General features: G+C 39.0%; 1 protein-coding gene and 1 long non-coding RNA gene across 7 annotated transcripts; one reads left to right on the forward strand and one right to left on the reverse strand.

The window, feature by feature from the left end:
- Window positions 1–10,056: 10,056 nt before the first annotated feature.
- On the reverse strand, window positions 10,057–69,363 carry LOC145823790 (uncharacterized). The gene is made up of 5 exons (XM_082923312.1): window positions 68,808–69,363; window positions 68,624–68,722; window positions 68,174–68,381; window positions 10,613–10,743; window positions 10,057–10,260 (listed from the first exon to the last, which is right to left on the reverse strand). Exons 1-5 carry the CDS (start codon window positions 69,333–69,335, stop codon window positions 10,057–10,059), a joined length of 1,170 nt encoding a protein of 389 aa, XP_082779438.1. The 5' UTR covers window positions 69,336–69,363.
- Window positions 69,364–120,780: 51,417 nt separating this feature from the next.
- LOC114259310 (uncharacterized) lies at window positions 120,781–124,831 on the forward strand. Of its 6 annotated transcripts, none has more exons than XR_014366609.1 (7): window positions 120,786–121,382; window positions 121,594–121,692; window positions 122,515–122,824; window positions 123,086–123,208; window positions 124,124–124,289; window positions 124,421–124,484; window positions 124,574–124,831. It is a non-coding gene; the product is annotated as an uncharacterized LOC114259310 (long non-coding RNA). The 6 variants fall into 6 exon arrangements; XR_014366606.1 differs by having other exon boundaries at window positions 120,788–121,382; window positions 124,148–124,289; XR_014366607.1 differs by having other exon boundaries at window positions 120,781–121,382; window positions 122,385–122,824; window positions 123,086–124,289.
- The last annotated feature ends 9,565 nt before the right edge of the window (window positions 124,832–134,396 follow it).

The raw sequence follows: 134,396 nt of genomic DNA on the forward strand, positions 1-134,396 counted from the left end.
TAATGTTAGAAAAAGTAAGGGTAGTTTCTGTAATTATTGAAACTACAAAAGAGGTCCCCTATAATTGTCAGAAACTGTAATGCTCCGAATAAATAACACAATAAATACTCATTAACTTCCAATTACATTAACTTGATTCCAAATCAACCCTTCCAATGTTATATATGTATATATATATATATATATATATATAAGGAATAAAGTCTCAACATGTACATTGTCATCAAATCTCCAACATGGATATTCATTAAAATCCAGTGATTTACAAAAGAATGTTCCACATGCAGTTATACATTCAACATTCCTAGAATATGAATTTATAGCATGTGACACAATACATCAAGTACAATTTAACGCCCTCAAGGGCTACAATTTTCCAAGGTTTAAACTCGGTTATACAAAAGTAGTTTTCAAACTTATACATATAAAGCTCTTGGATTGTCAAAAATAATTACAACAAAAGAAGAGAGTCTTGTGCTCTCAAAATATATTCCACGCCTCTAACTCGGCGGGCACACCACATCTTTTCCCGTACAAAATCCCATAGGGTGAGCACAAAGTCCAGTTGGAAAATCTTAACAAAGTATATACATTTTATACAATCTCCTGAGATGAATGTATATGCCATGCCATGTTCAAATATATATATATATATATATATATATCTTTTGAAACCTTTGTGCACAATGCAATTTGAGAATTTAACAATTCAATGATTTCAATGTAGTTCAAAAGGGGCGGTAAATACGATTCAGGTAATCCCTAAGTTGGTGTCTGCAAGTAGGAATTACAAGCACTATTAATCCCTACTTTACCGGTTGCTAACCGGAAGGCACGTGGTACCTCCTCCGTGCGTGTTTTCGGTCTTTCACAATGGACACTCAGCCCAACTTAACCAATACCAACTACACCCTCTATCTAGACTTATCAACGTATTTACCCAAAAATCATCCAAAAAGATCTTGTTTCACAAACAATTTCCTTTCTCAAACAATACTTTTCCAATGCAAGATTCAAAATTAATTGCAACAATAATAAAATAGAGTGGCAATGCATTAATATAGTCCATTTTCAATTCCATCACAGAATCCTCCATTGTGATCAAATTTTCACATTTCTTATCAATATAACATCATAATATATTTCCAAGAGATAATGTAACAATATCAACATACATGCATTCTCCACATGTTAAACATCATTTTCTAAACATTGGTTTTCAAAGACAAATCAACAACAAGCTTCAAAGTCAACAATTTTCTTTTTTCTCCATGAATTTCCTCCTTTAATACAACCATCAAAATTTCTCCATCATTTCTTCACATAACAATTTATTAAGCATAAATTTTGCAATATCTTAACATTTTCCTAAAATCCCCAAATTCTAAGTTTTCCACCAAAACAAGGCTTTTGTTCCATTTTTGAAAAGATTTTTTCAAAACAACACCCACACCTTAGAACATAGTTCATATTCTCAAAAGTTTTGGGAAAAATAGAAAAAAAAAAATCATTTTCTAACATCATCTAGGGTTTATCAAGCCAAACCATAACTCAAACATGTAAGAAATACTTCAAACAAACATAATCTTGCAAAAATATATATATATAACTCAATGATTATCCCTACCTCAAGCTTGGGAGATGAAGAAGAAGAAAACCCTAGAACTCAAAGTTGGTCAAAACTCGATCCAATTAGTTATAAATGTAGCTCTCGTCGCCCTCTTAGATTTGGTGTAAAAAGCCCCCTTAAACTCTTAAAGATTTGAGCTAAATCTTAGAGAGAAGTTTGGATTTGAGTGTGTTTGTAGAGAGAAGGGAGAGAAAAGATGAGTATAGAGAGAGACGAATGAAAAGTGCCCAAAACACGTTTTTGGGCATCACTTTTGATGAAAAGTGCACAAAATTCGAGACAGACGCACCAAAATTTGCACGAGCAGATTTTTTTGCCTCTACAGGCGGTTTGCTCCAGAGAGCTGCCTAGAAAATCCACCCAAATCTGCTTGAGCAGTTTTCTGCCCAGAAAACTCTAAAAAACTTGAAAAACTCTGTCAGGATCCATTAGAGCGGTTTCCAAATTTGCATGAGCGGTTTTGCCCAGAAACTTAGAATTTCATTTTGCAACCCAAGACAAGTTTCAATGTCCAAAACTCAAAAATTTCAACCAGGAAAAGTTACGAGAGGTTAAGTAAGACTAGGAAAGAAATTTCAACAACCCAACACGATAAACATAACGCTGAAAGTAATGCACACAAACTTACTACTCAATACTAATCAAGTCCAAGACCCGGGACATCACAGAAACCTCAGGGGAGGTGAGTGTAATTTACTTCCCCCCCCCCTTTTTTTTTGGCCATTTCCCAGAGAGTTGTGCATCTCTCATTTTTTCCAATTTCCACCATTGTTACTCAAGTTTTGAGCTCAGAGTGGGAGTCCTTATAGTGAGATTTTGCATAATCTTTGTAAAGGGACGTTGGAGAGCTTGTCGTACTTTTCACAATGATAGTCTCTGATTCTTGATTTGGCAAGATTTGCATTTTCAGATTTGCTTTTCTTCATATTTTGAGGTAAGAATTTTTTCATTTTTTTTCAATATATCACTATAGATGGATATGTGGTACTTTCTATTGCATTAAAAAAAAAAAAAGAGTTTATAAGTGATTTTCGAAATACATGTAGATGAGATTTTGTGTCTTGAATCAAATAGTTTAATCTTATATTTTGTGGTTGATTATGAAAATTTTAAGCTAAGAGAACATGTTTATTATGGTTGAAATAAAAAGTCCTAATTTTTAATTTAATGTTTATGAGAATGAAAAGAGAAGATGATTTTTTTCTTATATAAATATTGAGTCATGTTGATTATTTTGTGAATAAGAATTGTGAAATGGGAAGAGAAGGAAATTTCAGTGGTTGATCTTGTGATGTTAATATATGATGAATTGATGCTATTAAAAGTTAGTTGTGAAGTTTAAAATGAAAAACCTTAATTTTTATTTGATGGTTATGTAGCACGAAAAAGAGTTAATGTTTATGAATGGTTGAGCTAGGTATTGTTATTGGTAAATTGAAAAATGTGGTAGTTAAAAAGTAATTAATTGATTATTGTAATAACCATTGTGAACTAGAAATGAAAAGTAGAGAGAGAATGAAGTAAATGATTATCATGAAATTGGCCTGCATTGTAAATATTGGTGATTGAAAATAGTGGAATCAATTGTGGACATTAAAAAATGATATAATTGTTAATCTAACTCTAGACAATATTAGTAATATTGAGGTATGGAAATGTTATGAGAATCACACTAACTTGTTTATAATAATTTATATTACTAGTATTAAATGCTTAGAGGTTTTGTCCTTGACCATTGGTGGAGAATGATATTATTTGTTGTGGAATGGATGTGAAATAGGTTGATATGAAACCTCATGTGTTGTTGATTAACTACATAATTACATAATTATATGAGAATGAATGGAAGGAAATTGAGATGCACGTGTTATGGAATGTGATTGTGCTATATAGACGTAACGCGATCCTTTCGGCTAACAACCAATAAAGCGTGCTGATGTGCTATATAGAGGTAATGCGTTCTTTCCAGTTTGCACCCGGTAAAGCAAGTTGTGCTATAGAGAGGTAATGCGTTCCTTCCGGTTAGTAACCGGTAAAGTAGGCAGACGTGGGTCTTGGCGAGACCACGATGGTAACGTGGAGCTTGGTGAAATCACAAGTTGTTTATTTTATTACGAGGTTTTATTGCTAATGTGTGTATATTTGAAGAGATTATTGTTGACGAAAATATGCATTGAGAATATAGTTGAAGTTGTGTTATGAGATGGATATTGAATTCGGTAATAATGTGAGTGTTGTTTGATGTAAATGAATAGCACGAGATTACAAAGGATTAATTGTGGATTGATTTTGAAAATAAACAAAGTGATGAAATCATTTGGATTATAAAAGATTAGTTGTAGAGTTGCTGAAATGGTTAATGTGTGTATCATATTCGAGATGTGATTTAGGTTTGAAAATCTTTTTGAATTAAAAATGATGAGTTACAAAGGTCTGAAAATGGATTTTTTTTGAAATGATAAAAAAGGATTCTTTTGATAAAAAGTATACGTATGTATGTATATATATTTTGGACATGAAAAACAACACTATATATATATATTTATTTATTTATTGAGATGGAGCATTCATGATCATATATATCTATAATATACTGTTGTTTAGAATAATTAGGATTGCTACTGGATATTAGTGTTCATCCCACATTATTAACCATTTTTCAAGTGAGAAGTTTGGAATATTGTTCAAGACCATGGAGTCACCTTATTTGTTGGCCATGGGGTCTATTACTTGTAAGCGGAATGCCATCTTATTGTAATAAGGGTTGATCCCTTTTTATTTATTTGTTTTGTTTTATTTTCTTCTGTGTAAGCCTAAGGGCACATGTTATAAATTATTGTAGTTGAACAGTTCATCACCGTACATACGAGAGAAAACATTTATTGCTTAACTATTTATTCTTGCTTCCACTTTTATTATTATTATGGAAATGGACTATAATTAGAGATTAAATAATAATATTCGAGTAATTAAATTTGGGGCATTACAATAGTGATGTTTTTAAAACTTTAGTGTTCTTTTTTTTGCTGCTTTTGGCTGGTGCTTCGAAGTCTTCTCTATTTTCAGTTTCTGGCTACTTCGAATTACTATTTGGGTGCTTATTTGGCTACTTCAGTGGAGCCTAATTTGGATCTATTATCTTGGTTTTTCAATAGCTTGTTTGAATATAATTTGTTGGTCTATTTGGTGAGATCTCTTCTCTTAATTATTTAGAATTTATTTACGGGTAGTTGTGAAAATTTTGTATTTTGTTTGTAATCATTTGAAAACTCTTGGTTGATAGTAAAATCGGACTACGGTTCTGTGGACGTACCTTACATTGAGGGAATCACGTAAAAATTCTTTTGTCGTTGTTGATTTGTTTTTTAGCATTATTTTTTTTTCCTTCAATTGATTTACATTTGTCGAAAATCATTTATTTCTCTAACAGTTTCTATCAAATTTTTAATAATGAGTGAGGAAAAAATTACATAAAGACAAGATTTGAAGTTTGAGAACTTATTTGTTACAATTAAAAAGTACAGGACCAAAGGGAAATAAATTCGAATGAAAATTACGAAGTGAATATATATACATGTATATAAGCTTTTTAAAGTGCAGTTGGCAGTACATGTGTGGTTTGGGTAGAAAAGGATTGTGAATTTATGTTTTTATATACCCTTTCAATAATATCACCTGACAGTCACGCCGGGATTTTTCGTTTGTTTCTCTAAAATGGGTTAATCATTGGACTTAGATTGGAACTTGATGAAAAGTTTGAACGGTTTAGTGTCACAATTAAAAGGTTAAGAGATAAAGTGAGACAGAGTATAAAGTAGGTTACTAAGGCTTTATTTGTTTTGACATAAAATATTTTACATAAAAAATACTTTTCTTGTAAATTAATTTTACACAAAATGTTTTTGTTTTTGTGTTTTGGCATTTGGTTGACACTTGAAACAAAAATATTTTATTGCCTAAAAGAGAATTTTTGATTCAATATAGTGTCATTTATGATTTTTTAGTGAGTTAAGATACTTATTTGCAAAGGCTAAATGTGTTGAAATGGTAGTGAGTGAGAGTTAACTTTGTAAAAATTGACTTACATAATTTTTTAAAAGTAAGTCATTTTTAAAAAAATTATGCAAAAATATTTTCTTTAAAAAATATTTTACTTACTTTTTGTTCAACAAAACAATGAAAATGAATAAAATATTTTTGACAAAAATATTTTACGTCAAAATAAATGGAACCTAAGTGTAATTTGCATATCAAATTTTGATTGTAACATTGCTATTTTGACATTAACCATGAGAGATACCAATTCTTTTGTTGTAAAAAGATTTGGCACTGTTGATTGTTGCACTTAATGGACTTTCACAATAGTTATTGTTTAATTGGTATGTGCTTAAACATGAAAGTGTTTTAAAGATGCATTAACATTAAAGCTTTTGAAGGACAATAAAAGCGATTTCAAACTAAATCTACTCCAGTGCCAAACAAGACCTTCAATCTCATCCTAACTATTGTTAAATAATTTATATTTAAATATATATATTTTTTTATTTTATGAATTAATAAAGAGACGTGAGTTGTGAGTTTAAACCAAGTGGTGTAACTTTTGAGTTTAAATCAAAAGTAGTAACTTTTGAATCTATGGAATAACCCATCCCAACACAAAGATGGAAAAGGTTGCCATTTGGAGATGGAACTTTTTGTTTTCTATCTATAATTTATATTTCCTATTTCTCCTCTTCTACTTGGTGGTTTAAATCTAAAGGTATTTGAGATCTGATTTCATTTGCGCATAACACGGTTAAACAACAATCATTAGATTAGGCTTTGGATTCGTTGATAACTCATTGCACACTTAGAAAACCTAAACTCTAGATACGTGATTTATGATATCTCCAATCTGATACACAAATCAAAATCATGGATACTACAATTCTCAACATACTAAGTCAAATATAAGTTAATGCTCATTTTCAATAAAATTCATTTAGCTTTGAACTTAGAAATCAATAGATGGAACACAAGGGATTTAACGAGGAAAGAACAATTCCAATTGGAGTCCACCAAATGCAATTGCTAAAAAAAAAATGCAAGCCAAAGAGGCTAAGAAAATCCACTAAGACAAAGCTCACCCAATCTACCTCCTAGTGAATCCATATCTAGTTGATCCAGAGATGCTATCCCATCATCAAACCAATTTGCTTTTAGAATTTGAAGCTTATTAAGTTGATTCCACAACCTCGAACAAAGCTCGGATTCCACCAAAATAACACTGAAGAATGATCACGAATGACTCTCCTTTGAATTGAAAATCAATCACTTGAGATGTATGAGACACATTGCTCAATTATCAAGGAAAAACTCAAAGAACTCAATCCTATATCTCATTCTCTTTTTGAGGAGCTTTCATAGAGAAATTCAAAAGAGTTAGATCTAGATCTGAAGTGTTGGAACAATTATTACAAATTGAGTTCGAGTTGACCGCTCGAGTGATGTGTCAAGATAAGCAATAGTAATAAACTTTCAACACTTGAACCACTTAAGAAACTGTGACTTCGCTTGAGCGCTCATTTCTTCGGTCTAGCAACCAATGCAATTGTCTAGTATCTCAGAAACTAGTCTGAGAAACTGCAAACCTAAAGAGTTTGTAACACTTGTACTCTTTGAGCTAATGGGATCACCTTTGACTCCCTTATTATCAAAATTATAATCTCTTTAGTTGATGTTAGAACATTGATTGGTGTGGCATTGCGACGGTAGAGTAAGATTGGACCAAAAACATTGATTCAGCTAATTGTCCCATGAGTAGTCCTCACACTTTTACCTTTTTATCTCTCCACACTTTGAATCTTGATATGAGGCTAGAAAAATTGGAAAGCTTATTTTTGGGGTTTCGATTTAGATACAAAAACGACCTAAAACATAGTCTGCATGAGATAGTTATGGCCATTCGAAATTTGGAAATTTGAATTATGGACATACTTTGCTCGAGCGCAAGATTTACTGCTCGAGTGGTTCATAGACCCTTGCAAACTCTGAATTTCAAAATCGTCTAAGATCCTGCAAGCATAAACTCATTGCTCGAGCACGCTTTTGACCGCTCGAGCGATTTGTTTGAGAAAGTGGAGATACTGGAAGCATTCATTCACTGATCGAGAATAGCTTTGATCGCTTGAGCAGTCTGTAATGCCTCTAGATAATTGACATAAAATAACTTTGATTAATTTATTCAATCAACCAATCTTAGTTCAACTGGTCGAATCTCTATGTTTGTATTCTATATAATATGAGAGATTTACAAAAGGGGTCCATATGCAATACACATTCAATCTTCTTAAAGTATGAATCCACAGCATGTGAGACAAATAATAATAATAATAAAAAAAAGAACAATATAAAAGAATACACCGTTGGCTATAAGTTCTAAGGCTTAGGCCCGGTTACACAAAAGATGGTTATCAAGCCCATAAAGTAAAACCCTTGGTTTTACAAAAATGAACAACAGAAGAAAAATAAAAGAGCCACGTGCTCTCAAAACACTTTCCATGCCTTTAACTAGGCGGGATTACTACGTCCTTTCCTGCACAAATCCACTAGGGGTGAGCACAAAGCCCAGTAAAGAGATTTTAACAAAGTATATATGTTTTAAGCAGTTTTATAACATGATTGCTATGCGATGTCATGCTTCAAAACCCCATAACCTTGTCCCTTTATAAATCACATGCAATCCTCTTTCCAAAAACACATTCTTCCAATGAATTAAAAATGCACAAATAGGACGGTAAATATGACTCAGGTAATCCTTAGGCTGGTGCCTTCAAATAGGCATACCAAGTACTACTAATCCCCACTTTACTAGGTCCTAACCGGAAGGCACGTGGTATCTACTCCACACGTGTTTTCGGTCATTTCATTCACTTGGATAATATCAAAATTATAATATCTTTGCATAGAGAAATTCAAAATTATAATATCAAAATTATAATATCTTTGCGATGCCATGCTTCAAAACCCCCTAACCTTGTCCCTATATCTCATTCTCTTTTTGAGGAGCTTTCATAGAGAAATTCAAAAGAGTTAGATCTAGATCTGAAGAGTTGGAACAATTATTACAAATTGAGTTCGAGTTGACCGCTCGAGTGATGTGTCAAGATAAGCAATAGTAATACACTTTCAACATTTGAACCACTTAAGAAACTGTGACTTCGCTTGAGCGCTCATTTCTTCGGTCTAGCAACCAATGCAATTGTCCAGTATCTCAGAAACTAGTTTGAGAAACTGCAAACCTAAAGAGTTTGTAACACTTGTACTCTTTGAGCTAATGGGATCACCTTTGACTCCCTTATTATCAAAATTATAATCTCTTTGCATTGGCATTTCATTCACTTGCATAGCTTTTGAATATATATTATTATGGCTATGCTTTTGGAAATTGAGTTATTATTTTGAGAAAACAATTGATGACTTTGGAAATATTTTGGGATAAATACATTTGGTAAGTCCGAATAGGGGTTGTAGCTTAGTATTGTTTAAGTTGCACTCCTAACAGGCACACAAGTTCACAAAACAAATTAATTTGGATAATATCTAAGAAAATCACTTTTTCAACATTTTAAAAACTCAACACCTCATATCCCAAACCCTTATCATATCAAAATAAGCAAGCACATGCTAAAATCATATATATAACTCAAAGAAACTCCCTACCTCAAGTTAGGAGAAGAAATTGTGAGAAAAACTGCAAAATTAACAGTGTCGAAATCCGATCTCCACTGTGCACTACGTAACCCCTGATGAAGTCTCCAAATTTAATGAAGACACAAGGGCCAAAACTTCAATGGATTTGAAGAGATCAAGGAATTTATGAGGGTTGGTGGGTGTCTTCTAGAGAGAGATGAGAGAAAAGAGAGAAAAGTGAAATCTAGAGAGAGAGAGAGAGGAATGAAAAGTGAGGGAGAAGTGTTTGATGGCTCAACTTTTAAGTGATTGGACACATTTATAGGAACTGACTCTAGACAAACCACTCGAGCGATGAATTCAAACTCCCAGAATCTCTGTCTTCTATAGAAAGACCGCGTGAGCGGTGAAACCTTTGCTTAAGCGGTTAAAGCACACTCACAGTATTTCAGACTTCAGAACAAAGAACTGGAAGAACTAGTTTATTGCTCGAGCGACAAAAGGACCCACATTCTCGAACTGACTCTAACTTCCAAAGACGCAAGTTGACACCTCAGAAAACACATTAGGATGGAAATGAATAATCACAAAGAGAAGAATAGATGACAACACTTGACTCGTAGAGCTCAATAGCAACAAGGACCCCAATAGAAAAGACATTTCGAATTAATATACTCAATTTGCTTTAAAAAGACTCGAGACATAACAATCTCTCCATCTTAGGAAATTTCGTCCCTGAAATTAAACTACTCCTCTCACCATGAAACAATTCCCAAAACCCAACAACGATAACAACACACAACCATGAGATTAAACTCCAAATGACAATAACAATGTCCATAGTCGGCCTGTAAGTGGATCGGATTCGGATCGGATCTATCAAAATCTGAATCCAATTCGATTATGACAAACCCGAATTCGATCCAAATCCGTTTATCCCATATCCAATTATAGATCACCTGAATTCAAATTCAATAATTTCGGATATCAGATCCAATAATTCGATCTGATCCATTTATTTATTTATTGAGCTACAATTTTATAAAATTTGATTTTTTTTCTTTTTTGTTTTCTTCATTCACATTGAGAATAATCAGATCGGATTATCGGATCGGATCAAATTTTTGCGTATTCAATTCGTTTAATAAATGGATTCAGATTATTGGATCACCGGATTGCATTGTTTTGTAAACAGATTCAAATTTTAGGATCCGATTCGGGTCAGATTCGGATTAAATCTAATCCATTGACAACCCTAGTCCATAGTGAATCAACAACAAGACAATTCAATTCTAATTCAATAGATCATACTCTCATTAACTTTCCAAGAATTATCATCATGTTCTCAATAGGGTCATAGTAACTATCCCAACAATAACCGCAACAATAATCATCAACATGAAATTTTAGTATTAATTCCGATGTTTTCAATAATAACTTTCCTATTCAAAATCACATCAATTTCAATAATACGTAATTAAGAATAATAACATTCAACTCCCAAAACAACATTAAAGAGTATTAACATTTCAACCTAACTAAGTATTTATAAACACCCAGGTCACTTCCTCAACCACGTGGTGCCTCTACAACATTTTCACCAAAGGTATGGTCTTGCCTCTCAACACTTGTTCTTGGGTATCTAAAATTTGAATCGGTCGCTCTTCATATGAGGCATCCTCATCTACCTGTAAGTCAACCCAATCAAGTACATGCGAAGGGTCGGGTTCATACTTCCTAAGCATAGAGACATGAAACATGTCATGAATCCTGGAAAGTTATGGCAGTAAGGTCAAACGGTATGCCACCTCCCCAATTTGCTCAAGAATCTCAAAAGGTCCAATAAATCTTGGAGACAGTTTCTCACTCTTCCTGAATCTCATCAAACCCCACCTCAGCAAGATTTTAAGAAACACATGGTCACTAACCTCGAAGGATAGAGGTCGTCTCCTCTTATCAGCATAACTCTTTTGTTGGCTTTGAGCCATAGCTAACCTTTTTCGAATGAGAGCAACTTTCTCAGTCGTCTCTTGAATTAGTTCCAGGCCCAACATCGGTGCATCACCTACCTCAGCCCAACAAGCTAGTGATCTACAAGGCCTCAAACAATGCCATCTCAATTCTCACCTGATAACTATTGTTATAGGCAAACTCAATCAACGGTAGGTGTCCCTCCCAAGACCTCTTGAAATCAAGGACACAAGTTCTAAGCATGTCCTCCAAAATTTGAATAGTGCGTTCAGATTCCCCGTTGGTCTGAGGATGATAAGCAGTGCTCAGTGTCAATCTAGTTCCAATGCCTTTATTCGTAAGAGATTGGTCACGACTCAGAGTCAGCAGAAGAGCTATGTCGACCGTAGGAGGAAACCGTTATCCTTTGAGGTCGGAGATTGCGTCTTCATGAAGATATCACCCAGATGAGATTTGATGAGGTTTAGGAAGAGTGGGAAGTTGTCTCCTAAGTTTATTGGGCCTTTTGAGATCCTAGAGCTGATTGGGGAGGTAGCTTATCGTTTGGCCTTACAACCACATCTTTACAGGGTTCACGACGTGTTTCATATCTGTATGCTCCGGAGGTATGAGCCGAATCCATCACATGTGTTGGATTGGAATGAGCTAGCGGTAGATAAGGATGCCTCGTATGAGGAGAGACCGGTTACAGTTGTAGATACTTAAGACCAAGTCTTGTGTGACAAGACAATTCCTTAGTGAAGGTGTTGCGGAAACATCACGGGATTAAGGAAGTAGGTTGGAAATGTGAGGCAAAAGTTTGTGAGAAATATCTGGACCTATTAGTTGATGTTTGAACTTGTATTGAAAATTTTGTCATGTTAATGTAATATAAACATTGTATATGTTTTGGAAATGTGAATTGTATATTCAATGATGAGAACGTGTTTATCACAGTGGTGAGAATGAATTGTCGGTTGATGGGTCATGGTGATGAAATTGAATTGCTATCATTGTTGTAATTGGTTTAAATATCATTTTGTTGTTGATTTAAAATTTTGGGAATAAAATTCCTTAAGAGGAGAGGTTATAGCGATTCGAGCTTAGACCCGACCCATTTATTGCCTTTGAATCCAGGAAATATATCCATAGCGGTCGTCCTTCTCTCTTCTCTTGTTGGATTTTGGCTCGAGGGTCGACACCATCCTTGGTACCTTCTTTTTTTTTTTGTTTTGTTCGGCTCTTAGGGTTGACACCAGTCTTGGTTGTGTCGACACCACCTTGTTGCTATGCCATTAAGGTGGCTACTGAAATTTGGGGTCGACACCAGGCTTAATGGTGTCGACACTTACCTTGTTATTGGCCTCTGGGGTCGATATCAGTCTTGGTGGGGTTGACCCTTCCATCGCTGCTTTGTTCTAGGTTAGATACTGAAATATAGGGTCAACTCCTCGAGCTCTTCGGGTCGACCCTCCCCTTGCTGTTTGGTTCTAGGTTGCATTCTAAAAAATAGGGTCGACACCTTTGTCTCCTAGGGTCGACCCTCGTCTGTTGCAAAACATTAGTGTCCCAGCTTTTCTTCTTGAGGGTCGACACCACTGTTGCAAGGGTCGACCCCTGTGAGTCTTTTTTCAAGATTTTGTTCGGTTTGGGCCCTACTTTTTGGGGATTTTTGGCTTGTTCTTTTCATTTGACTTTGGAGCTATTATTCTATTAATACATAGTCACTATAAATTGACCCTAAGACACTTCTCTCTCATTGGTTGTTCCATTTTTTCCCTTCTTAACCATGACTTCTCTCTCTTTCTCTCAAAACTCACTTTTTCTCACTTAGATCTTTAGATCTACTCACTCAGAGGTACCTTCTCATATTGGTCCTTTGAAATAGATTGTAGATCATCTCAAGGGCCTCCTTTGATCCAAGAGATTTGTGGTTTCATCAACATTGAATTTCCTCCGAGTTTTCCTCTTTCACCTTTATACTTGAGATAAGGATTCTCCGCACTTGTTTATGAGTTTTAACTTAGTTATTGTTTTTATAAAACAGCATTGTAGAAAAGTAGGTCTTGAACAATCTTGGGTTTTGGTTCGAAAACAAAAATGGTTTATCGGAAATGATTGTGGATAGATATTTATTGTTGAGATATGATGAAATGAAGGGTTTTTACCTTAGGAAATGGTTTATAAAGGGAAGAGGGTTTTTGCCCTAGAAATCTCAAATGTTGATTTTGTATTGATAAATGCAATTGATATTGAAATGGTGATATTGAGTAATTATGGACGAGGATGGTGGAGTTGGATATGTATTATCACTCACATCTTGAAATTTGGAGAGTTTATCTTTATTGAGATTATCTATTTGTTTAGAGATATCTGTTTGCTAATTAAAGATAAATGATGATGTATCTAGTGTATTTTTTTATTTTTCATTTACTGAGAATACTACATTTTTTTTTTTTTTGGATCGGCACAGAGAATACTACATGATACTCCGATAATATTTCTTAGGTGGTGGCTCTGAAAATATCTCTCATCAAGAAAGAAAAAATATTTATCAATGAAAACTGAGAGCTTGAAAATTTCAAAACAAAAGAAGAACGATAAATCTATAGTACATATAATTGCAAAACATTATAAGGTGTTTGCCTTTGAAAGTCTTAATTCTTTTTTCTCAATTTTTTTGAATTATTAAATATTAAATTATAAAACATTGTAAGGTGTTTGCCTTTAAAAGTCTTGATTCTTTTTTCTTAATTTTATGAATTATTAAATATTAAATATACAAGTGGCATAATGTTATTGGTTCATCTAACTATATATAATTTGAAATTTTAAAATTTTTTAAAACTATTAATCTAGCTAATATCTCACTTGACATCATAAAAACTGAAATTTTGAAAATCTTACAGATGCAACTAATCATATCTAATTTGACATTTTAAAATTCCTTAAATAAAAAATATCAAAATGAAATTTTAGCCATATATATATACTTTTAACAAAATTTGAAAATATTTAAACGAAAACTTCAACAAGAATATGTAAAAAAATGAAGTGAAAACCCTAAATACATTTTAAAATAAAACAATTATATGGAATTCTCCATTTACGAACATTTGCTTGCAATTATTTTTATTGTTTTTTTTTTCATGCTTTTTCTAAAAATAATGAAATGTTTGAAACTACATATTATTTCATATCATTTTCATAGTTGTGTGAAAATAGGTACTTTTTTAAAAGTTTATTGTTTTAAGGGAAGGGAAAAAAAAAAAAAAAAAACTAGTAAACTGTTTTTCAAAACAATCTTCCCAACAAAATTAATGTTTTTAAACTTCCTTTAATTTAAATTTTTTTGGTCAACCACAATCATACTTAAGTTATATTGGCTCACACTTAGTTTATTCACACACAAACACAAAAACTTTGGATTATACAATGAATAGGTAAGTGATAGTTTTTTGGGAGCGCTTTTAATTTAAAATCTTTGATATTAAAATTTTATAAGATAAAGGAGATGCAATATCTTCATAGTAGTTGGAATTTCTCAACATTTTTATAAAGAAATTTTAGTACAGAGAAAATTTTCAAATCTTCAAAGAAAAATTTCATAGAGAAATTTGAAAATTTTCTTTAACGAGTTGAAATTTCTCTAATAATATTATTGAGAGACCTTAATTAAGAAGAAAAAACATATTGGACCTCCTCTCCGAGTTTGGGGCTGTTGCTGCGCAAAGTGCGCAGCAGCAACTGTTGCGTACCTTATTGGGCTCATTCTAGGGCTCAATTCGATAATCTGAACCGTTCCCAGTTTAGAAGATATCGAGTAGAACATATCTGTAAAAAATCACGTTGATCGGATATCGTTGACCCTTTCATCAAATTACATTTGTATTTTAAAAAAATGATAAATATAATTTGAAATATAAAACTTAATGCAAATGTGATTTGATAAAAGAGCTAATGATATCTGATTGACGTGAATTTTTGTAGGTATGTTCTACTCGATATCTTCTAAAATGTAAACGATTTAGATTATCGAATTGGGCCCTGATATTAGCCCAATACGATGTGCAACACTTGTTACTATGCACCATGCACAGCAACAACCCTAATCACCTCCTCTACTATCAAAAGTTGGAGAGATGTTTCACTAAATTTTTTTACTTTTATGCATCATTATTAGATATCTCATTTATAAATAATAGATCATGTTTCTTGTGCATAGCACAGGTTATATGCTAAATAAGTGATAGTTTTTTTTTTTTTATTTTTTATACTTAAATTATCATATTAATGTAATACATATTTATATTTATATAAATTATAAAATGGTGAGTTTTAAGGAGAAATGGGAGTTCCAAATTCTCAAACTAAATTTTTTATTTTTATAATTAAAAAATAAAAAAATCTATTGTGGTCTATAAATTTTAAATTTAAAAGATAATAAAATTTGAAATTTAAAACTTAAATTTTAGTTAAAACAGTCATGATCCATTAAACATGCATGATTTCAAATCTCTTCTCAAAAAAAAAAAAATCACAGCTAAAGAAATCTTAATATGATAAAATTTTAGATATTATATTTTATCCTTATTCCTAATTCAAACTTGCATAGCAATATTTACTTGATATTAGATAATGTTACAACTTAAGCCAAATGAGAAAATTGAGTTATAAATGATTTTTTTTTAAATACATTTTGCTGGCAGGAGGCAAATGAGACTGCAATGATCAGGTTACGCGTCGTTAATCAATCTTTCGTGTCACGACCTATGCTATTTGAGGGTAAAAGAAGACAAATTGGTCACGTTGTGACAATTTTAATTTACATGTTTTAATTGTTCACTTTTGTAGTACATTGCTGGTTAGATTTTCATAGAAGTTAAGCTCAAAAGATTAACATGGTTGGAGTAACCCTTGACAATGCAAGCCCACTATTGGATGATGATCCTATAAGATTTGTTTCGCAATGCATTTAAGGTATTTTTAATCTATATTTTTATTATTCTTACTCATATTAGTGTGTGTGTCATATATGTATGTTAATTTTTCTTTCATATTCAAAAGATTAATATGGTTGGAGTGTATCCTAGGCAAAAAATAACGGCTTGGGTTAGACCCGACCCTTTCATGTTCTTGGATCCGGAATCTGATACTCTTTATTGTTATCTATACTCCTTGTCTTGTTGTTGTTGAGTTTTAGTTGTTGGTTGTGTTGTGAGTAGGTTGGTAATTCTTTTTCCAAGAAAATCGTGTCTGTTTTTCTTCTGGTTCACTCCAACGGTCTTTCCTGTGCTCAAGCGGTCTTCTACAGTCTACAAAACTTTTGGGAGGGGGTCATTGTGCGCTTGATCCGTATTTTGCTCGCTCAAGCGGTATCACTTATTTGTGTCTAACACTCGAGCAGTGTTTTGGTCACTCGAGCGGTCTGTGAGTATATCAAATCGGGGAGAAGGGTTTTTGGTCACTTTTTCATCTCCACTCTCTCTCTCTCTCTCTCTCTCTCTCTCTCTAGTTCTTACTTAAAACACTCCCATACATCCTAATCCATTGATTTCACCACCATAGTGCTTTGGAGTAAAACGAAGAGCTCGGCGAGGGCTTCCATTTAATTTGTGCGGATTGTCATTTTTTTGCTGGTGTTTTTTGGGTTGTTTCCTCTTCGCTTCAAGAGGTAGGGATTTCTTTACTCCCCTTCAATACCTCGTTATAGATATATATGTGGTAGTTATAACATTTAAAAACAAGTTTGTTAAGAAATTTTACAAAAGCATGATATGAGTTTTGGGGTTTGGAGTTTGGGAGTTGGAATTGGATGAGTTGTGGGTGTTTCAGTTAATTGAGAGGTAGTTGGACATGTTCGTGTTGAGAGTGGGGAAAAACCATAATTTATCATTATGGGCTTAATTAATCCTAAAGGGGTGAAAATGTGTAATAACAGAGTTATGTGTTAAAGAATTGGAATAATGGTTTAGTTATTAAAATGAAACTTAATTGGGTTTAGTAGTGACTTTTTATTAACGTTGCATTGTAGTTGTGTTTTATGAATTGCATTGGTTTAAGGAAAAAGATGAAGTTTTGGATGAGGGTGGACGTAGTTAATGGTTTTGAAACAACGGATTTGGTTTTAGAAATAAAATGGCGTGTGTAACTCTTTTATGAAATGAAATGAGAAATGGTTTATTTAAAAGGGTAGAATTAGTTATGGATTTGTATTGTACGAGTCGTGTATCTATTTATCTGTTTAGAGGTTTTGTCCTTGGTCAACGGTGGAGGATGGAGTTATTGTTGTTTAGTAGATTATGTGTATGTATTACACTTGTATGATATTGTGTAGCTTAGCATGTGGTGTTATTATTGTTTGGGGGTCTATTTCCCTCCGGGTAAGGCCGGTAAAGCGTGGCGCCTTGACAGAGGTTGCTTGTCTCTTCCAATTTGTGCCCGGTAAAGTGTGAAATGAGGTATGTTTCTCACCGTATTGAGCAGGTAAAGCGTGGCACCTCGTGATAGGTTCCTTTTCCTTCCGGTTTGCACCCGGTAAAGTGTTAGCTTGGGGTCGTTCCCCTCCGGGTGAGGTCGGTAAAACGTTATGTGTTATGTGGGTTATACCATTTTCCATCTGTGCTGTAGGCCGGTGGAAATGGAAGTATGCATTACGTTCAGTAAATTATATTTAAGAATATATGTTTCTCGGTATTTCTGTTATGGATGTTCCTTGCCCTTGGGCCTATGGCCATGGAAGGTAGTAGATGTGTTGCTACATAAGAGTGTGCAGTGGGTTGAGTTATGAGATGGGATTATGACTTGTATCTGTGAACGTGCTTTCAAAACAAATGTGGAGATGGAATTTTTTTTATCTTAACGTGGAGGTTTAAATAACCAAGGTTGCATTGTGAAGAAATGTTTTTGGAACTAAACTGGATAATTGAAAAGAAACAAATGGTTTTACACCTTGTAGTGTTCAAATGAATGTTTTTGGAGAAAATGTACTTATATAATTGTATTTTGAATATTAAACTATCACATTATTTATATTGTACGTCATGGTACATTCATGATCATAGCTATGTATGTTGTTATTGTTTAGGATTTGTAGTACTCTGAGTTTTCTTCATCGCTTGAGTGATGAATTGGTAGCTCGAGCGGTCTCGCGAGTCTCCCAGTACTTTTGCAAGCTTGTAATTCTGAGAGTTGTTGATGTTCGCTCAAATGTAGGTTTGGTCACTCAAGCTGTCTGCCTTGTGTGGTCTCAACTTCTGAAAGTTTGTATTCTTCGCTTGAGCGCAGGTTTGGTCGCTTGAGCAGTCTGTCCGAACCCAGCTTCTTTAAAAGTCACTTTTGGTCACTTTTTGGATCACTTTTCTCTCTCTTCTCTCTCTCTCTTTCCTTCATTGTTGAGCTCCCAAGCTCTTTACCCTTGGTTTTCATTTATTTCTACCCATCTTTGACCCATATTCTTTTAGACCAAAACGTAGATGCTCGCGAGGGGTTCATTTTAATTTGAACAGATCGTGTTTTCGTCGCCATGGATTTTTTGGCTTTCTCCTTGTCGCTTCAAGTGGTAGGGATTCCTTTGTTCCTCTCCAATACCTCGTCTATAGATAGATATGTGGTAGATTTTATTACATAAAAAGTATGTTCATTACGAATTTTTGAAAAGCATGAAAATGGGGATTTAAGGTTTGAATGTTTGGGTTGAAATTGTAAAATTGATGGTTGGTTGTGTCACGCCCTCAAAATAATACTTAAAACCCAACATTCTTAACATGCATAGATATAAGAGAATAAAACATCCCTCCATTCATCAGAATAGTTAAATAACAAAATTTACATATTGACAATAAATGTAAATGCCCTATGGGCTTACAATTCCCCAAGCCAACACTTGGTCACCAAAAAGGAGTACTAACTCAAAAAAAACACTTTAAGCCCTTGGCCTGAATTTACAAGTAATATCAAAATAACAAAATAACTAAAATAAGTCTTCAACTCTTAGAACCTCCCAAGCTAAGTCCTTGGAGGTAGCATATCACCTGGACTTGAAAATGATGTCCCATATAGGGTGAGCCACAGCCCAGCAGAGATACACTAAACCAAATATAAGCAATGACTAAAACAATAGCATTTGATAGAAGGTTAACACTCATAAATCAGTTATATCACAATACAACTCTACATTCCTCTACTCATCCAAATCATTTCGAAAACATGGCTCAGAACCTGGCCGAACAATTAATTGAAATACATTCCATATTAAACATTTCATTTATTCACAATTCAAGTGAGTTTACGACTCACATTAAAACCACTTCTAATATTACAAGTTAATACACACATTTTGCTGTATTAACACTTCAAGTGATACACATATTTGCTGTATCAATGGAGTCCATCCCCTATCTCCTCCCAAACAGGTTTGAGAGTCCATCCCCCATCTTCTCCTAAACCATATGCATATACAATGTATTTAACACTTGTCATACACAATAATCAATCAATACACGTATTTGCTGTATTAATTCAACTGTCATATTCAATGACACAATAAATGTGATTAGTTTCAGTTTTCCCTAATCAACATACAATGTCTACAACAATCAAGACTATCCTCCACCGATAGCCCAAAGCAGTTATTTCTAAATAGAAAGTAAATGCATTAAACAAATATAATGTCCACATTTACATAGGTGAGTGATAAGTTAATTCAACTACACCATTCAATCTCATAATTTCCCAATTTCATGGATTTCAACTCAATTTCATATTTTCCCAAATTAATTATACTAACTAATTTATCACAACAATTAGGGCATTCTCCCCCTTTATCAAAAATCAACCCTAAGATTCAATTTCCTCAATTTGACAAAAATAATACCATTTTTCAAGTCTTACATACACATGGAGTTTAATATATGAAAAACCCCCTTTTTATCAAATTACAAATCAAACCCTAACTTTTTCCAAAATTACCCAACATCACCAACTACTCAAAATGAATAAAATTTAGGTCAAAACTCATAAGATGGAGTAGGTTATCCCTATCTCGAAGTTAGAAGCCCAAAGGCGTAGATGAGGAAAAACTAAAGTGCGCCAAATCCACTATTGTTCAGATTAAAACAAAGCCCTCGCGACCCTCTACCTTTTTTACAAAGAACCTAGGGTAGAAACACCCTAAAAATAGATGAAACCCTAGAGAGAAGGTGTGTAGAGAGAGAGAGATAACGGACCTAGGGTTTTGAAAACAAAAGAGGATGAAAAAGTGATGTTCAATCCCACTGCTGCCTACTGATATAACACAGGCTCACTCGAGCGAAGGATTGGTCGCTCGAGCGACCAGACACAAAGAACTCTCACTCGAGCCAACAATTAGAAGCTTCAGGTCTGCAACCCAGAAGCATGCTCGAGTGATAGAATGCTCGCTCGAGCGAAGAAACCCAAAACATACACCTCGCTCGCTCGAGCGAAGGAAAGCTTGCTCGAGCGAAGAACTACACCCCTCAAGTCCACTACTGGACGTAGACGCAAGCTCGAGCGAAGGACCTCTCGCTCGAGCCACCAGATACAAAACTCAACTCTCGCTCGAGCGAAGGAACCCTGGCTCGAGCAAAGGAACTAAAACACAGAGCTCGCTCGAGCGACAAGAGTCTCGCTCGAGCGAAGGACCAAAATTCTGGGCAGCAACCATTTGCTCCCAATCACTCCCAACTTGTGACAAACCTGCCCATAACATCCTATAACTCAAATACAAAGTATTGAAGGGCGTAAACAAGATAAAGACAACTACCGACATCCACGGAACCAAGTCCGGATACAACAACCAAAGGAGGAAGAACCGGGATCGAGCTTCAAAATATGGTCTCAACAAAATAGAGCTTTATGCTCTCAATACATGCATCCACGCCCTAGTTTGGCGGGTTCACCACATCTTTTCCTACACCAAAATCCTATAGGGCTGAGCATAAAGCCCAGTAGAGAACTCATTAACAAAGTATATACATTTTATACAAGTCTAAAGGAATGAAATGCGTATGTCATGCTATGCTCTTTTGAAAGAAAATCACATTCTTCTCATGTTTTGAAAACTATCATGCCCAATAATATTATGATATCTTCAACAAATTTAAAATTTATCAATTTAATACAAGGGGCGGTAAATGCGACATAGGTAATCCCTAGGTTGGTGTTTGCAAGTAGGCATAACTAGCACTACCAAAAACCCCACTTTACCGGTTGCTAACCAGAAGGGAAGTGGTACCTCATTCGCGTGTGTTTTCGGTCTTTCACCCCGGACACTCAGGCCAGCTTAATCAATTTCATCTACACCTCCTATCAGGACTTACCAACATATTTACCCCAAAACATTTCAATAAATTCATTTCTCAACATTCTTTCTCAATGCAAGTTTCAAATCCCAAATTCAATGTTTACAATAAGCAAGGTATTTAAGGTGTTCATGCAACAATTATCCATGCAATGAAATGATCAATCGTGTAATGAGGTGATTATCCATATGATGCATCGTCCTACCATTCACAAACTTTCCCACAAACTCTCCGTTTGTGATCACAATTTCCACTTTTCTTTCCAATACATTTCCACATATATAACATATGTATTTATATAGCTATCCATATGTAGCAACAATCCCATATCTCATGTATCCTCCACCTTTTGTTATTTCATGATTATGTACATATACACTTAAACAATAGATTCCAAAGAAAATCCACTAATTCACATATACTAAGAAAATGGACATTTTGCATCCAATATCATGAAATTTCCACTTGAACATTCATTTAACACAAGTAATTCCATAGTTTCACAACATCCACCAAAACCCCCAAATTTCTAGGTTTTTCAACCAAATGATGGATTTCTTTATTTCTTGGTAAAATCTCACCAAAAACATCATTCTTAAATCAACGTGATTCAACTCCTCAAGAACATCTTTTAAAGAGAGCAAGAGATAAACCCCTTTTTCAAAACCACTAATTTCTTGAGCCAAAAACAAATTTTTAAATCAAACAAGGAGGAAAATCTCAAAATGGACCAAAACTTGCAAAAACATATATATAACTCCAAGAAAAATCCCTACCTCAAGAATGAAGGAGATTGAGAAGAAGCCCCAAGATCAACGGTGATGAAACTTGATCTTCACCGCACACAATGAAGCTTTAGCTTAGCTCTCCAACTTTAATCAAGGAACTAAGGTCAAAATGTTTATGGATTTGGAGAAATCAAAGATTGAGTGGGTGTTGATGTAGAAAATATAGAGAGAATGAGGAGAAAAGGCCTTTCAGAGAGAGAGAGTAACATACAAACAGTGAGATACACACAGCCCAAGGAAAGAAGAAAAGCTGATTTTCGGACTCAGCCCGTCCCGCACGTGCGGAGCGTGCTTCCCGCACATGCGGCATTAATCCCCGCACGTGCGGCACTCTCCCGCACCTCCCCTCTGCACCTACCTTTTAAGCAGAGTGCAATCCAGAAACTCCCCTGTTTCCTACACGTGCGGCCTCACCTCCCGTACGTGCGACCCCTCTCCCACACGTGTAGCCCAAGGCCTTGCACGTGCGGTTCAGCCCTCCAGCCCATAAAATCTCTAGCCCAACCCCCGGGCACTCCAGATCCAACATGCACCTTCCGAAACACATGAAACTCGAAATAGCAATAAATAAGAATGAAGATTTTTGAGAAGGAGTTTTCAACACAACAATCGAACGGTCAAACCAAAACCTTACACTAAAATCCGACGCGATAACAATTGTTAAACCGAGGTTAAACAAAGAGAAACACATGAATAACATGATCAATCATCACAAAAGTGGAGCGTTATGGGATCATGATGGGATCTCTACTGGACCTTATATTCATCCCATGTTGCTAATCATTTTTCAGTTGCAAGTTGAGAGATGATTCAATTTTGGTAATCTTCAGCCACAGAACCTATACTTGTTGACGGAACGTCATTGTTGTAAAAAGGGTTAAACTCTTACTTTTAATGTAAAGATGTAAGCCTACGGGCATTTTGTTTAAATGTGTTAGGTTTTTATTCTTGGCAATCCCGTTTGACAAAACTTTTTTCAATTGTAATTTTATTCACTGTTGTACTTCTCTAAGGAATTGGTTTTCTTCCAAAACTAGGATTACTTTGGATTTCTATAAGGAATTGGTTTTCTTCCAAAATCAGGATTACTTTAGTTTTCTATAAATAGTTGGTTTTCTCCCAAAACTAAATTAATTCCTCCAGATCTTTTTTTTGGATATTAAGGTTTATATCTGGGGATATTTTGTTAGTTTTCTTTGATGTTTTATTGAGTATTCAACTCATGGTTTAAAACGAATACATCAAAGGTTTTGTTTGTTTTACACAAAAGAGAGAGTTGTTCTTCGGTGGATTCTGAAGAATTCGAGCCTGAAGCTTTGGTGGATTCTGGAGTGACTTATCGTAAAGACAATTTCGAGGTGAAGACAGGGTTGGAAGAGGCACATAGGGGTTGGTTCAATTCGTGCGTGGATTCGCTAGGTAATTGAGTATATACCTGTGTAATTCCTTTATATCTTCTTAGTGGATTGTTTTGTGGCTGTTGCCCGTGGTTTTTTTTATCACAATTGGAGGTGTCCAATTGTGGTTTTTCCACGTAAAATTGTTGTGTCGATTTGTCTTGATTGTTTGATTGAGATTGTTATATACTGTTTAAAATTGATACATAATCACAAATCAACATCTAGGGGATTTCTAGATTTTTCAAAATGTAATTTTTGTTACATTCCATATATGTACGATTGAGAGGACTTTTATTTGTTTATAGGGATAATGTATGTATAGTTCTGCGTGTTCTTAATAGAAATGGATTTATATTAATGGATATGGTAATATTACTTGGGTAATAAAAAGCAAGTCCGCTATTGGACATATGATGATCCTACAAGATTTGTTTTGCAATGCATTTAAGTTATTTTTAATTTGTATTCTTATCTTCCTTAGTAATATTGGTGTATGTATCCTCTATGCATGATTAATATTTCTAATAAAGCCTCTCTAGTTGGCAGATTTATAAGACAACGTCGTGGGTGATAAATTTTAATTTTTATATTAATTTCTTACATTTTCTTATTTCTATGTGCAACGCATTCATTTTATCTAATATTTCTTTGGTTTTAATTTAGGATGTAATTTTTAACTATTGATGTGCTTTATTCTAAGTATAGTTTGAGAAAAGTTTGCAAGGGCAGTTGAGTTAAATATTAAAAAAGGTTATAATATGATTCTCTCTCTTTTCCTTTTAAAAGATTTTACAATTCTGATATGCATTTTAAGAATTTATTACACATAATTGATGTATTGCACCTGGGTATAATTCAAATTGTAGTTTGTTAATAGTTTTCAATTCATTATTAGTGTGAAATACGGCTTTATTTTTTTCTAATTATGTGTTTCAATGATTTCAAATATTTCTCACCATGTATAGTTCGGATTTTCACTAATAGTGTCAACCTTGCTACTTTTTATCTAAGTTTTATTCACGAATAAGATAAGATGGTTATCCTTCATGTGTGAGTGAATTTCTGACCACACTGCTAACTCAGCTTCCAACTGGAGAGCACTGGCAAAATAGATGGCACCTGAATGACCTACAACAGAAAGAAAAGATTCCGGCAGTGGTTCGTCCACCCGGGGGCACTCCGACGATCAAGTTAGTTATCTCAAAGCTAATCAATAGTGCTTAACTCACCGTTCAGAATATAAATTGCGTATCTTAGACCCATGGGCGTGCCTCTCTTTTATAGTTAACTCAATCCTAGTCCTAATAGAAGTCTTGCTTCGATGGACTTTAGCTCAGTGCTCATCCTGGACTCTTCAATAGATAAAGATAAACTCCCTAAGAGTTTTATCCTTATCCAGGCTGAGTCCCTTCCTCATTCTAGGACTCTTGTCCCTTATCCGCTTATCCCGGATTCCGATATCTTCGGAGATAACCTCGGCCTAGCCGAGATCACCTCGGCGTCATGACCAGGACACGTGGCACCTCAGCTAACACATCGACGTCACCTTGGCCACATGCTGGTACTCAGAAAATATATCCCCACAACTGTCCCCTAGGTTCTGTTACCTCGGCATTCTGAGGTAATGGAACCTATATCAATACTTCCTTCCAGTACGTCGGCTTAAAATTTCTCAGCCGAGATCATCATACAGGCCGGCATGTTTTTTTAAAGAACAAGAATTCCAAGAGCTCTTTCACGCGTATGAGCTGTCATACATAATAACTCAACCGTTTTAGCCACGCGTCTTCCCCTTACTGGATCGTACTTGATACGCGCCTGTAAGTCAAATTTTTCTTGCGTGCGCCATCTGACGCATACGTCGTTTTCAGTACATTAATTGCCTTTTTGCCGCCGTTTCGAGTTTTGACAAAACTTCCTTCTTCCCCCCGTCTTTTCACTTTTTGCCATCGTTTCTGAAGCTTTTTCTCTCTCTAGCTTTTTCCCAAAGATCTGCCATTGTTCAAGCTCTCCTAGCTCTGCAACTTGCTGTATTCACCTCCTCAGGCGTGATTTTCACCACTTTGTCGCTTTTGCAACCGTTGTCTGACTTCGGCGATCCTCACACTGGCCCCACTTTTTCTGGTAAGCCACTGTTTCTCCTGGTTTCAGTTCTTGGAAAAGCTTTACTTTTTTATTCGTTGTCATTGTCGTTTTGCTCAAGTTCTCGACTTATGAATCACGTATCTGAGTGTGTCTATTTCATGACTTTGCTTTTGCCCATGTCTTGAATACACACACTGCTCACAATTTTCTTTCACTTTTGCCACTGTTCTTGGCCTTGTACCCTTGCACTCACTCTGGCACAGTGTTCTTGATAGTTCATCACTATTCTTGATTCTGAAACACGTTTTTATTTCTGTTTATCGTGTTTTTTCCAGATTCTTGCCTTTAATCTTTTTTTCCACAGAGTACAAAATTGTTGCCGACCTCCCAGACTCCAACAAGGGAGCTGGGGATGACTACTTCAACACCTCGGGGAACTGGGAGTTCGCTCCAGATGAGGACCTCCACCTCTACCCTCTTCCTCGAACAGTTTTTGTAGAGGGTAATGGTAAGAGCCCTGTGTTTATACTTACTTGTTTTTAAAGTCTTCAATACTTCATTTATTCTAATATCTGTTTTTTCTTGCAGATCTTCCCCAACCAGAAAAAGGCTTCCGCAAGTCCTTTTTCCCCAGCAAGGGTCTGAAGAAGCTACTGGATTTGCCAGTCCACAAGCACAGAGCCCCTTTGGTACTCAACTTTATCCCGACCTACAAGTCGGAACTTCCTGACGTCCCAAGGAAACAAAAAAGTAAGTCTCCTCCTTTCACCGCCACTCCACCAACAGCTTCTTCATCTCGGCCGGATCAGGGTTCAACCTCAGATCCAGTAGAACAACCATCTACCTCGGCTCCACAGTTGATCCCGCCATCTTAACGCCGTCGACGATGCCGAACGGTTTTTGCTGCTGAGATGGGTCACCAGAAAGCAGTTGCTAAGGACCTCTTAGCCAACATCCCGGTCACTGTTGACGCTGAACCAACACCATCTCAGCCAAAGCCGAAACAAAAAAGGATAAAGAAGGCTCAGCCAAAGGCAACGGTGACTCAGATTGATACTGAGGACACCTTGCCAATTTCAAAATCGGCTTTGAGCGAGAAGACCACCTCTGCCCCCGAGAAGAGGCCCGCCGAGGCCGAACATTCCCAATCAACTCGGTCAAAGCGGCTAAGGTCAGAGTTAGCCACAGCGTCGGGCTCCATGAAGTCTGGTGCCCCCTGGGCTCCACCCATTACTATGGAGGACAGGTCGGTCAGCGTCGATGATAGTGCCAATGACATCAACGTCGGTGTTGCCCTTACCACAGCCTTTATAGCGACCCCGGTCTTTTCCCATTTGATTATTGTATCCGGACTTAGGTTCCATAGCTCTTGCCATTGTATTATGATTGTTACCGTCCTTTAATTTCCTATTTCTGAGTTGGGGGATGCAATGGGCAGGTTTGTAGCAGGTTGGTTGAGCTTGGGAGCAAAGGGTTGCTGCCCAGAATTTTGACCCTTCGCTCGAGCGAAAAGTTCTTCGCCCGAGCGAGCTCTTTGTTTTGGTCCGTCGCTCGAGCCAGGGTTTCTTCGATCGAGCGAGGATTGCGTTTTGTAGTAAGACCTGAGAGCAGAGGTTTTTGGCTCGAGCGAGCTTTTCTTCGCTCGAGCGAGTTAGTTCGTTCTTCGCTCGAGCAGGAGTTCCTTCGCTCGAGCGTGTGTCTGGTTACAGACCTGAGGGTTTGAGTTCTTCGCTCGAGCGAGCTTTTGGGTTATTGGCTCGAGCAAGGCTTCCTTGGCTCGAGCGTAGATTTTCTGTGTCTGGTCACTCGAGCGACCAAGTCTTCGCTCGAGCGAGCCTGTCAGGTTTAAATAGGCAGCAGCGTGTTTCAGATTAGTTTTTCATCTACTTTCAGATTCCAAAACCCTAGGTACGAGTTCTCTTTCCCTCTACACACCTTCTCTCTTAGGATTGATCTACTTAGAGTGAGTTTCTACCTTAGATCCTTTATTAAAAAGATAGAGTGGGTCGAGGGTTTCCATTTAATCTGAATTGTTGGTAGTTTGGAGCACTATGGAGTTTGGGTCTTCATCTCCATCTTCTCTTTTGGGGCTATTTCTTCGAGGTAGGGATTTCCTACTCCATTCTATAAGTTTTGTTCTAAGTTTTGGTATTTTGATATGTTGGGGATACTTTGGTAATTTTGGGAAAATATGGTTAAATTCATGGAATTGGGAAAATATGGTTAAATTCATGGAATTGGGGAATTCATTGATTAAATGGCGTAGTTGGTTAATTTAAATCACTCGTCTATTGAATTGTTGGTAGATTTATTTCCAAGTCTAGAAATAACTGTTTTGGGCTATCGGTGGAGGATAGTCGTGCTTGTTGTAGACACTGCATGTGGATTAGGGATAACTGAAACTAATCATTGATTAAGTCATCAATTTTGACTGCTGAATTAATACAGACATTATGTGTATTGATTGTGTGTTGTATATGTTATGTGTTTGCATACATTGTTTTGTGTGGGAGGAGATAGGGGATGTACTCCACGGTTTAGGGGAAGATAGGGGATGGACCTCTAAACCGGATTTTGTTTGGGAGGAGATAGGGGATGGACTCCATTAGCATCACTTTTATGTGTGCTTATTTATATTGAAGTGTTTTATTGATACAGCACTAAAATGTGTATCAAACTGGAAGTATGAAGTGTTTTGATTTGAGCCTGAGTCTCATCTGTTTGTTGACACTGGATGAATGTGAATATATTATGTATGGTTCACTGTTGTAAGATTGGCCAGGTTCTGAGCCATATTGATAATGTTGAAAAGTAAAACATGTCTTAGGCATTAGTGTCATGAAACTGTATAATGGTGTAATTGATTATCTTGGTTAATCATCTATTGAATGCTATTGCTTTATTCAATGCTTATATTTGGTTTAGTATATTTCTACTGGGCTGTGGCTCACCCTTTATGGGAACATCATTTTCAGGTCCAGGTGATAAGCTACCTCCCAGGTCTTAGCTTGGAAGGATTTGTATTTTGAAGACTATCTTTAGTTTTTTGTTTTTATTTGATAAATAATCAAGCCTAGGGCTTTATTTGTATTTGAGTTAGAACTCATATTTTGTATCCAAGTGTTGGCTTGGAAAGATGTAAGCCCATAGGGCATTTAATTTGATGTTACATGTAATGTTTTTATTTAGTAATACTCTGATGAATGAATTAATAAATTGTTTTCTTTAAGTAATGCATGTTGATTATATACATATAATGGGTTTATTTTGAGGGCGTTACAACTTGGTATCAGGGCGTACCGGGTTCGAATACTTTGGGTACGTGGGAAGTGATTAGTATCACAATGGGTTCGTCTCGTCTGATAGAGACTTAGTGTAATGTTATATGCTTATGTGATAACATGTTTATGTGATTATGTGGGTATGGAATGTAGTTTCTAGGATGTTGATTGGACCCTTGAGTTTCTAGTAGTCTTGTTGGAAAGGCACTTGATCACTGCTGCTTCCAACCGGAACTATAGTAACGCATTGGGACTATCATTATCCGGGAATGAAATTCGTAGGTGCTTATGTGATTATGTGCTTACATGGAATGAATTATTGTTGTCCAATCCATTAGGACGTGGGTGATTAGCTTCGGCACATTTATTAATGTGCTAATGTCTTTGTTTCCTTCATTAGGATGTCAGGACGGGGACGAGGACGCGGTAGGCGTGGTAGGCCGGTTAGGCAGGAGGTGCCTGTGCCAGAGGAGATTCCAGCAGTTCAGGAGGGTATTGGCCAGGCCAATGTGGCCGAGCCAGTAGGCCAGCAGGCTATGGGCGCTTTAGCCCGAGAGATAGCAGGGGCATTCAGGGAGTCAGTAGGCATTCTCAGAGCTGAGAATCAAGCTCGGGATGTTGTTGCAGATGCAGGACCTTCCTTTCTGAAGAGGGAGTTCTTCCGGTCTAATCCGGAGGAATTTGTGGGTGATCCTAAAGAGCCGCTTAAGGCAGATGAATGGCTCGAACAGACAACGAAGACGTTTGAGATGCTTGGCATCGAAGACGAGGGGTTGAAAGTGACCTTGGCATCTTTCCAGTTGAAGGGGGATGCGGGTCAGTGGTGGAAGTTTACAAAGGGTCGTATAGAAGGTACATGGGAGGCTTTTGTGAATGCTTTCCAGGAGAAGTTCTTATCTCCAGCAGTTAGGGAGAAGTTGAGAGACCAGTTCTGCCAGCTTAAGCAGTCGAGTTCTTCAGGGGCCGAGTTTGAGGCTGCATTTACTAGTTTGTCCAGGTTTGCACCTGAGTTGGTGGCGTCTGAGGAACGCCATTGTATCGAGTTTGAGAAGAAGTTGAGGCGTGGCCTCAAGCTGAGAGTTGGGGGAACTATGATTCGGGATTATGGGCGTATGGTTGATGCTGCAGCCCATATGGAGATCATGATGCAGGAGGAGGAGGAAGGACAGAAGGGCTCCAAGAGGAGTCAGGATAGTCAGAGTGATGGTAGGAGACAGAAGGGTTTTAATCCTCAGCAGTCTCAAGGTAGTTTTTCTAGATCGACTTTTCCTGTGCCGAGTGCTAGTTCGGGGAAAGGCAGTCAGGGAGACATTACCTGTTTCAAGTGTGGCCAGCTGGGCCACAAGTCTCCAGTTTGTCCTCAGAGGGGAGGAGTGCAGAGAGCAGCATCATCTTCGGCTCGATCTCAGAGCCAGAGTCAGGGTAGAGGCCAGCCACTCTCGTGTTATCAGTGTGGTCAGCCAGGGCATATGAAGAGGTATTGCCCGCAGTTGGGTGGCACACCTGGTGTATCTGGTTTGAGGCAGATTCAGGGTCAGCAGCCAGCTCAGTCGGGTCAGGCCTCGAGGGCCAATCAGGGGGCTTCATCGTCCCAGTCAGTGCAGCAATCTTATGCTCCTAGGGGTGAGCAGGTTGATCAGAGGTCGTCTGGGCGCGTGTATGCTGTTACCGCACAGGATCTTGTGCCGGCACCATCAGTTGTGAGAGGTACCTTCTTGTTTTGCAACTCGGTTGCTAATGTTTTGATTGATACGGGTGCATCCCATTCCTTTGTGTCTGCTGCATTTGCATATGTTTTGGAGTTGGAGTTAGCACAGTTAGCATCTCCTATTTGTGTAGTGTCACCTTTTGGGGGTGAATTGATTTTGAAACAAGGTGTTAGGGGTTGTGATATAGAGGTTGATTACCATAGAATCCCATTTTCCTTTGTAGTTATGCCCATGAGAGGTTTCGATGTTATTTTGGGTATGGACTGGTTATCGTCATATCGGGCAGTTATTGATTGCTACCGCCAGAGGGTCACTTGTTGTACCGTGAGCGGAGAGTATTTTCATTTTCTGGGGGACCGGGTTGGTAATGTGTTGCCACCGGGGTATGTTCCGCGAGGACGGAGTGAGCTTAGTAGTTTACTTGCTAACCTTTCGATTAGTGAGGATGATGAGACTCAGATTGTGTTGCCAATGGTGGTTTGTGAGTACTCGGACGTCTTTCCCGAGGATCTTGTTGGTTTGCCACCGCATCGAGAGATTGAATTCTCTATTAACCTAGTGCCCGGCACGGCGTCGATTTCTATGGCACCTTATCGTTTTGCCCCAGCCGAGTTAGTTGAGTTAAAGATTCAGCTCCAAGAGTTACTAGACAAGGGTTTTATACGTCCTAGTGTTTCGCCGTGGGGAGCACCGGCCCTCTTTGTTAAAAAGAAAGGTGGTGCTTTGAGACTTTGTATAGATTACCGGAAATTGAATCGGGCTACGGTTAAGAATAAGTACCCTATGCCTCGTATAGATGATCTGTTCAATCAGTTGAAGGGTTCTCGTTATTTCTCGAAGATAGACTTGAGATCGGGTTATCATCAGTTAAGAGTCAGGGAGGAGGATATTCCGAAGACGGCATTCCGTACACGGTATGGCCACTACGAGTTTCTGGTGATGCCATTTGGGCTCACCAATGCACCGGCAGTTTTTATGGATTTGATGAACCGGATATTCCGGGAATTTTTAGATCGTTTTGTAGTCGTCTTCGTGGACGACATCCTTATCTATTCACCTTCTGAGGAGAAGCACAAGGAACACTTGAGAGTGGTGCTTGAGTTACTTAGAGCCCATAAGCTTTATGCTAAGTTTGGGAAGTGTGAGTTCTGGCTAGAAGAGGTCAAGTTCTTAGGCCATGTAGTTTCTGGGGAAGGAGTGTCTGTTGATACATCCAAGACTGAGGCAGTGCAAGATTGGGCACAACCTAAGAGTGTGTTTGAGATCCGCAGTTTTCTGGGGTTAGCTGGGTATTATCGTCGGTTTGTGAAAGATTTCTCCAGATTAGCTTCGCCTTTGACTAGATTAACTCGGAAGGGAGTCAAATTTGTATGGAGTGAGACTTGTGAAAAGTCGTTTCAGGAGTTGAAAGTTAGACTGACCACCGCTCCAGTATTGATTATTCCAGAGAGAGGGTTGGGTTATGCAGTCTATTGTGACGCCTCACGAGAGGGTCTGGGTTGTGTGTTAATGCAAGAAGGGAAAGTAGTTGCCTATGGCTCACGTCAGTTGAAAATTCACGAGCAGAATTACCCTACGCATGATCTAGAGTTAGCAACTGTGATTTTTGCCTTGAAGATTTGGAGGCATTATCTTTACGGTGAGAGATTCGAGGTATTCTCGGATCATAAGAGTCTGAAATATTTGTTTACACAGAAAGACTTGAACTTGAGGCAGAGGAGGTGGATGGAGTTCATAGAGGATTATGACTTTGAGTTACATTATCATCCGGGAAAGGCCAATGTGGTGGCCGATGCCCTTAGCAGGAAACCTGTTGGTGACATAGCTAGTATAGCCATCCGAGAATGGGAGATGTTGGGTGCGCTTGGGGAGTTTAATTTCTTTCTGGGCGAATCTGTTGAAGCTGCGGCCTTGTTTTCTGTTGTTGCACAGCCTACACTTGTGACTCGAGTGTTAGAGGCTCAGGGGGGTGACCTTGAGGTAGAATCCCTCCGTGAGAAGATTTCCAGTGGGAAGGTTGAGAAGGGTTTGACGGTGTATCCCGACCTCAGCGTGAGATACCGAGACCGTCTGTTTGTGCCGGAGTCTTGTCGAGAGGAGGTACTCCGAGAGTTTCATCATTCACGCCTTGCGGTGCATCCGGGAGGCACTAAGATGTATCGGGATTTGGGTCGCTAGTTCTGGTGGCGGGGTATGAAAAGAGATGTGGCAGCTTTCATATCTAAGTGCCTTACCTGTCAGCAAGTGAAGGCCGAACATCAGAGGCCAGCGGGTTTGTTGCAACCCTTGCCTATTGCCGAGTGGAAGTGGGAACACGTCACTATGGACTTCGTTGTGGGTCTTCCGAGGACTCAGCGGGGTAGTGATGCTATATGGGTGGTTGTAGACCGGTTGACTAAGTCGGCGCACTTCATTTCTATGCGCGTGAGAGATTCAGTCGATCATCTTGCCGATTTGTACATTCGAGACATAGTGAGGTTACACGGGGTTCCAGTGACGATCGTCTTAGATAGAGATCCTCGTTTTATTGCCAGGTTGTGGCAGAGTTTGCAGAGTGCCTTAGGCACTAAGTTGACCTTTAGCACGGCTTATCATCCACAGACTGACGGGCAGTCCGAGCGTACTATTCAGATCCTTGAGGATATGCTTCGGGGTTGTGTTCTAGACTTTAGTGGGTCGTGGGAGAGGCACTTGCCGTTGGTGGAGTTTGCCTACAACAACAGTTTCCAGTCTAGTATCGGTATGGCACCGTTTGAGGCCTTGTATGGCCGACCGTGTAGATCTCCTGTTTGTTGGGCCGAGGTGGGTGATGCACCTCTGTTGGGTCCGGAGTTGGTGAGGGAAACGACAGAGAAAGTTGAGCTTATCCGTAAGAGGCTTGTTACAGCACAGAGTCGTCAGAAATCTTATGCAGACCGTAGGAGGAGATCTTTGGTGTTTGAGGTGGGTGATCATGTCTTTCTGAAGATATCACCTAGGCGTGGTTTGATGAGGTTTGGGAAGAGCGGGAAGTTGTTCCCTCGGTTCATTGGTCCTTTTGAGATCCTTGAGAGGATTGGCGAGGCTGCTTATCGTTTAGCTTTACCACCGCAGTTGTCCGGATTACATGATGTGTTTCATGTGAGTATGCTTCGGAAGTATGAGCCGGATCCATCACATGTGTTGGATTGGACCGATTTAGTGGTTGATGAGGATGTCTCGTATGAGGAGAGACCGGTTTGGGTATTGGATCAAAGATCACGGAGTAGAGGAAGCCACTTGGGAACGTGAATTGGAAGTTCGCCAGAAATATCCGGGCATGTTTATTGATTTGTAATCTTATAATTAGATTCTGTTATATTGTTGAACTTAAGAGCTTTATATATGTCTTAAGTTGTAAAACATTGAGTTTGTTTTGGTAAGTGGGTGTATCTTGAAACTTGCATCATTATAGAAGTTTAGTGTAACATTGCATCTGTTGAGTACATTGTTGAATGGGTTGTATATATCATGCGATTGAATATGATATGGGAATTGTTAACATTGAAAGGAATAATGCATAATAATGATGCAGGTTGAAATATATGTTGTTTTATATTTATATTGTGAGATGCCTCTTGATAAAGAGATGAAATGACCAGTTTTGGGTCAAGATGTTTACTAATGAATTGTCATATTATAAAAAAAAAAAAAAAAATCTGTTTTCAAAAACTTATGCTTAATTTCGGGGACGAAATTCTTTGAAGGGGGGGAGGTTATAGCGACCCCGGTCTTTTCCCATTTGATTATTGTATCCGGACTTAGGTTCCGTAGCTCTTGCCATTGTATTATGATTGTTACCGTCCTTTAATTTCCTATTTCTGAGTTGGGGGATGCAATGGGCAGGTTTGTAGCAGGTTGGTTGAGCTTGGGAGCAAAGGGTTGCTGCCCAGAATTTTGACCCTTCGCTCGAGCGAGAAGTTCTTCGCTCGAGCGAGCTCTTTGTTTTGGTCCGTCGCTCGAGCCAGGGTTTCTTCGATCGAGCGAGGGTTGCGTTTTGTAGTAAGACCTGAGAGCAGAGGTTTTTGGCTCGAGCGAGCTTTTCTTCGCTCGAGCGAGTTAGTTCGTTCTTCGCTCGAGCAGGAGTTCCTTCGCTCGAGCGTGTGTCTGGTTACAGACCTGAGGGTTTGAGTTCTTCGCTTGAGCGAGATTTCTTTCACTCGAGCGAGCTTTTGGGTTGTTGGCTCGAGCAAGGCTTCCTTGGCTCGAGCGTAGATTTTCTGTGTCTGGTCGCTCGAGCGACCAAGTCTTCGCTCGAGCGAGCCTGTCAGGTTTAAATAGGCAGCAGTGTGTTTCAGATTAGTTTTTCATCTACTTTCAGATTCCAAAACCCTAGGTACGAGTTCTCTTTCCCTCTACACACCTTCTCTCTTAGGATTGATCTACTTAGAGTGAGTTTCTACCTTAGATCCTTTATTAAAAAGATAGAGTGGGTCGAGGGTTTCCATTTAATCTGAATTGTTGGTAGTTTGGAGCACTATGGAGTTTGGGTCTTCATCTCCATCTTCTCTTTTGGGGCTATTTCTTCGAGGTAGGGATTTCCTACTCCATTCTATAAGTTTTGTTCTAAGTTTTGGTATTTTGATATGTTGGGGATACTTTGGTAATTTTGGAAAAATATGGTTAAATTCATGGAATTGGGAAAATATGGTTAAATTCATGGAATTGGGGAATTCATTGATTAAATGGCGTAGTTGGTTAATTTAAATCACTCGTCTATTGAATTGTTGGTAGATTTATTTCCAAGTCTAGAAATAACTGTTTTGGGCTATCGGTGGAGGATAGTCGTGCTTGTTGTAGACACTGCATGTGGATTAGGGATAACTGAAACTAATCATTGATTAAGTCATCAATTTTGACTGCTGAATTAATACAGACATTATGTGTATTGATTGTGTGTTGTATATGTTATGTGTTTGCATACATTGTTTTGTGTGGGAGGAGATAGGGGATGTACTCCACGGTTTAGGGGAAGATAGGGGATGGACCTCTAAACCGGATTTTGTTTGGGAGGAGATAGGGGATGGACTCCGTTAGCATCACTTTTATGTGTGCTTATTTATATTGAAGTGTTTTATTGATACAGCACTAAAATGTGTATCAAACTTGAAGTTTGAAACTTTGAAAACCAAGTAACCAACCTATTCCAAACGCAACCGTTACAATCCAATAGCCAAACTCAAGAAAGTATGATGGAGAAAAGACATGAACAACACTATGAAACCACGAAACCCGAGTCCAAGATACAAAAGAGTCGGGTTAAAACCGGAATCGCTATAAGCCTTCTATTGAATATGGATGTGAGGGTATTCTACTTCTATTACTTTCAACAGGACTATAAAATTTGGGGCACCTTTTCATAAATCCCTTTTCACTTACTTATGTTCCATGTAGTCCAAATTATTTTTTTATATTCCAATAAGTCCTGTGGGTGACGTAGTTACCAAAATACCCCTAATAATATTCACATTTACAGTGTAAGTGTTCTGAGATGTGAATGTTCATACCATTAATGTGAATATTCACATTATGAAATATGAATATTTACATCACCAAATTACTAACCGTTCAAAAAATATTTGTAAGGGTAGAAATGTCCATAAAATACCTTAAATATGAGAATTAGGATTTGGTAGATCAAATGTTAAAATAATAAAACTTATTAGAATATAAGAATATTTTATGGACTAATTGAAATACAAACACTTGAAAATGAATAAATTTCCCATAAAATTTTGTATAAAAATTCTAATTGCATAGTATTTTCCATTTTTTTAATGGTACGAATATGAACCTTATTTGATCTTCTTGTTTTGGCTCTTATTACTGTCATGCATAATTGTATGCCAGTGCATGCATATATGCAGCGGAAGAGTGAAGATAGTGGAGAGACAAGTGGCAGCCATGCTTAACTAAAAACAAGTAAATGAAACTCCTTTAATTATGGTTTTGTCTTTATTAATAATGAAAATGAATTTGTTCACACATATTTAAATTGTGTGAATAATACATAAATTGTGATTAGTTTAAAATAGTAAAACCTATAATTTTGGTTGGGGTTAGTAAACTTTTAGATATAGAACCCACTGTTCTAAACCAATCACAATCTATATATTGTTTACGGACTTTGAAAGCATGTGAACAAAATCAGACTCATTAATAATTAATCATCTCTACAAATGTAATTTTGTCAAATATTACCTATATAATTTGTCCAAATCTAGTACTGAACTCACTAAAAATATCCGGACTTATTTGATTAGTATGATTAATAGTGACAAGATTAACAATTTATAAGATTAGTATAGAATTTTTTATCCTGTTAAATTAGGGAGATACACAATTATTTCTTGTACACGTTTGTTTTGCAGTATATATAGAAACATATAATTTTAATTATATGTATGTTTTGTGTTATTAGTTATAGTATTAAAAAATATGTCAATTTCATTAAATAGAATGATCAATAAGATATAATCTGAATAATAAAATTTAAAACCAAAACAATACGACGTAATTAACACACCTCATTGTCGCTCAAACAAGCGCTCATTTTCTTCTGTCATATTCAATTGAAAGAAACATAAAACCACCTTATTGTTCCACATGAAACTTATCTTTCTGTTTGTAGCTATGTAATTTGTTATGTTCATATAAGGCTTATTCTGTTAAAAATTGAGATTAAGTAGGTTTTGCAAGTTTTAACAATGTGATCATTTATTATTAAAAATAAATAAATAAATAAATAAAAGGGATAAATCATACTTTCACCCGTGAACTTTTACTCAAATTTTACTTTAGTCTCTCATTTTCTAATTGCAACTAAGTTGTCAAATTTTAACCAGTATTTCAATGTGGTCCTTCCATCACTCTTCTGTTTGAAATTTTAATCAAAGTTGAAAATAATGAACCAAAGTAAAATTTTGATGGAAGTTTGAGAGAGAAAATTTTAATTTGTTATACAAATATTTTCTCTAATTAATACCCATAAAATGTGTTCATGTGAGTATTTTTCACCTAAAAATTTAATGGTAAGTGACGAGAGGATCACACTAAAATATTAGTCGAGTTTTGAGGACTTAATTGTTACAATTAAAAGATGGTTCTTAGGCCATCTTTCATTAGTAGGATTAACAGTGAAATAATTAACAATCTATGCAATTACTGTAGAATTGATTATCCGACTAGACTAATGAGAAAAATTATCGCTTTTTGTCCACATTTATTTTGCAATGGATATAGAAATATATAATCCCAATTATATATTTATTTTGCAATATTAGTAGTACGATTAAAAATTCGTCAATTTTATTTGATAAAATCTAATTCGGACAAGAAAAAATTGTAATAAAACATCGGAATGTGAGTCTCATAAATTAATCATGGGTTAATTATAAATGCATCCCTTGATATTTGCTCAAAATACAAATCGCCTCGTGAATCTAGAATTACAATTATTCTATTGTCAGCATTTGTCTTTTAACAAAATTAACTCAAAATTGAATTTGTAACTATCTTTCTATACAATAATAAAATTATCAAAATTGGTAATTAAAATATATTTATGATATCATTAAAAACTACTAATTGACTTAATAATTAATTAATCAAATGAGTCCGTTGTTACGCAATTAAAAATTTAAAATAATGGGATATAATTTTCAAAACTAAAAAGAACAACTAATATTTTAAGAAAATCTTAAAAAATTCATTTTATATTTTACTAATTAATGATTTCTATATAATTTTAAATTATAATCTATTCAATCAAACATGGTATAAAAATAATGTTCTATTTGCGAATAAGAAGCTAGATAGGACTACATAAATTGGGAATAAAAATATTATGCATTTTAGTTCAGATTTTGTGACAAAGGATGACGTAAATATGGCCCTTTCGTCCCTGATATGAAGTGTGGGGATATATTTTATGAGTACCAACACGTGGCCAAGGTGACGCCGACGTGTTAGCCGAGGTGCCACGTGTCCTGGTCATGACGCCGAGGTGATCTCAACTAGGCCGAGGTTATCTCCGAAGATATCGGGATCCGAGAAAAGCAGATAAGGGACAAGAGTCCTAGAATAAGGAAGGGACTCAGCCTGGATAAGGATAAAACTCTTAGGGAGTTTATCTTTATCTATTGAAGAGTCCAAGATGAGCACTGAGCTAAAGTCCATCAAAGCAAGGCTTCTATTAGGACTATGATTGAGTTAACTATAAAAGAGAGGCACCCCCATGGGTCTAAGGTACACAATTTATATTCTGAACGGTGAGTTAAGCACTATTGATTATCTTTGAGATAACTAACTTGATCATCGGAGTGCCCCCGGGTGGACGAACCACTGTGTCACGGCCCAAACCCGCCCCTATGGGTTTAGCACCGTAACCGGCCAGTAATCCGAGATTACCGAAGGCCTTTTTAACAGTAAAATAGTAATACAGAGTACAGGGGCTGGCGAAAGCCAAAACAGTAATAAGAGGTGTCCAATGAGCTGTGACAGTCTGTATGCAAAAGGACTTTTCCATAACATAGTTACATTCAGTACCAAAACAGTATGTACAATATATACAATCATATACAATCAGGTCAGGGACCAAATCCCTGACACAATAGTACAATACGGGTACAGTCAGTCTATACATTATTACAAAAACAGATACAAAAAGGGGGAAATCTAAAACACCCCAGACAGCCCTGGCTTGAAGGACTTGGAACCTTGCAGCGAGGCACAGAGGTTGGCTTGACAAAATGGGAACTTAGCCTGACGCTCCTAGCAGTGGTCCGGTGCCTGTACACCTACATATATATATGAGCAGTGAGCTAAAGCCTAGTGAATAACATATGTGTGAAAAGGTTAAGAATGAATGTCCTTTCAGTATTGAAAACAGTTAATTATCAGTATATCAGTCATTCAGTTTGTGGCTCATGATTGATGCCATAACAGTCATTCAGAAACTATAGTAGTCATATGTGGTACATCCAATAGCAAAACAGTACAGTAGGTCTTAACAGACCGAACAGTCAGTTGATGGCCATCATATCAGTAAACAGTAGTGGTTCCAAACATGGGAACCGACAGAGATCTCTGTGACAGTAGCAGTACAGTATAGTAACAGTAAATTGCTAAGGATGCCACGAATACAGTTCGCAAATAGGACAAACATTCATTCAGTAAACAGTGTTATTTCATAAAGCAGTTCAGTCATTCGTTCAGAAAGAAATCTCAATTGAACATATCTTTACAACATTGTTACTCACAGAGCACTGGGCTATAAGCAGCTAGAGCGTCCTCAGTTGCCAACCTTACACAGTTACAGAACGAACACACACTAAGCTACACGGTTAGGAAATAATAACTTAATCCCTAATTTGCTTCGGTGTTGTTCTACATCACTATCCTCATTAAGATGCCTTAAACTAGGCCTAGGAATGCCTAGGATGGAATGAGGATACAAGGATGCACTCTTAAACACTTTGCAACATTTTTAGAAAAACAGCGTCCTGCTCGAGCATGGCTTTCCCCGCTCGAGCGGACATGTAGACAAAGGTTCCCCACTCGAGCGTCACTTTCCTTGCTCGAGCGGACTATAAAACACGGAAAAAGTACTGGATGCACGAAATTCATGCTCGATGGGCGCTCGACCTCCGCTCGAGCGTGAGACACAAGTCCTCGCTCGAGCGTGCATTCCCCCGCTCGAGCGGACTGTAAACACATGCAAAGTACTGGATGCACGCATTTCATGCTCAAGCGTCACTTTCCCTGCTCGAGCTGACTGCATGAACTCAGTATGTACGCTCGAGCGTGGAAACCCCTGCTCGAGCGTGAGTCCAAAATCTGAAAATTTCAGATTTGAACCTCAAGCTCAAAACTCAATTCCAATGCATCAAATTCGATCCTTTTGGGCTAATTTTCTGGAAAAAAAACTTGTAAACTCATAGTATGACATGTTTTGAAGATCAATTTTGTAAATCAAGCCCAAAGGTAAGTCGATTAAACACAATTTCAACAATAATTTCAAGAACATGATGAACATGCAACATGCATGAATTTAACCAACTTCGAAGCTTCTAATTCAAGAACAAATGAGCCAATCCTTTCAAAAACATGAGGAATTCATGGACTATAACAATAATATGGATGCATGCAAGGATTTCCATGAAAACAAGCTCAAAACTTCATGATATGCAGATGCATGCATGAATTCCTACTCAATTCAACAATCTACAACCAATTTATGATCTTAAGCTCCTATTTATCATGAACCATGCAACAATTAACTTGAATTCACAAACAAGAAGGTAAATGTCCTACCTTAGGTCTTGAATGCAAGATATGGGAGCTCAATTATGCAAGTTATCCTTCAATCTTCCAATTTTTCCAAGTAATTCTTGATGAATTCAAGCTAACTCTTAACTCTCTCTCTTTAGTCGGTTTAGAGGTCAAGAAGAGGAATAGAAGTGATGTATGGGATGTACCAACTAAGTTCCAAACAAGTGTATGGAAATGGCCACTCAATGGCAAAATTGAAATAAACTCGAACTAATGAAATTCAACACTTTAAATCTAATTTAATCATACCAAATCACATTTCAATTAAATATACTAGAAAATCACATAAATTCCAATTAGCATAAAACATTAATCAATTTCGGTTTCGGCTGTCGATAAGGCCTTCAATTTGCAATCTAAACATAACACATGAATAGATAATCTACCAGTCAAACAGATAGACATGCATACAACTAATACACTCAATCAATCAGTTTAGAATTTCAGTCAATCAGTCAGTTAACATGCCTAATCATAGATTAGCACTAATCAGTGGTATCATCAATAAACAGTGGTGAGGGTTGTCACAGTCTCCCCTCCTTATAAAGAGTTTGGTCCTCCAAACTCGAATTACCTTCATTCTGGAAGAATACAGGATTCAGTAGGAACAATTCAAGGTATCTCTTGATCATATCATCTTCCCTTTCCCAAGTGGCATACACGCCACCATGGTTTTGCCAGTCAACTTTTACTAACGGAATCTCTTTGTTCCTCAACTTCTTGATCCGTCTGTTCACAATCTGAATAGGCCGTTCTTCGTAAGTGTAGTCATCACTTAGCACCACACGGGTAGGCTCAATCACATGGAAGGTATCCCGAAGGTAGTCCTTCAACATAGAAATATGGAACAAGTTATGCATATGCTCCATTTCAGGAGGAAACGCTACTTGATATGCCAGCGAATTAATCTTCTCAGTAATCTCGTACGGTCCGACATATCTTGGCGCTAGCTTGCCTTTAACCCCAAAACGAGTCTGGCCTTTCATCGGTGTCACTTTAACAAAAACATGATCACCTACTTCATACTCTCTGTCTCGCCTTCGGACATCCGCATAACTTTTCTGTCGGCTCTGTGCGGTTTTCAGTCTCTGTTGAATCAGTTTCACTTTTTCAGTAGTTTCCTGCACAATTTTGGGCCCAAGCAAAGGCCCATCTCTAACTTCTACCCAGCAAATCGAAGATCGACATTTTCTGCCATACAAAGCCTCGAAAGGCGCCATATCAATGCTCGAGTGAAAACTATTGTTGTAGGCGAATTTAGCCTACGGTAAGTGGCTTTCCCAATTTCCTTGGAAATCAAGAACACACATTCTCAGTAAATCCTCCAGAGTCTGGATGGTTCTTTCTGACTGACCATCTGTCTGAGGATGGTATGCACTACTCAGTTCAATACCCAATGCTGTCTGCAAACTTTGCCAAAATCTCGATGTAAACTTCGAGTCCCTATCAGAAACAATGGACACGGGCACTCTATGCAGTCTAACAATCTCATCAATATAGATTACAGCTAATTTGTCCGCATTATAAATTGTTTTAGCAGGTAAGAAATGACCAGATTTAGTCAGTCTATCAACAATCACCCAAATTGAGTCCATACCTTTACTGGAGTGAGGTAAACCAACAATGAAATCCATAGTAATATGTTCTCATTTCCACTCCGGTATCGGTAAGGGTTACAGTAAACCTGCGGGTCATTGATGTTCGGCTTTAACTTGTTGGCAATGAAGACATTTTGACACAAAATCAGCAATCTCTTTCTTCATTCCCGGCCACCAGAAATTCAGTTTCAAGTCTTGATACAAAATTTGCAGGTCATAGTCTTTTATCAGTTCTAACCATCTCCGCTGCCTCATGTTCAGTTCTTTCTGTATGAAGAAGTATTTCAAACTTTTGTGGTCTGTATACACCTCACATGTTGCCCCATAAAGGTAGTGACGCCAGATTTTCAGTGCAAACACTACTGCAGCAAGTTCTAAATCATGGGTCGGGTAGTTCTTTTCATGCGGTCTCAGTTGTCGGGAAGCATATGCAATAACTTTACCATTCTGCATTAAAACACATCCCAAACCCTTATGAGAAGCATCACTATATACAGTATAACCATCCGTACCTGAGGGTAAGGTGAGAATCGGTGCAGTCACTAGTCGAGTTTTCAACTCTTGAAAAGCTGATTCCCTCTGATCGGTCCAGTCAAATGATATCCCCTTCTGAGTCAGTTGTGTCAGTGGTAGGGCGATTTTGGAGAAATCTCTGACAAACCTTCCATAATACCCAGCTAAGCCTAGAAAACTTCAGACTTCAGTAACATTTGTCGATCTAGGCCAGTTCACTACTGCTTCAATTTTCTGTGGGTCAACTGTAATACCATCCTTACTGATCACATGTCCCAAAAACATCACACTGTCTAGCCAAAATTCACATTTAGTTAGTTTTGCATAGAGTTTCTGTTCTCTTAGGGTTTATAGGGCAATATTCAAATGACGTTCATGTTCTTCCGTGCTTTTGGAATAAATCAAAATGTCATCTATGAAAACTACTATAAATTCATCAAGGTATGGTTTGAAAATTCTGTTCATAAGGTCCATAAATGCAACAGGTGCATTGGTAACTCCGAAAGGCATAACTAAAAATTCATAGTGTTCGTACCTCGTTTGAAAGGCAGTCTTTTCGATGTCCCCTGTCTTAACTTTCAACTGGTGGTATCCAGATCTAAGATCAATTTTGGAGAACACTTGGGCACCCTGTAACTGGTCACATAAATCGTCAATGCGAGGCAATGGATATTTATTTTTCACTATTACCTTGTTCAGTTCACGGTAGTCAATGCAGAGTCTCAGTGAGCCGTCTTTCTTTTTCACAAATAAGACTGGCGCGCCCCACGGTGAAGTACTGGGCCTGATGAACTTCTTATCTAACAGTTCTTGTAGCTGAACTTTCAACTCTTTCAATTCGGTAGGTACTACAACGAGGACGACCTCCAGGTATGGAAAGATAGATGCCTGCGGAGGAACGAAGAGGTGAAAGAGATGGCAAAGAAATTGACAGACCTGCAATTGGTCGTCAATTTCATGATGCAAAATAACGTCATGCAGCCATCGTTCCCACTGCAGGACACGCCAATTCCAGCGGCCAATGCCTAGAAGGGAGGGCAGAAACCAATCCCAGTAGCCCCCCAGCACACCAGGAGCGAAAACCACTCTCACCGACCTTCAAGGGAGGTCAGGTAAGGAGAGTCGAGGAGGGAAAAGTCATGAAGGACACATCGCACAAACGAAGCAGACCCCAGAGAACATCGGCATGTTCAAAGGCAGGAGCTGTGCTTCGACACAACTAATGGAGAAAAGTCGAAAAGGGCTCACAACGAAGCTGAGAGTAGTGCACCAAAGAGACTGAAGTCAGGAGATAGCCGAGCTCCTGGGCAGACCAAAGAGGACTTGAGAGATTACCTCAAAAGGAAGCAACAAAATACCGAAGTAACTTCCACTGTTAAGCCGAGAACACCATTCTCGGTGGAGTTGGACAAAGTTAAGGCTTTGAAAAGATTTAGTATGCCGAGGTTCCAGATATATGATGGAAAGTCAGACCCCAACTTTCAAGTCGAATTATACCTGAACTCAATGGCGTTGTACACGGGGAACGAGCCATTGCTCTGCAAAGTGTTCCCCTCATCCTTCGAGGAGATTGCATCGGATTGGTTTTACAAATTGCCGAAGGGAAGTGTGAAGACCTGGGAAGGCCTAGCCGAGATGTTCGTGGCCAGGTTCGTGACAAACAAAGTACAGCGATTAAGGGTAGACGCCTTGATGGCACTGAGGATCAGTAAGGATGAAGGCCTTAAGGCCTACGCTAAAAGGTACTATGAGGTATTCAACCGAATACCCGAGTGCAACCAAGAGGTGGCGGTCGTATCTTTCAAGAACGGCCTAAAAGATGACTGTCCACTACGAAAGTCTTTGGCAAAGACATTGCCAAAAAGCATGGAAGAGCTCGTGGCCTGAATTGAGAAATATGCCAAAGCCGAGGAAGATACGTCAAGGACTATGGAGACAAAGCTAAAGAAGGGAAATGGCTCGCCGAAGCGAGGCCGAGGTAACAATGGATCCAACAACCAGGAGATAGGACTGAGGGCTGCATAGGCAGTCACAACTGTGTTCCGAATCCCAATTCACAAAGTCCTGGATAAATTTGGAACCCACCCTATTTCAGAGCACCAACAAGGGTACCAGGAGAATTTATGGGAAGGAGCCTTGGTAAGCATTGTGCCTACCATAATGAAGATGGGCATATGACTCAGGGCTGCAGAGCCCTGAAGGCACACCTAGAAGACCTGGTAAGGCAAGGCCATCTGAGGGACCTTGTAGATGTGGCCAAGACGAGGGAAGAGCAGGCAAGACTACCGCAGGCACCAGCGGCTCCACCTCCCCCAGCACAGCAACCGCAGGCAGGCAGACCTCGGGTAATTAATGTAATTCACTCGAAGGTCGACAAAAAAGAAATTCGGGGGGAGACCCAAAGGGTAAAGCACTTGCAGCATGTGTACCAGGTCTGACAGAAAAGACCTCGGACGGAGGAGAGCCAGGGACCAATGGTGTCCTTTACTGAAGCCGACCTGGAGATGGTCCAACATCCGCACAACAATGCCTTGGTAGTATCCCTCCAGGTTGGGGAGTGCCAAGTGAAGCGCATCCTAATTGACCAAGGCAGCTCTTGTGACATCATGTGTGTCAGATGTTACAAGGAGCTTGGCCTTCACCTAGATGACATGGAGCAATCCAATGGCCCAATGGTCGGGTTTAATGGAACGCTGACATGGCCACTGGGAGTAGTAAGCTTGGATGTGCAGGCTGGCACCAAGAAGATAAAGACAGAATTCACCATAATCGACACACCCTCCCCTTACAATGCTATCCTGGGAAAGCCATGGTTACATGCAATGGGGGCTGTTCCCTCAACATTGCATCAACTATTGTGGTTCCTAACAGAGCATGGAATAGAGGAGGTTAGGGGAGATCAGCTGTAGGCAAAGAACTGCTCCATGGCCGCAATGAAATCCACCTGCAGCATAAGAGAACCAGAGAGGGCAGAGATCGAAGACGAGGACATGGAAGTCTTAGAGGACGTCGGCAAGGAACCAGCCGAGAAAAGTGAAGAAGCACTGAAGAAAATCCTCGTCCAAAAGGGAGATGAAGAACGCTTCTTCCTTCTCGGCTCGGGCTTAGCCGAAGAAGAGGAAAAAGAGCTGAAGGCTTTCTTGAGAGCAAACATTGAGGTGTTTGCCTGGATGCCGTACGAAATGCCTGGCATTGACCCTGAGGTCACTTGCCATAAACTGAACGTTGACAGGTCGGCCAAACCTGTAATCCAATGAGCAAGAAGATCGACATTGATGCACGTTGAAGCAGTGGAAGAGGAAGTAGACAAAATTCTGGAGGCCAGGGCCATTTGAGAGGTAAATTACCCAACATGGCTATTGAACACAGTGGTGGTGAAGAAAAAGAATGGTAAATGGAGGGTCTACGTGGACTTTACCAGCCGAAACAAGGCCTGTCCCAAATACAGTTTTCCTCTACCTAAGATTGACCAACTGGTGGATGCCACTTCAGGGCATGGAAGGATGAGCTTCCTGGATGCCTACAGGGGGTACCATCAGATAACCATGTACCCCCCAGATGAAGAGAAGACTGTGTTTATCACCCCAAAAGGGCTGTATTGCTACAGAGTGATACCTTTTGGGTTGAAAAACGCAGGAGCAACTTACCAAAGATTGGTAACCAAGATGTTCAGACACCTGATTGGTCGAACGGTGGAAGTTTACATCGACGATATGGTTGTGAAGACCAAGGAACCTGAAAGTCATCTAGCTGACCTAAAAGCAGTCTTTGACATCCGTAAAACATATCGGCTTCGACTCAATGCGTCAAAATGTGTATTTGGAGTTAGATCTGGTAAGTTCTTGGGATACCTGGTGACCAGAAGGGGCATTGAGGCCAGCCCAGATCAGATCAAGGCCATTTTAGAGTTGAAGAGCCCGACGTTGGCAAAACAGGTGCAAATGTTGACTAGAAGGGCCGCAGCGCTGAATAGGTTCATAAGTAGAAGCTCAGACAAGCACAAACCTTTCTTCAACTTAGCGAAGAAAGCCACAGACTTCTTATGGACCGAGGAGTGCGAAGCCGCCTTGGCCGACTTGAAGAAGTATTTAACCACAGCTCCAGTTCTTTCAAATCCAGAACCTGGAGAGGAGCGTTCCTGTACTTTGCAATTTTGGAACATGCGATAAGTGCAGTTGTAATCCAAGAAGAAAAAGGGAAACAAAGGGCTGTTTACTATGTATGCAAAACCCTAGCTGGTGCAAAAACCAGGTATTTACCCTTAGAGAAGCTGGCGCTGGCTTTAGTAATGGCTTCAAAGAAACTAAACCATTACTTTCAAGCCCATAAAATTGTGGTGCTAACTGAACACCCTTTGAAGTCCCTGTTGTAGCAAGGAGATCTGACAGAAAAAATAGCCAGATGGGCAGTGGCCTTGGGCCAGTATAACCTGGAGTTCAGACCCAAAACAGCAATCAAAGGCCAAGTTTTGGCCGACTTCGTGGCCGAGTTCATGCCAGAATCCATCGTACATCGGGCTCCGTTGAGCCGAGGTGAACGATGTCCAAACAAGAAAAAAAAAGCCCAGCCGAGGGCAACAGAACAAAGAAAGGAAGAAAAACTCAGGCCCTGTAGCATTTACATCGGTGACTCCTTTCGACTGTTTGTTGATGGGAGTTCAAACCGATAAAGAGCGGGGACAGGAGTAGTACTGGTATCTCCAGATGGACAGGTACTAGAGCAATCCATCCGTTTGGGGTTCAAGGCCTCAAACAATGAAGTAGAGTATGAAGCACTAATTGCAGGACTAAAACTGGCAATAGCAGTTGAAGCAAATGAGGTGATAGTCCTCTGTAACTCCCAGCTTATAATCAACCAGACAACGGGCGAGTTTGTAGCCCGAGATGATAGGATGTCGGCCTACGCAAAGGAGGTCAGCAGGTTGGTAGCCTTGTTTCAAAATTGCCGACTGCATCAGGTTAGCTGAGATGATAACAGTCACGCTGATGCACTGGCCAACCTGGCTAGTGCAATACAACCTGGAAAAGCAAGGACGATAATGGTCGACTACTTGTCGGGCCCGAGCATTGAACCACTAATCACAAAGCGTGAAGCAATGTGTGTGGACATGGGACCAAGCTGGATGGACGCAATAATAGCATTCCTGAAAGAAGGAAAATTGCCAGATGATCACAAGGAGGTACACAAGATCAGATTGAAGTTGGCAAGATTCAATCTGACAGCAGAGGGACATCTCTACAGAAGATCCTTCACTAGACCCCTTTTGAGGTGTGTACATCCTTCTCAAGTGGAAGATTTTTTGTATGAAATACATGAAGGAATATGTGGAAGCCACGCTGGGGGCAGATTACTTGCCCATAGGGCTATTACCCAGGGGTATTGGTGGCCCTACATGCAGCAAGATGCAGAAGCCTATGTCAAGAAGTGTGAAAAGTGCCAAAGGTTTGCACCTCTGATACACCAGCCAGCAGCAGACCAGAACCCTGTATCCAGTCCTTGGCCGTTTGCCCAATGGGGCATGGATCTCGTTGGGCAACTGCCCCAAGCAACTGGGCAAAGGAAGTACCTACTAGTGGCAACAGATTACTTCACCAAGTGGGTTGTATATATCATGCGATTGAATATGATATGGGAATTGTTAACATTGAAAGGAATAATGCATAATAATGATACAGGTTGAAATATATGTTGTTTTATATTTATATTGTGAGATGCCTCTTGATAAAGAGATGAAATGACCAGTTTTGGGTCAAGATGTTTACTAATGAATTGTCATATTATAAAAAAAAAAAAAAAAAAAAAAAATCTATTTTCAAAAACTTATGCTTAATTTCGGGGACGAAATTCTTTGAAGGGGGGGAGGTTATAGCGACCCCGGTCTTTTCCCATTTGATTATTGTATCCGGACTTAGGTTCCGTAGCTCTTGCCATTGTATTATGATTGTTACCGTCCTTTAATTTCCTATTTCTGAGTTGGGGGATGCAATGGGCAGGTTTGTAGCAGGTTGGTTGAGCTTGGGAGCAAAGGGTTGCTGCCCAGAATTTTGACCCTTCGCTCGAGCGAGAAGTTCTTCGCTCGAGCGAGCTCTTTGTTTTGGTCCGTCGCTCGAGCCAGGGTTTCTTCGATCGAGCGAGGGTTGCGTTTTGTAGTAAGACCTGAGAGCAGAGGTTTTTGGCTTGAGCGAGCTTTTCTTCGCTCGAGCGAGTTAGTTCGTTCTTCGCTCGAGCAGGAGTTCCTTCGCTCGAGCGTGTGTCTGGTTACAGACCTGAGGGTTTGAGTTCTTCGCTTGAGCGAGATTTCTTTCACTCGAGCGAGCTTTTGGGTTGTTGGCTCGAGCAAGGCTTCCTTGGCTCGAGCGTAGATTTTCTGTGTCTGGTCGCTCGAGCGACCAAGTCTTCGCTCGAGCGAGCCTGTCAGGTTTAAATAGGCAGCAGTGTGTTTCAGATTAGTTTTTCATCTACTTTCAGATTCCAAAACCCTAGGTACGAGTTCTCTTTCCCTCTACACACCTTCTCTCTTAGGATTGATCTACTTAGAGTGAGTTTCTACCTTAGATCCTTTATTAAAAAGATAGAGTGGGTCGAGGGTTTCCATTTAATCTGAATTGTTGGTAGTTTGGAGCACTATGGAGTTTGGGTCTTCATCTCCATCTTCTCTTTTGGGGCTATTTCTTCGAGGTAGGGATTTCCTACTCCATTCTATAAGTTTTGTTCTAAGTTTTGGTATTTTGATATGTTGGGGATACTTTGGTAATTTTGGAAAAATATGGTTAAATTCATGGAATTGGGAAAATATGGTTAAATTCATGGAATTGGGGAATTCATTGATTAAATGGCGTAGTTGGTTAATTTAAATCACTCGTCTATTGAATTGTTGGTAGATTTATTTCCAAGTCTAGAAATAACTGTTTTGGGCTATCGGTGGAGGATAGTCGTGCTTGTTGTAGACACTGCATGTGGATTAGGGATAACTGAAACTAATCATTGATTAAGTCATCAATTTTGACTGCTGAATTAATACAGACATTATGTGTATTGATTGTGTGTTGTATATGTTATGTGTTTGCATACATTGTTTTGTGTGGGAGGAGATAGGGGATGTACTCCACGGTTTAGGGGAAGATAGGGGATGGACCTCTAAACCGGATTTTGTTTGGGAGGAGATAGGGGATGGACTCCATTAGCATCACTTTTATGTGTGCTTATTTATATTGAAGTGTTTTATTGATACAGCACTAAAATGTGTATCAAACTTGAAGTATGAAGTGTTTTGATTTGAGCCTGAGTCTCATCTGTTTGTTGACACTGGATGAATGTGAGTCTCATCTGTTTGTTGACACTAGGGCGAACAAAGCCCTTATCGAGCAATTCCTGGAGCTGAACTTTCAACTCAACCAACTCTGCCGGAGCAAAACGGTAAGGTGCCATAGAAATCGGCGCCGTACCAGGCACTAAATCAATAGAGAACTCTATCTCTCGGTGAGGTGGCAAACTAACAAGATCTTCGGGAAAGACATCCGAATACTCACAAACCACCCTCGGTAACACAACCTGGGTCTCACCACTCTTACCACTCTCAAAGCTGGCAAGTAGACTACTAAGCTCACTTCGCCCTCGCGAATCATACCCCGGTGGCAAAACACTACCAACCCGGTCTCCCAAGAAATGGAACCACTCCCCGCTCAAGGTACACAATGTAACCCTCTGGCGGTAGCAATCAATAATAGTCCGGTATGACGATAACCAGTCCATACCCAAAATAACATCAAAACCCTTCATGGGCATGACAACAAACGGAAAAGGAAGCCTATAGTCGGCGACCTCTATATCACAACCTCTAACACCCTGTTTCAGAATCAACTCACCACCCAAAGGCGATACCACACAAATAGGAGATGCTAACTGTGCTAACTCCAATTCCAAAACAGATGCAAATGCAGCAGATACAAAAGAATGAGATGCACCCGTGTCTATCAACACATTAGCAACTGAGTTGCAAAACAGAAAAGTACCTCTCACTACTATTGGAGCTGGTACTAAATCCTGCGCGGTAACAGCATACACGCGCCCCGTAGGCCCCTGGTCTACCTGTTCACCTCTCGGAGCAAAAGACTGCTGCACAGACTGGGATGACGAAGCTCCCGGATTGGCCCTCGAGGCCTGCACAGACTGAGCTGGCTGAAAACCCTGCATCTGTCTAGAACCAGACGCTCCCGAAGTGGCACTCAACTGTGGGCAAAACCTCTTCATGTGCCCAGGTTGTCCACACTGATAACAAGTCAAGAGCTGCCCCCTGCCCAAACTCTGACTCTGCGGTCTAGCTGAAGAAGAAGCAGCTTTCTGACCCCCACCCTTCTGCGGGCAAACAGATACCTTGTGACCCAGCTGGCCACACTTGTAACAGGTGAAATCTCCCTGACCACCTCTCCCGGAGCCTGCACTCGGCACTGGGAAGGTCGATCTAGCAACACCACCCTGCGACTGCTGAGGGTTAGAACCCCTCTGCCTCCTGCCATCACCCTGACTATCCTGGCTCCTCTTGGAGCCTCTCTGGCCCTCATCCTCCTCCTGCATCATAAGCTCCATATGAGCTGCAGCGTCCACTAGGTGTCTATACTCTCGAATATAAGACCCACCAATTCTCAACTTGAGGCCCCGCCTCAACTTCCGCTCAAACTCATAGCAACGGCGTTCCTCAGACACCACCAGTTCAGGTGCAAACCTAGACAGACTGGTAAAAGTAGCCTCAAACTCGGCCACTGACAAGCCCTGCTGATTAAGCCGGCTAAACTGATCCCTCAGCTTTTCCCTAGCTGCAGCTGATAAAAACCTTTCCTGAAAAGCATTCACAAACGCCTCCCAAGTACCACCAACACGAGCTTTCTCATACTTCCACCATTGACCCGCATCTCCCTTCAGTTGGAAGGATGCCAAGGTCACTTTCAGTGCTCCGTCCTCGATGCCAAGCATCTCAAACGTCTTCGTTGTCTGTTCGAGCCATTCATCTGCCTTAAGCGGCTCTTTAGGATCCCCGATAAACTCGTCCGGATTACACCGAAAGAACTCCCTCTTCAAGAAGGAAGGCCCTGTCTCAGCTGCCTGATTCCCAGCTCTAAGAATACCCAAAGCTCCCGCTATCTCTCTGGCCAAGGCACCCATAGCCTGCTGACCTACTGGCTCGGCCACAGTGGCCTGCCCAACCCCCTCCTGCACTGCCGGAATCTCACCCTGTAACGGTACTTCCTGCCTCGCAGGTCTACCACGTCTAGCACCTCTTCCTCGTCCTGACATCCTAATAAAGGCAACACAGAACGTTAACACATTCATAAGTGTGCCAAAACTAAACACTCACGTCCTAATGCATGGACAACTGTAATTCACTCCACATAAGCACATAAACACATAAGCACTTACGAATTTCATTTTCGGATAATGATAGTCCCGAGACGTTACTAGAGTTCCGGTTAGAAATAGCATTGATCAAGTGCTTTTCCAACAAGACTCCCAGAAACTCAAGGATCCACTCAACATCCTAGAAATTAAATCCCATACCCACATAGTCACATAAGCATGTTATCAAATAAACACATAGCATATGGTACTACATCTACGTCTCTATCAAGCGAGACAAACCCATTGTGATCCTAATCACTTCCCACGTACCCAAAGTATTCGAACCCGGTACGCTCTGATACCAAGTTGTAACGCCCTCAAAATAATAATAATAAACCCATCAGATAAGACATGCATTTACATATAAATTAACCATACTCTTATATTCATTAGAGTTCCGTTAATTAAGTATTACATGTTAACCTCATAACAAAATGCCCTACGGGCTTACAGCTTTCCAAGTTAACACTTGGTTACAACAAAGAGTTCTAACTCGTTTACACATTAAGCCCTTGGCTTGAAGTTACATATAATACATCAAAAGTAAAACGACAAAACTATGCCCGCCACTAGCCTCCCAGCTATGTCCTTGGAGGTGGCATGCTTCCTGTACCTGAAAATGATATTCCCATATAGGGTGAGCCACAGCCCAGTAGAAATACACTAAACCGACCATGGACAATGACCAAAACATTAGCAATTGATAGTTGGTCAACACTGATACAATCACATAAATTACATATTTATGCCAACGACTTACAAGTCCCATTTACTTTTCATTTTCCCTTTTTCAACAGATAAGCATGCCAGCTCTATCATCATTTCCACAGATATGTATAAAAACTATATCTCACATTCAGATAAGCATAAAAGCTATATCCACATTCTCAACAGATATGTATATCAACAATATCCACAGATAAGCATACAAGCTGTATCCACACTTCACAAAGATAAGCATATGAGCTCTATCTTCACTTCTCTAGACAAGCATATGAGCTCTGTCTACGGAGTTCATCCCCTATCTCCTCCCAATACCTATCCGGTTCAGAGGTACATCCCCTATCTTCCCCTAAACCGCGGAGTACATCCCCTATCTCCTCCTCTACACATAACGTATATAAACACATTGGTTCTATATACAATCACATAATACACACAATTAATGTATTCTATCAACCGTCAAGTTCCATGACACATTCCATTGATTAGTTTCCGTTTACCTAATCATCATGCATTGTCTACAACAATCTCGACTATCCTCCACCGATAGCCCAAAGCAGTTATTTCTAAAACAGAAAATAAATGCACAAATGGATATTCAATCAACATTTCATTTCCTCATTTCTCACCAATTAATTATCCCAATTAATTAAACAATGTAATTAGGCCATTTTCCATAATTACTATTTCAACCCTTAGGTCCCATTTACATCAATGATTCAACAATCATTCCATTTTTTTCTATGCCAAACATGCATCTAGGTTTATTATGAATGAAACCCCAACTTTTGTAAAATTACACAAAAGCCCCAAACTTTCACAAAATTACCAAACCAAGCCCAACATCTCAAAATACCAAAATTTAAAGACAAAACCCATAGAGAGGAGTAGGTTATCCCTACCTCAAATTCGGAGTCCCAAAGGAGAAGACGACAAAACCCAACGTGCTCCAAAACCCGAGATTTTCAGATTAAAATGAAGCCCTCGACGATCAACAACTTTTTTGTAAAGGCCAAAGGTGAGTAAATCACTCCTACTAGATCAAAACCTAGAGAGAAGGTAGAGTCTAGAGTGAGAGGCTCAACAATGGTGATTTTGGAAAAGTAAGAGAGAGAAGAGAAAGTGAAAAAGTGATTTAAAGAGTCACAAATTCGGGACTTTAACCCAGGTCTCCGCTCGAGCGTAAAACACCCCGCTCGAGCGGCCACTCACAGACTTCCGCTCGAGCGGCCAACCTCCCGCTCGAGCGCAGAATGCACTCGCCCAGCACTTTTGCAGAACCAGGCCTCCGCTCGAGCTCCCAACCCTACGCTCGAGCGGCACTCAGACAACCCCGCTCGAGCGGCCAATACCACGCTCGAGCGTACAACGCTGCACAGGAAAATACTGAATGGGTGTAATCTACGCTCGAGCGCCAACACCTCCGCTCGAGCGTACAGGCCAAAAATCTAGGCAAGTAGTTTTGGTTTCTAAACTCAACCAACCTGTAACAAACCCGCTCAACACATCCTATAACTCAAATACAAAGTAAGAAAGGATGCAAACAAGATAATAAACAACTACCAACATCCACGGACACATGTCCGGATCACTATATAACAAGGGTAAACCCGGGATCGCTATAGAATGACTTATGAATTGAGATATAAAACTCGACATGGCATGGTTTTGTGAAAGAGTCGTAAATGATTTTATCATGGGCATTGGATAAGCATATCATATTTATATCTTTGTTCAGATTCATACATTGTGTTAGATTGTTTTTACTAGACTTTGGCTTACCCTATTTGGAAATTTTCAGGTGTCGATGATCTGCATCCGCCATGACAGTAGCTTGAAGAGATTTGGAGCAAGAACTTCTCTTTTGTTGTATTCATTTTGTATAGCCAAGGGCTTTAATTGTGTTGAGCTCGACTCATTTTCGTTATAACCTAGCAGTGACTTGGAAAGATGTAAGCCTTTAGGGTATATGAATATATGTTTAGCCTTCGTTCCTTGTTATTACATGTAACACATGTTATAGATTTATGATGAACTATTTATGAATATATATCGCGTGTGTCACTTTTTATTTATTAACTCTGATTAATGAAAGCTTATCATTTCATTTATGTTACCTCATATTAGTTGTCTTGGGTTAGATCATTATAATTATTTCACGGCATTACAAGGCCAGTGCGTAGCCAAGCTACTAGTCAAAGAGCTCACCATGGGAGAAACAACCACACTATGAAAGGAAAGGCCCAGGGTGGGGTTCATTGAAGAAACATGATGTTCACAATCTTCTCTTTTCTTTTAGTGATCTCTTCAAAATAGAGTATTCGATTGGATTCAGTTTAGAATGATGTGGATTGTTATATTTATAAGCTATGTTCTTTATTTTAAAATGAAAATAGCACAATGACCAACATGTACGATCATTATGTGGGTTAATTACTTTCAGCATAACTATATTTTCATCCAAATATCATTTTGCTCCTTTCACTTTGAATTATAATAGTTAGTCTTTTACACTTTAAGCCAAGTTCTAATGTTACTCTTTTGTCAATCTACTATTAATGAAGCTGACAACCCACAAGGGTTGGCCTAGTGGTGGAGGCTTGGGGCTTAGGAGTTTGCTCCTCTCTAGGTCTCAGGTTCAAAACCTCTTAGGTGCTATCAACTCTTGTGTTGGGCCAATCCATAAGGAGCTTTGCTCTGGCTTTAAATGGGCCCCCCGCTAGTGGACGGTGGGATTGGTCGCCCAGAGATTAGTCGAGGTGCGCGCAAGCTGACCCGGACACCCTGAGTTATCAAAAAAAAAAAAAAAAAAGCTGACATAAATTAAAGATGAAGGAAAGTAAAATTTTGATAAATGTTCAAAGATTAAAATGATAATTTAGCAATACTGTAGCAATGCTAACAAGACAAGAAAAATGTCACATATCGTGCACATGACAATTTCCGTTAGCCTCATTAACGCTAGATGGACAAAAGGATAACATTGTAATATGATTTAATGTATAAAGATTTAACTATCACAATTAAAAGTGGAGGGAGAATTTTTGGTACAAATATAGGAAAATAATACAATATGCACTCCTAAAAATGTGCACATCTTAAGAAAAGGTACAATTTTGTAATGAAAGTAACAAATTTTTGTGATAGAAGTCACGATTAAAAGTTATGAATGGCTCTCCTTTAAATAGAGGATATAGTAATTTTTTTTGAGTTTCTCAATGAATGGCTCTCCTTTAAATGGAGGATATAGTAATTTTTTTTTTTAAGTTTCTCAATGTAAGCAAGAGACAATATACTTTGATATTATTGATCATTCTTTGATTCAAAACATTATCTCATCTCAATTGAAAAAGTGATATCTTTATCTTTGAATAAGATCTCAATTACAATATCTTGCAACTAGAATCTCTTTTTTTCTGATACAGTTCCTCCACACCACGAACCCCAATTAGATTCAAGCACGTTATACTTTTTAGTTATTGGGAGGGGAAATTATGATATGCATTTCTAAAGTTATGAATGACAACATAATTTTTGTTGTAAAAGTTATATTTTTTATGAGAGCAAATTACACTAACAATTCATGTAGTTTGAGACTTATGTCACTTTGGTACTTAATTTTTTAATTGTAATACATTTGATCTTAAATTTTAAATCTTGTTCCAAATAAGGGCAATAAAAAAATGTTTCCTTTGCAAACGGTCCATTTCAAGGATAAAATCGTCACACGAACTTATTTTGTGTTAGTTAACTTGTATATTGTTTGAAATGTGATGACCTTTTTTTTAGTGAATAATATTGGAACTTTCTTGGTTATAAAGGTCTGTTTAATTTGGTTTTCATAATTTATTTTCAATTTTTTTTAAGAAACTAAAAATTAAATTGGTGAAAAAAAAAATTAAAAACACATCATTTTTATATAATTTTATCTTTTGGGAGTGTAGAAATAATTTTTTAAAATAATTTTTTTTGATATTTATTTTCGTTAAATTAGTTTCTATATTTTTAAAAGTCAAACATGGCGATATATTTGATGTTATTATTAAACCAATCCACTAAATCAAAAAATCTAAATCTAAAAATATTTCATATATTAAATATATCGATTATACATTAAAAGTCTAGTAACCGTCCATTACATAATAACTATTCAAAAATATCTATTAATAACAAATACAACCATCTGTTACATAATAACCATCCAAAAATATCAACAAAAACAACCATCAATTACATGATCATCATCTCAACACATACTAAAAGCTAATTTGGTAAAAAAATAAAAATGTAAAAGATTGATTATTTTTATATAATTTTATCTTTGGTGGGAGAAATAATTTTTAAGAATTCAAAAATAATTTTGGACATTTATTTTTGTCAAACTAGTTTATATTTTATCAAATTGATGACTTTGCCCTTGAAATAGAGCCACAGTATCTTCAATTGTTCTTATTTAGAACGAGATTCAAAATTTAGGGTTAAATCTATCACAGTTAAAAGGTCAGAAATCAAAGTGACACAAGTCTCAAACTAGGGGGACTATTAGTGTAATTCACCATTTTTATGAAGAGTAAAGAAGTCATAGTTTCTGCAATAAAATATATATATATATATATATATTGTATAAGATGCATATCATACGTACCATTTTCATGGTAACCAATGTAAAGATGCTGAGTGTAAGTAACCCTAATTTTATACAATTTTCTGTTTGCATAGATCTCTTGAAAAATAATTCAAATCAACAACCTCCAAAATTAGGATGATATTTATATAGAACTTAATTTTGTAAAATCTTGCTATTTATATAGAACTATTTTTTTAAAAAAAAGGATCTTGCTATTTATATAGAACTATTTTTAAAAAATAATTCAATTCAATAGAAGAAGCTTATCTCCGGACCATGCCCATCATAGTCTCGTTTTGACAATTCAAATTATTCATTTTATCAAATTTTATGTGTAAATCATTCTAGATAATAATTGGATCAATTAATTTTTTTCATAGATAATTTACACTTAAACTCTAACAAATTTTCTTTTATGTTATAATTGATAAATTTGAATTCTGCCATCCTTTTTTTATTTATTTTATCAGCATAATTTTTTTTATTTTTTATTTTTTATTGATGATATCAAAGTGCATTACATTATAATATACATCAACAAAGTGGGGCCAAAGCAAAGAGCATAATAATAAACCATCTCCATCAACTAAATTGGCACCAAATTAATTACTCAATTATATGCTAAATCAAACTAAGAAATTGACAAAGAACCAACACAGAGAAAGAGGAAAGACATAAGCCAACACAAGCAAAACAAAAGGCCATGAATGCCATACAACCAAAGAACCATAAACCAGCAAAAAAAACAAAACATTAATAGCAGCAGCCAATACAACACCACACTCGCGTTCTTCCTCTGCCCCCAAAACCAAAACTGCCCCTTCTAATTCCAAGCACCCCTAGGCATTTTACCAAAATCAGCAACCATCATGAAGCAAAATATTTTTTAATAACTCTCATTATAATAAAAGGAAAATGCTATGTCACTAAAATTATTGTACACAAGAATGATGTAATTAATGATTTTTTTAATTAAATGAATTTTTAAGGGTTCTTTATTTTTCACTGATTGATTTAAAACTCATCTAAATCATTATGTATATATTTTTTATGAGTCTAGATTTGTTAAAGTTGAAAATTTCAATTTTATAGTGAAGTTGGTCTATTAACAAACTAATTTGGAGCCATTTCGGTGGTTTAAACCGTTCATTTTATATAACTAACTAATAAAATTATCCATTCAAAAAGTCAAGGTGAACCAACATCGATTGTTATACTATTAGACTATTTTTATCTATACAACCTATATATTTGGGGCACTTACCAATTAGTCCTATTAACTAGACTTATTTACCTACAGGTTCTAACTGATAAATTTATCACTATAAAAATAAGAGACTGATAAATTTATCTCGACAAATTTATTCATAAAAATAAGAGACTGATAAATTTTTATCACTTGATAAATTTATCAATAGGACTGAATGGGTAATAAGTCTCAAAAGTAGGACTTATTGGTAATTTCCTCATATCATTTTTAAGAATACACCGTCCATGTATTATAATATATATATATATATTATATGTGATTTAATCATGTGATTACTTATGCCTAATCAATCAAATTTTTTCTATTGATGTTCTTCTCAACTTATCATATGAGATGAGTGTAGACACCCCATTTTTGACCGTCCTCAAGACTCGGACGTCACCGCTTGAACACTCGGTGATTATCCTTGTTTGTGTTTGTTTGGAGTTCCCGGAGGTTTTGGCTCTCGCGCCCTACCTCAGGATCTCCGAACTCGACCGTTTAGTGTCTGGTTTTGCACCAAACACTTGTGTTTTGCCTTGGAAAGGCAGGGTGAGGCTTGTAGACCATCCCCACCCATCACCGGCAGTGGCTAGATGCCACCGGCTGGTTTTTGCTGCCACCGGCAATATAGTTTGCCGGCCGGCACTCTTTGTTGCCGGTCAGCACTTTTTGTTGCCGACCGGCACTTTGTTTGGCCAAGATGGCATTTTTTGCCGGCCGATTGCTGTTCATCTGCTTTTGCAGATATTTTAGGACAGCTGTATAACTTTTTCTCCCCTCCATACACGTGTATGGAGGGATCTCCCTCTTGCAAAGCTTGTTGAATAAGCTTTACAAGAGGCTTATAGAGAGGGCTCTCTCTAAGGCTTAAAAAAAGAGGCTTAGACATTTTTGAGAGAAAAAAGACAGAGGAGAGCTCTGGTTTTCTAGGGTTAGGGTTAGATACACTCAATCTATCTCTCTTTCCCTCCCATTTTGCACACTAGGTGTTTTGTGCCTTACTATTGCACACAAACACCTAGTGTTTCACCTTCCTCTTAAGATTAGAGTTCTAAGGGGTTGTTCTTGAGCTTCTTGACTGATTTGGAGCCAAAGGAGGCCATTGGAGCATCCTTGTTGAAGAGGACTACAAGGGTAAGAAACTTACACCTTTATTCCCCATTCTTGCATCAATTTTATACCTATCTTAGAGCTGTTTTTGTGATTATTGTATAACATAAAAAAGTTCTATTTTTAAGCCCTCTTTATTGTTTATTAAGAGTGTTTTGTTGTTTGAGGGGTGTTGACCACCCTTAAGCCCCAAAAGGCCTCATTTTGAGCCATTTTGTGCTAGCTCCGGGATTTTGGTGTTGAGGTCTCTTCACCACTGAAATCTTGAGGGATTTCAGTGGTAAAGATGATGCTTTGAAGTCCCAAGAAGGAGAGGGCCACCCCCTCTCCTTGTTGTCCTTGAAAAGGGCACATTTTGGCCTCTTAAAGAAGCCTATGCTTGAGTGTGTGTTGAGCATGTTTGGTTTGTTTTTCATGCTTATATATCCATGATATAACATGATTTCAAGTTGGTTTTGGAACCTTATGCATGTTTAGCATAGTTGCCATGTAATGCCTTATTTGTGCCTTAACATGTTCTAGGTTGTTAGCCTTTGTTGGAGCATGTTTTAGGCTTGTATTTGTGAAGGTTATATGCTTATTTTGCCATGTTTTAGATCTGTCCATAGTCGTTTGGGTCGATTTTAGCATGCATTATAAGGCTCCTTTGCATTTGGGCTTGTTGGCCTTGAGTATGTGCATGTGTAGCATGCCATCTTTGCATTGTTTTGGTGATTTGGGATCATTCTATATGTCATTTCAGTCCCATTTCCATGCTTGTTTGATTGCCTCGCATGTCTCTTTAATGCTTTGAAAGCATGTTTTGCAATGTTCCATGTTTTGGTGCCTTTGCATGCCTTTGAATTTGGGCCACTTAGATGCTATCTAAGGAGTCCTTTGGCCTTATTATGAGCTAAAAATCTATTTTTAGTTGTTTAATGCATGCCATGTTTGGTCATGATAAGTGTAGTTCAATGCCTTATCAACTTGCCTTGAACACTTGGACTTTTTGTTGCATGCTTGACTTGATTTATAATTTGATTTGGCATCATTTTATAACATGATTTTAAGGCTCATGTTGCATGCTAATTTGTCCATGTTTCCTTCTTTCAAGTGTGCTTGAATGTTGTTTGATTCATGCTTAAGTGTTGGTCCTTATGAGCATGTGTGTGTGCATGCCATTTAGCTCTCACTCTTTAGCACTTTTGGCTACTGTTTTAGGCCTATTTTAGAGTCGCCTAATTCATGTTTAAGTCCATCTTTGCATCCATTTGCATTGCCATATGCATGCTTGTATGCTTGCATGAGTTGATTGCCATGCCATGTTGCATTCCTAGCTTGTATGCCTAGGTTGCATTGCATTTCGCATGCATGCCTTGTTCCTTGAATTGGTGATAGGAATTGGGCCTTATTTGTTTGATTGGTGTGCATACATTTGAAATCAAAGATGCATACTCGGTTCTTTGGGCCATCATGCATGGAAATGCGTGATTGGTGGTCCGAGAACCGAGGCACATGTCCCTTTGAGTCATCACAATGATAAGGGACATGGTTAGTGCATACATGTCTTGAAATATGCTGTCATGCCTTGTTTTGCCCTCTGTTGCTGTGAGTTGCAGGTTCTGCAGGAATACTCTGCCGACCGGCAGTGTAATGTGCCGACCGGCACATTTTTCTCTGCCGACAGGCCCTATTTTGTGCCGATGGCCATACCACACTGCCGGTGGAAGTTTCATCTAGCCGGTGGTGATCCCCTCTGTCCAAGGATGTAGTCCTGAGGTTTTGACAACCTCCAGAGGAGGAAAGGGAGGAAAACAGAGGCAGCTTGCGCATGGTGGCGCGTTTCCCGAGACGCTTTCCTGCTTTAATTAATTTAATTTAATTTGTTAATTAAATTAGTTAATTTGTAATATTAATTAGCTTGCGTAGTTAGTTAATTTGTAATATTTATTTGGTCCCTCTGAGCGAGGGCAAATCTGTAATAAGTGTGTGTGGGTGTGTGAATGTCTTCCAATCCCCACTTCTTTCTTCCCTTTTACTTACCTGCTTTGATGGTTAGTATTAGGTCACGTCTAATTTAGCATACCTTATGCTATGCATGTGTGCATCCATGCATTTGTATTACATGCATTAGGCTCGGTACATCACGCTAATTGCATCAATACTTCAATTTTCAAACTGAATACGTGATAATTGTGCATTTTCACATGACATGTTTAGGATAGCCGAGCCTATCTTAGCGACATTTTGTATGCGATGCATTAGGCACTTCACATGGACTTGGATCATGCATGATTACTAACAAGTTCTTTGTTTTGGCGCGGAGTACTATGTAAGCATTTCCGCTTTAGCATATCGCATGAGTGTGAATGTTGCCATAACAGCATGCTTAACATGTGGCTAGATGCTTATGTGTTAAACTGTTTTGAATGCCTGTGGGTGAAGGCCGGATTGTTTGAGTTGGAAAAACTCGTTGAAATCCGTATTTTAGCCTACTTGCGAGTAGCAAATTCCAAAGCATTTTCAAACCAAACGGATATGCAATGTTTATTTCCAAATTAGGCAATCTAGTCTATACTTGTTTGCTGTGCGCATAACATAGTAATTCTAGGCTAATAACCGGAATAAGAACACATAAAGTTTTCAAAATCAGATATCACGGTTAGTAGAGGCCGGTCTTCGGACCGGGCGAAAGGGGGTGCTCATAGCTGACCTTCCCCGATCGTACCCAAGCTCCCGAGCCGAGACAACTCCGGTGATGACGGACATGTGGCCTTCGGCACCGAGTCAGGGTTTCCTAAATTTCCCCATTTTAAAAATATTTAGGTGGCGACTCTGTATCTGGCAAAGCAGTCCATGTTTGGCACTACTTTCTCAAAAATCTGTTTCTCAAAACGATTTGCCAGATTTGGACTCTTTGGTTCAGATTAAGAACCGTGACACAAATCGAGAGTCCGAACTGTAGCGCGAGGCCCCTCCCCGGGCGCTGTTACAGTTTCTGGCGACTCTGCTGGGGACTTTTAGAGAGTTTGACTCGAACTCGTGATATCCTGTTTTTGATCTCATTTATGTGTTTTTTTGCATTGCATGTGCATTGGTGCGCCTAGGAACACAGTGTTTGCCATCTGCCATTCCTGAACGGTTTGCCGGAGGCTTGTCTTGTCAAGGCATGTCCATAAGGCTGACCGGCTATGGGCTCTGACAGTGTGGGAACACAAACCCCGGTTTTACCGGGGCACCCTTTTTTTGACCATTCGACCTAGTGCATATTCGGAATCCATAGTGACCATTCCAAGCTAGGACAGGTTGCTTACCCGATTATAGGTTGTTTGAAACCGCTGCGTGCGTAGTGAAATCCTAGTTCCTGACAAAATAGGACAGGGAAACCCTACCCCAACATAGGGGTGTTTTGGCTCTCTCTTACTTGCTATGTGCTTTTAGAGTGTATCTCTACAGGAATGTACATACCAGTTTGCAAGTTTGGGGCATCAGGCCTAAGGGCATTGGTATCAGAATCTGAGAATCAGTTATCCGCGGGTATCAGATTCAGTATTTTGGGGAACAGAAATCTGGGAACAGTGATCAGCAGTAGGGAACAGTTGTTCGGCTACACCCGTGTTTGATCAGTTTGGGCTGAAGTGCTGTCTGTTTTTCTTTCAGTCCAGAGAGTTGCAGAGTTGATACAGAACAGCCAGTGTCTCCCCTTTGCTGAGGCAAGATTTATGGCGACACAAAGTTCAGAAGAAATTGTGGTTATGACAGCCGCACCGGAGCAGGGAACCACTCCGCAGAATGAAGCCAGCATCAGTATGTCATATCCACCCAGGTCGCCCGTTGTGCACCCGGTTTGGGCTCCCCAGTTATACCAGGCTCGTGAGCCCACCACCTTCGAATTGATGGGGATGATAGGCGATCTCCAAAGGTCTGTGGCAGACCTCGCCTATGGAATGTCGGCTTCACCACCAGCGGCACCGTATGCCGGGAATTTTGTACCACAGGAGCCCCCGCTACTGGGGCGGATTGTGATAGAGCTCAGCCAGCCAGAGATGGCTTCTGACTATAGCCACGATATGTCAGCACTAACCCCGACCCTCGATCAGGCTGAGGCCAAAGGAAAGGACAAGGCAAAGGTAGATGCCGACCCTATTGAACAACTGCTGTGGGCAGTCGAGGCTCTGAAGGCCAGAGGGATGAACAAGCAACAAACATCCGCAATAGTGACCAAAGCTATAGATGATGCTTTCCCCGCTCCAACCAAAGGCAGTTCAAGCCAGGCAGAAAACCGGGATGGGCCCCGTCATGCCCAAACAGTTCCTGTTGTTCCCAACCCTGCACCGGGAAAGGTTCAAAAAGCCAAGGCAGCGCCAGCTGATCCTTTCGCCAGCGCGTCTGGCAAGAATCCTCAAACTGCAAAGTACCTACCTCGAGGGCGCAGAGTCTTTCACGACCTCCACATGCCTTTGTCTAGGGCATTGTTGATATTGGCGAAGAATGGGCATCTTAAGCCTTTGGAGCCCCGACCGCTCCCAAAGAATCTCCCCGCCACCCATGATGCTACCTTGTACTGCGCGTACCATCAACAGTCCGGTCACAGCACCGATGGATGTTCCCGCCTTCGCCATGAAGTGCAGGATTTGATTGATAATAAGGTTATCCTACCACCTACCTCAGGCAAGCCCGTCACCACTCAGTTGTTGGATTTCGAGGGCTCAGATACTGCGAGTATGTAAAGTGAACCGCCTGCGGGCAACATTTGGTTTTTTTTTTTTTTGATGAAGCGTTTGGCACGCATTTTTGAGCATCGGTGAAACCGAGTTTTGTAAATTCTGGCTTGGATATCGAGTCGGTCTTTTGTTTTGAGTCTGTCTCTTTGTCTTGAGTCAGTCTTTTTTTGCTTAAGGGTCTGTCTTGTTGTATCGAGTCAGTCCCCGTTGTATATAATACCCGGTGATTCAGGGGTTGTTGTCCCGAACACCGTCTTGTTTTATTATTATCTGTTTTTGTTTTGAGTCTGTTCCTGCCGAGGGGCCAGTTACACCAACAGAGCCGATTGAAATAGCTGTTGCTATCTCAACTTCATGCTTGCTTTCAGCATAAGGACCAGAGAATTTGATTGGGCTGACAGTACATCTCGCCTGCTCTCCTGCGCGCCAAACTCATAGCATTAACCTAAGTTTTCAAAAAAAACTTTTTGAACACTGCGGTGATGAAAACGAAGAGGAAGGAATTCCTTGGGTTTTGTAAAATTTTGATCATTTTGAGAGAAAGAGAGGCGTGCTAAGCCTTTTTATGAATGAAATCATGCTTGTCGGCATGAGTACTGAGAAGGACCCTGGCCTGATCCAGATTGGTTCCACACTATCTTCGGCACGAGCGATTCGTCGCTTTCTTAAAAACTTTCAAAAACAAATATTTTACGCGGCCTTGTGAAGACCTGTGTGGAATCGTTCTTGAGATCGCGCAGCTTAGGATCGCTCTCAGCCTCAAGATTCAACCCGCTCCGACTTTGAACCCATTCAGACTGTTCAAAAAGTTCAACGGACAAACGCCATGAAAGGCCCGTGTGGCCAGTTTTGAGGTAGCCTTCGATCAAGAAGCATCAAGGCCGAATCAGAAGGAGTAGATCTCGCCGGAAGAAGCTCGTAGAGTAACCCTGATGGGTTCTCCGCAAATCAGTGCAACAGCCGTTCTCTTAGACACGGAGAGGCTTCCAGTTCAGGAACCATTTGGCATGGACTTGCTACACTTTTACCCTTTGAGAGGCTCGCTGGGCCGAAAACCCAGAAGGGCGACCCAGGCAAAAGTTAGAGCAAGAGAAAAATACAAAAAAGAAGAAAAGAAAAGAAAAGACAAAAGATACCAAAAAGAAAAGAAAAAGAAAAATGCAAAAGAAATGAAGAAGAAATAGAAAATGAAAAGAAGCTCGCAAGGTCGAAAACCCGCATTGGGCGCCTTGGCAAAAATAAGAGCCAAACAAAGTGAAGGTTAAAATACCCGAGTGGACCTTAACCGGAACTACGTAAGGCTTGATTCCCATGTTTGGGATACGTAGGCAACTTCATCATGAAGTCCAACCCCCAACGCTTTCATAAGCGTCTCAGTCCATGCAATGGTTTCAATTTCGTTCCAAAGTCCAGTGGCCAACACCCTTCAAGGTGACTGTGTCCATATATGTGTTGTGACCGTCTTCGTCATCGCTGTGTCTAAGAGCTCGACCACCGCCAATGAAGACTGTCTGTGAATTGCTGCGGCACCATCCCAAACAAGGGGCAACTTTCCGTTGCCACGAGCCGCTGTGAGCCGCCTTTCAAACTAGGGGCAACTTTCCGTTGCCTCCCACCCTCCTTCAAACCAGGGGCAATTTTCCATTGCCTCCGATCCGAGGTCGCGCATCTCGAAGAGTAAGTTCCATGCTTGTTGAGCATCAGCTATTTGAAAAATAGTTTTTGAAAATTTTTACTGAGGTTGACTATTTTCTCGAAAACTATTTCATTTTCCAAAACCGGACCATTGTCTTGGACCTAAAAGGAAAATTTTCAGTGCTTGCTGCCTGACTTGCATGCTTTTCAAAACAAAAGTCGAACAAGTACGTTAATCCGACTCTCATTTCGATCAAAACCGTTTTAGTAGAAAGCAAAAACGGAAAAAATGGTTAAAATGATGAACTAGGGGCACAGTTGAGCCAGGCGTTCTGTCTCTCCCCCGTCATCGACGTACTTGCCAGAAGAGCACTCTGCCTGCCCGAAGAATAGCCGTGAGCTAACGGTGTCGAGCATAAACCCGCACCTTTCCATTTATCCATCAATCACCCCGGGGAGGGATGAAAAATGAGAGAATGAAGAATAGAGAGGTGTAAGTTGAGAGAAAAGCGAGGAAAAGGGTTTCGAGAGAAAATCCGAGCTTGAGAATTGAGTGATGTGAGAATCACAAATAAGAAGGGGTGGGAAACAATACCCAGATTGAACTGGCTCCTCGTGGTCCGAGGTCCCCCATCTTTGGTTACGCGTCTGTGTGTCGTGTCTCTTTCATTTGACGGTCTCGTCTTTTGTTTTTAGTCTTTCCCGAGCGTGTCTCGTTGTGTTTAGGTCGTGTACCTATATTTGAGTCCTTTCCGCTCTGTTCAGTGGTAGGCTCGATATCCCGGTTTGAAAAACCCTCATTCGATTTCAAAAATCGCTTATGCTCAGAATGCTGTGCCATTCTCTACATTGGAACGTGTTCCGACTCCAACCGGTTCCATCTTTGAGGTCCGTCCTGATTAGATTGGGCTGTCTTGTTTGAGAATTGCAGTGTGCAGAATGAACTGAATGCTGTGTTTCGGGCTGTATGCAGATCAATCCCCAACAGAGTAAGGGCTGTGTGTCTAAGAATCAGGCAGTGGGTTGCTTGGGTTGTTTCGGTTGTTAGCTGTTTAAGTTATCTGATTATTACAGTGCAAGTGTTCAATTTTCAGACAACCAATCAATTCCATTTACATTGAGGTGTAACATGATGAGATGCGATGCAATGCATGAAATGTGTAAATGTAAACACTTTTTCAGATAAAAAGTTCGTTTCGTTTCATTTCATTATCTTTTTCAAATGTACAAGCTTTGGAAACAAAACCTGCCTGTGGCAGTACAAGGTAATCTATCTACCAACCAAAAAGAAAAGTACAAGGAAAGAAAGAAAAGATAACAAAAATCTGCATCTGTGTCGAGCACTCCGAAGGGCCGTCAGTCTGTCCTGGTCCTCTTCCTGGACGAGGGTCCAGGAGCATCAACAGCGTCGTCATCAGAGCCCGAGCTAGAACCGTCTGCGGTCTCCTCCGACGACGACCCTGCCTCCGCCTCTGACTCCTCGTCGTCGTCATCGTCCGGGACTGGAGCCCGCGAGCTGCTCCCGACGTGAGTACGCCCACCCCTAGTGCGGGGAAATATCCTGCCCTCCTCATCTCTCCCCCGGGCAGGGACAGAAGGTCTGGCTGGAGCACCTCCTGCCATGGGAATCTGGAAGGGAGGCTGAAAAAGCACACAAAAAGTGAAATGCATCAGTATACTGTAGACAGTTTATCAGTGCAGAATGCAGTGTATGGATACAATGTATGAATGCCGTGAGCAGTTTGTCAGTACAGAGTTTAGTGCAGAATGCAGTGTATGCAGTGCTCAGATACAGTGAGATCAGTGTATCAGGTGTTGTGCCGTGAATCAGATTATGCGAAGCAGTGTATGAATGGTTTGAGGCCAGTGTCAGAAGGACATACCGGTATGCTGTAGACAGCCAGAAGGTCAAATGTCCGCTGGAGCATCCCCATCATCGAGGCATTCATCGCCAACGACTGACGGGTGTACTCAGGAGAAGCCTGCAAAGGTATCAGATGCATTAGTATTCTGTGGAATATCAGTAAACTGAAGTGAGATAACTGTACGAAGTGCAGTGATACATACCGGCGGAAGGTCGGGGATGTCAGTGAACTCATGACCAGCCGGTGGAGGGGCGAAGGGGATCTGATAGGTCGACCCACCCTGCCCCTGGAAAGTCAGTACAGCAGGCAGGGCAGGCCAGCCAGCTCCTCGTCCTCCCCGCGCTCCGCCCCTGCCACGGACTCGGGCCCTCCTCGAAGATCCAGCCCCTGCTCCTGCTCCGGCCCCAGCCGCCGATGCTACAGGCCTGGCCCCCTCTGCTCGACGACCGCTCAAAGGTCGCATCAGGTACGTCCGCACGTACTCCTGATAGTCGCCGGTGCCTCGAAAGCCGGCCTCCTCCCAGCCGATGGAGTAATCATCCAGCTGCTCAGGGGTCAGCCCCTCGGTCTCCCTCATCTCTGCAGGAGGGTGAGCCGGGACTATCTGCTCAGGTAACCCGCGGGTCTGGCGTAGAAAACGCTCCCCCAGGTACCAAGCCCGACAGACCGGGCCCTCTAGCAGAATCCGGAAACGCGAGGTCTCCTCAGCACCAGGGAACCGACCCCGCATCGCCGACGGCAAGGAAGCCCATGGCCGCCATGTGATCTGAAAGTAACAGACAGTTTGTTATCTACTGTTATTGAAACATGCAGTGGGAAAGCGAAGCTAAACGAACTGAAAGTAAAGCATACCTCTGTGGGGGTGATGGTGTCGAAGTATCGGCAGAAGAAGCCGAATGTCTCCCGAGGTCGCCGGGTGCATCCCCCGTCAAAGCGACTCGAGAAAGGAACAGCCGGAGGAGGCTCCGCAACTGGTACAGGTGCAAGCCTAGGGAAGTAGGCATAAACCCACAACTGCAAAACAGATGTCAGTATGACCTTCAGATAAAGCAGGGTATACAGAATAAAGCAGAAATGGCAGAGCCGTGTGTTGTGCAGTGTATTGTGTGCAGTGTACAGTGTGAGCAGTGTACAGTCAGTGTAAAACAGAATGTATGTGTGTGCCGTGTGTACAGTATACAGTGAGTGTAAAGCAGACCGCAGTGTGTGCAGTATACAGAGTACAGAAAGTACGAGACAGAAATGAAAAGTGGAGAAGAAATGTACCTCCCAAGCTCGCCAGTAACCTCCGAGCAGCTGGCCGCTGCCGCGAGAAGCCGAGCTCATATATCCGTACAAGGTGGCCAGAGCAGCGCCGCCCCAATCGAAGTGCAGAATATCTCGGACGTCCACCAGTGCACTGAGAAGGCAGAGAGGCACAGTGTTCGCCCGGTCGGCGAAGATAGTAGTCCCGAAAAGGAACATGAGGAAGCCCCGAGCATATCTCTCCACGTCCTCCTCGGTCATCTGAGTCTCCTCCCCCAATGCGGGCAGGACCCTGAACTGTGCCTCGAACCAGGAATAGCGGACGAAGCCTGGGCGAGCTAGCGGAGGGGCCTCCCCCAGTAAATGAACCTGAGCGGCGGTCCACTCATCCATCGCTATGTCGAAGGGGATCGGATCACCCCCTACCCCGATGCCTGTGAGCATCGAGAAGTCATAAGGGGTCATCGTCATATCCCCTGCGGCAGAAAAGTGGAAAGAATCGGTGGTGTCCCACCACCTCTCCGCCAGAGCAGCAAGAAGAGGTCTGCAGGTGGACAACCTAGAGAGCCCTCGGCAGAAGGTGCCGAAGCCCGCTCGGTCCACGATGCGCTGGACCGCATCAGGGAGCTCGTCATACCACTCCCGCGCACCAGTATTCCCATACCCGCGAATGGTATGGGAACCCTCCTGTAAACAGAAAACAACAATTGCAGGACAACATTCAAAATGCGATTTTGAAAAGACAAATATGGCATGTATGCAAGTTTGTCAGATTCAGGCAGATACCGGGTGCCGGTGTGCTTATAGAAAATACGTGTGCTGTGTCAGCGTGTTTGGGCGTTTCAGAACAGATGTGGCATGTGTGCAAATCGAACAGATTCAGACAAATACTGGGTACCAGTGTGTGTGCAGTAGAATACAGTGTGTGCCGTGTGTTTGGGTGATTCAGGACTAGTGCAGTGTGTGTGCATGTGTCAGTCTCAAGCAGATATCAGTTGTATGTATGTTTACAGTCAACTACGGTCTACGGCATATCAGGTTTCAGCAATTAAAGAATACAGCTAACTATGGCAGTTTTGTATCCTACATTGCAGAAAGTAAAGCAGAAGATGAAGAGTTACCTCGGGAGTGCCGAATGAAAGGTGGGAGGTAGGCTCACGCAACAGTAGCTCAGGGGCCGCGTACCTCTCGAAACTCCGGAACTGACGCAGGCCGTCTGGGGGCAGAACGTGAATCGCCGGCCGGTAGGTCGCCGGGTCGAACGGGCGCTCGCTCAGTGGTAAGAGCTCGACCCCGGGGTCCATCTCGTGGTCCGGGGGAGTCCCGACACGTGGAATGTCGTCCGCCATGTAGAGAGTGGTGTGAAAATGGCCGGAAAAGGAAAACCGAGCCGGAATACGAAGAGTCAACTGAAAAGTCAACTCCCGAGAGGGTCGGAAATGGCCGGGAAGGCCGGAATGTGAAAGGACACGGAAATGAAGAGGAAAGTGAGGGGAACAAACCCCGAGAAGGCGAGAACGCCGAACGAGGCGCCGAAACGAGAATGTGATCGGTGGAAAATGTCCGAAACGCGAAGAGAAACGCGAATCCGACGACGAAACGGGCGTAGAACGCGAAGAAACGGGCGAAAAATGAGACAGAAGCACTCTAGAGAGAGAGGGCAAGAATTTTCGGCGGTGGAAAAGTGAAGAATAGGGTTTTCAAGCCCTATTTTATAATGCCCGAAGTGAAAAGACAAAACTGCCCCGATTCAGCAACTGTTTGCCGGTCGGCAATGTTTTGTGCCGGCCGGCACTTTTTTGTGCCGATAGAATTATTTTTGTGCCGACGGCCAGCCGGTGGCCTCCCCTTTCTGCCGGTGGGGTTCCCACAGCCTTGGTTAGGCCATATGAGTTGTTTTGGGTCTTCATAGCTGAAGAAAGTGCAAGAAAGCGCATCTCCGACATTCAACCGGCCTCCGTTTTGACTTCGGGCCGTGTCTCCAGTGCGTGGCACTCGAATTCGTGCAAGGTGTATCCTTTTTGTATCCTTTTGAATTCAAAAGTTGCCCCATGTGTGTTGCACGAACTCATCACACTACTTCGGTGCATTACATCGCGCTGTCACGCGCCACACATTTGCATTGTTATGCACGTGTTACATGCGTTGCAACACGCACCCCTTTGCATTGTCGTGCACATTTCTCATGCATCATCATTGCATTTCCATTCCATGCATTGTCATGCATTCCGGAATACGTGCGTTGTTGCGCATTTAAGCCCATTTACACTCCGTGTGGCATGCACGTCACACTTGGCATTGCACTTGTTAGTGCATTGTATTTTGTTCGCGCTATTTTGCGCATCGCACTATTTTGTGCATTGCATTTGTTCGCGCTATCTTGCGCACCTTACTTGCACTTGTTAGTGCATTGTATTTTGTTCGCGCTATCTTGCGCACCTTACTTGCACTTGTTAGTGCATTGTATTTTGTTCGCGCTATCTTGCGCACCTTACTTGCACTTGTTAGTGCATTGTATTTTGTTCGCGCTATCTTGCGCACCTTACTTGCACTTGTTAGTGCATTGTATTTTGTTCGCGCTGTTCTGCGCATTGCACTTGTTAGTGCATTGTATTGTTCGTGCTGTTCTGCGCATTGCACTGTCTTGTGCATTTCAAACCTCGCGCTGTTCTGCGCATCGCACTGTTCTGTGCATTTCAAAATTGTTCGCGCTGTTTTGCGCATCTCATTGCATTTTGCATGCATTCCATCGCACTGTCTTGTGCACTCGCGTTGCCTAACGCATTGCGCTATTTTGCGCATCATACCGTCGTGCAATACCGCCGGTCTGGCGAGACCTTAAACACGCATGGTCTGGCGAGACCTTAAACACGCACGGTCTGGCGAGACCTTAAACACGCACGGTCTAGGAGACCTTAAATCCTTTGGAGGTGCGAAACCTTCAGCGCATTGTCACGCGTCTTGTAAATACCCCCGTGGTCTGGCGAGACCTTAAACACGCATGGTCTGGCGAGACCTTAAACGCGCGTGGTCTGGCGAGACCTTAAACACGTACGGTCTAGGAGACCTTAAATCCTTGGAAGGTGCAAGACCTTTATTGCATTGGTGTGCACACTATTGCTTTGTACATATCTTAAGCCGCGTGTTGTCGCGCATCTCATGCAACATGCATTTCATACATCATTTGCATTTCAAAAAAAAACAACAAAACATGCATTGTCATGCATACATTTTGCATTCCGGTCTAGGAGACCTTAAATCCTCTGAAGGTGCAATTCCTTCGGTGTTTGTCGTGCCCGAACGACTTTCGGTGGTCTGGTAAAGCCACCTGTCTGTGCTTGCGATGAGTTCCTAGAAGACCAACGGGGACGGTGGAAACTAGAGTTCGAACGGCTTATGCCTAGAACGCAAAGGTTCGGGAGTTTCGAGACTAAAGTCTGGTTTAAATACCCAGAGGTTTACCCTCGGCTTGAAATCTGTATGGAAGCCCCATAGGTTGAGGCGGCATGTCTACGCCTCAGTTCTGGATACTGAACCAACCTAGTATATCACCCTGTTGGTAAGATAGGGAAAGTTGCAATCATAGTCATTGCATATTTGCATTGTCTTGCATTTGCATTGTAGTTTGCATGCATTCATTGCATCACCTTCCGCCTTTGGCTTGCGCCTTTCCAGGTTGAGCTTGGTCTGGTATGTGTCCTTACTTTTCATGTTAGAACACAGTTCTTGTGTATCGCGCCGATTCCGCGTTGATATGTTGGTTGAGGGTTGCGGCACCTTTTCTGTGTTACACATGGCTCGTATGTGTGCATGCCTTTCCTAGGCAAGATTTGGTTTGGCTTGTATGCCATATCCATTGTATCCATTCCATTGCATATTTGTAAATATTGCATTGTAGATTGCATGCATTCATTGCATCACCTTCCGCCTTTGGCTTGCGCCTTTCCATGTTGAGCTTGGTCTGGTATGTGCCCTTACTTTTCATGTTAGAACACAGTTCTGTATGTGTATCGCGCCGATTCCACGTTGATATGTTGGTTGAGGGTTGCGGCACCTTTTCTGTGTTACACATGGCTTGTATGTATGCATGCCTTTCCTAGGCAAGATTTGGTTTGGCCTGCGTGCCATATCCACCCATTACATTGTAGTGTAATTTTTGCATCCGGCATTAGGATCGTAGTCCTTTCTCCAGCGGGTTGTTTCCCCACTTGTGTCATTCCACCCAATACTTGTTCTTGCGTCTGTCTACAATACTCATAGTTCAGTTGACCGTTCTATGGTAGACAGACTTGTTACCTCCATCAATCTATTTGACATAGGTGTGGTTTCGAACCGCTCGTGATTGGATCACGATTCAATTGCTTTGCATGTAGCTTGCATTGTTTCAAATACATTGCATGTTTATTTGCATTGTTTATACATTGTTTTGTATATATCGCATATCGTTTTGCATCCATTTTGCATTGTCATGCATGTTGCTAACAATATTGTACCTGTTAAGTTTGTTTTCTTTTTCAGGCACGATATTGTATGTACGGTTCATTTGAAGCTGGTGCAACCAGACGAGCCGCGCAGGTATTGTATCTCCCGAGTGAGACGTATTGAGAATTCCATAATTCTCTTACATCCTTTCTGCATTGTAGTGTAGTTTGGTATGCTAGCTTAAAATTGTTGCATGTTTGCTTCATTACAGCTTTCTTTGCATGATCATAAGTTATGCTCGGCTCTGTGCATTGTCGTGCATTTTGCCCCTGCCTTCGGGCGCATATCTTATTTGTATTGCATGTTTGTCTAAGTCTTCGGCCTTGTCAAAAATGGTTTGTCTCTAGGCTTTGACATTCACTCCCGTCATTGTTATGACTTTCGAGTTCTGTCAAAGAGGGGCAACTGTAGACACCCCATTTTTGACCGTCCTCAAGACTCGGACGTCACCGCTTGAACACTCGGTGATTATCCTTGTTTGTGTTTGTTTGGAGTTCCCGGAGGTTTTGGCTCTCGCGCCCTACCTCAGGATCTCCGAACTCGACCGTTTAGTGTCTGGTTTTGCACCAAACACTTGTGTTTTGCCTTGGAAAGGCAGGGTGAGGCTTGTAGACCATCCCCACCCATCACCGGCAGTGGCTAGATGCCACCGGCTGGTTTTTGCTACCACCGGCAATATAGTTTGCCGGCCGGCACTCTTTGTTGCCGGTCAGCACTTTTTGTTGCCGACTGGCACTTTGTTTGGCCAAGATGGCATTTTTTGCCGGCCGATTGATGTTCATCTGCTTTTGCAGATATTTTAGGACAGCTGTATAACTTTTTCTCCCCTCCATACACGTGTATGGAGGGATCTCCCTCTTGCAAAGCTTGTTGAATAAGCTTTACAAGAGGCTTATAGAGAGGGCTCTCTCTAAGGCTTAAAAAAAGAGGCTTAGACATTTTTGAGAGAAAAAAGACAGAGGAGAGCTCTGGTTTTCTAGGGTTAGGGTTAGATACACTCAATCTATCTCTCTTTCCCTCCCATTTTGCACACTAGGTGTTTTGTGCCTTACTATTGCACACAAACACCTAGTGTTTCACCTTCCTCTTAAGATTAGAGTTCTAAGGGGTTGTTCTTGAGCTTCTTGACTGATTTGGAGCCAAAGGAGGCCATTGGAGCATCCTTGTTGAAGAGGACTACAAGGGTAAGAAACTTACACCTTTATTCCCCATTCTTGCATCAATTTTATACCTATCTTAGAGCTGTTTTTGTGATTATTGTATAACATAAAAAAGTTCTATTTTTAAGCCCTCTTTATTGTTTATTAAGAGTGTTTTGTTGTTTGAGGGGTGTTGACCACCCTTAAGCCCCAAAAGGCCTCATTTTGAGCCATTTTGTGCTAGCTCCGGGATTTTGGTGTTGAGGTCTCTTCACCACTGAAATCTTGAGGGATTTCAGTGGTAAAGATGATGCTTTGAAGTCCCAAGAAGGAGAGGGCCACCCCCTCTCCTTGTTGTCCTTGAAAAGGGCACATTTTGGCCTCTTAAAGAAGCCTATGCTTGAGTGTGTGTTGAGCATGTTTGGTTTGTTTTTCATGCTTATATATCCATGATATAACATGATTTCAAGTTGGTTTTGGAACCTTATGCATGTTTAGCATAGTTGCCATGTAATGCCTTATTTGTGCCTTAACATGTTCTAGGTTGTTAGCCTTTGTTGGAGCATGTTTTAGGCTTGTATTTGTGAAGGTTATATGCTTATTTTGCCATGTTTTAGATCTGTCCATAGTCGTTTGGGTCGATTTTAGCATGCATTATAAGGCTCCTTTGCATTTGGGCTTGTTGGCCTTGAGTATGTGCATGTGTAGCATGCCATCTTTGCATTGTTTTGGTGATTTGGGATCATTCTATATGTCATTTCAGTCCCATTTCCATGCTTGTTTGATTGCCTCGCATGTCTCTTTAATGCTTTGAAAGCATGTTTTGCAATGTTCCATGTTTTGGTGCCTTTGCATGCCTTTGAATTTGGGCCACTTAGATGCTATCTAAGGAGTCCTTTGGCCTTATTATGAGCTAAAAATCTATTTTTAGTTGTTTAATGCATGCCATGTTTGGTCATGATAAGTGTAGTTCAATGCCTTATCAACTTGCCTTGAACACTTGGACTTTTTGTTGCATGCTTGACTTGATTTATAATTTGATTTGGCATCATTTTATAACATGATTTTAAGGCTCATGTTGCATGCTAATTTGTCCATGTTTCCTTCTTTCAAGTGTGCTTGAATGTTGTTTGATTCATGCTTAAGTGTTGGTCCTTATGAGCATGTGTGTGTGCATGCCATTTAGCTCTCACTCTTTAGCACTTTTGGCTACTGTTTTAGGCCTATTTTAGAGTCGCCTAATTCATGTTTAAGTCCATCTTTGCATCCATTTGCATTGCCATATGCATGCTTGTATGCTTGCATGAGTTGATTGCCATGCCATGTTGCATTCCTAGCTTGTATGCCTAGGTTGCATTGCATTTCGCATGCATGCCTTGTTCCTTGAATTGGTGATAGGAATTGGGCCTTATTTGTTTGATTGGTGTGCATACATTTGAAATCAAAGATGCATACTCGGTTCTTTGGGCCATCATGCATGGAAATGCGTGATTGGTGGTCCGAGAACCGAGGCACATGTCCCTTTGAGTCATCACAATGATAAGGGACATGGTTAGTGCATACATGTCTTGAAATATGCTGTCATGCCTTGTTTTGCCCTCTGTTGCTGTGAGTTGCAGGTTCTGCAGGAATACTCTGCCGACCGGCAGTGTAATGTGCCGACCGGCACATTTTTCTCTGCCGACAGGCCCTATTTTGTGCCGATGGCCATACCACACTGCCGGTGGAAGTTTCATCTAGCCGGTGGTGATCCCCTCTGTCCAAGGATGTAGTCCTGAGGTTTTGACAACCTCCAGAGGAGGAAAGGGAGGAAAACAGAGGCAGCTTGCGCATGGTGGCGCGTTTCCCGAGACGCTTTCCTGCTTTAATTAATTTAATTTAATTTGTTAATTAAATTAGTTAATTTGTAATATTAATTAGCTTGCGTAGTTAGTTAATTTGTAATATTTATTTGGTCCCTCCGAGCGAGGGCAAATCTGTAATAAGTGTGTGTGGGTGTGTGAATGTCTTCCAATCCCCACTTCTTTCTTCCCTTTTACTTACCTGCTTTGATGGTTAGTATTAGGTCACGTCTAATTTAGCATACCTTATGCTATGCATGTGTGCATCCATGCATTTGTATTACATGCATTAGGCTCGGTACATCACGCTAATTGCATCAATACTTCAATTTTCAAACTGAATACGTGATAATTGTGCATTTTCACATGACATGTTTAGGATAGCCGAGCCTATCTTAGCGACATTTTGTATGCGATGCATTAGGCACTTCACATGGACTTGGATCATGCATGATTACTAACAAGTTCTTTGTTTTGGCGCGGAGTACTATGTAAGCATTTCCGCTTTAGCATATCGCATGAGTGTGAATGTTGCCATAACAGCATGCTTAACATGTGGCTAGATGCTTATGTGTTAAACTGTTTTGAATGCCTGTGGGTGAAGGCCGGATTGTTTGAGTTGGAAAAACTCGTTGAAATCCGTATTTTAGCCTACTTGCGAGTAGCAAATTCCAAAGCATTTTCAAACCAAACGGATATGCAATGTTTATTTCCAAATTAGGCAATCTAGTCTATACTTGTTTGCTGTGCGCATAACATAGTAATTCTAGGCTAATAACCGGAATAAGAACACATAAAGTTTTCAAAATCAGATATCACGGTTAGTAGAGGCCGGTCTTCGGACCGGGCGAAAGGGGGTGCTCATAGCTGACCTTCCCCGATCGTACCCAAGCTCCCGAGCCGAGACAACTCCGGTGATGACGGACATGTGGCCTTCGGCACCGAGTCAGGGTTTCCTAAATTTCCCCATTTTAAAAATATTTAGGTGGCGACTCTGTATCTGGCAAAGCAGTCCATGTTTGGCACTACTTTCTCAAAAATCTGTTTCTCAAAACGATTTGCCAGATTTGGACTCTTTGGTTCAGATTAAGAACCGTGACACAAATCGAGAGTCCGAACTGTAGCGCGAGGCCCCTCCCCGGGCGCTGTTACAATGAGCGATTCATATCATTGAGATTGGTATACATTAGTCTCACAATACACCAACTTCACCCATAAAATTGATATTTTTAACTTTATTAAATCTAAACTCGTTTTTTATATAATTTTCCTATCTGTATAACATTATTCTTAATAGAATCAACAATTGTGCAACTGAATTGGTGTCACTAAACTTAATGATTGAGTAGCATGAGATTATTTCCAAAAGACCTCATTATAGAGGTTAATGTTGTATCTGGATGACAGAATTCAAAGTTACATATTTACAAAAAAAAAAAAAAAAAAAAAAAAAATTGTAGGAAAGTTAATTGAAGTTTAGTTTGGGATAAGCTTTTTAATAAGAAGGAATTACAAATAAATAAATAAATAAATAAAAAATAAAATTATAAAAATATATGTGATGCAACTGATTCTGTGATGGAGTGCAAGTAAAAAACTCCTCCATGTTTATGTTAAAAAATAAAAAAGATATGTACCACTGGGATGTAATTCTCCCTTTTAATAATAATTTTTTAATTTTTTTTTTTTAAATTGAGCTAATGAGTCAAAATATTTTATTAATTTCATGACAACTAAAACATATTTTGTAGTTTAAGGATACTAAGTTTTTTTTTTTTAATTTTTTTTTTTAAAGATAAAACTACCTTTAGTATAATTTCATTACCATGCCACCTTCGACTATCAGTGACCACCTCCAATCATCTGCAATAATTTTTCGATAACTATTGTCAATTGCTGGTGACCATTTCAAACAACACCAATCATGGACATAAAATTTAAAAAAAAAAATAATGTGTTGAATTTTTTTACTAATTAAGTTTCACATTCTTGAATTGTGAAATTTCTCTGAATAAAATTAGTGACTATCACTGACTAAAACCTCAGTAAAATTTTATTCAGTAAAATTAGTGAAAATTTGTGAAATTTAATGAGTTCTTTATGGTACACCCTTTTTAAAGGGGTATATATATATTAAAATTTTATAATGTATCCCTTTAAAAAGGGTAAAAATTTGTGAAAATTTAAATTCTAAAATTTTATTAAAATTTTCACCCTTTTTAAAGGGGTATATATAAAATTCATTAAAATTTTACTCATGAGTTCTTTAATTATGTCTCATGTTGTACTTAGTTATGATATTTTTTCTTTTTTTAGTTATGACTCAGAAAATTGAAGATAAGACATTTTTCTTTAGTTATAAGGTGGGTGTGCACCATAGTGTTTTTTATAAAAATATTTTGGGTTGTCCTTAAGCTACTATGAAATTTTGATGAATGATCATTTTTTAATTTCTCCAACTTTGTTTGAATTTGGATTTTTATTTTATGGATTATCCTAGACTAAATAGACCTGAAAAGTAAAAATAAAAAATAAAAAATTAACACATATTTTTAAAATTTATTAACAAAGTTCAAAAAAATATATTTTTTAGCATGAGCAAAAAAGATGGATCCAGTGAAAATTTTATTTTATTTTTCAACTTTTAACTAAATAAATTTGAAAACAAACAATTAAAATATTTTTGACCTAAATATTCAAAAAATAACTTCCTTTCCTCAAACCAAATGAAGTCTCATCCCTCTCATAGGAAAAATTATTTGGTAATTTTAGAGTATTGATCCACACTATTCATGGAAATGGTGGGGTACTTAGTGGGCAATGCTTGGATCCATTGAAGGTGTGTTGTTTTGGTGGGCAGGGTTCCGATTGAAGAAAGTTGAAAAGATGATCTGGAGGGCCATCCCTTTAATAACCTTGTGGTCAATTTGGAAGCATAGAAAGAAGTGTATTTTCAATGATGTATGTAGCATTTGTGTCCTTTAAAACTTTTGGGAAGTGTATTTGAATCATTATTATGTTTTGGAAATCTTTGGTGTTGTTATGGGTTGGTTTTGGTTATTCGCGCTTATTCTTGTCAAAAGTTCCTTAGAGACTTAGAAATTCTATGCTAGGGTCGACACCAACCTTCCTAAGGGTCGACCCTTACCTATTGGTGAAGTTTCTGGGAGTGTTGCTGGAAAATAGGGTAGACACCAAACTAGAGAGGGTCGACCCTCTTACGTCTGTGTGTTGGTTGCTGGAAAATAGGGTTGACACCAGTCTGAGAGAGGGTCAACCCTCTTGCATGTTGTCAAACATAAGTTTCTTCACAGGGTCGACCCCTACAGACTTTTTTTCCAGAATTTAGTCTGTTTTGGGCCTACTTTTTGGGGATTTTGACTTGATATTTTGGGTTGACTTTGAGGCTTATTTCTAATTTTACCTAGTGCTATAAATAGGCTCTCACTTGACCCTTTTCCTTATTTTTTTTCCTCTCTTTTCTCCCTCTAAGTCGTGGGTCTCTCTCTCCCTCTCCAAAATCACTTTTTGCTCAAAGATCTATAGATCTACTCACTTGGAAGCATCTCCTTGCCTAACTTCTTTGAGAAAGGTTGTAGATCTCATCAAGAGCTTCGTCTTGATCCAAGTAGTTTGTGGTTTTGTCGCCGGTGGTTTTTGGGTTGTTTTCCCTTCACTTCAAGAGGTAAGGATTTCTTTGACTCTTTTCAATGCCTCTACTATAGATAGATATGTGGTATGTTTTTATTGCATAAAAATCGTGTGGTATGGATTCATTTTTGAAAATCATGTTAGAGGGTATAAGATATGGGTGTAAAGAATGAAATTTCATGAGGTGGGGGATGTTGGGTTAAATTGGGGTGTGATTTAATATATTCATGAGTAGAGAGTCAAAGCCCTAATTTTTGTAGTAATGTCTAATGGATAAAAAGGGATGGAATTTGTGAAATAATTATGTTATGAACTTATGAAATGAGGTTAATGTGTTGGAATTTGATTTAAGGTTTAATTGGATCTTACGATTTGGGTATTATTTTGGTGTTGGATTGGCTACGTTTTAATACAATAAATTAATAAATTTGTTAATTGTAAAAGGGGATATAACCGTGAAATTAGATTAGTAATGAATTACATTACCATAAAATAGAAATCATGTGAATTATAACTTGCCGCCATGATAGAAATCTCCTATTTAAAATGATGAAAAGTGAATTGGTCATATTTTGTGAAATTAAGTAAAATTGGATTTAAGGCATAAGGTGGAGAATGTTATTGTAGAAGAAAAAGGTAATTGGTTTTGTAATGGAAGGAATGAGACGTTAACATAATATGAGTCGCGGAGACTTACTTGAGTTTGGATCACTAATGCTTTACTTCTTTGTTGTTGATTGTTGGACTTAAAACCTCATGAGAATTGAATTGCTAAAACACATGCGTTGAAAAACAAACACATAGAGGTTTTGTCCTTGGTCATCGGTGGAGGATGACATTGTTGTGTTGAATGGTTACATGTACGTTTTACGCTTGAGTTGGTTGCACTCTGTTGTGGTTGCGTGTTTTCATTGCACTTGTTGGTTGTACCTTGTCATGTTGTGATGATCGAAAGGGGTGTAATGCGCTGAGAATCAGAGGTACCATTACCTTCCAGCTAGTACCTAGAGAATTGGATGCGCTAAGAATCAAAGGTACCATTCCCTTCCAGCTAGCGCCTGGTAAAATAGAGCAGAGGTACCATTCCCTTCCAGCTAGTGTCTGGTAAATTGGCATGTTGTTGTTAAGAGGTGAAACCATTGGCTTACTGTGCTTGAGGCAAGTAGAACGGAGAATTGTTGTTATTGTTGTCTTACTTGGTTATGTGTATTATGTGTTGTGATGATCATGATTCGGCGAGAAGGAATCGTCTTATATGTAATGTAGATGTGTTTGAGTATGTTTGGACGTGTTGAGAGTGGTTGAGGGAGTTGCCTACCAACAATGAATTATTGATAATATCTCTTTAACTTGAACGTAAGGTGGAGATGCAACAAATGTGTGGAGTCAGACTTGGGTTTCTATTCTGAATTGATAAATATATGAGGGCATTGGTTTTGGTGAACGTGTTTTCAAAAATATAAAGTGAGTATTATGGGTATTTGTCACAAATGGAAACATGGAAATGGGTAAGAGTTGTTCATTGGGAAAAAGGGTAGTAAAAGTGGAAATTGATGTTGTTAAATAACTGAATGATTTTGAGAATAGTACATGTATATATATATATATATACTCTGGTTATAAAATGTCATATTATTTATATGGTATGAGATTAGCATTCATGATCATAGCTATCTATAAGTTGTTATTATTGAGGATCATGTTGAGATCCCTACTAAACTATATGTTCATCCCACGTTGTTGAATCTTTTTCAGGTGATAATCAGGATGTGCTATAAGATTTTGAATCTTCTTTATTTGTTGGCCACGGGGCCTCTTTATGTGTAGGCGGAATGCCATTGATGTAAAAGGGTTGCACTCTTCTTCTTGATTTTTAAATGATGTAAGCCTATGGGCAACTTTTTTAATTATATATTCATGTTACATTCATTTTTATCCGACTGAGAGAATTCTCTATATATGTATTCCTTGAGAATATTATGAGCTTCTGTATGCTAACTCTGAAATTGAATGTATAATAAAGGCTTGATAATAGTAATCCGAGTAATAAAAAGTGGGGTGTGACAATGTACAACCAGATTTGGGTGAATTGAGTGACCTTCTTATAATCAGAATTGCAATTTGGTTGAAAGCTTCTTTAAAGGATCTTCTTCTTCTTTTTTTGGGTCAATAACTCTTACGATAAAATAAGAAAAATTACAAGATTTTGAGGGGTATACCCTACACCCTACCAAAGCTAAACAGAAAAAAAACAAAATACAACCTGCTCAACTAAAACAAAAATTACCAGTTATAGTACAACTTGTTCAATGTCCAAAAATAAACCCAAAATAAGGAGAATGAACAAGCAGAAAACCCCAAACATCAGCAACAACACAAAATAAAACGCTCTAAAACAACAAGCACCAGGGCAGCATATCACTCCAAAACAGCAAGCACCAGGGCAACATAACCCAAGAGAGAACAAACATTGCACCTGAATCAACCTTCAATAGCAGCAGCAGTGTATGTCTAGCTAGCAAACAAGCTTGCCTCCATAAACCATGCTCAGCAGCACACAATACAAATCAAAAAGAAAGGAACTATTACAATATAAACTCAAAGATAATATAGACTCAATACAAATGAAAAAAAAGAAGAAAGAATTATTACAATATTTAAACGAAAGACAAAATTTTCCATTTGGAGATTTTCCACTTAGACTGGCGCAACAGTGCAGCCTGGTCTTTGTGTCTCTATCACTCCCCTAAGCCTCTAGCTGGCCAGAACAAAGTTGTTGTCAATGAGACTTCTTTCCCAACACAGGTTAGAGTAACCTGGAAGTAACAATAGTACACATGCGAAACAAACAAATAAGCAACACCCATAACATAGATTATAAAAGGCTCACAGTTTAGGAGGGCTGAATCACTCAACCCATAATATTCACACACCTCAACAAAGAATAACAGTGTTACGGGCCTGGTTAAAATCATGGTACAATGAGTGAGAAAAAAAAAACTACATTAACACTCCAACAATTTGTAGCTCTCCTCATTCAACCCTCACCAACAACATCCCTTGTCCAGTACCAGCAATTATATAAACCTGCAATGACACACAAGAAAAACAATTACATTAGCACTCAATTTCTGGCTGCCATCACTCAACCCACTTTTGGAGAATTCGCAACTCTCATTTATGGGCTTCATCATTCTATACCTACAAAACAGAGACACATTAACTAGAACAATCAAAACCATCTCACTATAGAAGCTCACCACACTCAACCCTCAATAGATGCTCACCTTCACTTGACCCACAGAAGGTACCACTCCCCTCAATGTTTAAGGATGGTTGTAGGCAACCTCCACTCTTGAAGAAACCAGCTATCAATTTGAGACTGTTTGATATTTTTAAGGGCAAGGGCCCTATATCTGATCATACCAATAATGCTCTGCAGAATGACCTCTTCAGGTTTTCTCTCATTACTAAATATTCTGCTATTTCTCTCCATCCAGATCTGGTACACAGTGCAATAGAAGCCAAGTCTCCTGATGATTATAGTTAGAGATTTGCCCAAGCAATCTCTAGCCACAACCTCAACAAAACCCAACCAATTTGTGCTCTGCCAATTAGCATTGCACTTGGTGAGCACAGCAGTCCAAACTTTAGAGGAGAAAAGTCATTGGAAGAACAGGTGATCATGGTCCTCCCCATTAGCACCACACAAGGGACAGACAGGGTTGGGGGTCAAGCCAAACAAAGCAAGTCTGTCACCAGTGGTCAATCTCCCCAAAATAGCCATCCAAACAATGAAACCCACCCTAGGTATAGTGTAAAGGCCCCACACCAGATTAGACCACCAGACAGTGGGCCATTTAGATCTCCAAGTATTCCAAGAAAAACCAATGTTGAATTTCCCATCCTTAGATGGGAGCCAAATAGTGCTATCTTTACACCCAAAAGATAGTTTAAGTTCAGGAGGTGTATGGGCTATGATCTCCCTCACCTCCCAAGAAGAAACATTGGGCCAATTCCAGTCCCTCTCCTCCACAACAGAAACCACCTTGGCTTGCCCATTTAAAGCAGTGTCAATCATGAGGCTATTACCATACCTAGACCATAAAGACCTAAAAGGATGCCAATTATCATACCATAAAAAAGTCCCTTCACCATTGCCAATCTTGCACTGAATTAATTGAAACAAGGACTCTCTTAAGGACAAAAGTTTCCTCTAGACCCAAAAAGGGTTACATGGTGTTTTAACTGCCCAAAAGCTATGGTCTTTTAACCAGTAGGATTTAACCCACTGACACCACATGGATTGTTCCCCACCAGCCACAAGAAACCAGATGTGTTTACACACTGTAGCTTTATTCCATATTTCATAGATTTGAAGCCTAAGCCCCTTTCACTCCTAGGAGCACAAACTCTCTCCCAAACAACCTCATGCCCAACTTTCTTAAGCTCTAGACCAAACCAAAGGAAAGATCTACAGAGAGCTTCAACCTTCTTAATGACTCTTTTGGAAAGGATAAATAAGGAAGACCAGTAGACTTGCAAGGAGAAAAGAACAGTACTGATCAGTTGGGCCCTCCCAGCATAAGACAAAACTTTATTAGTCCAAGAATTGATCCTATTAGTGATCCTAGTAACAAAAATATTACAATAAGTGGCTTTGAGTCTAGTGGTAATAAGAGGAACACCTAAGTACCTCACAGGTATATGACCCTCCTAAAACTAAGTAATCTCGAAAATATCAAACCTAAAAGAGTGATCACACCTAGAGAAAAAGATATGACTTTTGTGAGGGTTTGGAGCTAACCCAGATAAAGTCTGAAATTCCACAAGGCCATCATTAATAAGCCTAACAGATGGAATATGCCCCTCATAGAAAACCATGAGGTCATTAGCAAAACAAAGATTGACAATCTTGTTCTTCCCACATCTCCAATGGAATTTGAATTGAGGATCCAGGGATTTCTCATTAAGGATCCTAGCAAGCACTTCCATAATAATGGCAAAGAGATAAGGGGACACAGGGTCACCTTCCCTGGGAAATACCCATGAAGACTACCATTAATGTAGATAAAGAAAGTAGCAGAAAAGACATAAGCTTGAATCCAATTGATCATTCTAGAAGGAAAGGACATAGCTTTAAGCGCATCAAAGAGGAAATCCCACCTAACATTGTCATAAGCTTTCATAAGATCAACTTTCATAGTGCACTTAGGAGAGGGTACGTTTTATGGTACCCTCGCAGAAGGTCCTGAGAAAGGAAAATGTTATCAGCAATTCTTTTCCCTTAGACAAAGGCAGATTGGACAGGATCAATGACACTAGGAAGCACACATTTGATTCTATTAGCAATTATTTTGGCAATGCACTTGTAGATGGTATTACAACAGGATATGGGCCTATAGTCCCCTACTTTGGAAGGATTGGGGACTTTAGGCACCAAAGCAATTGTGGTACTATTCATGAATATATATATATATTAACATTAAGTAGATTAGAGTTTGTTTAAGAGGTGGAAGCTAGTTCTGAACCTTTTTTGTTTGTACTGCATTGTAAGTGAGTTGGAATCTCTCTAACTCTTGTTAGTGGCTTTGGGGCTGCACATGATTGTTCATGTTTCGAGTGCCAACTTAGTTAGGATGCATTGTATTGACAATGATGCAATTCCCTTAAGCATTTTGGTGTATCTCTTCTTTTTATTAATAAAATTTCTTTTGATGGCCATTCAAAAACCATTCATGGACAACATCTTATCCAGTTGTTTCCTAAGCAGAGACAAAAATGCATTAAGTTCTACTATTTCAAAAAACAAAATTGAAGTTGAGTCACCAAGTTAGCTTGTCCGAGAAGTACCAAAACAATTTTGCCAACAGGGCATACTAGGGTCCAGAGGTCTTAGGGGAATCAAGTTGGCGGTGCACCTCGCAAAACATTCACTGTTGTGATGCTATTTGAGCCCATTTCGGGTTCTATTTTAATAATTTGAATCGTTCACATTTTAGGATACATCAAGTACAGTATAACATACCAAAAATTAAGTTGATCGGATATTGACAGTTTTTATGAATAAAACTAAATGCATATATAATTTGATGAAAGGGCTATATTTTACAAATATGTTATACTTGATATATCTTAAAAAGTGAACTTCTTGAATTATCAAATAGAATCCAAAGATGAGCCCAAACAACTATACAATAATGACTATTATGCATTGTACACAGCAGTCACCTCGAGTGCAAGTTAGTTCGCCAATCTATCCTAAACAAAAAAACCTCAGAAATATAAAGCACAAAATCGCAATAAGAATCGTGCTAATATTTTCTTATTTGATAGTTGACAATAGTATAAATACGAATTGGACCATTTCAACTATTTCAAACCAAAGTTCATGTACTTTATTAAGAGGTGAGTGATTTCAATATTCATATTTGATTTTGAATTTTATTCTTCATATATTTTCTAACACCCCCAAATAATTAATCATAAGAAAACTCAAACATATTCCAACAACATGACCTTGTTTCCAACTTAATAACTTCCATTGCATAAATGTGTATGAGATATAATGCCTCATTATTAACATCATCATTAAATCTCTAACATTTGTATTCATTATATTCTAGAGATTAACAAAAGTATTCCACATGCAATTATACATTCAACATTTCCTACAATATGAATCTGTAGCATGTGGCACATCAAGTCGAATACAATTAAATGCTCTCATTGCCTACAAGTTCCAAGGCCTATGCACAGTTACACAAAATGGTTATCGAAACCCATACATGTAAAGCCCTCGGCTTGTCAAAATAACAACAAAGGAAAAGAGCCTTGTGCCCTCAAAATACATTCCACACCTCTAACTCGACGGAATCATCACATCTTTTCCTGCACAAAATCCACTAGGGCAAGCATAAAACCCAGTACAAAGATCTTAACAAAGTATATACATTTTATACAATCTCCCGAGATAAATGTATATGCCATGTCATGCTCAAAATATATTTCTTTATCCTTTGGAAATCCTGTGCACGATACAAATTTGAAAATACAACAATTCAATAACTTCAATATAATTCAATGGTGGTAAATACGACTCAAGTAATCCTTACGTTGGTATCTGCAAGTAGGCATATCAAGCACTACCAATCGCCACTTTACTGGTTTCTAACCGAAAGGTATGTGGTATCTCCTCCGCACGTATTTTCGGTCTTTCACCATGGATACTCAAACCAACTTAACCAATACCAAACTAAACCCCCTATCCGAACTCATCGACGTATTTTCCCCAAAACAATTCAAGATGATCTTGTTTCACAAAATAGTTCATTTCTCAAAGCAATAATTTTCAAATGCATATTTGAAATCAATGATAACAAAGACGAAATGGAATGGCAATCCAACATGTAACAATCCATTATAATAGTTTCATTTTCAATTCCACCACACAATCTTCCATCGTGATCAAAATTTCCACATCTCTTCTCAATGTAATTTCACAATATATCATCTGAGGGATAAGTAACAATACCATATTACATGCATTCTCCACATGTTAATCATCATTTTCAAACTTGATCTTTTCAAGGCAAACCAACAATAAGCTATTCATCAAGCTTCAAAATCAAACATTTCTCATTTTTCCATGGATCCCTCATTAGATACAATTATAATTCCCCCCATCAGTTATTGGCCATAATAATTTATCAAGTATGAATTTCATAATAACTCAACATTTTACCTAAAATCCCCAAATTTTCTAGGGTTTCAACCAAAACTAAATTTTCTCCATTTTTGAAAGAATTTTTCCAAGACAACACTCACACTTAACAGCATAGCTCAAACTCTCAAGGTTGGGGGGGGGGGGGGGGATATAGAGACAATCCACTTTTAAAATCATTTAGAGTTCAAAAACCCAAAATCATAATTCAAATATAAGAGAAAGGTTCCAAACAAGCATAGACTTGAAAAAATATATATGTAACTCTAAGAATGTCCCTACCTCAAGCTTGGGAGAGGAAGGAGAGAAGAACCTTAAAATCCAATGTTGATGAAATTTTGATTCGATCGGTGAAAATGTAGCTCTCGTCACCATCTTCGATTGGTGTACAAAAGCGCTATCAAAATCTTGATAGGTTTTGCAAAATCTTAGGGAGAAGTTTGAGCATGAGTGGGTTTGTAGAGAGATAGCGGAGAAAAAATGAATATATATATATATATATATGAAAAAGTGTGTAAAACACGTTTTTGGCATCAGATTTGAGGAAAATAGCTCAAAATTTGAGATAGACGCGCTGAAAATTGCATGCGCGGTTTCAAATTCTGCACGAGCAAAAATCTAAATCTGCATGAGCGAATTCACAGTCCTCTCATAAGCAGTTTGAGCCAGAGAGAAAACCCAAAATTTTAACCAAATTCCCTCGAGTAGTTTTTAAATCCGTACGAGCGGTTTTTCTACCCAAAATTTCCAAAATCCCTAAGTGATTCTGCTCAAGTGGTTACCAAATCCGCACGAGAGGTTCTGCCAACCAAAGTCAAAAAATTTGGTCCCACCCTCGATACAAGTTCCAACGCCCAAAACTCAATCATTTTGACCCTGAAATGTTAAGAGAGGTTAAGTAAGAGCAGAATTGAAACCTCAATGACCCAATACGATAATCAAAATGCCAAAAGTAAAAAAAACCATTTGACTATGCAATACCGATCATGTCTAAGACCCAGGACATCACAACCTCCCCCTTTTAGGAAATTTCATCCCCGAAATTTGGTCACACCTCTCACCAACAACCTCCAAACGAATAATGACAATTCAACAATAATAGGACTCTGAGCGACAATAACTACACCAATGGCAATAACAAATCAATAACAATAATAATTCAATAATAGTACAAAGATCTCAATCTCGACAATATTCCACTTCCATCATTATAGTTTCCATGGGCCATAGCCACAACTAATGATACGATAATCAAAGCATGAAGTTCAACAATAATTGTGACAACTCTACAACAGTTCTTATGCTTAAAAAAAAACAACAATAATGATAATAACAAGTGGTTGGCAATTATAATGCTTTATTCTCAAACACTGGAGAATATTGCAACCTAGAACAAATTAGGCATTCTTAAATAAATCCGGATACTTGGACCGAACTTCCATCTTCTATTCCCAAGTTTCTTAACCCATGGTGTCTCCATAAAACCTTCACTAACAGTATAGTCTTACCCTTTAACACGTGTAGCGATCCGGGCTTAGACCCAACGCATTTATTGTGTTTGAATTCAAAAAACCATATCCGTAGTGGCCGTCCTTCCTTCTCTTCTTGTTGGGATTTGGCATCGAGGGTCGACGCCATCCTTAGTGGTGTCGACACTGCCTTCCTTCTTTGTTTTGTTATGTTCTTGGTGTCGACACCAGTCTTGGTGGTGTTGACACTTGTCCTATGGTTGGCCAATAGGGTCAACACCAGTCTAGATGGTGTCGACATTATCTTGCTACCCAATCTTGGAAATTTCTACTGAAAAATAAGGTCAACACCACAGGTTCCTAGGGTCGACCCTTCCCTTGCTATTTTGTTCTAGGTGTTTACTGAAAAATAGGATCGATACCACGGTTTCCTAGGGTCAACCCTTGTCTACAGCCAACATTTGTGTCTCATCATTTTCTTCTTGAGGGTCAACACCACTGTCTCGAGGGCCAATCCCCGTGAGTCCTTTTCAGAATTTTTCTCTGTTTGGGCCCTACGTTTTGGGGATTTTTGACTTGTTCTTTTCTTTTAACTTTGGAGCTATTATTCTATTAATACCTAGCTACTATAAATAGGCTCCAAAACACTTTCCTCTGATATTTTTCCTTCTCTTTTTCCTCTCAAACTGTGATTCCTCTTTTCTCTTTATAAACTTAACATTTTCTCACTTAGATCCTTAGATCTACTCACCTGGAGGTATCCTTTCACCTTGATCCCTTGAGATAGATTTTAGATCATGTCAAGGGCTTCCTTTTAATCCGAGTGATTCGTGATTTCGTTGACATTGAGTTTCTTCCAAGTTCTTCTCTTCCAGCCTTCTAAGCTTGAGGTAGGGATTCTTTGCACTTCCTTATGAGTTTTAACTTAGTTATTTGTTTTTATAAAACAACATTATGAAAAAGAGGTTTTGGTTTGAAATCAAAAAGAGGGATTTTCAAATGGTATTTTGGGAATGGTTGTGGATTGATATTTATTAATGAGATATGATGAAAGGATGGATTTTACCTTGGGAAATGGTTTATAAATGAAAGAGGGTTTTTTGCCATAGAAATCTCAAATGTTGATTTTGTATCGATAAATGGGATGGATATTGAAATGGTGAAATTGAGTTGTTATGGATAAGGATGGTGGAGTTGAACATGTATTATGCCTTACATTTTAAAATTTGGAAAGTTTATCTTTATTGAAATTCTCTAGTTATTTAGAGATATCTATTTTGGGCTATCGGTGGAGGATAGTTATGATTGTTGTAGAAATTACATAAGGATTAGGAAAATTGAAACTACTTTCTCATCCATTTGCATTGTCATTGTTACACATTTAATACATGAAGAATGTATATTGTCTTGAGAAAAAAGGGGTGAATCTGGGAGAAAGTTGTTGTTACATCAAATAAGTTGGCCTGTTTGTCCATAGTGAATCCTAAAAACTGCGCGTATACATGAGTACTGATCCCATGGACGAAATATCCATAAAATGGCAATAATAGTGCTTGTATAACCTACGTTTACATGGGTGTCGGTTTACAATTTCCCGTGGATGAACTTTCGTGAAATGTGATACTTGTCTTGAGATTCCCATAGTTGTGATTCACTACCCTATTTTATAAAGTAAAGGAAATGATTCTTGAATCGTGGCATGAACCTAGCATTGCATGGTTTCGGCAGGAGATGTAAAATGTTTTGTCACAAGTACTGCATATACATTTCACCCTTATGTTTTTGTTAAGATTCATATATTGTGCTGGATTATTTCTACTGAGTTTTGGCTCACCGTATGTGGGAAAAATCATTTTCAGGTATTGATGATATACCTACGCTAAGGCAATAGCTTGGGCGGACTTGGAAACAAGGACTTTATTTTATTTGTTTTGTTGTATTTACTTGTACAAGCCTGTATTGGATTTAAATCTATTTTGTTGTAACCAAGCATTGTCTTGGAAAACTGTAAGCCCTTAGGGCATTTCTTATTCGCTTGATGTTCATTCTATTATGTAACATATGCTATAGATTCAGGGATAGGCTTGTGAATGCATATCTGCATATATTACTCTTTTGTAAACTTAATTAGAAACTAGTAGAAGATAATTACTTTATCATCGTCATTATTTATTAATGTTGAGGATGGTTTTTTGTATAAATTTCAGTGCGTTACAACACTTGTTCTCGGACTTCTAAAATTTAAACCGGTCGTTCTTCATATGAGGCATCCTTATCTACCTCTAAGTCGACCTAATGAAGTACATGTGAAGGGTTAGGTTCATACTTCCTAACCATAGATATGTGGAACACGTCGTAAACCCCAGAAAGTTATGGTGGTAAGGCCAAACAGTATGCCACTTACTGAATCCACTCTAAAATCTCAAAAGGTCCAATAAACCTTAGAGATAATTTCCCACTCTTTCCAAATCTTGTCAAACCCCGTTTCGGCGAGATTTTAAGAAACACATGGTCACCGACCTCGAAGGATAGAGGTTGCCTTCTCTTAGCAGAATACCTTTTCTATCGCCTTTGAGCCGTAGTTAACCTATTTCAAATGAGAACAACTTTCTTGGTCGTCTCTCAAACAATCTCTAGGCCCAACATTGGTGCATCACCCACCTCAGCACAACAAACTGGTGATCTATAAAGTCGGCCATACAAGGCCTCAAATAGTACCATCCCGATACTTGCCTGATAACTATTGTTATAAGCGAACTCAATTGACAGTAGGTGCCTTTTCCAAGACCCCTTAAAATCAAGGACACAAGTGTAGACACCCCATTTTTGACCGTCCTCAAGACTTGGACGTCACCGTTTGAACACTCGGTGATCATCCTTGTTTGTGTTTGTCTTGAGTTCTCGGAGGCCTCGGCTACGCGTCTTGCCCCAGGATCCCTCGGCTCGACTGTTTTGTGTCTGGTTTTGCATCAAGCACTTGTGTTTTTGCTTTGGAGGGCAGAGAATGGCTTTTGGGCCATCCCCACACTCCACCGGCCATGGCTCGAGGCCACCGGCTGTGTTTTGTTGTCATCGGCCAAATGTGATGGCCAGTCGGCCATTTTGATTGCCGATCAGCCACTTTGATGGCCGGCCGACTAAGTGTGATTTTCAACAGATATTTCTGTAGATAGCTGGCAGCTGTCATTCTGAGGCCATACCCCAGCCCATACCTAGACGTGGGTGTTCTGAGGAGCTGCAGATTGATATATATCTATATCAATCAAGCTCTTTAAGAAGAGGAGAAGAAGAAGAAGAAGAAGAAACAAAGAGAGAAAAGGAAGGGTTGGAGAACTTAGTCAACACTTTTTTTTAGAGCTTGAGCTTTAGGGTTAGGGTTTACATATATCCCCTATCTCTATATCTCTCTCTCTCGTGTTTAGTGCGTGTTTTAGTCTTACTTTTGTGCACAAACACCCACCATCACACCTTTTCTTAGTGGCTGAGGTACCAGAGGTCTTTCCTTGAAGCTTTTGGACTAGTTTGGAACCAAAAGAGCTGCTGGAACATTGTTTGTGAAGAGGGTCTACAAGGGTAAGACTTTTGTCCCTTTTTACCCCATTTTTGCAAAGCTTTTTAGCCTATCTTGAAACTATTTTTGAGCCTAGCATATAGCATATAAAATTTCTATTTTTGAGTGCTCTAAATAGTTTGTTAAGGGTGTTTTAAGCTTTGGGGTTGTTTGACCCCCCTTAGGGCTTGTTTGGCCCCTTTTGGTGCTATTTTGGTTGAGCTCTGGGACCATTGTGTTTGGGCCTCCTCACCAATGAAATTTTGAGGGTTTTCAGAGGTGAGGATGGTGCCTTGAGGTCCTAGGAAGGAGAGGGCCACACCTCTCCTTGTTGTCCTTAAAAAGGGCTATTTTTGCCTCTTGAGGGAGCATCTAGTTTAAGTGTACGTTGGCCATGCTTTAACTGATTTTTGTGCTTATTATGTCATAATATAGCTCTGTTTTCAGTTGGTTTTGGTACACCATGCTTTCTTAACATACATGCCTTGTAATGCCATGATTTGCCTCAATACATGCATAGCATTTAGACTACCATGCTCATGTGTTTTGGCTAAGCTTTGTGAAGCTTACATGCATATTTTGATATGCTAAGGGACTGTTTTAGGTCATTTGAGTCATTCATGTCTTGCTTTGTATAGCTACCATTCAATCCCTCTTGAATGCCTTAAGCTTTGGCCTCTCTAGCATACCATCCTTGCTTTGTTTCAGTGTTTTGTAATCACTTGGTATGTTGTTTCAGACCTCATGATGTGCTTATATGCTAGCATTTTCCATCCCTTTCATGCTTTGAAGAGTTAATGGCTTATGCTCCATGTTTAGGCCCTTGTTGATGCATAGTTGTGTGTGTGTTTTCATGCCTTTGTTGCATCATTTTGGCCACTGTTTTAGGCTTGTTTAAAGGCTGCCTAGTTTAGTTTAAGTCCACCCCTTTGTATGTTGTTGCATGCTTGGCTTATGACATGTTGCATGTTGAAATGGTGTTGCATTTGGCATGCATTCTCCTTCTTATTTTGGTTGCTTAACATGCCATATATTTTGCATGTTTGTGTGTTGGCATTGTGCCTTGTATGCTCATTTACCTTGCATGCTTGTTATATGCCTTGCATGCTTCCCATATGCTCATGTTGCATGCCTAGTTCACATGCCTAGGTTGCATTACATTAGCATGCATGCCTCACCTCTTGATCAAGCCATGATAGAGGTTGAAGGCTCCCTTGTATGTTTATGTGCATTGCATTTCATTTGAAATCGAAGTGCATACTTGGTTTCTTGGGCCATCATGCATTGAGATGCGTGATTGGTGGTCTGAGAGCCAAGGAGCACACCCCTTTGAGTCATGAACATGATAAGAGGTGTGTTGGTGCATACATTTGCTTGAAATACCTTGTCATGCCATGTTTTGCCCTCTGCTGCTATTAAAACAGGTTCTGCAGGGATTTTTGGCCGATCGGCTACACAGAGTGCTGATCGACCAAAAGTGTATGGCCGATAGCTGAATTCTTGGCCGATGACCACCAAATCACAGCCGGTGATGATTCTCTTTGGCCGGTGGAATTTCCCAACATCCATAGAGTGTGCTCTGAGACTTTGGCAGTCTTCAAAGGAGTATAGCAGGGCAAAGCAGAGGCAACTTGCGCATGGCAGTGACTTTCCGAGCAGAACCGAGCATGCATTGCATGGAACCCCCTTCCCGAGGCTGTTTACTACTTTTTTTTCTTAGATTAGTTAATTTAACTAGCTAACGGACTGTAATAATTAATTAGCTCGTAGTTAATTAATTGTATTATTCTTTTGGTCCCTCCGAGCGAGGGCAAATTTGTAATAAGTGTGGGTGTGTGTGTGCATGTCTTCCAACCCCCACTTCTTTCTCCCTTTTACTTACGTGCTTTTGATGGTTAGTATTAGGACATGTTTACTTTAGCATACCTTATGCTACGCATGCGTGCATCATTCATTAGTCTTGCATGCACCAGGCTCGGCGCATCATGCTAATTGCATAAAGTATTTCAAATCTAACTTGAATACATGCTATCTGTGCATTTTCACATGTCATCCTTAGATTAGCCGAGCCCATTCTAGATTGCATTCTGTATACGCTGCATTAGCCATTTAACATGGACTTGGATCATGCATTGATTGCTAACATGTTCTTGTCTTGGCTCGAAGTACTAGGTAAGCTTTTATGCTTTAGCATCTTGCATGAGTGTGAGTGTTTGCCATGACAGCATGCTTATCATGTGACTAGACGCTTATGTGATATAAACTGCCTGAATGCCTGTGGGTGAAGGTTGGATTGTTTGAGTTGGAACAACTCGTTGAAATTTGTGCTGTAGCCTACTTGCGAGTAGCAAATTTCAAACTGTTTTTCAAACAAACGGATATGCAATGCTTCGTTCCAAATTAGGCGATCTAGTCTATATTTTTGTGTTGTGTGCATCACATAGTAATCCTAGCTAATTAACTGGAATAAGAATACATAATGTTTTCAAAATCGAATATCACGGTTAGTAGAGGCCGATCTTCGGATCGGGCGAGAGGGGGTGCTCATAGCTGACCTTCCCCAATCGTACCCAAGCTCCCGAGCCGAGGCAACTTTGGTGATGACGGACACGTGGCCTTTGGCATCGAGTCGGGGTTTCCTAAATTCCCCCATAAAAAATATTTAGGTGGCGACTCTGTATCTGGTAAAGCAGTCCATGTTTGGCACTTCTTTTCTAAAAATCTATTTTCTCAAAACGATTTGCCAAATTTGGACTCTTTGGTTTAGATTAAGAACCATGAAACAAAATTGAGTCCGAACTATAGCGAGGCCCGAGGGCGCGTCTACAACAAGCTCTAAGCATGTCCTTCAAAATAGGAATAGTACGCTCTGACTACCCATCGGTCTGAGGATGATAAGCGGTGCTAAGGGTCAACTTAGTTCCCAAAACCTCTTGAAGGCTTTGCCACAACCGGACAGTGAAACAATGATCTCTATCTGAAATAATGGTCACAAGGACCCCATCAAGTCGAACTATGTCTCTAATGTACAACTCTGTTAAATAATCAACTGAGTCGTTGATGTGCATCAGAATGCAGTGCGTAGACTTAGTTAACCTATTAACAATCACCCAAATGGCATTATTACCCTGTTGTGTTCTCGGAAGCCCAACTACAAAAACCATGGTAACATGCTCCCATTTCCACTCTTCTATTGCTAAAGGTTGTAGCAAACCTATTGATTTTTGGTGCTCAGCCTTCACCTTCTAGCAAGTAAGGCATTTTCAACAAATAAAGCGACGTCTCATTTCATACCACCTCCACCAAAACTGACGACTAAGATCATGATACATTTTAGTTCCTCCCGAATGTACCTCAAGGCGTGAGTGATGAAATTCTCGGAGTACCTTATCTCTACAAGATTTCGGCACAAACAAACGATCTAAATACCTCACACTCAAATCCAAGTGGATATTCAAACCCTTCTCTTCTTTTCTTGTTGGAGATCCTCTCATGGATTGTCTCCACCTCACGGTCACTCTGTTGTGCCTCTATGACTCTGCTAATCAAGGTGGGTTCAGCAATTAAGGTAAATAAGATAGCCCTCTCGCTAGACTTGCCTAGATGCAAATCAAACTCGCCATTATCACCTAGCATATCTCATTCTCCAATGGTCACACTTGCCACACTACTCACGGATTTTTGACTCAAGGCATCAGCCACAACATTGGCCTTCCTCAGATGATAGTGTAACTCAAAGTCATAATCCTCCATAAAATCCAACCATCTCTAGTGAAGTAAATTCAAATCTTTTTGGAAAAAAAAATAATTAAATCTTTTCGGAAAAAAAAAAAGTATTTTAGACTCTTATGATCGGAGAAAACATCAAACTTCTTGCCATACAAATAATACCTCCAAATCTTCAAGGCAAAAATTACCACTGCTAGCTCTAAGTCATGGATGGGGTAGTTCTTCTCATGAGTTTTCAGTTGTCATGAGCCATAAGCCACAACCTTTCCTTTTTGCATCAACACGCAACCAAGTCTATCCCGAGACGCATCACAATAAATGGTATAACCCAAGCCCCTTTTCGGAATTATCAAAACCGGTGCGATAGTCAACCTAGTCTTAAGTTCTTAGAATAACTTCTCACAAGTCCCATTTCACACAAATTTGACACCCTTCCTTGTCAACCTGCTCAATGGTACAGCTAGTCTAGAGAAGTCCTTTACGAAAAGACAATAATACCTAGCTAATCTGAGGAAACTTCGAATTTTAAAAGCATTCTTAGGTTGTTCCCAATCTTGCACGGCATCTATCCTAGAAGAATCTACAATTACTCATTCTTCTGACACAACATGTTTCAAAAATTTCACTTTCGTCAGCCAAAACTCGTATTTCTCAAATTTAGCATAAATTGGTGCACCCTAAGCAAGTCGAGCACTATCCACAAGTGTTCCTCGTGTTCCTCTTCGGAGGTTGAATAAATCAAGATATCATCCACAAAGACAACCACAAAATAGCCTGAAAATTCTCGAAAGACTCGATTCATCAATTCCATAAAGGAAGCAGGTGCATTGGTTAAATCGAAAGGCATTACTAGGAATTCATAATGGCCATAACTCGTGCGAAATGCCATTTTTTGGATATCATCCTCCCTAACTCTCAACTGATGGTACCTCGATCTCAAGTCTATCTTCAAAAAACAACGAGACCCTTTAAGTTGATCAAATAAGTCATCTATTATGGGTAGAGGATACTTGTTCTTAACGATGACTCGATTCAATTTGCGATAATCAATACATAACCGCAATGACCAATCTTACTTCGTTACAAAGAGAGTCGGCGCTCCCTAAGGTGATATACTAGGGCGAATGAAACCCTTGTCTAAAAGTTGTTGGAGTCGGATCTTCAACTCATGTAACTTAGTGGGCGCAAATCTATATGGTGCCATGGAAATTGGTGTCATGCCGGGCACTAAGTCAATGAAGAATTCAATCTCTCGATGAGGTGGCAACCTTGTAAGATCTTCTAGGAAAACGTCCGGGTATTCACAAACTACCCTTGGTAAATCATTCCGAGCCATGTGACCATCACTGGCTAAGGAAATGGCAAAGAGGAAACCAAGTCCTCCTAAACTCTTAAGGTCAAACAATGGTGGAATCAAATTGTCACCCCGATCACATAGAAAATAGAAACAATCATCGGTAGATGTGCATACGGACACTCGGTGGCACTGATAATCTATAGTAGCTTGGAAGTGTGTTAACTAATCCATACCTAAAATAATGTCAAAAGTGTACATGTTCAAGATGATGAAGTCAAAAGAGAGTCGGCGATCTGCAACCTCAATCTCGCAAGAGTGGCACACTGGCTCTAATGCCACTCTACCCCCAATCGATGCCTTAACCCAGAAAGGAGACTCTAACTGATCAATCTCTAAACCCAAGGCAGAAGCAAAATTAGTAGATATAAATTAATTTGATGCACCCGTATCAATCAACACACTAGCCAAAGAGTTGAATACAATAAAATTACCTCTCATAGCAGAGGATCCTGGTAACTGGTCCCATGCTTTAACAGCATACACAGGCCTTTGTGGCCTCTGATCAACCTGCTCATCTCTCAGAACATATGCCAGTTGTACTGATTGAGCCAAGGTGGCTCCTTGATTAGCTCGTGAGGTCTGGACTAAATGAGTCTGCTGATGGCTCTGAGTCTGCCTCGACCCTGTTGTGGCAGATGTGCCTCCCAACTGCGGAAAAGCTCTCCTCAAATGCCCTGACTAACCACACTAAAATCATATAAGTCCTTGTCCCCTACTCTGGTACTTTGAGATTGGTTAGATGGTGGTGGCAATAACATCTGCTGCCCTCATCCCTTCTGTGGGCAGGCACTAGCCTTGTGACCATGCTGGCCACACTTGAAACAAGTAAATTTGCCCTGAGTATTCTTCCCGGGGACAATACTCAGCAACGAAAAAGTGGATCTAGTTTCTTGTGATTAGGGCTAGGATGAAGCGAAGCCCTTATGCTTCTTACTAAGTCTAAAGTCCCCCTATGACTTCAAACCCCTAGACCTTGAACCCTAAAGTCTCTCATCCTCAGCCAGCACTGTAATCTCTACATGTGCCGCTGCCTCCACAAGATGGTCATAGTTCTGGATCATGTTTCCAACAACCTTGAACAAAATTTTAGTCTTCAATCTCTTCTCAATTTCTATGCAACGACGTTCCTCCGTTGCCACCAATTCCGGTGCAAACCGAGACAAACTAATGAAGGCCACTTCAAACTCGGCCACTAACAGGTTTAGTTACTTGAGGTTTTGAAATTCCTGCCTGTAACGCCCCGAAATAACCCATCACAAATTAGGCACATTAACCAACATCCATTAAGGAATAAAGATAGATCTCCAACCTTTACATCATTAATCAATAAAGTGTGTACAAAAGCTCTACATGCGAATTATACATTCAACGGTATGAAAACACATGAATCTATAGCATGTAGAACATCAAATCCCAAAATAAATAAAATGCCCTTAAGGGCTTACATATTTCCAGACTTGAGCCTGGTTACACAAAAATAGTTTCACGAACCCATACATTTAGAGCCCTTGGCTAGCAAATAATTCACAACAAAAATAGAGTCTTTTACTCTTCACAAAAATATGTCCACGCCCTCAACTCGGCGGGATCGCCACATCTTTTCCTGCACCAAAATCCCATAGGGGTGAGCATAAAGCCCAGTAAAGAATCCTTAACAAAGTATATACATTTATGAAAAATTTCTGATATTAAATGAAAATGCCATGCAATGCCAAATTTAAAGAGGATCTCATTTACATGCCTTTTAAAAGTCACTATGTTCAACCATAGTTTGAAATCTCAACAATTCTGAAATTTACAATTTTATTCCACAGGGCGGTAAATACGACTGAGGTAATTCCTAGGTTGGTGTCTCCAAGTAGGCCTGTCAAACACTACTAAAACCCCACTTTATCAGTTGCTAACCGGAAGGAAAGTGGTACCTCCTCCACTCGTGTTTTCGGTCTTTCACCCCGGACACTCAAGCCAACTTAATCAATTTCATCTACACCTCATATCCAGACTTACCAACGTATTTACCCCAAAACATTTCGATAATTCCCATTTCAAACATATACTTTTCTCAATGTGAACTTTTCCATGACTCAAATTTAAAATGTAAAATTATCAATAGAAGGAAGATGTAATGCAATAATTAATAATGCTTCATAAAAATTCTCATCTTCAAGCATCTCAACAACAACACAAGTTAACTAAAATTTCTATTTTTCCTCCCTTCAGCATTAATTCACAAAATGCCATGTGTTTTGTCACGCCCCGAAATAATACACCAAGAACTACCCACAAATAATCAACATTAACCCAACGATAACAATAATCTGCTCATCTTTACATAAATACTAATGAGTCTTTACAAGGGTTTTACATGCGGGTATACATTCATTAATACAAATATATGAATCTATAGCATGTAAAATATCCATTCTCAAAACAATACAATGCCCTTAAGGGCTTACATCTTCCAAGGCATAAGCCTGGTTACACAAAAATGGTTTCTGCAACCCAACACATTAGCCCTTGGCTCAAAAAGAATTACACAAAATAAAAGAGCTATGTACTCTTCTAGAAAACATCCACACCCTCAGTTCGGCAGGATCACCACATCTTTACCTGCACCAAATCTCATAGGGGTGAGCACAAAGCCCAGTAGAGTATTCTCACAAAGTATATACAGTTATGCTTTTTCCTCAACATAAAAACAAATGTAATTGCAATGCCATGCCAAGATTAAGGTATAAAGGAAAAATATTCATTTCAATGCACCATTTCAAAATCACCCTACTCTCAATACCATCATGTGATCTCATCAATTTCAAACTTCCATTATTAATTCAATAGGGGCGATAAATACAACACTGGTAATCCCTAGGCCGATGTCTGCAAGTAGACTCTGCGAGTACTACCAAACTGTCATTTTTACCGGTATTAACCAGAAGGCTTGACACCTATCCGCCCAGCTTTCGGGTCTTTCACCCTAGACACTCAGACCAACTTGTCAAATTCATCTACACCTCCTATCTGGACTTACCAACGTATTTACCCCTTACACATTTTCATAGTTCTCAACACAATAACTATTTATTTTCCTCATGATGGAAATCTCAATGATTTAGATTCACAATGCACTATAATAAATGAAATAACATGCAATGCAAATGATCATTTCCATATCTTAAGACATTTCTCCACTTTTGAGTATCTCTACCACAATGTCAACATTCACATTCTCATATTCTCTTTTCAATGTTCATCCACATGATTAATATATTACATCAACACGTAGTCAAAATTTTCATATCACAAGACATAACGAATTAGTTTCGCCACAACCTTGCTCATTTATGTATTGTCAACAATTTAACATTTACACCTCATTTTCATATAACAGGTAATTTTCCATTTTTCCAAACATTGATGCAACTCACTCTCTTCATCCTTTTAAAACAAGACAATAAGAAATTTCAAAGACATTTGCCATATTATCAAAATCCCCAATTTCTAGGGTTTTTCTCAAAACAATCACTTCCCATTTCATTGTGAAAACTCTCATCCAAACATTTTTCTTTCTTAGGCCAACAAGATGAACCCTCAAGGATTGACCAAAAATTTAGAGTTAAAAGAGAAACCCTCTTTTGAGGAAAACCTTTACATTTTGAAATCACAAGGTTAATATCATCACAAACTAGAAAGAACTCTTAAATCATCATAAAAAGGGAAAAACTAGTATATATAACTCAAGAATATCCCTACCTCAAAGTAGAAGCCCAAGGAGAAAGGTTAGACAAATGTGAAGCTTCCAAAAATGGCAAAACCCACTTCTTCTTGGATGGAAATGAAGATCCTAAAGAGCTCAATCATTTTGTCTAAGGGAGGGGGTGAGAAGATCACTAGATCTAGGTCAAATATAGAGAGAGGGGGTATTTCTAGAGAGAGAAGCTCTCAACTTAGGTTTTGGATGAAAAAGTTATGTAAAAAGTCATTTTTACAATCTGATATACGCGAATCCCGCTCGAGCGTAGGGTTTCACGCTCGAGCGTCAGACACAGCAACAACAACTCGCTCGAGCGCAAAGAGCACCGCTCGAGCGTGGATTTCACCCATCCAGTATTTCACAGATTGCAGATAGCCGTTCGAGCGCCAAAAAGGCCGCTCGAGCGTAAGAAACGCCGCTCGAGTGTGAAAAACACTCTTGCAGCACTTTTGCAGAACCACTAGATACTGAAAGGTTGCAAACTCCGCTCGAGCGCAATAAGTCCCGCTCGAGCGGAAGACCGAAATTTTGGGCAACAGAATTCTAGACCGAAAGGCAACCAACCTGTTCTAAACACGCTCAAGTCATTCCAGAACTCAAATTCAAGACGTGTAAGGAAGAAAGACATAACCAGCAGCATCAAACAACAAGATCTGGATCCAGAATACCATGACAGTTGGGTAGAGACCCGGGGTCGCTATAACCTCCCCACCATAGGAAATTTCGTCCCCGAAATTTAAATAAACTCCCTAAAGGAAGTATTTTAGCAACATTAATCATTCTTAACAACACTAACACATTGCCATATTTATGTTCAATTAACGTTTACCATTCTCCGCATCATCATTTTATCAAAACAACACTTACTCAAGTTAGATACATGAGATAATACAATTTACAACAAGGCCTCACTTTTCCACAAGCTCATGCTCAATTTTAACAACACCTACAATAACGTGTAATCAACTATTTACTAGGGAACATTACAAATCCAAATAAGCTATGCAGTACCAAATAAATCTGGATACTTGGAGCGGACTTCCGTCTCCCTTTCCCAAGTTGCTTCCTCAACCCCATGGTGCCTCCACAACACCTTCAATAATGGTATGGTTTTGCCTCGTAATACTTGTTCTCGGGTATATAAGATTTGAACTGGCAGCTATTCGTAGGAGGCATCCTCATCCACCTCCAATTCAATCCAATCTAACACATGAAAAGGGTTGGGCTCGTACTTCCTAAGCTTGGAAACATGAAACACGTTGTGTACTCCCGAAAGTTGTGGCAGTAAAGCTAACCGATAAGCCACTTCCCCAATTCTCTCCAATATCTCAAAAGGTCCAATAAACCTTGGAGACAACTTCTCACTCTTACCAAACCTCATTAAACCCCGCCTAGGTGAAATTTTGAGGAAGACGTGGTCGCCTACTCCGATGGACAAAGGTCGTCTCCTCCTATCAGCATAACTTTTATGTTGGCCTTGAGCCGTAACTAACCTCTTCCAAATGAGAGCGACTTTCGCGGTTGTCTCCCTAACAATTTCTGGGCCCAACAATGGTGCATCCCCCACCTCGGCCCAACAAACTGGTGATCTACACGGTCGGCCATGCAAGGCCTCAAACGGTGCCATCTCGATGCTAGCTTGGTAACTGTTGTTATAGGCGAATTCAATCAATGGTAAATGTCTCTCCCAAGACCCCTTGAAATCTAGGACACAAGCTCTAAGCATGTCCTCTAAAATCTGAATGGTGCGTTCCGACTACCCATCAGTTTGAGGGTAATAAGCGGTGCTAAAGGTTAACTTGGTTCCCAATGCCTTTTGAAGGCTTTGCCACAACCGGGCGGTGAAACGAGGATCCCTGTCCGACATGATTGTTACCAGCACCCCATGAAGTCGAACTATCTCCCTAACATACAACTCTGCCAAGTGTTCAACTGAATCACTAGTGCGCATCGAAATGAAGTGCGTGGACTTAGTCAACCTATCGACAATCACCCAAATGGCATCGTTACCCCGCTGTGTTCTAGGAAGCCCAACTACGAAGTCCATGGTCATGTGTTCCCACTTCCTCTCAGCTATTGGTAAGGGTTGTAACAAATCCGCTGGTCTCTGATGCTCGGCCTTGATTTGCTGACAAGTAAGGCACTTTGACACGAAGGATGCGACATCCCGCTTCATACCCCTCCACCAAAACTGATGGTTAAGGTCTCGATACATTTTGGTGCCTCCCAGATGTACCGCACGGCGTGAATGATTGAACTCCCAAAGCACTTCTTCCCTACAGGATTCTAGCACAAACAAATGATCTAGGTAACGTACACTCTGGTCTGAGTGAATGTTCAAACCCTTCTCTTCCTTCCCATTGGAAATTCTATCCCGAACTAACTCTACTTCCTGGTCTCCTTGTTGTGCCTCTATAACTTTGCTAATCAAGACAGGTTGAGCACTCAAGCTAAACAAGGTCGCACCTCCTTCTGATTCACCCAACTGCAATTCAAGTTTGCCGACTTCACCCAACATAACCCACTCCCGAATGGCTACGCTCGCCAAGCTACTCACGGTTTTTCGACTTAAGGCGTCGGCTACCACATTGGCCTTGCCCGGATGATAGTGCAACTCAAAATCATAGTCTTCCATCCACCTTCTTTGATGAAAATTTAAATCTTTTTGGGAAAACAAATACTTTAGGCTCTTATGGTCGGAGAAAACTCAAGCTTCTCACCATACAAATGATGCCTCCAAATCTTTAAGGCAAACACTACTGCGGCTAACTCTAGGTCGTGGGTAGGGTAATTCTTCTCATGAGTTTTCAACTGTCAGGAGCCATACAACCTTTCCCTCTTGCATCAAAACACAACCAAGCCCATCCTGAGACGCATCACAAAAGACAGTATACCCTAGTCCTCTCTCTGGAATGATCAATACTGGTGCCGTGGTCAATCTAGTTTTGAGCTCCTGGAAAGACTTCTCATAAGCCTCACTCCGCACAAACTTAACCCCCTTTCTCGTCAATCTAGTCAATGGCGCGGCTAATCTAGAGAAATCTCTTACGAATCGACGATAGTACCCCACCAACCCCAAGAAACTCCGAATCTCAAGGACATTCTTAGGTTGTTCCCAATCTTGCACAGAATCTATCTTCGAGAAATCTACTGTTACTCCCTCTCTTGACACAACGTGGCCCAAAACCTTCACCTCGGTGAGCCAGAACTCACACTTCTCAAATTTGGCATACAATTGATGCTCCCTAAGCAAGTCAAGCACAATCCTCAAATGAGTCTCATGTTCCTTCTTGGAGGTTGAATAGATAAGGAGGTCTTCCACGAAGACGACCATAAAACGATCCAAGTACTCCCTAAATATTCGGTTCATCAAATCCATAAAAGAAGTTAGTGCGTTAGTCAATCCAAAGGGCATTACAAGGAACTCATAGTGGCCATAACGTGTACGAAAGGTCGTCTTCGGGATGTCCTTCTCCCGGACTCTCAACTGGTGGTACCCCGACCTTAAGTCTATCTTCGAAAAGCAACAAGACCCCTTAAGTTGATCGAACAAGTTGTCCATTCTGGGTAAAGGGTATTTGTTCTTGACAGTGACTCGGTTCAACTTACGGTAGTCGATACACAATCGTAACAACCCGTCCTTCTTCTTCACAAAGAGAGTCGGCGCTCCCCAAGACGACGTACTAGGGCGAATGAAGCCCTTGTCTAAAAGCTCTTGGAGTTGGATCTTCAACTCGTGCAACTCCGCAGGCACAAATCTATATGGTGCCATAAAAATGGGTGTCGTTCTAGGCACTAAGTCAATGGTGAACTCAATCTCCCAGTGGGGTGGCAAACTGGTAAGGTCCTCGGGAAACACTTCCAGGTATTCACACATTGCCCTTGGCAACTCAACTTGAGTTCCGACACTCTCACCAGGCAAGAGAGTAGCTAGAAGGCCGCTAAGCTCGTTCCTACTACAAGGATCAAACACCGGTGATAAAACCCGATCAACCCTATCCCCCGAAAAATAAAAACAATCGCCACCCGAAGTGCACACTGTGACTATTTGCCGAAAACAATAAATCACAGCCCAATACAATGACAACCAATCCATGCCTAGAATAACATGAAACTGGACATGTCTAACAACATAAAAGCAAACGGGAGTCAACGCCCGGCAACCTCTATCTCACAATCATGACATCCCCGATCTAGGTCAACTGTACCCCCAACCGGTGACTCAACTCTGAGTGGAGACGCTAACTGTACCATTTCTAACCCCAATACAGATGCGAATGTAGCAGATAAGAATGAGTGAGATGCACCCATGTCTATCAACACATTGGCCAAAGAATTACACACAATAAATGTACCTCTCACAACCGAAGGTCCTAGCAACTGCTATGGCGTTGTAACAGCATACACGCACTCCTGTGGCCTCTGGTCAACCTGCTCATCCCTCGGAGCATAGGCTTGCTCTACTGACTGAGCCGAGGTGGCTCCCTGGTGGACTCTCGAAGTCTGGACTGAATGGGTCTGCTGATGACTCTGGGTCTGCCTCGACCCGGATATGCCAGATGCGCCTCCCAATTGCGGGCAAGCTCTCCTCATGTGCCCTGACTGACCACACTGGAAACAAGTAGGCCCTTGCCCCTTACTCTGAGATTGGGACTGGCTCTGGGATCGGTTAGGTGGTGGCAGTGGCAACATCTGTTGTCCCCTTTTACGGACATGCAAAGGCCTTATGACCCGGCTGGCCACATTTGAAGCAAAAAACCCCACTCGGTGCACTCCTTCCCGAGCCCGTACTAGGCAAGGAAAATGTGGATCTAGACTGTTGCTATTGAGGGTGGGATGAAAAGGCACTCTTACTCTTCTTATTGGGCCTATAATCTCTCTGCGATCCGTGGCCCCTAGACCTCGAATTTCAAAGTCTCTCATCCTCGGCCTCCACCGTAATCTCCACATGTGCAGCCGCCTCCACAAGGCGATCATACTCTCGAATCATGTTCCCGAAAACCTTGAACAAAATCTTTGTCCTCAACCTCTGCTCAAACTCAAAGCAACGGCACTCCTCCGTCCCTACCAACTCCGGTGCAAACCGGGACAAGCTAGAAAAGGCCACTTCAAATTCAGCCACAGACATATTCAATGGCTTAAGGTCCTTGAATTCCTACCTTAACCTCTCCCGAGCCGTGGGAGGTAGGTACTTGTCTTGGAAGGCCGTCACAAATGCCTCCCATGTCGGTGCTATCCGGCCTTTTTGCATACTGCCACAATTGGCTGGCGTCACCTTTAAGGTAATAACTAGCAAGGGTCACCCTCAACTCACCATCATCTATGTGAAGCATTTCAAAGGTCTTCACGGTTTGTTCCAACCATTCGTCTGCTTTCTTTGGATCAGGGCCGCCATGGAATTCATCCGACTTGGCCCTTAAAAACTTCCTCGTAAGGAAACTAGCTCTAGTCTCGGTGACATTCTCCCTCACTTGGGTCTCCGCCCTCAGTATGTTCATGGACTCCCTCAATGCCCCCGCCATCTCCCAGGCTAGAGCCCCCATAGCGGCTTGGCCGGCTTGACCCGGCACCTCCGCTTGCCCCACTTGTTCGGCCATGTCGGCTTGGCCTAAACCCGCTTCTTGTACCGGGACCTCTTGGGCCGGCACCTCAAATACACCCCGACGACCTCGACCTCGCCTTCCACCCCTACCACCTCGAGTTCGAACTCTTCCTGACATCCTAATTGAGAGACAAGGTAAATAATTAAGCACATGATTCCAAATGTGCTCGCTACTAGCTTCACACGTTAGGCTAAAGCAACCTCATGCATCCTACTACACCATATTTTAATTCGCTCCACATAAGCACCTTAGTCACATAAACACATACGAATCATCATTCAATGATGAAATTTGTCCCATAAGAAACCAAGAATTCTTAGTAGAATGAGTAGTGATCAAGTACCCTTCCAAAAAGACTTCAAGGAAACTAATACGCGCAAGTAACATCCCAAAAGTCTAATCCCATACCCACATAGTCACAAATAAACTAGACATTTCCTAATTGCAGACATCGGCCTAGGGATTACCAGTGTCGTATTTATCACCCCTATTGAATTAATAATGGAAGTTTGAAATTGATGAGATCATATGATGGTATTGAGAGTATGGTGATTTTGAAATGGTGCATTGAAATGAATATTTTTTCTCTATACCTTAATCTTGGCATGGCATTGCAATTACATTTGTTTTTACGTTGAGGAAAAAGCATAACTGTATATACTTTGTGAGAATACTCTACTGGTCTTTGTGCTCACCCCTATGGGATTTGGTGTAGGTAAAGATGTGGTGATCCCACCGAACTGAGGGTGTGGATGTTTTTGAGAAGAGTACATAGCTCTTTTATTTTGTGTAATTCTTTTTGAGCCAAGGACTAATGTGTTGGGTTGCAGAAACCATTTTTGTATAACCAGGCTTATGCCTTGGAAGATGTAAGCCCTTAAGGGCATTGTATTGTTTTGAGAATGGATACTTTACATGCTATAGATTCATATATTTGTATTAATGAATGTATACCCGCATGTAAAACCCTTGTAAAGACTCATTAGTATTTATGTAAAGATGAGCAGATTATTGTTATCGTTGGGTTAATGTTGATTATTTGTAGGTAGTTCTTGGTGTATTATTTAGGGGCGTGACATGTTTAATCAAGTCTAATAATGTGTGACAACCGTTCCAATTCACTATTTCAATAATTCATGGAACTCAACAACGTACCAATTCATATGTACATGTGTATAAACATTAACAAAAATTTTCAAGTATACTCTCTAAACCTCCATGCATCAAGAAATATTCATATTTGTAACAATAATATGAAATTCTCACTCACTCTTTCATTTAATTCTAGAAAAATCCATTAATCCCCACATTGTTTCTAAAACCCCCAATTTCTAGCTAGGTTTTTCACAAAAACCCCAACATTTCCTCATTCCTTTACAAAACCTCATTAAATACCTTAATCTCAACCCATGTGGTTCAACATTTCAAGAAAAATCTTTAAAAAGAACAAACGATGGACTTCTTCTACAATACCATCAATTTCTTAAGCCCAAAACCCATTTTTCAAAATCAACAAGGAGAGTTCTCAAAAATCAATCAAAAACTTGCAAAACATAGATATAACTCTAAGTAATTCCCTACCTCAAGGTTTGAAGAAGAAAAAGAGATGAAACCCTAGAAATCAAAGATGTTAAAGCCCAATCTCCACCGTACACAATGTAGCTCTTGAGGAGTTCTTTAACTTTGATGAAGAAGCTATGGGTATATTTCAAATGGATGGAAGAAGATCAATGATTTTGATCTTGTTTTGAGGTAGAAATGTAGAGAGAATGGAGAGAAATGTGTTTTTAGAGAGAGAGATATAGGACAAGTGATATACAATCAGCCCCAAAAGAAAGAAAAGCAAAAAATTTCGGGCTGCCCAGAATCCCGCACGTGGGGCGCCCTCTCTCGCACGTGCGAAGCATCTTTCCTATAGCGATCCCGGTTGTCCCTTTACTGTTCAATTGTATTCCGGACTCGGTTCCGTGGAGTTGGTAGTTGTATCTATCTTGTTGTCGTCCTTTAAATCCATTTGTTTGAGTTTTAGGATGTGTTGGGCTTGGTTGTTACAGGTTGATAGAGCTTTGGCTCCCATTGTTGTTGCCCAGTTTTTGAATGGTCCGCTCGAGCGGGTCATTTTACGCTCGAGCGGGGTTTACACCCTTCCAGCATTTCGTGTCCCTGCAAAACCTCTGCAGGTGTGTTTTCTACGCTCGAGCAGGTTTCTTGGGCTCGAGCGGGTCGCGCTCGAGCGGGCTTGTTGGCGCTCGAGCGGGTAGTTCTTTTTCTGAAAAAGTTTTGGGAGATGAAAATCTACGCTCGAGCGGACTGGTTCTTCGCGCTCGAGCTGATGTGTTTTGCTTTTGTTTCTTGGCGCTCGAGCGGGACTTCTAGCGCTCGAGCGGTTCCAAATTTTTGTGCTTGACACTCGAGCGTTCTATTCTACGCTCGAGCGGGTCATACATATATGAGTCATCAACTGGGTAATTTTAAATCACTTTTTACATTTCCTTTCTCTCTCTTACTTTCCCAAAATCGATTTTGAGAGCCTCTCTCTTTAGGATCTCCCTTCTCTCTAAGGTTTGATCTAGTTAGAGTGTCCCCCCTATCCTTCGGCCTTTGTGAAAAGTGTGTTGATCGTCGAGGGCTTCGTTTTGATCCATGGATCTTGGTATTTGGAGCATTTTGGTTCTCTTCAACTTCCCCGTTTGAGCTCTAACTTCGAGGTAGGGATATCCTACTCCTCTTTATGAGCTTTGCCTTTAAATTTTAACATTTCGATATATTGGGGGTTGTTGGGCAATTTTGAGAAAGTTTGGGCTTTTATGTAATTTTACAAAAGAAGGGGTTTTACTTATATAAACCTATATGCATGTTTAGCATGGAGAATTGAGGTAAATGTTGGGTCATTAATAGAAATGGAACCTTAGGGTTGTTTTGTTAATTATGGGAAATACCCTAATTACATTGATAAATTAATTTGTAAAATTAATTTTGAGAAATGCGAAATTGAATTGAAAATGTTGAAATTGGGAATGTATAGAATTAAAGGGTGTAGTTGGATCATTTATCACTCACCTAGTTGAAATGTTGATATTTTATCCATTTGGTGCATTTATTTTCTGTTTAGAAATAACTGCTTTGGGCTATCGGTGGAGGATAGTCATGATTGTTGTAGACAATGCATGATGATTAGGCAAACTAAAACTAATCGATTGAATATGCTATCGAGTATAGCGGTTGGAATAATACATTAACTTTATGTATTGATTGATTATGTATATGATCTATGTTTATATACATTGTGTGTGGGAGGAGATAGGGGATGTACTCCACGGTTTAGGGGAAGATAGGAGATGGACCTCTAAACCGAATTTTGTGTGACATTGATACAGCACTATAATGTGTATCAAGTGTGGATTATGAAAGTGTTTGAATTGATTTGATATAGCACTAAAATGTATATCGTTATCAATTGTGAAGTATAGTAGTGTTTCTATGTGTTATTGATACAGCACCAAAATGTGTATCCATCATGAATTTCGAAAGTGTTTTAAAGATGAGTCTTAATCTCATTAAGTTATTTGGCTAGGTTCTAAGCCTTGTTTTCAAACTCAAAGTTGAATAAGAAATGGGAACTGAAGTGTGCCATGGGCATGATTGTCGTGAGACTGTAATACGACATACATTGGAATACAAGTGTGGACCATCTATTGAATGCTATTATTTTAGTCATTGTTTATAGTTGGTTTAGTATATTTCTACTAGGCTGTGGCTCACCCTTTGTGGGACATCATTTTCAGGTACAGGTAGCATGCCACCTCCAAAGACATAGCTTGGGAGGCTAGGGGCAGACAGACTGTTTCTGTTGTTTTGTTTTCTTTTGATGTATTACGTGTATATCCAGCCAAGGGCTTTCTTTGTATAGAGTTAGTACTCTCTTTTTGAAACCAAGTGTTGACTTGGAAAGTTGTAAGGCCATAAGGCATTTACTTTTGTTGTCAACATGTAATACATTTGGTAATGATTACTCTGATGGAATATATTTATGCTTTATTTTCTTTTGTCTAAGCATGCTATTGTTGGATGATTTATGGGTTTATTTTGAGGGCGTTGCATTCCCCGCACGTGCGGTGTTCACCCCCGCACGTGCGGTGGTCCCTTCCCGCACCTCACGTCGCACCTGCCTATTAAGCAGTGTACAACCTTCCAAAACTCACCCTTCCTACACGTACGGCCCAGGGCCCCACAAGTGCAACCTTGGCCCAGCAATCCATAATTTTTTTGGTTCGCTCCCAGGCACTCTGAATTCGACCGTGCACCTTCTGAAACAAGTGACGCTCAACCCGGAGTTAGACAAGAATCAGAGTTTGAAAAAAAACTCTTGAACACCATAAACTCAAGGAGGACAAAAATGAAACAACACGCCATGAAACCGGTCATCACACTGCCTCGGTCTCTCCCTAGCAGTGGGAGGTAGGTATTTGTCTTGGAAAGCGATGACAAAAGCTTCCCATGTCGGCCCCACTCTACCATTGGCGTATTTCCGCCATTGGCCTGTATCCCCTTTGAGGTAGTAACTCGCCAGAGTCACCCTTAGTTCACTGTCATCGATGTGAAGCATCTCAAATGTCTTCACTGTTTGCTCGAGCTACTAGTTCTCCTTCTTGGGCTCCGAGCTACCTTGAAACTCATCCGGCTTGGCCCGCAAGAACTTTGGAGTAAGAAAGTCTGCCCTTGTCTCTACGGCATTCTCTCAGGCTTGGTTCTCCGCCATCAAGATGTTCATTGACTCTCTCAAAGCCCCTGCCATTTCTTGGGCTAGGGCACCCATAGTGGCTTGGCCTGCTTGCTTTGGGACTCCCGCTTTTCCCATTTACTCGGCCATGTTAGCTTGATCTGCTTGCTCGGCTACATTAGCTTGGTCGAACCCCTCTCCTTGTACTAGAACCTCATGGATCAGTACTTCATGAATACCTCGGTGAGGCCTACTACGCCTCCTGCCTCTACCACCACGTGCCTGACCTCTTCTTAACATCCCAATTACGGACAAGAATAAACAATTTAGCACTTAATCGCATATATGCTCACAACTTATCTCATACATCCCATCACAATAATTTTATAAGATTCCATTTTATGTAAACACTTAGTTTCACTCCACATAAACACTTAATCACGTAGACACATACGGATTACTTCTTTACAATGAAATTTGTCCCACGAAATACCAAGAATTCTTATTGGAATGAGCATTGATCATGTGCCATTCTAATAAGACTTCAAGGAATTTAATAGGCACAAACAACGTCCTAAAAGTTCAATCACATACCCATCTAGTCATATAAGCATGTTATCACATAACACCTAACACATCGAACATCTCCCAGTTTAGTGAAATGAACCCATTGTGGGAAAACAACCACTTCACACGAGCCCCAAGTATTTAAACCTGGTAGCTCTGATACCAAGTTGTAACACCCCCAAATAATTAATCATAAGAAAACTCAAACATATTCCAACAACATGACCTTGTTTCCAACTCAATAACTTCCATTGCATAAATGTATATAAGATATAATGCCTCATCATTAACATCATTATCAAATCTCTAACATTTGTATTCATTATATTCTAGAGATTAACAAAAGTGTTCCACATGCAATTATAAATTCAACATTTCCTACAATATGAATCTATAGCATGTGGCACATCAAGTCAAATACAATTAAATGCCCTCATGGCCTACAAGTTTCAAGGCCTACGCCCGGTTACACAAAATGGTTATTGAAACCCATATATGTAAAGCCATCGGCTTGTCAAAATAACAACAAAGGAAAAGAGCCTTGTGCCCTCAAAATACACTCTAAGCCTTTAACTCGGCGGAATCATCACATATTTTCCTGCACAAAATCTACTAGGGTGAGCACAAACCCCAGTACAAAGAGCTTAACAACATATATACGTTTTATACAGTCTCCTGAGATGAATGTATATGCCATGTCATGCTCAAAATATATTTCTTTATCCTTTGGAAATCTTGTGTACGATTCAAATTTGAAAGTACAACAATTCAATAACTTCAATATAATTCAAGGGGTGGTAAATACAATTCAGGTAATCCCTAGGTTGGTGTCTGCAAGTAAGCATATCCAACACTACCAATCGTCACTTTATCAGTTTCTAACCGGAAGGCACATGGTATCTCCTACGCACGTGTTTTCGGTCTTTCACCATGGACACTCAGGCCAACTTAACCAACACCAAATTACATCCCCTATTCGATCTCACCGAAGTATTTACCCCAAAATAATTCACGATGATCTTGTTTCACAAAACAATTCCTTTCTCAAAGCAATAATTTTCAAATGCAAATTTAAAATCAATGATAACGAAGATGAAATGAAATGTCAATGCAACATGTAACAATGCATTATAATAGTTCCATTTTCAATTCCACCACACAATCTTCCATGGTGATCAAAATTTCCACATCTCTTCTCAATGTAATTTCACAATATATCATCCGAGGAATAAATAACATATCACATTGCATGCATTCTCCATATGTTAATCATCATTTTCAAACTTGGTCTTTTCAAGACAAACCAACAATAAGCTATTCATCAAGCTTCAAAATCAAACATTTCTCATTTTTCCATGGAATCCCTCATTAGATACAATTATAGAATTCCCTCCATCAGTTATTCACCATAATAATTTATCAAGCATGAATTTCATAATAACTCAACATTTTCTCCAAAATCCCCAAATTTTCTAGGGTTTCCACCAAAACTAAATTTTTCCCATTTTTGAAAGAATTTTTCCAAGACAGCACTCACACTTAACAGCATAGCTCATACTCTCAAAGTTTAGGGGAAATATAGAGACAATCCACTTTTAAAATCATCTAGAGTTCAAGAACCCAAAATCATAGTTCAAATATGAAAGAAGGTTCCAAACAAGCATAGACTTGCAAATATATATATAACTCTAAGAATGTTCCTACTTTAAGCTTGGGAGAGGAAAGAGAGAAGAACCCTGAAATCCAATGTTAATAAAATCTTGATTTGATCGATGAAAATGTAACCCTCGTCGCCCTCTTCGATTTGGTGTAAAAAACCATATCAAAATCTTGATAGTTTTTGTTAAATCTTAGAGAGAAGTTTGAGTTTGGGTGGGTTTGTAGAGAGATGGAGGAGAAAAGATGAATAGAGAGATATATGAAAAAGTGTGTAAAACATGTTTTTGGCATCAGATTTGAGAAAAATAGCTCAAAATTCAAGACAAACGCGTCAAAAACCGTACGAGTGATTTGAATTCTGCAGGAGCAAAAATCTAAATCTGCACGAGCGGATTTACACTCCTCTCACGAGCGCTTTGAGCCAGAGAAAAATCGAGAACTTCAACCAAATCTACTCGAGTCCCTGAGTGATTCCGGTCGAGCGGTTAGCAAATCTACACAGGCGGTTCTGCCAGCCAAAGCCAAAAAATTTAGTCCCACCCCCGATATAACTTCCAACACCTAAAACTCAAAATTTTAACCCGAAAACGTTAAGAAATGTTAAGTAAGAGTGAAATTGAAATCTCACGACCCAATACGATAATCAAAACGCTGAAAGTAAAACAAACCATCTGACTGCAATACCGATCAAGTCTAAGACCAGGGACATCACATATTTATTGAGATTTTCTCTCATTTTGAAAATCTTTTTTACTGGTTACATGTTGTATTTAATTTGTATTATTATCATTATAATTCATTAATTTTTATTGTAATACCATATATAAATAATAATAACAATAACAATAATAATAATAATAATAATAATAATAATAATAATAATAATAAAATAAATAAATAGGGAAAATTATATTATTAGTTCATTCATTTTGCTTTTGTGTCATTTCAGTTTCTGATATTTCAATTAATTCGATTCTGATTCTTCATTTTAGATTTTACATCAATTTGATCCAACTGATAATGCCGATTAGGGTTGTTGAAAAAAAAAAAAAAAAGAAGGCCACTGGCTTAACTCATTAATTAAGATGAATAAGTTTACAATTTTGTCTATAAAAACATGACACATACCGATTATGCGTAGAGTTTTCATTAACAAAAAAAAAAAAAACTAAAAATTGTAAACAATTAGACCAAATTAAGATAAAATCATAATTTATGCTCAAAATCAAACCAAGTAAAATTATAATAATCAAAATGACACAAAAATCAAAATATAACGATTGCGGTGTAATTTATCCAAAAAGATATTAATAAACTGTTTCAAAAGAACTAGACCAAGTCAGTAGCTGCCATTCTAGTTATGCGTTGTGGCTCATCACCAAGTTGAAATTCCAAGTTGTTTGTCCAAACCGGTCATTTTCGGTACAAATATAAATTCAACCTTTTTTTTTTTTTTTTTTTTTTTGGTATAAGAAAATTCTCACATCCTTTCGCAGGTGCAAGATAGTGCCAGAGTCAAGATCACTGAGGTGTCTTATTATTCGTTCCGAACTAGAGACTATAACTAGGAACTTGTACTAACCCCTCAATACAAATTTCACTTAAGTTAGGACTTGTGCAGTAGAGGAGAATTGAACCCACGCCAAGTACTATGTTAGTAACGACTTAAGACCCCCCTCCTAACCAACTACGCTGCGCCCAGATATAAGTTCAACTCTTTATTTGGTTATGTTTGAAAATGATGATAGTTATGACTTCATTGTTGTAACTTTTATTATTATCAAAGTGGTTTTCCGTTATTTTTTAAGTGGAATTGATTACAATGTGGTTATGATTAGTAATTTAAATTCATTTTTTAAATTTAACGGCTAAAACTAGGAAAATTATTAGGTGCTCCTGAAAATTGTAAGTCTTATCATTTTCAACAATCATAACACCTTTAGAATATCATGCAACCACACTCTCGGAGCACCCAATAATTATTCCTAGAACTAGAGGTCCATAATATGCATTGTTTTGTCGAGTCTGTATAATAGAATTCATTTAATAATATCAAATCATAAACTAATACGTATGTCATAATCTTGAATTTGTGGGGAAAAAAATAAGGAAATTGAAGACAAAAAAAAAACATAGTTCAAATTTTATTTACAAAGTTATATTAAAATTTTGAAAGAAGAATATTGTTATATACCTTAAAAGATTTATTAAAAAAATTTATCAAATATCTTATATAGATGTTGGACTTACACTATGATAATCACACACTCATATCAGATATTTGGTAGAAATTTTAGTAAATATTTCATTACTCATAAAAGAAAAGAGCCAAATTATAAACAAAGTAATATTTAATCAGCTGAAGCATCCATACAAATGTATCCCTGGAATGTCAAATCAATAAATTAAAAATACGAAAACAATTGAAAATTCCTAGATTTAGGGCACAAAATCATGAGAATAATTGTCTGGATTTTTGTTTTAAAAAAAACAAAAAAACAACAAAAAATTGTATTAGCTACATAATCACATTTTTATTTAAAAAACAAATAGTCTATTCTCAAATCATATTAGATGTTAATTTTTTTAATAAAAGTTTGACTAACTATGTAATTGCCGATGGTTGATCAATTCAATTTTTTTTTGTGGAAAAAGCTTCTCTGTTGTTGGCCTATTGTAGGCCTTGATTTGGACCCATCTCAATGATCTAAACTGTTGAATATGTAAGGTCAGTCAAGTACATTATTCATAAAAAAAAAAATCAAATTGATCAGATATCGATAGTCACTTGTTCAGACCACATTTGTGTCGAGTGACTATTGATATCCCGATCAATATGATTTTTTTTCAAAAATAATGTACTAGAAGAGCCCTCTATATTGAACAATTTAGATTATTGAAATTAGCCAAAACAGGGCCCATTATAGGCTAACAATACCCTCCAATCCAATTTAGAGACCAGAGAGAAATCTCTTCTTCTTTTTTTCTTTTTTCTTTTTTTTTTTTTTTTTTTTGTATATAGATAATCTATGGCATTAGTCCGAAAAGATAAACAATTTATACTATAAAAATAGCCTCGCCATGCACCCACCATGGCCAAAGCAGCCAATTCTAGTTTTATTTTTTTATTTTCTTTTTTAGATTTGCAATTCTAGTTAATTTGTACAGGAAATTATAAAGCATGTTTTTGATTGATCAACAAATGACGGACATGGGTAAACATAAAATATAGGATAATTATGCGAACTAATTAAGAACTTATTATATAAAATATCATACAGCTTCACTTTAGATAATGTCTTCATTATTTTTAAATTTCATTTACTTTTAATTATGATTACAATGACAGATGATCATACATATATGGGCAAATTACAAACACCCCCTCGAAATTTGGTAAAAATACAGATTCCCCCCTGAGGTTTGAGAAATTATAAATTGCCCCCTGAGAGTCAAATTTTCATAACAAATTAGGAAAAATTAGAGGGGAATCTGTATGGAAATAAAAACCTCAAGGAGCAATTAAATAAAAACCTCAAGGAGCAATTTGTTATGAAAATATAAATCTTAGGGAGTGAGATGTAATTTCTCAAATCTCAGAGAGAAATCTATATTTTCATCAAATCTCAAGGGAGTGTTTGTAATTTGCCCTATATATATTATATCTCACTAATCAGATTATCTGATGTACACTATATATCTACAATAATATAAGGCAATTGAAGCCTTTTGTACAGTGAAATCACAGTTCATTTCTATTTTGTCATTTTTGCCAATAATGCCCTCAGTGCTGGGGATTTGAAGGCACAAAAGCCTACTATGTCCCTTTGTGGGAAGTCGTTTCGAGTGTTTTTTGATAATTTAAATTATTCATATTGTAAGATTCGTCAAGAACATTATCCATCTAAAAAATTAAATTAATCGGATATTTATAATCCCATGATCATGTCCTAATTGTTTTTAAAAATTTATTAAAATTATATTAACCGTTAATTTTTATAAAAATAAATGTGCTTTTGTTGTAGGGCTGCAGATGTTCAATCAATTAAATTTTTTTACATAGATAATTTACTCGACGAACACTACAATATAAACAATTCAAATTATTGAAAGAATCTTGGGACGATACTCCATAAAGAAGCACAGCAACTTGCTATGTCCAAAGGGAAAACAGAATTCCCAAATCCCAGTGGTTTGAGCTTTGAATACATTTGAGGTGAGGATGTTTAGTACAATTAACCTATCTAGACCCTCAAAACTGATATGTAATGTGAAGTTTTAAATGTAATTACTTTTTTGCCCTTCTATTTTGTTGACATTAAAACCAAAGTTCTGCTTCCTTCACTGTTTTCTAGGTTCTTTTTTGAAATTTTGAAACTCCTATATTGTCTAAATCAACTCTTGTTGCCAGGATGCTATAGGCCATTATTATACTTCGTTTCCTTCGGCCTATTTTAGGAAAGTAAGTTAAAGTTTTTTTTTTTTTTTTAAATATATAAAAAATTAGAGATGTGATATGACCTAAAAAAAAATTAAAAAGCCAATAAACAGACTTTTGTATTAGGAAAATCCCATCCATTGAAAAAATTTGTACAGAAAAAAAAAAAAAAAAACACCGCAATATTAATGTAGTAATTGTATTATTTAAATAAAAAACATTGCCATGTTATTTTGTTCTAATATAAGACGTTTATATTGAGCCCTATTCATTTTCTATGATATAAATTTTGTATCATTTTTTTATTTGTTATATCATTACTCTTTGTATTATTAATAATGTTACTACTACTTGTCCCAACACATAGACAACCAAACATATTTGAAGGTTTTAAACTTGAACTCAGTTGGATTTTGGTTAAAATCGTTATTTTTCAAATGAGACCAATAAAATTAGCTAGTGAAATTACTTGAAGATCTTAAATTTTGATTCAACACAGGAAAAAAAATATATTGAAAGATTCAACTTTCATTTAGTTTTTTATTTTTATTTTTATAGCAGTTTTCGGCTTATTTTGGCAACATAGTTTTTAGTCACTTTTTTTGGTTAGTAGCAAAAGCTAAAAGTTGGCTTTTTTGGCTTTTTTTTCATTTGGGAAGTTGATTTTTAGCCAACGGTGAAATTACAATTTTATCCCTCATGGATCAAAATGTGTTACATAGGTGAAGTTGTAAATATTTTAAATAAATGGGGGTAGTTTAGTCATTTTATTATGATTTGACATCATAAACAAATATTAATCAAAAAAGTCAAAAGTCACTTTTTACCAACTTCTCAAATAATTTGTCTAAAAAAGCCAAAAGCTTGATTAAAAGCCAAAAAGTCACTTTTTACCATCTTCCCAAAATAAATATGATTAAAATCTTGGTTAAAATCTTTTCACTCTGATTAAATATGATTGTTATACTTTTGCTTTGATTTACACATGGATTTAAATATTTTGAAATAATTTTGTAATGTTATCATCTTAATACTTCATTGAAATAATATGTACAAATTTCTTGTATCATGGGCACTGTAATTCATGCGAAGAAACACAATATTCACACACTAGTATATACATATCTATATAATAAAGCAAGAAAGTTTTTGAAAATGTATTAGAAATAATTGTCCTGCTAGGACATTTCAATGGTTATGATTCATTTTTAATTGAAGATAGACGGTAGAGATGAAAACCTTATCTCTCACTCATCCTCAACTTCCCGCCCAAGACCCCCACTTCTGTTTATTTGATCCACACTTCTTTCTCTCTCTCTCTCTCTCATAGAACTCATCCTCAACTTCTCGCCCAAGAGCCCCACTTCTGTTTATTTGATCCACGCTTCTCTCTCTCTCTCTCACAGATCGAAACCCTAGCTCTGCACAAGTAACCCACGTTTCTCACCCATTTATATATTTTTCCTCTCCATATTCTCTCTCTCTCTCTCTCTCTCTCTCTCTCTCTCTCTCTCTCACAGATCGAAACCCTAGCTCTGCACAAGTAACCCACGTTTCTCACCCATTTATATATTTTTCCTCTCCATATTCTTTACAAAGAGGGTCGGTTTTTGGCGATTGTTTTGGGATGCGTCGCTGCCGCCATAGAAGGTGGCGTGAGCACTCCACCACGGCCTGCCGGTGTGAACTCCGGGGATTCGAGCTTCCACCACCACCGCGAGAGCCCAGACGAGACTAGCAATGCAGAGAAAAACCCTCGATACATATGTATCTCTGCAAATGTGTGTACATGTATGAGGAATTTGGGAATCCTAGAGGAGAGAAAGAAGAAGAAATAGTTACAGATCAAACAGGTGAGTATATCTCTTCAAATTGAAATTCTGTTTGAACACGATTTGAATTCTGAAATGAAATCGTCATTCTGAAATCGTGATTTCCCTTCAAATTGAATTTTGTTTGAACAATTCTGTTGGATTTGAATTTCAGGTGAGTATATTTTACTTGGATCAGTAGATTTGTTGATGTATGTTTTTGAATTGACTGAATTGTTCATGTGTGCTTCAGATCTAACAACAATTCTTATGCTGAACCACTTGATTCAACAAATCGAAATGACGATCCGCTCCAAAAATTGTTCATTTCCCCCTGGATTTGGTACTTTAAGTATGTTTGTCTTTGTCTTCAATTGCATTATCTCCTACATTTATTTTCTCTGTAATGTTTTTTAATTTTTTATCTGCATTGGAAGGCTATCGAAGTCAATTAAATTCTGTTTGATGTGGATTTGAATTGTGATTGATCTGTATCTATAGATATATAGATAGATATATCTCTGCAAATGTGTGTATATGTATGAGGAATTTGTGTATATGAAGTTATCTCTCTCCCTAGCTACTTCCTAACACATGAGAGATTATATGTTGAGATATTATCCTTTAGGCCAATAATGGAGTCCCATGGCCTGAGATATTATCTGTGTAATGAAGTTATTCTGCTTTAACCCATTAATATTATCCGTTATAGTTTGACCCATGTGTTATAAATTAAATGTTAGGTATTGAGATATTATTAAACATTTAATCAATGTAGTATATCATAACATTTAATCAATTAAAACTAAATGTTGTCTGCTATGATACCATGTGAAGTTATTTGGGACCAATTCATTTATGGATCAGTTGTATTTTCTCTGTTAATCAACTCTGCAATTTTCTGATTGTGATTGTGATATAAAACCGACACTCTACTATTTTCTGATTTCAATTGCTTTCAATTGTAAACTGATTCAATTGTTCTTGCGATCATAGTTTCATTCACAAACTGATTAAATGTTCTTTTATCTCTCTGCTCTCCAGGCCTGTTCTTCTTCGGTATTTTCTGATTATCTATCTTTATTTCTTCATGTCAAGCTTTGAATATGGGTATTCTCTCCCCATTTCTTTGTAATATATTCAGGTGATCTATATTACTTTATTTATATTATAGGTCTGCAACATCTACTTTACTGGGATTAGCATCCTCACCATTATTTCCTCTGTTAATCAACGCATTCGTAATGGATTCTTGCTGTGCAACCTTGAGAGCCAATACCCACTTGGCAAACCCAAGCAAATGTGGTCTGAGTCATGGTGATAATGGGTTTTGGGGGGAGAGGATGAGAGGGAGTCTCAACAAGAACAGTCGTCATTAGGTTAATCAGTTAGCAAAAGGCTTGAGATATGAGAGAAAGGAGAGGAAGATCAGACCTAGCGTTTCTTGCTCTGTTATTACATCAGACAATGGCAAAGAGGCTTTGGTGAGTGAGTCATTTCCATTCTTTGATCAATCTTAATAGTATCCAATTTTGGGAAGTAGATAGGTTTTTGCTTAATCACAATAGCATAATTTCTTGTGGGTTTGATGTGTTTTTGCTATATGGATTTCAAATAAGAGAAAGGTTGTCTGATTATGTCTTCACTCTTTAGTATACCCATTAAAATCTTGGTGATTTGAATTTCAATTGATATGTGTTTGTTGGATATATTAATCTCATTTTTGAGTTTTAATCTAATTTCAGACCATAGATGCACCCATGTTTGAGAGACGAAGAGCGAACCCAAAAAATGTGGCTGCAATCATATTGGGTGGAGGAGCAGGGACTAAACTCTTTCCTCTTACAATTAAAACTGCAACACCAGCTGTAAGAAACTACTTCTGGTTTAATCAGCCTGTATATGACATTATTATGACTTTTTGGTTATGACAATTATGAAATCATATACATGTATGTGTGTGTGTTGAGTTAATTCATGATCATCAAGGTAGCATGTGTAAATATTAGAGATATAGCCTTCTTTTCTTTCTTTCCTTCTTTCTTTCTTTCTTTTAAATATATATATATATATATATATATTTCTGTTGAACTTTCTGATATGAATGCAATGATCCTCAAAAGGTTGACCTTTAATTTCAAGTTGACGTCTCTAATAGGAGGATTTTTTGGTGGTGTTTCATTTTCTTTGTCCTCATTTTTCATGCTCTCGGAAACAAAATAACAAAAATTTCAAAAACATCCTTAGTTGTGCCTAATCAGTTTCGAAAATTAGAAATTAAACTTTTAATGTTTTCTAAAATGTGGGTTTTTTTAGAAAATTTTCTCGAAAATAGTTTGCCAAACAAGTATAGTGATTCTCAAAATGATGACCTTAAATACTGAATATATTTTTCAGGAGATCTAGGGCGTGATCATGTGATTATTTGGGATACAATATGATCTATGTGCTTAAACAATTTTCGAAAATTTGAAAATAAGTTTTTTTTTTTATGTTTTTTTAAAAAAGTGGGTTGATTTCAAAACATTTTCTTGAAAGTAGTTTTCGGAAACAAGTGTATTGATTCTAAGAAGGTTGACCTTAAATAGTGAATATATTTTCCAAGAGATCTAGGGTGTGATCATGTGATTATTTGGGATATAAGATCTGTGCTTCAAGAATTTTCATGGTTATCTTATAGCCATGATTTGATTTTGGCATGTGAAGTTTCATACATTTATTGGAACAATAGTGATTGTACGGTGGTCAAAGTAGTTTATTTGGCCACCGTACAATCTTTTCAGAATTTAAATTATATTGTTGTACAGGATTCACTGCACACATGGTTACTTAATAGAAGTGTTTTGCATAATCAAACATTGGTGAACAAGTGGTTGCTTTGGACGCCTCTGTTTTAGAGTTGATTGTATAGTTTGGTTACTTGCAGATGTGATTGAAGATTTCATGAAGGTAATATGCATATGCTAATAATGTTTTTTTCTTTGTTGTTGAATAATTTTATTTTATTTTTTTAATTTCATTTTGGTTTCAATTTTTTTTATGGCGTCCTCCAGAATTAATATCAGTGTCCCCTTTGGCAGTTGTGGGTGGGCAAGAAACCTCTCTTTTTTTGAGGGGTCGAAATCTGAATATTCCTGGCACCAAGTATGTAGACTGCATTCTTTTGCAAGAATAGTTGTTCCATTTTCATTTATCCTTTTTCTTTTCAGAATTTAAATTATATTGTTATGCAGATTCACTGCACACATGGTTACTTATCAAAGGAAGTGTCGGGATCAGCCTGTCAGGAAACCATACATGATGAGAGAAGCTTGGTCCGTTTTAAAATTAATGGTGGGTTACCAATATTGGTGAATATTATAAATTTGATATGTTTGTTTCTTAATTTGCATTAAGATTAGGGGAATTGTTATCTTATTTGAGTTTTGTAAAACATGTAATACAAGCAAAATTGTTACAAGTTCTTTAAGAATAAAAATATTTTAATATATTTTTATAACTACATTTTAATTTTAATATTATTTACACCGTACCTTTAGGCACGGGCATACGCTAGTACAAATACAAATGGGAGATGAAATTGCACCCTAAAAGTCATGATCACTTCTATATTGGTGGGAGCACTACCTAGTACCAAGTCATAGTGGCCATCCAAATGGTTTCTGATCCATCAATTCATGCATTATATACTGGAAAAAGATAAGTACCTGAAAATATAATTGCGATTTTTTTTTAAGTGAAATAGGTGATTTAAATTTAATTTAATAATTCATGGGCCATTTTTAAAAATAAAAATTGATATTTTATATATATATTTTTAATTAATTTAGAACTTGTTTAATAACATTTATATTTATATTTATATTTTCAAATTTTATTAAATCTATAAAGAAAAACTTGTTTGGTTTTCCTTTTTTAAAAAATTAATAAAAACTTTACTAAATCTTTTATAGTATAAAAGGTTAGCTTCACTTGTATAAATTTATTAGCTTTTTTTTTTTTCATCATTTCTATTTACTACCCACTGCTCATCATTATCACTGGCCACCATCCCTAATGACCTTCTCCACTAGCAACCTCCTTCCACCGCCAATCACATCATACGACGATAACCACTTTTGTCGACCACCTCTTGTTGGAAGCAACCCTAAGCACACGGTCTCCATCTTTGCCTTTCATCTCTAGCAATTAACAATCACCTCTAATCACTATTTCTAACCGTTGACTACCACTTTCCATGAGTCGCCCCCTTTCATTTGTTTTCAAAAAAAAATAAAATTAAAATACTTGTATATTGATTTTTTTTTTTTCAATTGTATCCAAAATAAATATAAACATATTTAATATTTTTTATAAATTATAAACCTTACCAAATTAATATGTCAGCCTTTTGAATTTCATTTGATCATTAATTGAATGAGTCCCACTAGCCGACAGCTTTCTAGAAAAAAATGGAAAACACTGCAACCTAGCCCATCAATACTAGTCAAGCCAACATTTTCTCATTGTCAACTTCTTGAATTACCTCCAAATTTACCCTCCATTTAACTCTTTAGAATCTCACCCTCATGAGCCATAGCTGAACAAAACCCTCCAAAACTCCCTACAAAAGAATGCTCACATGTCTTATTGAATGAAGGCTTAATAACTCGAAGAATATGTGATATATACTTGGGAATAAATTTGAATCACATTTTTTTTTTCTTCATATTTTTCTGTGGCTGAATTCTTGATTCATACTGTTAGGACCTTTTATTATCAAATTCCATGAAAAAACCAAGGTTGTAATCAACTTGTAAGTCTCCTATGTTTTTTAGGTTTTTGTCTTCCCGCTCGAGCGGGGAAAGTGACGCTCGAGCGGGGATTGCACTCTCACAGCATCTCTGCTATGCCTGCAAAAAATACTGAATGTGGTGATTCTACGCTCGAGCGTGGAAACTTCCGCTCAAGCGTGAACCCTATATGAATCACGGAATATGAAGTCTCTGCTCGAGCGGGAATTCTCACGCTCGAGCGAACCGCACGATTTCTGGTTCTATATATTCGCGTGTTGGTTCAATTTTAGGATTACTTTTCCTAGATCTTGTTTAAGGATTTTAGGATTTTGTTTGAGGTTTTCCTCTGGGGTTTTTGGTGAGTTTTTCTTGATGTTTTGAGAGAGTTCTAAACTTATGATCTAAGATTCATACATCAAGGAGTTTGTTACTTTATATCCAAGAGAGCTCTCTTCGGTGGATTCCGAAGATCTAAACGTGGAGTTTCAAAAGAGTTTGATTCTGTACGTAGTCGTTGATTCGACAAGTGAAGTTGTGGATTCAACTTCAGATTAGTCAGTTCCGAGACGAAGACTTGGTGAAAGAGTTACAAAAGGTTTGGAGACAAATTGACTGAGTTGGGTAATTTGTGTGTTATCTTTGTAATCTCTCTTTCTTCAGTAGTGGATTGATTAGTGACGTTTCGCCCGTGGTTTTTTATTACAATTGAAGGTTCTTCAATTGTGGTTTTTTCACGTAAAAATCGTTTGTGTCGATTTATTGTTTATTCCGAAAACAACAATCTAAATCACTTTTATAAGTGCTTGATGATTTAGATTGTATGTTTTAAATAATTGGGAATTGGAATATTTTAATCTTAATCTAATCACGAAGCACTTAGGATTTTCAAATGGTATCAGAGTGGGTCACTCTTTGTTTTTATCAAAACTATAGGAGTGTGATTTTGTGTGACTAGTGATATGGATTCTATTCGTGAAGGTAACTCAACTCATAGACCTTTTTTACTCGATGGTACAAACTATTCTTATTGGAAAGCTTGCATGAGAGCGTTTTTAAAATCCATCGATGAGAAAGTTTGGCACTGCGTGATCTATGGGTGGAGTGAACCTATTGTCACCATTGATGGTGTTGATATTCCTAAACCCCTTGATAAATGGGACACAACTGATTACCAAAACTCGAGTTGGAACAGTAAGGCTCTCAATTCCCTATTTTGCTCCGTCACACCTGAAGAGTTTCGTCGTATCTGCACGTGTGAGGTAGCAAAAGAGGCTTGGGACATTCTTGAAACGATTCACGAAGGTACTACTTCTGTCAAAAGGTCAAAACTTCAACGTTTCACCTCCGCCTTTGAAACCCTTTTTATGCGCGATAATGAGACATTTGATGATTTCTATACAAAACTTGGTGATATCGTAAATTCCTGTTTCACACTCGGTGAAAAAATCTCTGAAGCTAAAGTTGTTGGAAAAATTTTAAGGTCTTTACCCGAGAGGTTCCAATCAAAAGTGACAGCCATTGAGGAGGCTCAGAATGTTGACACCCTCAAGCTTGATCAGTTGGTTGGAAACTTGCAGACTTATGAAGCCCACCAGATTTCAAAGAAAAAACAAAAAGATAGTGTGGCTTTCACTAGTGCTCATGAGACTGCAAAAACTCCGGAGACTGAATTTGATCTAAAGTCTGAGATAACGGCTATGTTTACTAAATAGTTTTAAAAAAAATTGAAGAAAAAGAAGCCTAATTTCAGAGACCCTACTTCAAAAGACAAGAATAATGAAAAACCCAAAACTTTTCCACCAAAACTTGCTCCAAAAACTGAAAAGAAGATTGTAAAGGGGCAAGGGGTCAAGTGCTATGAATGTCAAGGGTTTGGTCATATTGCCCTTGAATACCCTTCAAAAAAGAATCGAAAGAAAGTCTACACTGTGACTTGGGATGATGAAAGCGGGTCGGAGCAAGAACCCGAAGAACCTGAATCCGGTGAAGACGGGGATAGTGCTTTCATGGCATTTTGGTCCACTTTCACTCAACCTCTTCCAAAGCCAGCGGAATTAGCTCATGGTCAGAACCTGCATCATGCTCCCACCTTTGATGGGAGTAACTACATGTATTGGAAGATCAAAATGAGGGCGTTTCTGAGAGCTTTTGACCCAAAAGGCTGGCAAGCCATTGAAGAAGATACAGAAAGTGCTGACAATCCGAGCAATCAGAGAGCCCTGATTACTATTCGTGGAGTAATTTTTGATGAAGGACAGCAACGGGTTGCTCACCACACAAAGGCCAAAGATGCATGGGAAATTCTAAGCCAATTCCATGAAAGAGGAGATTCACCTTCACCACCATCCAGCAACTTTCCTGCCTTAGTTGCTAGATTGGATGAGGTCAAGGAGAATGAAGAGAAAAAAGAGGATGATGAAACATCTGAAGACAATGATGAGATTAATGGTGATGAACTACAACAAGCTTATGAAAAGCTTTATGAGGAATCTCTGAATTTGTCCAAAATCAACGACAAACTCTCTCTCAAGCTCAAAGCATGTGAAAGTGAGAATGTCAAGCTAAAAGGAGAACTTGTAGCAGCAAAACAGAATGTCATCAAGATCTCAAGTGACAGGCAAGACTTATGTGGAAAACTTCTATCCTGTGAAACTGAAAGGAATGAACTTCTGAAAGTGTATTCCACATATGAAGAGAAGCTTGAAAGCCTTGAGATGTCACAAGCTACATTGGAAGAGATAGTCTGTCAGAAAGATGAAGAACTCCGTATTGCTAGAGCCACAATTGCCATGTGGAACAACAGTTCCAAATCTCTAGAAGACATCCTCGGGTCTCAACAAATGGGTTGTGACAAAAGTGGGCTAGGCTATGGTGCGACAGCTCACAAGGGACAGGCCTCTACTTCACATGACCTGAAGACTGAAGCAAAGGGAAAGTTGAAGGTAGACCAGGGTGATCCCTCTCTTCATCTACCTAAAGTTGGTAAGATCAACAAAAGGGAGGTAAAACCTGTTTTTATTTGTCATCATTGTGGTAGGTATGGCCACATTCATCCTTATTGCTTTGAATTGTTTGGTAAGGTGTCTCAAAAGGGTAGAACTTCGAATACTTTTTGGGTTAGGAGACAACCTTACATGTCTAGGAGGAACACCAAGATTCATGAGGGTGTTCACAACACCAAGACATTTACCAAGACCACTAGACCTGATTTTGTTAAGACCAAAACGATTTGGGTGAGAAAAGATGATTTGACTTGTCTAGTTGTTCACACTGCTCTCAAAGCACGTGACTCACACATGTGGTATCTTGATAATGGGTGCTCTCGTCACATGTCCGGTAACAAATCCTACTTCACCTCCCTTGAAAAATATGAAGGAAGAATTGTTACCTTTGGAGATGGCGGCACTTCTAGAGTCATTGGAAAGGGCTCTATAAGTGTTGCTGGTCTTCCCAAGCTTGAAAATGCCCTACTTGTTGAGGGTCTTAAAGCAAATCTTTTGAGCATTAGTCAAATGTGTGATTCCCATCATGAAGTATTGTTTTCAAAAAATAAATGTGAAATTTTGGATAAAAAGGGAAATGTTGTCTTGCATGGGGTTCGCACATCTGATAACTGCCATGGGATTGTTACTACTAATGATCTCACTTGTCACTCTGCCATCATAAGTAACATTGATTTGTGGTATCAAAGATTAGATCACATGAATTTCAAAGACCTAACTAAGATAGCTAACAAAGAGCTTCTGAGAGGAGTACCTAAATTGGGTAAGAATTTGAATCATGTGTGTGGACCATGTCAACTTGGGAAACAAATCTGTGCCCCTTATAAAAAAGTGAACAGCTTTAGAACCAAACGTCCTCTTGAATTGGTTCACATGGATTTAATGGGTCCTACTCACACTGAAAGCATTAGAGGTAAAAAATATATATATTTTAACTGTTGATGATTTTACTCAATTTTCGTGGGTAAATTTTTTAAGGGAAAAATCTGATACGTTTGATGCTTTCCAGGCCTTAGTCCTTAAAATCCAAAATGAACAGGGTGTTTCCATTAGGCGTATCATAAGAATCCGAACTGATCATGGTCGTGAATTTGAAAGCAGTTCGTTTTCGGATTTTTGCGATATGCATGGAATCAAGCATGAATTTTCTGCACCTATTACACCATAACAAAATGAAGTGGTTGAGAGGAAGAACAGAGTTGTTCAAGAAATGGCTAGGGTCATGCTCCTTAGTAAGAAACTTCCTCCAAAGTTTTGGGCTGAAACCCTAAATACTGTTGTTTATGTCATAAATCGCGTGTATTTAAGGCCGAGCACTTTACAAACTCCATATGAATTATGGAAGGGTTTGAAACCTAATGTAAAATACTTCAAAACTTTTGGGAGTAAGTGTTACATTTTCAAAGATAGAGAGCCTTTGGGCAAATTTGACTCCCGAAGTGATGAAGGTATTTTTCTAGGGTATTCAACCACCAGTAGGGCTTTTCGAGTCTATAACCTGCGAACCTCTTCTTTAATGGAATCTATCAATGTGGTTATAGATGACACAGGTTCACCTACTCCAGCAACAAATGAGGATGAGAATGGAGAGTCTTCAATCCTAGATACTGAACCACATAGTCAAAAAGAAGCTAAGGTCCAAGCACAAGAAGTTGTGACAGCACCACCCTCACAGGCAAGTTCCAGTCCAAACAGTGCACAAAGAAACCTCACTCTTGATGCTTATGTCACCGCAAGTCCTGAGTTCAAACCATCAGCAAGGGTGAAACTGAATCATCCAGCTCAACAGGTGATTGGAAGTGTATCGGATCGAATAAAAACCCAAAGACAGATTTGGGATGAGGTATCACATATGTGTTATGTTTCATTAATTGAACCTAAGAATTTTAAAGAAGCCTTGCTAGATGATAGCTGGGTCAATGCTATGCATGAAGAATTAGGTCAATTTGAATGTAACAATGTTTGGACTCTAGTTTCCAGACCTAGAGACATGAATGTGATAGGTACCAAGTAGATCTTTAAAAATAAATCTGATGAGAATGGTATTGTGGTTAGAAATAAAGCCAGGTTGGTGGTTCAAGGCTACACACAAGTAGAGGGTGTTGACTATGATGAGACGTTTGCCCCAGTTGCACATCTCGAATCTATTCGTATCTTACTTGGTGTTGCATGTTTTGTTGGTTTCAAATTGTTTCAAACGGATGTGAAAAGTGCCTTTCTGAATGGATACTTGAAAGAAGAGGCATATGTTGAGCAACCAAAAGGGTTTGAGGACCCTAAATGTCTAAATCATGTCTACAAGTTAGACAAGGCTTTGTATGGGTTGAAACAAGCTCCTCGGGCTTGGTATGATAGACTTACTACCTTTCTTCTTGATAATGATTTTCAAAGGGGTAGTGTGGATTAGACATTATTTGTGAAACATACTGAGTCTCATATTCTTGTTGCTCAGATTTATGTTGATGATATTGTGTTTGGATCCACTGCTGATCATCTTGTGAAATATTTTTCGGATTGCATGACACATGAGTTTGAGATGAGCATGATGGAAGAGTTATCTTATTTTTTGGGTCTTCAAATTAAACAGTCTCCTTCAGGTATGTTTGTCTCTCAGTCTAAGTATGTCAAAATCTTGTGTCAAAGTTTGGTCTTGAGTCTGCCAAACATGCACGTACTTTCATGAGCACCAGTCTTCACCTTTTCAAAGATTCCTCTAGTATTGATGTTGATCCTACCCTTTATAGGAGTATGATAGGGAGTCTTCTTTACCTCACAGCCAGTCGTCCTGATATTGCATTCAGTGTAGGTGTATGTGCCCGTTACCAAGCCAGTCTTAAAAAGTCTCATCTTCTTGCGGTCAAACACATTATCAAATATGTTAATGGGACATTGGGGTATGGGGTTTGGTTTTCTATTGATACTACAGCTGAAATTACTGGTTTTTCTGATGCCGACTGAGCAGGGTGTGCTGATGATAGGAAAAGTACATCCGGGGGGTGTTTTTACCTTGGGAATAATTTGGTTTCCTGGCATAGTAAAAAGAAAAATGCCATCTCCCTTTCAACTGCTGAGGCTGAGTACATTGCTACAGGGAGTTGTTGTGCACAAATGCTGTGGATGAAGCAAATGCTTCATAACTATGGGATAGAACAGAACACTCTCACTCTTTTCTGTGATAACACAAGTGCCATAAACATTTCAAAAAATCCTGTCCAATCGCACCAAACACATTGACATCCGTCATCATTTTATTCGAGAGTTAGTGGAAGAAGGCCTTGTTGTTCTCGAACATGTACCCACTTAGCATCAAAAAGCTGATATTTTTACAAAACCCCTTGATCTTCTTCAATTTAAGTATCTTAGAAAGACCTTGGGTGTAGTGCTTAGTAACTAGGTTGTTTCCTGTTTTTTAAAGTGAGTGTGAGTGGTTGGCTTATTGTACTTGGATGTGATAATCTCATTGTCATTGAGTCCTAATATCTTTGCATCAAAAATTTATATGAACACTGCTCATGTTGCTTACAAGACCTCATTCTTCTTTGTTCATAGCTCATTCTGAATGCCAATACCCATTTACTTCATGATCTCATTATGTACACATCCTTGAGATAAACTGTTGCAAAGGTTTCCGCATAAGTGATCACAGTTCTCTATGGACCACTAACAGTGTTTCTTGTACTTTTTCAGTGGAATTGACCTATACTAGTATATCATGGGTGATGTTGAGTCTCTTAACCATCTACCATTTTTTTTCACTTCCATGGTTTCTCCCTCAGGTCATTGAAATCTGGGCATTAGGAAAAGGCTACCTCAAAGGCACTAACCAGGCCATCCTTTTTTATTTCATTCTTCTCTGGTTTGGTCTCCATACTCTTGAGCATGCATACCACCAGTGAGTGCCCACAAGAAAGTAAAGTTCAAAAAAAAAAAAAAAAACTTAAAAACGAGGGAATCATTGATTGAGGGGGAGCCTCAGCGTTTACTCAACAAATACCCCATGATTCCTAGTGGTTTGACTTTTCTCTGTGATGGTTCGTTACTCTTGTCGGAGGTCCAACCATCCGATCACTACGAGGATTAACTCTAGCTTTGTGGCTCTCAAGGATTGCACGCACACACATTCTATTTGTGAGCTCTCATGTGTGTTTTTGAGTTACGCATTCTTATATTGCTTATGGCTTTGATTAAATTCTATCTGTTTTGTTTATGACCTGGTGTTTCAAATTTTTTTCTACAAGTTTTCAGGTCTCATGATTGATGGACTCTTTTATCCTAGTGGTACAGTCGTCCACTTGGACTCCCCGCTAGTTACAGGACATCTTAGTTGGTTTTTTTTTTTTAAAAAAAAAAAAAAGAAAGAAATTGTTGTTTTGTCCTCGCTCGAGCGGACATTCCCATGCTCGAGCGTGGTTTTGAGCTTTGCAGCATTTTGTACTTCATTTTGCAGTTCTGCGAGGGATGAATTGGTGCTCGAGCGTCCTTTTTTTTCGCGCTCTGCGTGTTTTGTAGCACGCTCGAGCGTTAAAACCCACGCTCGAGCGGACTGGTTTTGTTTAAATTCTTCTCCCCCGTCTCTTCAGTTCATTTTGCCCCTCATCTCCTTCTCTTCTAGGGTTTTTGGCGATTCGCTGCTATGTCTGCCTTGGTTGAAGCATTGTTGAGATCTGTTTTTCTCTCGCACCTCAGGTATCTCCATTTTCTGCTTCCACTCTGTCTTTCTCCTTAATTTCGTGGTTGCATTTGCATTTTTTTTGGGTCCGCGTTTTGTTTTTATATACTGTCTCATCCCTCACTCATGTTTCTAGTATGTTGGGTCTCCATAAGCTGCATGTTTTTGAGTTCGTTTTCCAGTATGCTGCTGTGTTTATTTTGTTTTTGTTTTTCATTTCAAGGGTTCTTCATTGTAGATATTGTTTATTTCATCATGGTTTCATGTCTCTCTCCTGCATCTAGGATTAGTGGTTTGGGTCTCTAGGGTTTAAATTTTGGATTTTTTTGTTGTTACATTGCATTGCCCTATGGTTATAAGTTCCCCTGTTTTTTAACTATGTTGGACTACTGGTTATTAATGACTGCTTTGTTTACCATGTTACCTATTTGTCATTTTGGGTCTTTTAAGTCTACATTGTTGCCTCATTGTTTATGTTGATATATCAAACTGTGCTGCCAATGTTTTGTGGTTTCTCTGTTGGTTTATGTTGGCCTTAGGTTGGGGGTTGTTTGTCGTGGTTTAGTCATGTCCACCTTCAAAAGACGAAAGTCTACTGCCCCTCGCCCTA

This window comes from Camellia sinensis, chromosome 4, assembly GCF_055761805.1.
Source record: "Camellia sinensis isolate YWXY chromosome 4, ASM5576180v1, whole genome shotgun sequence".
Taxonomy (NCBI): domain Eukaryota; kingdom Viridiplantae; phylum Streptophyta; class Magnoliopsida; order Ericales; family Theaceae; genus Camellia; species Camellia sinensis.

What these genes read in the sequence shown, in the direction of transcription:
- LOC145823790 (XM_082923312.1), bottom strand. Translation starts at nt 69,335, where the DNA reads ATGCGGGGTCGGTTCCCTGGTGCTGAGGAGACCTCGCGTTTCCGGATT. An exon ending in TGGCTGTCTACAGCATACCG is followed by an intron (nt 68,382 to 68,623) that starts GTATGTCCTTCT and finishes GTGCTTTTTCAG; the next exon opens with CCTCCCTTCCAGATTCCCAT. An exon ending in GTCGGAGGAGACCGCAGACG is followed by an intron (nt 10,744 to 68,173) that starts GTTCTAGCTCGG and finishes GATTTTGAATAG; the next exon opens with GAAAGTTATTATTGAAAACA.